The 106,536-nt window shown below is 42.1% G+C and overlaps 1 protein-coding gene and 2 pseudogenes across 3 annotated transcripts; all 3 read left to right on the top strand.

The window, feature by feature from the left end:
• Positions 1-37,724: 37,724 nt before the first annotated feature.
• Positions 37,725-105,729, top strand: ELOVL2 (ELOVL fatty acid elongase 2). Its single transcript, XM_079777670.1, has 8 exons — positions 37,725-37,775; positions 81,888-81,951; positions 87,585-87,772; positions 93,376-93,453; positions 98,391-98,562; positions 101,845-101,969; positions 102,424-102,558; positions 105,577-105,729. Exons 1-8 carry the CDS (start codon positions 37,773-37,775, stop codon positions 105,700-105,702), a joined length of 891 nt encoding a protein of 296 aa, XP_079633796.1. The 5' UTR covers positions 37,725-37,772; the 3' UTR covers positions 105,703-105,729.
• LOC307103825 (pre-B-cell leukemia transcription factor 2-like) lies at positions 48,026-49,301 on the top strand (annotated as a pseudogene). Its single transcript has one exon. The product of its transcript is annotated as a pre-B-cell leukemia transcription factor 2-like (transcript).
• LOC307102685 (small ribosomal subunit protein eS6-like) lies at positions 95,638-96,401 on the top strand (annotated as a pseudogene). Its single transcript has one exon. The product of its transcript is annotated as a small ribosomal subunit protein eS6-like (transcript).
• Positions 105,730-106,536: the final 807 nt, after the last annotated feature.

The following is a 106,536-nucleotide window of genomic DNA, read 5'->3' as shown; positions in this document are numbered from 1 at the left end:
GACCATGTTCTTAACCCTTCTCCTATTCTGCCTGCTCAAGTAAAAGGTAAGTGGTTATTGTTGGGAAAGGGGTGGGAGATACTCCAGATTGCCTCCATAAAATTCCAAGAATCACACACAGTTATGTTGTACATTGGGGGGAAATCAAACAACTGGCACCTGTAATATAAATGGCTCCTGGAAGACATAGCAGGTCTTTTCTGCCATCCAGCCCACCCTGGAAGCCCTCCTTCCAACATTCCGTCTCCACCATAAGAAAGACCATGCAACATAGTCTCATGACTTTCTTTCGATGAATAGTGACCAAAAATAAAAAGAAAGAAAGCTGAAAGCGTCCTCTAGTTCAGATATTCCAAACTTCAAGCCACCATGCATTCATGAGTTGTGAGAAGCATTTTTAATGAATATAATAGAATAAAAAATATCAGAGTGTATTTCATAGAGTAAGATATTGTCTTACTTATGAAACTTTTGTTTTGTACATAATCACAACCTAAAATACATTTCTTACTGTAGGTTGCAAACAAAAAACTTTGATATCTACTGATCTAGTCTATATCCCGGGGAGACTGGGACCAAACCTTCACTCAACAACGGTTGTACATCTCGTCTTAAGTGCACCCTTAAAATTTCAAGTCTAGCACTTACAACTTACTTTGCCAGCTTTTGTTGCCTTAAGAATAACTCTAGATTATATTTAAGATTGCTACTTAACTTTTGAACCCTTGGCCTTGCAATGTCTTGTTTTGTTTTCATCTAAAGCTATATAGCTTAAGCATAAGTGATTTATAGGTGGTTTACAGGTGAATACCTCCAAAAGTGGAGAATTTTTCCAACAAAAAAAATTAGCCAAAGAACTACCAGAAATCATCAGTCTATTCTACTCAAAGTGTGGTACACAGACCAGCAGACTCAGCAGCAACCAAAGAGAAGTTCAGGCTCCACCCAGGTCGACTCATCAAGATCTGCAAGATCCATAGCTGATACTTACGCACTGATCTCATCCTTCGCCTCCCTACAATCAGGACTTTTAGATATTAGCAAGGGAAACAACATCATCAACTTAGATTTAATAGAGCTTTTCCCAAAACTATAAAATGACAAGGGAGAATAGTAAGTAAAACTTGTGTGTGTGTGTGTGTGTGTGTGTGTGTGTGTGTGTGTGTACATATGCATCGGTGTACATATTTGTAGATACCTATGTATATGTATGTATGAGTATATGTATGTATGTGTATATGTGTGTATGTATGTATAATAGTTTCTTTGAGACTATTACAAATGCGTTCTTCCAACTCAGTGTAAATGTATGAGAAAGATATAAGATTTGTGAAGCAAGACTTCAGCTTTAGAGATAAGCATGGTTATTTATGTCTTCATTCTCTGGTCACCTACTACTCTGTCTCTCACCTGCTTGCCCATCTGCTGTAATTCACCTCCTTATTCCTTCTCACTCCCCCCCCCCTGCCCTTTCTCTTTCTCTATATATTTTCTGCTATACTCTCTCTCAACCCAAGCAAAACATTAACCTTTTGCCCATTCTGCTCTTAGGAGTGCCCATCTAAATGGATTTATGTGTGTGGATATATCCTTCATAGTTTGTGTCTATGATAGATTTAATGACATTTATTAGGGGATACAATGAAATGCATAGTGAAATTTTACTTTAAAATGCATTTATTTAGTCTTAACCAATGATCTAGGAATTATGGGGATGGGGTACAAAGATGAAGAGAATATTTCCTTTTGATTTTTTTACAATGTCATGGGGTGGAGATAAAACATGTACAAATGCAGATTCTATGTTAAGAGGGTGTCAAGGAAGCAGAATTTATTTTGAGAGACTCAGAGAAATGTTCCCAAAGGGGGTGGCTTTGCATTGGTCTTTTAAAATAAATGGCATTTCTGTAGGTGGAGAAAGGAGAGAGGAGAAAAAGAAAGGGCATTTCAAGTGAGCATGATGATGTTCTCAGGGAACAATAAACACCAATACATAGAATCTATGGGAGAGTGAGATTGAAAGAATAGATAGTGCCAAGTTATAGAGAGCTCAATGTCATGCTCAGGCACTAGGTTCAATTATAGGTTAAGGAAACCACTCTTGTTATATCCAATTAGTTATTTCTGCTCCAAAACCCAGAGGAGTAATTTTGTTTAGAAACACAGAGCTGATGGTGTCCTGCCTATAGCATCTACCCTACCCTCCAGTTCCCCTTTTCACCAGCTCCCATAATTCTTAAGTACAAGCGCAAAACTGCCTCCTAGGACTCACAAAGCCCTTTGGTCTGGCTCTGCCTTCCCTCCCTCCCCTCTCCCCTTGATCTCTTCACCGAACCTTGCTGTCTTTTACTCAGGGGACCACTCTGGCTTCCTCTCAACTTGTTGCTTTCGTGCCTAGCATACTCTTCCTCCTCCCACCCATCCTGCTCTTTATCTGGTTAGCACCTGTCCATGGACACAGTTTATCTCAGCTCAGTTACTGCTTTCTGACTTAATCAACCTAAGTTAGCTCTCATTGTTATCCACAGAAAACCATATTCTTTCAAAGAACATCTCATAGTGAGAAGGCTAATCCCTATTTTGTAAAACTACTGTTTGGAATTCTCTGCTATTTTTTAGACGGCCTCTTATTCTATAAAAAATAACTTTGTTTTCTAGCCTGCTTTAGCCTGCTTGAATAATGAGGAAGATAAACTTAGCTGTCTGGCCTTGTAGGCCAGAGACTAGATATATCCATACTCTCAATGCCATGCCAAGTGTATTTTTTAATTGGATAGAACTGTGTTGTTTTAAAGGCCAGCAGCGAGATAACCACTAAGCACACATAGGGCTGGCTCTTTAATAAAAAGGGAAGTTCTGCTTGTAGCTTTGCTTAGAATTTGAATTCATTTTCTCTAAGCCCACCGCGGTGAATAAAGTGTGACTCCCAACTCTCTGAGCATTGCTTGATTTATTCCGGTTCTCTGTAACAATAATTCGTAATTAAACACTTATTGATCTTTTCTTTTGGTGAAATTCTGCTGCCCAATAAGACTATAAATTGCCTAAAGACAGATTTAACATCCTTTTAGCTCAGAATGGAACTCCTGCCCTTAGCACTGGTGCTTGTTACATAGTTTATGGAATGAATAACATATTTTGACTGAGATTTGGTACATAACTCAGAAGACATTGTAGAGAGTTGGACACTGGCAAGCACAGGCATGTGTAGGCATGGGGCAGGGGATTATGGTCTTACAAATTTCTAATTTTTACTTAGTACTTTTTAACATTGTGAATGTGTAAATTATACATACATAAATGCATGTGCATCTGTATTCTTCTATAGGATCTACAATAGACAAATACCATTTGTAGATTAATAGTTTTTCAAAAGGATATTTGCTTAAAGGAGAAAATTCTTTTAGTACAGATTATAAATAAGACATTCTTCAGAGTCTATACTTGAAAAGCACACATCAAAAAATCACCTATATTTATCAGAGGTGCACATTTTTCCAGCAGAGGGCGCTAAAATATAAATTTGGCACAATGAAGCCTAGCAAAAATTTGTTTAGTTAACCAATAGATTCGCCTATTCAGTCTTGAGCATCAAGTTCTTATAGCAAATATATCTTAAAAGGACTAGTCTTGTACAATATGGGCATAGGAGGTCTTAGAACCAAAATTTTTAATATGTGAAATTTTTAATATTAAATCTTAAATACAAGGGCACTTCATATTGCCTTGTCACTTTATAAAACTTTTAGTTAATATTCCCCGGAGGGAAAAGCAAACTTGTTGTAGGGTGATGTATTACATATATTATATGTAATATATTAGATATTATGTTAGTTACCAGGAGATTGGAAAATGAGCTTTTAAGGAAGTTTGGCAAAATTCTCGTTAGTCCCTCAAATTTGCAGCGGATATTTTATCACTCTCATCAAGCCAAAAAGGTATAAACGGTATAAAAGGTTATTTTAGATATAAAAGGTTATCTGGAGGCTCATTTTTTTAATCCTCGGAAGCTTTTAAGAAACCCTGTGTATCAGTCAAGCAAGTCAAGACAATACCGTGGTAACAAGCTCAGTTTCAGTAACTTAAACAGCAGAAGTTTATTTTCTAGCTCCTGCTTCATGTCCATCATATAGTTGGCTGGGGTCTCTGCCCAGTGTTGTTATCATTAGAGGAACGAGGCTGACCACCTTGAAAGTCACCAGTCACAGTCGCCAGTCACCATAGCAGAGGGAAAGAGAAGCATGGGGCATCACGCATTGACTCCCAAATTTGTCTGGAGGTGGCATCTGCTACCAGCCCACACATTTTCTTAACTAAAGCAAATTACTTGGCCACACCTAACTTGTAGAGTTCTGAAATGTATACTACTATGGTGCATCTGGGAGGAAAACCAGAAATATTGGAAGGATAGACCTAGTGACTACCACATACAACCAATGTAGTAATAATAAGTCATTATAATATAGAAATGCGGATGTTGAAGTTATCATGATATCTTCCAAGTAAGGGTCTGTAGGCTGTATTATTAACCCAACTTTCTTCCCTAGTTGTGAGAACTGCTGCATGGATAATTGACATATTTTGCCTTTGGCTTTTACATTTATTGTCATATATGGTTTGGAGGGGAGCAGTGAATATTAGATTTACTTCTGTACTTAGGCTTTTCTTCGATTAATGTTGAAGCCTATTTGTCTTTGCTGAGAACACAATAACTGCTGTGTGTGTACAGAGATGGGAAGGGAACAATTGGTCTTAGGGAAAAGGTTCAGGCAGCCAGAGGTTAAGCTTTTGCTGCTGATGGGTGACAAAATAAAAACGAAAAATTTGCCACTCAGCATTCCCTTTTTGCTTAACCTCAGAAAACCATAGAAACAGGTGTCTCTAAAAAAGATGTAAAATGGAAGTCTTGTAAAGTACTGGATAAAAGAGCTTCTTTTCTTAATGTAACAGACCTGAGAAATCTCAGATGGATCTCCGCTAAGCACCTAGGGTTTGACCGCCTCCTGCACTGATAGCCCTCACTGCTCACCAAGAACAATCCAGGGTTGTAATCAGGTCGTAATCAGAGAGGCACAAAGCTAGTTATCTCGGGAACCGAGGCTCCTGCCAAGGTGGAGCTGGCAAGCTGCCTGACCTCGGCAAAGCCGAAGGAAGCGTTAGGTCAGAAGCAGGCTGGTGAGATGAATGGCAGCAGGGACCACGGGGACCATGGCCACTAGTGATCCAAAAGCAACCCCAGGCCTTTCAAAAGGGACCGGCAAAGAGACCATTGGCAGTTATGGATGGTCAACATGCCACCCCAACCTGGATCCTGCTGGGAAGGTGGTGGCGGTGGGTGAAGTGTTAGCCCCTCCTGCCTATGGTGCAAGCTGCTGAGTTGTGGAGAAAGCTGCAAAGAATATTTAGTGCATTTCCAGAGAATCAACAGGGGGAAACAGAAGCCCCAAATAAACCTCATCAGAATGTGGCATTACATTTTAATATTCATCATCATCACTCCCCATCCACCTAAGCTCTGTTTGCTAACATCCTATTTATCATTCAAGGGCCTTGCAGCTCCCATGTTCTCCAACAACTTCTTCTAATCCCCCCAAATTAGAATTCTTTTTTTCTCTCTCTCTGTTCTGCATCACTTTTTATCTGTAGCTCTATGATGGCGCTCACCACAGTCCTCTTTCCATTGCATCTGCTTGTGTATTTGTCTATCTCCTTCACTCTCACCTCTGGGTTGTGAGCATTTGGAAGCATTGATCAAATATAATTTTTCTGCTGATTTTGCTCAGCTCCTACCCAGTTCTTTGTACACAGAAGGTGCTCAATACATATCTGTTTATTTAGATGGCAACATGGACATTTTATGATGGCATTCAATTTCCTTTGTTAATCTAAGATATATCTCAAACATCCATAAAGGTACCAATAAAGCCGAAACCGGTTTGGCTCAGTGGATAGAGCATCGACCTGCGGACTGAAAGGTCCCGGGTTCGATTCCGGTCAAGGGCATGTACCTTGGTTGCGGGCATATCCCCAGTGGGGGGTGTGCAGGAGGCAGCTGATCGATGTTTCTCTCTCATCGATGTTTCTAACTCTCTATCTCTCTCTCTTTCTCTCTGTAAAAAATCAATAAAATATATTTTTTTAAAAAAAGGTACCAATAAAAATAAAGCACAGCCTGGCCAGCATGCCTCAGTGGTTGAGCATCGACCTATGAACCAGGTCATGGTTCAATTCCAGGTCAGGGCACATGCCCAGGTTGCTGGCTCAATCCCCAGTGGGGGACATGCAGGAGGCAGCCCATCAATGATTCTCTCTCATCATTGAAGTTTCTATCTCTCCCTTCCTCTCTGAAATCAATAAAAATATTTTTTTTCAAAAATAAATAAAGCCCATACTTGGGATGGCATTAATTTTTCCTAATGCATTTACTCGGACAGTATAGCTTAGATATGAATGAAGAACGTGTACTTTGGAATAAGAATTACCTGGTTCTGAATCTCAGCTCTTTTCCAAGCGAATTATTTCATATCCCTAACCCTAAGCTTTCTGTTTATAAAATGGGGCTGATAATACCTAACTCAATGGGCTGTTTTAAGGATTAAATGAGATAAAATATGCAAAGCACTTGCCATAGTGCCTGGCTCATAAAAAGGCCTCAAAAGACCTTTTTGTTAGTATCATGAACATTCCCACAAGCTCCCGTGACTCCAAGCACAATAATCATAAAAGTCCAAAAGTATACTGTGTAAAAATGGATGAGAGAAAGATAATCTATGCACCCAAAGATAATTAAGATGTATCAATCAGTTGCAATGTATGGGGACCTTACATAGATCCTAACTGAAATTAACTGAACACCGATTTTGTTGGTATTTTGTTTGGCCTTTCAAAAGGGACCGGCAAAGAGACCACTGGCAGTAAAAATTTTTATTAATTTTTAAGATGTGATAATTGCATTGAAGTTGTAGTTATTAAAAAGAAGAGTTCTTGGGACAGGGAGATGGCTGCCCACGGGAAGGCAGGCTGCAAGATAGTGTGTGAGTGAGAGAACGAAAGGAGAGTGTGTGGACATACGGGGAGTGTCTATTTGTGAGTGAGGGACAGCTATATTCCAAGGGACTATTGAGAATTGCTGGACTGGGCTCCCCTGACCACGCAGCCTCCACTGCTGCTGAAATCTTTCCTGGAGGGACCGGCTCTGGCCCAGAGACCGTGCCATCTTGAAGGGGAGAGTGGCTGTGATCGGAAGCCTAGCCTTACCTTTAATCAGGAAGAATCGGATACCTCACGGGACCCTACACCCAGGGACCAGCAGCGAACCCACAAACACCGGCTCTCAAGCAGTCTGAATACGGGGACCCGGACTAGCTCTGCACCTCCTCACGGAAAGGTCAGATTCTGCCCAGAGAAAGGTGAGGTCTGTGATCCAGGCTGAAGAGAGAAACGCGCACAGCGGGATCTAGAGATTCAGAGGAAGTCTGCGCCCCACAAAATTCACGCACGTTGGGGCCAGCATAGTCCGCGAATGTGGAAGGGGGTCCACAGGGCTGCTGACAGAAGGGAACTCTAGAAATCAACCCTTAGCTGGGCTGGGCACAGAAAGGCAGCTTGAAGCTTTACCAGTAAACTGGCTGTGCTGTGCCAGGGGGAAAAGACGTGCACAGAGATGTGCGCAGAGTCGCGCGCAGTGCCGGGGCGAAAAAGTCGTGAGTTCGCGCACTTACTCTGGCTCTTTTTTCCTTTAAATCCTTGCTTTTGATTACCAAGCCCAGTACATTGGGTCACCCAATTAAAAACACTCTCAGAGACTGCAGGGGAAAGTTGTTTTTGTGGAACCTAGGGATCAGAATGGGGAGAAAGGATCAGAAAACCAGCTCTGGGTCAGTCCATACCCCCAAACCAGTATTAAGTGCAGCAGGGAAAACAAATTTTAAATACTGGGTAGAGAGGACTTATAGCCCCGGATGTCAATACAGAAACACTGCCACCCAGGGGTTGAATCACAAACTTACTCTTGTGTAAATACAACCACAGGCAGGCTGAGTAACAAAGAAATACTGCCTGCTTGAAAACAAGATTGTGGCGTACGCCACGGAGGAGCTGTGGGACGCAGGGAGCTTCAATACTGTCCAGACTACCTGACAGGAAACAGGCATGCAAAACAGAACAGTAGAGGAAGTGAATGACCTTCACTACTGCACATTTTTATTTTTTATCTTTTACTAAAGAAACTAATTTTTTTCTTTTTTTCTCACTTGATTTTACCGTAATTATTATATTTTTATTTTTAATCAGTATTATTACTACTATTATTTTACCTTTTTTAAAGTTTCATTTTATTTTCTTTTTCTTTTCTTTTATTTTATTTTAGGATTAGTGCTCTACATTCTATTTCCATTTTTCCTTTATCATCATTTTACTCTATTTCAACTTTACCTTTATGCCAACACTCTCTTCCTCACTTTTCCCCTTCTGTTGTCCTGTTTCTTTTACCCTATTCCTGCTTTAGATTTTTCCTATTCCTTCTTTTTACCCCCTGTTAAAAATTCATCCTACTTATATATCTAATTTTTGATCCCCTGCTCCAAGTCCATACACACTTCTTTCTTCTCTTTCTTCACTATCCAACTTTTTTTTCTCTCTTCCCTTTTTTTGTTTTTTGTTTTTATTTAGGTTTTTTGTTTTATTTTGTTTTGCCCTTCTTTCTCTCTGTCCTATTGTTATTGTTAGTTTGAGTGTTGATTAGATTGGTTTGTTTGTTTGTTTGTGTGATGGTTTCTCTCTCTCTCTCTTTTTTTTTTTTTTGCTTCTGTTTTCCTCTCCTCACTTGTTATTAGTTGTTGTTTGTAGTTTGCATTCATATCTGGGTGTTAGTTGTTTGCATTTTTTATGGATTCGTTGTTGTTCTATTGGAGTTTTCCTCCCATATAAATAGTTTTCTCCCTTCTGTTTTATTCTCTTTCTTTTTTCTCTTTTTTTTTTTTTTTCATTTTCTCAATATCATTGAAACAGCAATAAAAAATCTTCCAGCAAACAAGAGCCCTGGTCTGGACGGCTTTACAGGGGAGTTCTACCAAGCATTCAAAGAAGAACTAAAACCTATCCTCCTCAGACTATTCCAAAAAATTTAAAAGGAAGGCACAATTTCAAGCTCTTTCTATGAAGCCAGCATTATCCTAATCCCAAAACCAGATAAAGACACCACATTAAAAGAGAACTATAGGCCAATATCCTTGATGAACATAGATACTAAAATCCTCAACAAAATTCTAGCAAATCGGATTCAGCAATACATTAGAAAGATAATACACCATGACCAAGTGGGATTTATTCTGGGATGCAAGGATGGTACAATATCCGCAAATCAATAAATGTGATACATCACATAAACAAACTGAGAGACAAAAATCACATAATGATATCAATTAATGCAGAAAAAGCATTTGACAAAATCCAGCATGCTTTCTTGATAAAAACTCTCAGCAAAGTGGGAATAGAGGGATCATACCTCAGCATAATAAAAGCCCTATATGACAACCCTACAGCCAACATCATATTCAATGGGCAAAAACTAAACTCATTTACCCTAAGACAGGAACAAGACAAGGATGCCCACTTTCACCACTCCTGCTCAACATAGTACTAGAAGTACTAGCCATAGCAATCAGACAAGAAGAAGAAACAAAAGGCATCCAAATTGGAAAAGAAGAAGTAAAACTGTTCTTATTCACAGATGACATGATACTGTACATAGAAAACCTCAAAGACTCCATCAAAAAACTACTAGACCTAATAAATGAATTTGGCAATGTAGCAGGATACAAAATTAGCACCCAGAAATCTATGGTCTTCTTATACACCAATAATGAACTCACAGAAAGAGAAATGAAAAAAACAATCCCATTTACCATTGCACCAAAAAAATTAAGATACCTAGGAATAAACTTAACTGAGGATGTAAAAGACCTGTACTCAGAAAACTACAGGACATTGAAAAAAAGAGATAGAGGAAGACATAAACAAATGGAAGAACATACCATGTTCATGGATTGTTAGAATCAACATCATTAAAATGTCCATACTACATAAAGCCATCTATAGATTCAATGCAATACCTATTCAAATACCAATGCATATTTCAAAGATCTAGAACAAACTCTCCAAAAATTCATTTGGAATAAAAAAGACCCCAAATAGCCACAGCTATCCTGAGTAAGAAGAACAAAGTTGGAGGGATCACAATACCAGACATCAAGCTATATTACCAAGCCACGGTTCTCAAAACTGCCTGGTACTGGCACAAGAACAGACATATAGACCAATGGAATAGAATAGAGAACCCAGATATTGACCCAAACCACTATGCTCAATTAATATTTGACAAAGGATGCATGAACATACAATGGAGTCAAGACAGTCTCTTCAATAAATGATGCTGGGAAATTTGGTCAGATACATGCAAAAAAATGAAACTATATTACCAACTTACACCATACACAAAAATAAACTCAAAATGGATAAAGGACTTAAATGTAAGACGGGAAACCATAAAAATCCTACAAGACTCCATAGCCAGCAAAATTGCAGACATATGTTGTAGCAATATCTTTACAGACACAGATCCTAGGGCAAGAGAGACTAAGGAGAAAATAAACAAATGGGACTACATCAAAATAAAAAGCTTCTGCACAGCAAAAGAAACCATCAACAAAACAACAAGAAAGCCCACTGCATGGGAGTTTATTTGCCAATGTTATCTCTGATAAGGGTTTAATCTCCAACATTTACAGGGAATTCATACAACTTAACAAAAGGAAGATAAACAATCTAATCAAAAAATGGGCAAAAGATCTAAATAGACACTTTTTGAAAGAGGACATTCAGAAAGCCAAGAGACATATGAAAACATGCTCCAAGTCACTAATCATCCGAGAGATGCAAATCAAAACAACACCTGTCAGAATGGCTATCATTAACAAATCAAAAAATGACAAGTGCTGGAGACAATGCTGAGAAAAAGGAACCCTCCTTCACTGCTGGTGGGAATGCAGACTGTTGCAGCCATTGTGGAAAACAGTATGGCGTTTCCTCAAAAATTTAAAAATGGAACTGCCATTTGACCCAGTAATACCACTTCTAGAAATATATCCTAAGAAAACAGAAACACCAATCAGAAATGATTATGCACTCCTATGTTCATAGCAGCACAATTTGCAATAGCTAAGATTTGCAAACAGCCTAAATGCCCATCAGCAGATGAGTGGATTAGAAAACTGTGGTACATCTATACAATGGAATACTACGCTGATACAAAAAAGAAGGAATTCTTACCATTTGCAGCAGCATGGATGGAACTGGAGAGCATTATGCTAAGTGAAATAAGCCAGTCAGTGAAAGAAAAATACCACATGCTCTCACTCATTTATGGATAAGAAAGAACATTATAACCTGATGAACAAAAGATAGATACAGAGGCAGAGAAGCATCAAACAGACTGTCAAATTACGACAGGAAGGCTGGGGATGGGGGAGGGGTCAAGAGATCAACCAAAGGACTTGTTTGTATGCATAAAAGCATAACTAATGGACGCAAGACACTGGGGGAGGGGGCGGGGGGGAGGGCATGTGCAGGGGGGGGGGGAAGGGGGAGAGGGGAAGCCGGGGAAGGTCAATGGGGGGAAAAAAGGAGACATATGTACTACTATTTGTAATACTTTAAACAATTTAAAAAAAAAAAAATAGGACTCGCCTGGCCAGCATGGCTCAGTGGTTGAGTGTCAACCTATAAAGCAGGAGATCACAGTTCAGTTCCAGCCAGGGCATGTGCCCGGGTTGCGGGTTTCATCCCCTGTGTGGGGCATGAAAGTGGCAGCTAATCAATTATTCTCTCTCATCATTGATGTTTCTGTCTCTCTTTCCCTCTCTCTTCCTCTCTGAAATCAATAAAAAAATATTTTTAAATAAATAAATAAATAAATAAATAAATAAATAAATAAATAAAAATAAAAAGAAGAATTCTTGCCCTGACTGGTTTGGCATGGTGGGTAGAGCTTCAGCCTGCGGACTGAAGGGTCCTGGGTTCGATTCGGGTCAAGGGCACATGTCCGGGTTGCGGGCTTGATCCCCAGTAGGGGGCATACAGGAGGCAGCCAATCAATGATTCTCTCTCATTATTGATGTTTCTATCTCTGTACCTTCCTCTCTGAAATCAATAAAATAGGTTTTTCTAAGCACTTTTCATGTGTGTATTTATTCTGCAAAAATATATTTTAAAAAGAAGAGTTCTTATTTTTTAGAGAAACATCTCGATACATTCACCAATTATGATTTATAATATCTGGTGTTTGCTTCAAAATAAGCAAGTGTGGGATTGGGGGAAGCAAGTGAAGGTTTGGATGAAGCAAAACCTGGCTGTTATTTGATAATTACTGAAGCTGGATAATGGGTGCATGGCAGTTTCATTCATTTGAAATTTTGGAGTTTTCTATAAAAATTTAGCTCCTTGAATATATTCATGGGTCACTTCCCCCCTGGGAAGCAGTCTCTGAGATGAAGAAAATTTCCTGGGGGTGCACTGGGAATCAACATCTGCGAGGGAATGAAGGAAGCAGGGGGAGAAGGACTCATTCAATCCTATTGGTCACTCGGGAGCAGGATAGCCCTTCAGAGTGCTCCTGAATTAGGTCAAGGGAACTGGGCCTTTCTATCCTCACTTGACCAGTCACTGGATATGGGCATATCCTGGGCAAAAGAGGAAGTGTCGCTTTGAGCAAGGCGGCAAGGCTCTGTAGCCTGGAGGAGGTCCAGAAACACACTTGGCTGGCTGAAGCCAACACTTGCAGGAACTGGGGGAATAAGTGGACATGAATTATAGTAAATGTTGGTCAATAGCAAAAACCCGCACACAAAAAAAGAAAACCTTATTTATTCCATCTGAAGTACAAAGACTGGATTTTTTCATATCCTTAATAAAGACTTTCTGATAGTGGGTATTTTATTTTTGTATTTTAGCAAGTCAACTTTCTCCTCATTATTCTATCTACCAGTTACTAGTTTGAGGAAGACATTTCTGTCACTCTATAGAATGGATGCCAGTGAGTGAGGCATGTGTGCTTATATGCTTCTTCAGGTTGATAATGAAACCTTCCTTGAGAGGAAGCTAGAGAAAGTAAATAAAAACATTGAAAATCCCTAGAAACCACATCAGCACATTATTGCAGTCAGTTTTGTTCTCTCAAAAGCTGAATGGCAGGCTTCTGATTCCATCTCACAAGAGTGTCTCATCTCACTCAGCACAGACACATGCTCTGGCCCTCTGTGTACATAGCCAGCTAAAAGCCTGTGGCCAGAGCGCTGTAACTCGATTTCAACAAAGAGCAAAAACAACCCTTCCCCTTTTCTGCCACAATGCACTTTAAAATTTGAATGAAGAAAATATGCAAGATTTTTAAAAATTGATTTTTAGAGAGAGATAAAGGGAGAGAGAGAAACATTGACTTGCTGTTCCACTTACTTATGCATTCACTGGTTGATTCTTGTATGTGCCCTGACAGAGAATCAAACCCACAAGCTTCACATACTGGGACAATGCTCTAACCAACTGAGCTACCCAGCCAGGGCTGCAAGGTGTGTTTTTTTAATTGAATAAAAATGTTAGTAGATCCTGAATATCTGAAGCCTTGGTGAATGTAACTGAAGAGAGGTTTGAACTGTATTTTCAAACTTCTGTTAGTTGACTGTACAGAGAAAAATTATTATTACTAGTCCACACAATCAGCTAGTAAAGAACTAATAATCCTAAACTAGAAAGTAGGCCTAGCCCTATGGAATTTTAAGTTTTTCACTCTTACTCAGTGGCACATCAGTGGAGGGGGAGCAATTCTATCTGGACTCTTGCGTTCTGTGTGGAATCAGCTGACATTCACTCTCTCACCTGAATTTAGCAGATAGCTGGGCTGGGATGGAAGGTCCCAGAGGGTTTCACATACCTGCCTGGTGCTTGGTGTTCCTCCATGTGATTTCTTTCCTCTTAACATGGTGTCTCATATTTCAGCAGCATGCTTTAGCTTCTTTACATCCAGGTGTCTGGTTTCCTCAAGCAAATGCAGAACCTGCCAATATAGGCTAGACTCAGAACTGTAATGTGATTACTACAGCTATATTATTGGTCACATCAAGTCACAAGATCAGCCCAGGTTTAAGGGGAGGGAAATTGATTTTAGCTCTTGATGTACTTATGGGGAAAAAGGGATGAACAACAACATCTACCTCAGGTACAATATTTAAATTTTCACATAAATATGAGAAAAACTAAGAGAATTCGTTACCAGAAGACCTATACCACACACACACACAAAGGTCAAGTAAATTCTACAGGCATAGAAATATGATCCTTGACACAAAATTGGATCTACACAAAGAAATGATCTCCAGAAATGGTTCAACCAAAAGTAAAACATAAAGGATATTTTGTTTTTAATTGCTCTAAAACATAATTGATTACCTAAAGCAAAAACTAGTAGCAATAAATTGTAAAATTATAGCATTATGGTATATATAAAAGAAAAATGTATGCAAACAATAGCACAACAGGAATACTAGTTCATGGGTTGAAAAACAATATTATTAAGATGTCAATTCTCCCAAAATTGCTCTACAGATTCAACACAGTCCCAATCCAACTTTCTGCAAAAACTTTGGAGGAATGTTGATAAGCTGATTCTAAAATTTATATGGAAAGATGACTCTAAAATTTAGCTGGAATAGCCAAAACAATTTTGAAAGGGAACGTGGAAAACTTACAAAACTTGATTTCAAAACTTACCCTAAAGAAAACAGTAATCAAGACAACCTGGCACTGGTGAAAAGATAAACACAGAGATCAATGGAGCGGAATGGAAAGGCCAGAAACAGACCCACACATAGACAGCCAATTGATTTTTGACAAAGGGACAAAGTCAACTCAAAGATAAGAAAATCTTTTCAACAAATGGTGCTGGAATCATTGCGTGCACAAAAACAAATAAGCAAACAAATCACAAACTTTTATTCTTCCCTTGCACCAAGTACAAGAACTAACTGAAAATGAAGCACATAGGCATAATATAAAACATAACGCTACAAAATTTCTAGAAGAAAATATAGGGAGAAATCTTTGTGACGTCAGGAAGGCAAATATTTATTTTATTTTTCCCCATCACCATTTATCCTCCCTATACCGCCCACATCTCCCCCCATCCCCTCCTCCCAAGGCAAATATTTCTTATATACAACAAACACCAAAAGCACAATTCATATTTTTTAATTAAAAGTTGAACTTCATTCAAATTAAAAACTCTAGAAAGGCTCTTTTAAGAAAAAATAAGCTGTAGGCAAGAAGAAAATATTTGCACTATGCATAACTGATAACTTATATCCAGAACATATGAAGGACTCTCAAAACTCAATAATTTAAAAAAAATTAAAATGGGCAAAAGATTTTAAGATACTCTACTGGAGAAACGTGCTGGTGGCAAATACACACATGAAAAGTACTCAGAAAAACCTGTTGAATGGATGAATGAATGAATGAATGAATGATGTTTGGTCTTCCTGAAGGTTTTTCCTACTTGATTAACTCTTTAAGACTCATTTTGACGATTATCCTAGTAACTAGAGCAAGTGAAAATTACTCTAGTACAAAAACACACACTAAAGCCATTTAAAAATACTTTGTGAGTATGCCTGTCTCAGGTCCCTCCTAGTAGGGCAAATAATTTTTTTAAACTTGGCTACATTCAGATAAAAAGTATCTCATAAAGCTGCCTGTTAAGATATTTCTTTTAAAAATCTTTCTAGCTTTTGTTTATTTATTATTATTATTATTATTATTATAAAATATGCTTTTGTTGATTTTAGAGAGGGAGGAAAGGAAGAGAGATTGAATAAACATCGATCGGCTGCTTCCTGCACACCTGCCCTGGAGATCAAGCTCAGAAGCTGGGCATGTGCCCTAACCTGGAATCAACTAGTGACCTCTCCCTGCACAGGATGACACCCAACCAACTGAGCCACACCAGCCAGGGCTGTCATGGTATATCTTAACATCAAATGATGGTATTGTGCAAAGTTCTTTTGAGTCAATCAACTTGGGGGGGTGTCAATTTTATTTTGTCCGGGTCCTCAGCTTTCCAAAGATCTGGCTTAATGCAGGGGTGAATTTAAACAGATAAGATTACAAAAATGACAAATTTGCACGAAAATTCCTTTCTCAATTTGGCTTTTGATACTCAGTATTAGTGAGTTCCAGATAGTACTACTAGACTAACAGTGCAGATGAACATCCATTAATGACCCTAACAGGCTGTGTGTGTGAAAAGACCACCCCACCACAACTTGGCTGTCATGGGAGTTTCTGCTTTTTTCAATGATAAGAGCTTATTTCCTCAGTGATCCTCATTTGCAGAAAGTAGCTAAGAATTAAAAGCTGTTATTACCTTTTTCATGAAGACTTTGTCAGAGGACCTTTAGAAAGCTCTGAAATTAGGTACTTCTCTCTTGGTCTCCATTATTTCATATTTTAAATTTGGTTTGCAACCTATCTTCTGGGAGAATAAAGGATCTTAACTAGTCTCATTAAAACATAGTTTGGGTTTTTTCCCCCTGTTTTTTTCTTTTTTCCTGAAGTGGAGTAAAGGTTATTGACCTGTCCCTCAGCCAGTTCCAAAGGACATCAGTTTGTCTTAAACTGTTTGTTTAAGGCAGTGGTCGGCAAACTCATTAGTCAACAGAGCCAAATATCAACAGTAAAATGATTGACATTTCTTTTGAGAGCCAAATTTTTTAAACTTAAACTTCTTCTAACGCCACTTCTTCAAAATAGACTCGCCCAGGCCGTGGTATTTTGTGGAAGAGCCACACTCAAGGGGCCAAAGAGCCGCATGTGGCTCGTGAGCCACAGTTTGCCGACCACGGGTTTAAGGAATTGCAAAGGTGGTCAGTCCTTTGCATTTATTCATATGCTCTGAGTACTACTGAGAGAGCGCTGAAGTGTCAAGAGATAGTCTGGCTACTGAATACAGCTTAGTTTGGAGGATAAACTTAGTATAGTCAGCAACAGAAGTTCACTTAGCAAGATCCAAAGCTATACAGTACTTGCTAGAGAGTTTGGAGGTCAAGTGAGGATTGGGGGGAGGGGGGGCGGGCCTGGTAACAGAGGTCATCCTCCAAAGTGGGGTCCTTAGTGACTACTGTGTGCCAAAGTTCAAGAATTTAGTGACTTCAGTTTACTGGAAATGATACAAATTGTTGCACCAAGAATTCTAGCTATTGGTGTGTTGCCTTTGTTTACATTGATTTTTTAGAAAGAGAGGGAGGGAGAGAGAAAGAGAGAGAGAAATTTGTTATTCCACTTATTTATGCATTCATTGGTTGCCTCTTGTTTGTGCCAGACTAGAGATGAAACCCACAACCTTGGTTACCAGGACAACGCTCTAACCAACTGAGTACCTGGCCAGGGTGGTGGTGTGCCTTTTAATGCTGCTGCAGACCTTAATGTAAAAGAGCAGGTGAGAACAAATTCAACAGAAAGTATCACCACATTTCATTCTGTTTCGATGCAGGGAGGATAGATGATCAGCATAAGCACATGTAAATTGATGTGTCTTTTTAAAACCAATAAACACAGAAAAGTGCAAAGGAGTTAAATTTTACTTCTTCCATAGGAAATGTTACTTGGCCCTAGTCAGTTTTCTCAGTGGTTAGAGCATCGGATTGAAGGGTCTTGGGTTTGATTCCGGTCAAGAGCACGTACCTTAGTTGCAGGCTCAATCCCTAGGCCCTGGGGGGGGGGGGGGGGGGGGGGGGAAGGGAGGCAGCCAATCGATGTGTCTCTCTCACATCGATGTTTCTTTCTGTCTCTACCCATCCCTTCTGCTCTCTCTAAAAATCAATGGAAAAAAAATATCCTCGGATGAGGATTAACAAAACAAAAACAGAAATGTTACTTGGCTGCACACTTGCTAGCTAACTTTATTTCATGCTCTAACATGTAAGTTTCCTAGAAGTGAATTCCTACTTTCCTGAGTTGCAACTAATATTAGAATTCTACAGGCCCCTTGGTGAGGATTCTTCACTGCTCATGCCATGTCCAGCTTCCCTATCAGAAGTGTGGACATAATGTTATGAAATACAAACTCCTAACACAGCCATCATGGCTGGAACTATGTCTTCCAAGTGCAGGCCTTGCAAGAGTAATGATCACATTTTTCATGATGATCCTATACACTAAAAGCCTAATATAATAAGTGTCCGGTCATCCATTCAACCAATCAAAGCGTAATATGCTAATGATATGCTAAGGCTGCTCAACAGCTCACTATGATGTGCACTGACCACCAGGGGGCAGACAATTGACTGGTCAATCAGTTGCTATGACATACACTGACTACCAGGGGGCAGACAGTCGACTGGTTGACCAGTTGCTATGACATGCACTGACCACCAGGGTGCAGATGCTCCAACTGGTAGGTTAGCTTGCTGCTGGGGTCTGGCCGATCGGGACTGAGTGAGATGTGCTGGACATGCCCTGGAGCCCTCCTGCGGTCCCTCCCTGGCTGGCCAACCTCCCGCGTCCCTCCCTGGCCCCAATCGTGCACTGGTGGGGTCCCTCGGCCTGGCCTGCACCCTTTCGCAATCCAGGACCCCTCGGGGTATGTCGGAGAGCTGGTTTCAGCTCAATCCCGCAGGCTAGGCTGAGGGACTCCACTGGTGCATGAATTTGTGCACCAGGCCTCTACTGCTTATATAAATTACTAGAGGACCAGTGCATCAAATTTGTGCATGGGTAGGGTCCCTAGCAGCTGCCGGCTGCCATCCGGGTCCTCCCTTCCCCCTGCTGCCTGCTGCTGCTGCCGGCTGAGGCAGGGCCGGCCAGGGCGAGGGGCCACGGGCAGTTGGTCAGCCAGCCCCGCCCCCTGGTCGAACTCCCAGTCAAGGGGGCAATTTGCATATTAGGCTTTTATTATATACTAGAGGCCCGGTGCATGAAATTCATGCATGGGGGGGGGGGGGGGTCTCCTCAGCCCAGCCTGCACCCTCTCCAATCCAGGACCCCTCGGGGAATGTCCAACTGCCGGTTTAGGCCCAATCCCAGGGATCGGGCCTAAACCAACAGTCAGACATCCCTCTCACAATCCTGGACTGCTGGCTCCTAATAGCTCACCTGTCTGCCTGCCTGGGCACCCCTAACTTTCCCCCCCACCTGCTGGCCTGATCACCCCTCACTACTTCTGCGTGCCAGACTGATTGCCCCTAACTGCCCCCCGCTGCCAGCCAGGTCTCCCCCAACTGCTCCTTCCCTGCCGGCCTGGTCACTCCTAACTGCCCCCCCCCACGCCAGCCTGGTCAACCCTTACTTCCCCCCCTGCCAGCCTGGTCGCCCCCAACTGCCCCCTTGCCAACCTAATCGCCCCCAACTGCCCCCCTGCCAGCCTGGTTGCCCCCAACTGCACCCCACTCGCCGGCCTGGTCACCCCCAACTGCCCCCCTCTGCTGGCCTGGTTGCCCCCAACTGCCTCCCCTGCTGGCTTGGTTACCCCCAACTGCTCCCCCTGCTGGCTTGGTCACCCCTCATGGCCCCCCCGCTGGCCTGGTCACCCCACGCAACCTGCTGTTCAGTCGTGTGGTCATCCCTCACTAACCCCCCTGCAGGCCTGGTCACCCCACGCAGCATGCTTGTTCAGTTGTTTGGTCATTCCTCACTAACCCCCCTGCCGGCCTGGTCATAGGCAGCCATCTTGTGAGGGTTAATTTGCATATTACCTCTTTATTATATAGGAGGATATCATTAAATTAGCATTTGTTCAGGGATTACATTTCCCTGTTAATAGTATTAATATACTTTTCAAAGACTTTTGAATCTAATGAGATTATCACTAAAATATCTGAGAAACCTTAGGTGGCACGGGATTAAAAAAAAAGTTCTGCTTAAATGTAAATTGAATGTCTACTATGTGACAGAAACTATAAAGACAGTTGGAATTAACATCTTAAGTAAAATTCTCATGTAAACTGAAGTATTTGTATAATCAAATTAACTATAAATTACCTTTAAGAACTACTTATAGAATGGTGCCAGACTATATCAAAATTATTGTCATATATATTTTTCTATTCAACTAGTTTAATGAGAGAACCATGCAATATTTTACTCAAAAATTCTTCACAATCATTCTCTTCTTGAATTCTGACCTGTCTCCTTGAAAAGAACCAATCACATTACATAAAGCCTCCAGTTAATTTTTTTCTTTTCAGAGCTTAAGTAAATTTTAAAAAGTCTTTGAAAGTCACTCTATTTTCAGATAGAATATGGTAGATGTAAAAAAACAAATTGGGCAACAACAATTAGTGTGGCATTGTTGATATTGGCAGCTAGCCTCAGTATTTCCAAATTCTACATGTTCTTATCTCCATATTGAAATATTCACCTTTCTCCCTGAATTTCTGAATTGCTACTGAACCAATGCTTCATTTTATAACTGTTATTTATTCTGACTTTCTTATCCAAACTGTGCAGTGGCTACCCAAAGAGTATATAAAGAAAAGTTTCTGGAAGTAAATAAGCTAATAAACGAAGAAGGAATGATAGAGATTGAATAGCACAATTTTGCAAGCCCTAATGAATCACTGGATGTAGGCACTGAGCACCAACTGATGCCTAAACACCACAAAGAGTAACAATAAGATATCATGTGCCCCCAATGGAAACACACAATAACACCTATGAAAGTTTTCTTGCCAAAAAATTTCCAATCTGAATCCCAACCCTTTAGAACTAGTTACAAATTTACAAAGCGGGGGACAGGTGGGGGTGACCCGTCATTCCAGTTGTTTGGTCATAATAGTCGCTTAGGCTTTTATATATAGAGATATCCAATAGTTAACTGCAAATATCACATATAAAGAATGATGAGCTAAAAGAATGATGAGGTTATGAACTGAGGGTACCTGCTATGACTTCTGGATTAATCTTAGGATCCCTTTGGTCTTTTCCCAGATGTTGAAGAAGTTGCTTGGGTTGCAGCAATGCACATGGTTGAAACCTGTGTCAAGTAAAAGGCTTTTCAAACTCCTAAAAGTCATTTAGGTTCCTCATCTATATCTGCTTCAGAGGCTCATTCACAGATATTCTGGTAAAATAAAATGTTAACTATTCGGGAATTGTTATTCACTGAATTCCAAAGAGAACAAATATAAGTAATATATTAGTTAACCTTTAATAAAACTATACTCTTCTGTTTTTTTATTAGCCTGTCATCTTGAAACATTCAAATTCAAATGAAATTACTTTCATTTTGGTGGAATCAACAAAAATTTTGAGAATTTTTTTGTTGACATATATGATTTTATTGTATTATTTTATGGATGAGGATGGAAAGAATATTCAGGAGAAATCAGTCTAAAGTAAGAAAAAAGTCAGGGAGCAATCTATTACATTTTATGTGTTCATGAAAATTTAATCATCAAATACATTCCCATTGTCAACATCTCAATAATTTACAATAATGTTGTACAAATGATTTGTTATAGATCACCTATTTCTGACCAAATTTTACCACTGGTCAGAAAATCAGAAACTTCAAAATGATTAGTTATGAGGGCATAGTCTCTAATCCTACCACTCCCATTCCAGACATGAATATTTCTGGCAGAGAAAGATGTGTGACTACACGCCCCTCTTTCCTCAACACACACGCTTACACTTACAAGGGGTAAGGGGAGTCCATGCAATGTTTGGGTCATGAGACCTAAATGGTTGGATTTTAATCAGCAATTTCTCACTTTTCTCAGTTTATTTCTGGGCCTCAACTTCAGTATGGTAGGTTTATAACAAAACTAGAGGCCCGTTGCACAAAGATTCATGCAATTGGCCTTTCTTACCCTGGCTGCCGGCACTGGTTTTCCTCCGGCACCCGGGACCCAGGCCTTCGCTCGGGCCGCAGTGGAGAAGCCAAGCCTCAAGGCCAGGCTTCTCTGCTCTGGCCGCAACAAAGCTTGGCTTCTCCGCTCCGGCTGAAGCAGAAAAGCCAAGAAAGGCCGCAGCGGAGAAGCCAAGCCTCTTCTGTCTTCAGTCATCTTCAGTCTTCAGTCTTCAGTCTTCAGTCTTCAGTCTTCGCTCGGGATGGAGCTGTCAGTCTTTGCTCTGCGCCTGCATATGCAAATTAACCTGCCTCCTTTGTTGGGTTAATTTGCATAATCACTCCTGATTGGCTGGCGGGTGTCACGGAGGTATGGTCAATTTGCATCTTTCTCTTTTATTAATGTAGATAGGCTGGAGGACTACTGTCTAGGGTTAATCTTCAAGGGTACACCTGAGAAAGGAATAGCACTTTATGGTATGGGGTGGAAAGATGCTCTCAGGTTGTCTGGAGGAACTATGAAATCTCACCTTCCATGTGAACTGGATGTACCATTGTATACTTGGGCTACTTGACATTTAATTTATAAAATAATTTTTAAAAGAATATTAAAAAGAAGCCCTGGCCAGTGTGTCTCAGTTGGTTGGGTATCATCCCATGCACCAAAAATGTTGCTGGTTTGATTCCTGGTCAGGGTACATACCTGGGTTTCAAGCTCTAGTCTTGGTAGGGGCTATACAGGAGGCAGCTGACCAATGTTTCGCTCTCACATTGATGTTTCTCTCTCTTTCCCCCTCCCTCCCTCCCTTCTTCTCTCCCTCTCTTTTTCTTATTCTAGAAATCAATAAAAAATATTTTTAAAAAAGAATATTAAAAAATAAATAAATAATTTAACTAAAATAGCACACAAGAAAGACAAAGTGGTAAAGTGAATAAATGCTTCACATAAATACCGTATTTTCCGGCATATAAGACGACTTTTTAACCCAGGAAAATCTTATACGCCCAGTCGTCTTATACACCAGAAAATACGGTAAGTTCTGTAAAATGAGCATAACAAAAAGAGGGGAAGTCATATGGTTTTAAGAGTATGAAGTGATGGCCCCACTAGAGTTTCTTGAACTAGGTAGGCTGCAGCTGACCAGTGGCTATCACATGAGCTTGTCGTAGCAGGTTCCCTAGGGCTGAGGTCCTCAAACATGCAGGAGAAATCAGTCTAAAGTAAGGAAAAAGTCAGGGAGCAATCTATTACATTTTATGTGTTCATGCAAATTTAATCATCAAATACATTCACATTGTTAACATCTCAAAGGTAGGGCATCAAGGTAGAGGCTGATGGCCATGGATCTCTATTCACAAGAGTGGGTGAGGGAAATATAGTCTTGCATCCAACTACAACCCCTGACTCACATGTCCAGCCATAACAGCCCCCTTCCTTTCCTCCAAGAGGCCCAGTTTTTCTGTCTCAGTGCATTTTCACTTGCTGTTTTTCCACCTAGAGAGATTTCCCTTAGATTTTCTCATGGCTTTACAGCTGGCTTGTTTTGCCATGGAGATCTCAGGTCACCTATCATCTGTTTAGAGACGCCTTTCCTGAGTGTCCTGTCTAAATTGAGTCTTCCCACCAAGTCATTCTCTATCATAAGAGGCCCAGTGTACGAAATTCATGAACTCGGGGGGGGGGGTCCCTTTAGCCCAGCTTGTGCCCTCTTGCAGTCCGGGAGCCCTTGGGGGATGTCCAACTGCTGCAGAGGTGGGAGAGGCTCCCGCCACCACCACTGCGCTCGCCAGCCGTGAGCCTGCCTTCTGGCTGAGCGGCACTCCCACAGAGTGCACTGACGACCAGTGGGAAGCTCCTGCATTGAGCATCTGCCCCCTGGTGGTCAGTGCACATCATAGTGACCAGGCCTCCTGGTTGATTTGCATATTAGTATTTTATTATAGAGGATTTTTCATGATACTTCTCTATCTAAAATTATTGTCTTCGGAGGAAAAAAGATGGCGACCGGCAGGAAGGTAGGGAGAGAGAGAGTGTGAGTGAGGAACCCATAGAGGAGAGTGTAGATGTGTGTGGTGTGTGTGTGTGTGTATGAGATAGGGTCAGTTAGATTCTGCAGGTCTTCCAAGGGGCTCCCGAACAGGGCAGCCCTAGACGGCGGAGCCCCGCGCACAAAGCGGACACTTCTCGGCGGCTGGTGCGGACGCGGGGACCACGCCATCTTGAGAAACAGAGCTGCCTGAGACTCGGATCCTGGCTTCTGACACAAACCAGGACCCTGCAGCCACTGGGGACAGAGAACTGCTATCACAGCTTCAGACAAACAAACAACAAGAATCCAGACTTCCCGGCAGATTTCCGTGAGTCAAAGAGCCTATCCCCCTCCTCGCAGGCGCTGATAGCGCCATAGTAACTGATAGACCCGCCCCTCCCCCAAGCTGCTGAGCGCCCACAGCGCGCGGAAAGCGCCATAGTAACTGATAGACGCGCCCCTCGCCCAAGCTGCTCACAGGCGCGCGCACAGACAGCGCCATAGTAACTGATAGACCCGCCCCTGGCCCAGGCTGCCGAGCTTTGCGCAGGGACGCGCTCCCTCTTAGGGAATTTGGCGCGCGCTCGCGCACGGGACAGAAGCAGCTCCCCGTCGGGGAAATCTGTCAGTGCGCACAGAGGGCTCCCCTTCGGGGAATTTGGGGGAATTTGGCTCGCGGGTCACAGCTCCCCCTTCGGAGATTCTTAAGAGCGTGCACAGAGGGGCTTCCCTTTGGGGAATTTGGCGCGCAGGACGAACTCTGCCCCCCTTCTGGGACTTTGGGAGAGTGCACTGAGCTGGCTCACCTTCAGGTTTTTAAGAATGTGCGCTCTAGCCGGTTTGGCTCAGTAGAGAGAGCACACACAGGACGCAGCTCCACTTCAGGGAATTTGGCACGCAGGACACAGCTGCCTGGGATCCCTGACTCACAGCGCATTCACACTAAGAGCCAGCGACCCCAATTGTTGGTGCGTGCACACACAGGGACCCTGATTCTCAACGAGAAACCGCACAAGGCAACAGAGACTTTGACACTCAAGTCTTGGTGCAGACACAGGGAAACTCTGACTCCTGGCACATGCTAAGGATCTCATTCTCGGCACATACCAACAGTGTGGTGCAGACAGGGCCCCTGATTCTAAATGTGCACACGAGACCACATGGAACACTGGGGACACTGATCCTGGGCAAGTCTGGTTCCCACCAACCAAAGACAGCCACACGTCCTAGTGTCAGAGCACTTCAGTGAAACTAGGGTGGAGCGAAGTCCCCACAGCACACGGCCCAGGTCCACGCAAACAGAAGCTTGAGCTTTCTGGTAATAGCCAGAATGGGGAAACGAAATAACTCACAGAGGAAAGAAAATGTGGAGTCGCCAAGAAAGGAAATTAGTGAAAATGAAGCTTGCAACATGACCGAAAAGGAGTTCAGAGTAATGGTCATAGAATTTATACATAGGATGGATGAGAAAATCAACAACTTATGCAAGAATCAGGAAGAAATGAAAAGTGATATAGCTACAATCAAAAACACCATGGAAAGTTTCAACAGTAGATTACAAGAAGCAGAGGACCGAATTAGTGAGTTAGAAGATCAGGTACAGAAACAAGCTCAAGCTGAACAGCAATTGGAGAAAAAAATTAAAAAGCAGGAGGAAAGCCTAAGGGAGCTTCGGGACAACATGAAACGAAGTAACATGCGTATAATAGGGCTGCCAGAAGGACAAGAAGAGCAGCAGGGATTAGAAAATCTATTTGAAGAAATAATGACAGAAAACTTCCCGGATATGGGAAAGATAAAAGTTACGCAAGTAAAGAGAGTCCCAAGCAGGATCAACCCCAAAAGACCCACACCAAGACATGTCATAATTTCAATGGCAAATATAAATGATAAAGAGAGAATCCTAAAGGCGGCAAGAGAGAGACAGAGAGTTACCTACAAAGGAACACCCATCAGATTGTCAAATGATTACTCATCAGAAACACAACAAGCTAGAAGTGAATGGAAGGAGGTATACAAAGTGTTGCAAAGCAAAGGACTGAATCCAAGAATACTATATCCAGCAAGACTATCAATCAAAATTGAAGGGGAAATCAGGAGCTTTGCAGACAAAAAAAGCCTCAGGGAGTTTATCACCACCAAACCAGCAATGCAAGAATTGCTAAAGGGAATACTGTAAAAAGAAGAAATAAACAGGTAAGAAGGAATACAGACACAAAAATAGATATGACTGCAAACAAATACCTTTCAGTAATAACTTTAAATGTAAACGGACTAAATGCTCCAATCAAAAGACATCGAGTAGCTGAATGGATAAAAAAACACGACCCATATATATGCTGTCTACAAGAGACCCACCTCAGAACAAGAGACTCACACAGATTGAAAGTGAAGGGATGGAAAAATATCTTTCAGGCAAATGGAAATGAAAAAAAAGCTGGGGTAGCAATACTTATATCTGACAAAATAGACCTCAAAGTAAATGCCATAACAAGAGATAAGGAAGGCCACTTCATAATACTAAAGGGAGAAATCCAACAAGAAGAAATAATTCTGGTAAACATATACGCTCCCAATATAGGAGCACCCAAATACATAAAAAAACTCCTGGAGGATATCAAGGGAGAGATTAATAGCAACACAATCATAGTAGGAGACTTTAATACCCCACTATCACCACTGGACAAATCCTCTAAACAAAAAATCAGCAAAGAAACAGCAATCCTAAATGACTCACTAGACCAGATGGAATTAATTGACATCTTCAGAACATTTCACCCCAAAGCCACAGAATATACATTCTTCTCAAGTGCACATGGGTCATTTTCAAAGATAGACCATATGCTGGGTCACAGGCAAAGTCTCTTCAAATTCAAGAAGATAGAAATTATATCAAGCATCTTCTCAGATCACAGTGGCATAAAACTGGAAATCAACTACAATAAATACAATCCAAAGAAATCAAACACATGGAGACTAAACAGCATGCTATTAAACAAGGACTGGGTCACCAGAGAGATCAAGGAAGAAATAAAAAACATCATGGCAACAAATGACAATGAAAACACAACAATCCAAAATCTATGGGACACAGCGAAAGCAGTCTTGAGAGGGAAGTTCATAGCTCTACAGGCCTATTGCAAAAAACAAGAAACAATGGTAATAAATTACTTAACCCTACAACTCAAAGAGCTAGAAAAAGAGCAGCAAGAAAAGCCCAGTGTAACCAGAAGGAAGGAAATAACAAAGATCAGAGCGGAGATAAATGACATAGAGACCAAAGAAACAATACATAAGATCAACAAAACCAAGAGCTGGTTCTTTGAAAGGATAAACAAGATTGATGGACCTCTAGCCAGGCTCACCAAGAAGCAAAGAGAGAGGACCCAAATAAACAAAATCAGAAATGAAAGAGGTGAAATAACAACAGACCCCGCTGAGATACAAAGGATTGTTACAAAATACTACGAACAACTCTATTCCAACAAACTGGACAATCTGGAGGAAATGGACATATTCCTAGAAAAATATAACCTTCCAAAAATCAATCAAGAAGAATCTAAACAGCTCAATAGGCCAATAACTATGGACGAAATTGAAGCAGTCATCAAAAAGCTTCCGGCAAACAAAAGCCCAGGGCCTGATGGCTTCACAGGAGAGTTTTACCAAACATTCAAGGAAGAACTAAAACCTATCCTCCTCAGACTAGTCCAAAAAATTCAAGTGGAAGGAACACTTCCAAGCTCCTTCTATGAAGCCAGCATCACCCTAATACCAAAACCAGATAAAGACAACACAATGAAAGAGAATTACAGACCAATATCCCTCATGAACATAGATGCCAAAATCCTCAACAAAATTCTAGCAAATCGGCTCCAGCAGTACATCAGAAAGATCATACACCATGACCAAGTAGGATTTATCCCAGGAATGCAAGGATGGTACAATATCCGCAAATCAATAAACGTGATACATCACATAAACAAATTGAAAGATAAAAATCACATAGTCATATCAATTGATGCAGAAAAAGCATTTGACAAAATCCAACACCCTTTCTTGATAAAAACTCTCAACAAGGTGGGAATAGATGGCTCATACCTCAACATAATAAAAGCTATATATGATAAACCCACAGCAAACATCATACTCAATGGACAAAAACTAAAAACATTTCCCCTAAGAACAGGAACAAGACAGGGATGCCCACTCTCACCACTCCTGTTTGACATAGTACTGGAAGTATTAGCCATTGCAATTAGACAAGAAGAAGAAATAAAAGGCATCCAAATTGGAAAAGAACAAGTAAAGCTGTCTTTATTTGCAGACGACATGATATTGTACATAAAAAATCCGAAAGACTCCGTCAAAAAACTAATAGACTTAATAAATGAATTCGGCAATGTAGCAGGATACAAAATTAACGCCAAGAAATCTATGGCCTTTCTATACACCAATAGTGAACTTACAGACAGAGAGACTAAAAAGGCAATCCCATTTACCATCGCACCAAAAAAATTAAGATACCTAGGAATAAACTTAACTAAGGAGGTAAAAGACCTATACACGGAAAACTACAGGACACTGAAAAAAGAGATAGAGGAAGACGTAAACAGATGGAAGAACATACCATGTTCATGGATTGGTAGAATCAACATCATTAAAATGTCCATACTACCCAAAGCAATCTATAGATTCAATGCACTCCCCATTAAAATACCAACGGCATATTTCACAGACCTTGAAAGAACTCTCCAAAAATTCATCTGGAATAAAAAAAGACCCCGAATAGCCACAGCAATCCTGAGAAAGAAGAATAAAGTAGGAGGGATCTCAATACCACATTTCAAGCTGTATTACAAAGCCACTGTTCTCAAAACAGCCTGGTACTGGCACAAGAACAGACATATAGATCAATGGAACAGAATAGAGAATCCAGATATTGACCCAAACCACTATGCTCAATTAATATTTGACAAGGGAGGCATGAACATACAATGGAATAAAGACAGTCTCTTCAATAAATGGTGTTGGGAAAATTGGACAGATACATGCAAAAAAATGAAGCTTGATCACCAACTTACGCCATACACAAAAATAAACTCAAAATGGATACAGGACTTAAACATAAGACGGGAAACCATAAAAATACTAGAGCAATCCACAGGCAGCAAAATGTCAGACATATGCCAAAAGAAATTCTTCACTGACACTGCCCCTAGGGCAATGGAAGCTAAAGAGAAAATTAACAAATGGGACTACATCAAAATAAAAAGCTTTTTCACAGCAAAAGAAACCATCAACAAAACAACAAGAAGGCCCACTGCATGGGAGAACATATTTGCAAATGGCATCACTGATAAAGGTTTAATCTCCAACATCTACAGGCAGCTTATACAACTTAATAAAAGGAAGATAAATGATCCAATAAAAAAATGGGCAACAGACCTAAATAGAATCTTTTCAAAAGAAGACAGAAGGAAGGCCAAGAGACACATGAAAACATGCTCAACATCACTAATTATCCGAGAGATGCAAATCAAAACAACAATGCGGTACCATCTCACACCTGTTAGAATGGCTATCATCAACAAATCAACAAACGACAAGTGTTGGCGAGGATGCGGAGAAAAAGGAACCCTCGTGCACTGCTGGTGGGATTGCAGACTGGTGCAGCCACTGTGGAGAACAGTATGGAGTTTCCTCAAAAAACTGAAAATGGAACTCCCATTTGACCCAGTAATCCCACTCCTGGGAATATATCCGAAGAAACTAGAAACACCAATTAGAAAGGATATATGCACCCCTATGTTCATAGCAGCGCAATTCACCATAGCTAAGATTTGGAAACAGCCTAGGTACCTGCCCGTCAGCAGATGACTGGATCAGAAAACTGTGGTACATCTACACAATGGAATACTATGCTGCCATAAAAAAGAAGGAATTCTCATCATTTGCAGCAACCTGGGAGGAATTGGAGAACATTATGTTAAGTGAAATAAGTCAGTCAATGAAAGAAAAATACCACATGATCTCACTCATTTATGGATAATAAAGAACATTATAAACTTGAACAAAAAGATAGATACAGAGACAGTAAAGCATCAAACAGACTGTCAAATTACAAGGGGAAGGTTAGGGAGAGGTGGGGGAGATAAGAGATCAATCAAAGGACTTGTATGCATGCATATAAGCATAACCAATGGATGCAAAACTCTGGGGGGTGGGGGCATATATGGGAGTGGGGTGTGGGGAGGGCAATGGTAAGATATGTACGCATATAATACCTTAATAAAAAAATTGAAAAAAAAAATAAAAAATAAATAAAATTATTGTCTTCTTCCTTCTCATTAAAGTATCTTACCTAATAATAGACAAACATGTAAATTGACCGTACCTTTGCTACACCCAAAGCCAATCAGAGTGAGTATGCAAATTAACCCCCCCAAAAAAGATGGCAGTTAATTTGCATACATAGGCACCCAATGCCTGTGTCTCAGGAACATCCTGGCACCCAGGTCACTGTGAGGTAAGGCTGCGTGGGCCTAGAGTAGCCTGGGAAGGGCCTGAGCCAGGGGGCTCCTGGGCAGGGCCAAGTCTGCAATCAGAATGAGGGGGAAGGAGCGGAGCCTGCGATCGCAGGGAGCTGGGGGTTTGCTCCTGCCCAAGGCCGAAAGCCTGTGATCACAGGGAGCTGGGGTCCCCTGCCCAAGGCTTTTGGGCAGGAGCAGAGCCTGCGATCGATCACAGGGAGCTGGGGGTCCCATGTCCAAGGGGGGGAGCCTGCAATCACAGGAATCCTGGCAGAGGCTTTCGGTCTGGGCAGGCCTGGACAGGGGTGGAGTCTGCGATCACAGGGAGCTGGGGGTCCCCTGCCCAAGGCTTTTGGGCAGGAGCACAGCCTGCGATCAATCGCAGGGAGCTGGGGGTCCCCTGCCCAAGGCCAAAAGCCTCGGCCAGAGGTTTTCGGTCTGGGCAAGCCTGGACAGGGGCGGAGCCTGAGATCACAGGGAGCTGGGGGTCCTCTGCCCTGGGCAGGAGTGGAGCCGGTGATCAGAGGGAGCTGGAGGGCCCCTGCCCAGGCCTAAAGCTTCAGCCAGAGGCTTTAGGCCTGGGCAGGACCCAGCCCGCGATTGGTGTGAACTATAGAGGAAACACTTTTTCTGACTGTACATTGGCTAAGCTTCCTGTATGCCACTGGTAATATTCTTAGTAACTTGGGTATAAGAATCCAAAAAGGTGATCTAGGGTTTTTCCACCTCACTCCTGGAGAAAAAAACAAAGGTCTGCTGCTGGAGGGCTAAGAAATGTCATATCCTGCCCTAGCCGGTTTGACTCAGTGGATAATGCCTCAGCCTGCAGACACAGGGTCTGGGTTCGATTCTGATCAAGGGCATGTACCTAGGTTGCAGGCTCCTCCCTGGCCGGGGCCCAGGTCAGGGCTCATGCAGGAGGCAACCAATCAAAGTGTTCCTCTCACTTTGATGTTTCTCTCTGTCTTTCCCTTTCTCTTCCACATTCTCTAAAAGTCAATGGAAACATATCCTCAGATGAGGATAAAAAAAAAAAAGAAAGAAAGAAATGCATATCCTATGAAAGACACATCTTGAAAATGCCTAAAGAAAGTTGTCATTTTTTCTTGGTGAAGGGACTGGAGTCCGTGTTGATGAAAACACCTTGGTGGCTGTGGTGACTGGCAGTGGCTGCAGCAGCGGGGTGATGGGGCTGGTGCCTTTCCCTGATCAGCCCGGTTGCCTCCCACAAAGGGAGGCCAGACTGCGGCTTAGGCCCGCTCCCCATGGGGTGTGGGCCTAAGCCGTCAGTAGGACATCCCCTGAGGGCTCTCAGTATGTGAGAGGGAGCAGGTTGGGCTGAGGGACTCCCCCACCCCCAGTGCACCAATTTTGTGCACTGGGCCCCTAGTCCTATATAATAAAAGCCTAATATGCTAAATGTCCAGTTGTCTGTTCAACCAATATGCTAAATGTCCAGTTGTCTGTTCAACCAATCAAAGCGTAATACGATAATGATATGCTAAGACTGCTCAACTGCTAGCTATGACATGCACTGACCACCAGAGGACAGATGATCCAACCAGTAGGTCAGTTTGCTGCTGGGGTCCAGCCAATCAGGACTGAGTGAGATGGGCCGGAAACGCCCTGGAGCCCTCCTGCAGTCCCTCCTCAGCACCGATCATGCACCAGTGGGGTCCCTCAGCCTTGCCTGAGCCCTCTCACAATCCAGGACCCCTGGGGGATGTTGGAGAGCTGGTTTTAGCCTGATGGTGGAACAACTGGTTACTATGATGCTCACTGACCACTAGGGGGCAGACACTCAATGCAGGAGTTGCACCCTGATGATCAGTGCACTCCCACAGGGGGATCGCCGCTCAGCCAGAAGCCGGGCTTATGGCTGGTGAGCACAGCAGCGGTGGCGGGAGCCTCTCCCATCTCCATGGCAGCACTAAAGATGTCCCCCGAGGGCTCCCAGACTGCAAGAGGACACAGGCTGGGCTTAGGGACCCCCCCACCCAAATACACAAATTTTGTGCACCAGGCCTCTAGTAAGCTTCATAAAAGAACAGGATTTATCTATATTACTCAAAGCCTATTCATAACATCTAGATTCTACAGAGATCACACATCTTCCTAATAATGGGTCAAACAGTAGATATTTGAGGATTTGCAGGCCATACAGTTTCTATCAGAACTACTCAGCTGTGCTATTGTAATGTGAAAGCTGCCAGAGAAAATATGGAAATGTGTGGATATGGGCTGTGTTTTAATGAAATTTTATTTACAAAAACAAAACAAACAAACAAAACAAAAAATGGCAGCTAGCCTGGCTGGTGTGACTCAGTGGTTGACCATCTACCTATGAATTGAGGACACGGTTTCATTCCTGGTCAGAGTACATGCCTGGGGTTGTGAGCTCGATCCTCGGTAGGGGGCATGCAGGAAGGAACAGATCAATAATTCTTTCTCATCATTGATGTTTCTATCTCTCTCTCCCTCTCTCTTCCTCTCTGAAATCAATAAAAATAAATTTAAAAAACAACAACACACGAAACAAACAGGTAGCCGGCCAGATTTGGCCCGCTGCTGTAGTCAGCCAACCTCTGCTCTAGAACATTGTACTGGAACATAGTACTCAGTAAATGTTTTAAAGTAAATGATTTTTGTCTTGATTAATTCAAGGTAATGATTATCCACTTGTTATTCCATTCCAACCAAATAAAAAGCAGATACATATATGGCTTAAATGGCATAAACGTATACACCATAAATCCTTAGCCCTGTTAGTATTGAATAAAAAGGCGCACTAAGTTTGTTGAAGGTAACCTAAGTTGTATGGCTTTATTCCTTTTTAAACTCATAGGTACAGAGCTTTCTTTACACAGAGGCAAAGTATATGCCCAAGGGAAGGATGTGACTTCCAGAGTCTGTTTCTAGAGGCAGGAGTGACAATGAGAACACTAGACCAGGGGTCAGAAGATCATGCTTTAGGGCTATGATCTATTAGTGGCTGGTCACCTCTAACTTCTCTGAGATAAACTTTCTTCACCTATAAAATATAAACATAGAAAAGAGAAAGTCTGATCTCTATTTCTAAGACATGATTAGGCTATAATTCTGTTATTGTGGCACTATAACTGACACACGTCCTCAGTGCAGTTTTGCCCTACAGCTAAGAAACACAAGTAGATTCCAGCTTTTGCATAATCCATACAAGAGAACAAATAATAAAGAAGACATTATAAAATCATGTTGATGGCTTATTAAAATATTTTATTGATAAATAAGAGGGAATTCACGTTACATCTGTTTAGAACATTAAGGTACTATCCCAGTTCTATATTTATAGAGGTAGAACAACTTCCTTTTTCTATTTAATGAAATATTGGTGGGAAAAAATACCCTCTGACCATCTTTTTCCTTTATTATAGTGACAAGGAAAGCCATAAAATAATATTTTAAGAAATAGATAAGATATAGGTGACATTTTAGACCTCCTTCTGGCCCTGTGGGTTGATATGCATTCTTAGATAAATGTAAAATAATGATTATCAGGCTAAATAGCAGGGGGAAGTATAAGGATAGTTCAAAGCTTAAGAATTTCTTCCACATGTTAACCTGGTATGCTTTGCAAGTTATAGATAACATCAATGGTACAATTCCTGCAAGCAAACAGCAGGGTGCTTAGAGGCTGGTTGTCATACTTCCTGCCCCCTTAATTTTGTTCAAAAGATAGACTAACACTTTCCCTAAGTAGATGATTGTCTTGTGTTCTCAAAATGTAGTCCATGGGCCACCTGCCTGCATCAGCATTATTTGTGATACTTGTTAAAAATTTGTGTTCCACTGAGCCAAACTGGTTAGGGCATAAACAATAAAAAAAAAAAATTGTATTTCTAGCCTGCACCAGCGATCAACTGGATGAGTCCAAGATGTCTGCAGTTGTTTAAATCCTCAGGTACAATTTACACATAAAAATGTCTGAGGATCACTATCTAGATTAAGAATTCATATGCTACTACATTAGATTATTGATACAGTGAAATTCAGATCCTGTATTTGCTAGTTTAATATCCAAAGCATGTGGTAACTATTTTTATGGCTTTAAAAGTATAAAATATGTTTTAAAAAAATCTGGAAAATGAAAAAAAAGTAAAAGGAGAAAAATAATGTCATAACACTTTTATTTGGGGAAATAAACAGTTAATATTTGGTGAATATTTGGGTGAATTTCCTTCCAATCACTGGATGTCATAATATGGATCATCATAGATTATGAAGGCAGGGGCTATGTTTGTACATTTGTCACTGTATCCCCAGGTCTTACTACAATGTCTGGTATAGGATGCACTCAAATATTATTGAATGAGCAAAGTGAATGAATGAATGAAACTGGTATCAAACTGTATACTTAGTTTTGGTCATATGGACACTTTTTATAAAAAGACTAGGGGCCCAGTGCACGAATTTGTGCACCTTGAAAGGAACTGTGGGCCACGAGGCTGCAGTAGGCACAGGGGTGGGTCTCAGCCCATCCTCCATGCCCCTGCCTGGCCCCTCCCACCATGGTTCCTGTTTGAGGGCAGCCCCGCTCGCGCCGCCACTCACACCCACTGATGGCACGGAGCAATTGGGGCCGGTGCCGTCAGTGGGTGTGAGCGGTGGCTGCTGCCCCGATTGCCCCTCAGGAGCAGGGGAGGTGGAGAAGCCCTCAGGGCCAATCAGGGCAGGAAGCCGCCGCTTGCACCTGCTGATGGCACCAAGTGATCAGGACTGGTGCTAGGCACCAGCAGTGGGTGTGAGCAGTGGCTCCGGCACCAGGTGAGGGTGCAAGCAGGGCTGGTGCTCGCAGTGGATGCAAGCAGTGACTCTGGTGCTGGCAGCAGGTGCGAGCACCGGGCGGGACCATGGTGTGCAGGAGCAAAGAATTTTCAGTAACCACCAAGGCTCACCCCCATGACAGTGACCAGTGCCTCACCTTGGTCTGGAGCCCCTGCTCACCTGCTCCACCATCCCACCGTGGCCGATGCCTGCCATGCTCTGCACACGGCCCCTGGTGGTTGTTCGGTTGTTCTGCCATTCAGTCTATTTGCATATTAGCCTTTTATTATATAGGATGCCAGCATTAAATAGAATATCACTTTCTGATTCCCACAGGCATCAGATCAATAAAAATATCAATAAATTGTACTCTTGCACCAGAAGTTTTTCTAGTGTTTTATTCATGTTAATGTAATCCTAACAACAATATGCTGTGTGCCATTTTAACCCCCATTTTATAGATCAGGAAACTGGAGCACAGAGAGGTTAAATAACTAATCCAATATCACAATGCCAGTATGTGGAAGGACTGGCTCCTGAGCCCACAGGTAGTGAGATTTTATAAGACTTGGTTAACAAATATCTACGTATTTGTGGCCTAAAGTTAACCACATGCACATGTTTAGCACTCTAACTATAGAAAACTCTAAATATTAGGTATGACAATTAAGACTTAGACATGCATAACCCATGGACACAGACAATAGGGTGCTGAAGGCCTGGGGTGGGTATGGGCTGGAGGGGGTCAATGGGGACAAAAAGGGGACATATATAATATTTTCAACAATAAAGAATTATTTTAAAAAATAAAATAAATAAAAGTGTATTTAAAAAAAAGACTTAGAAATGGCACCTGTTTATTCACTGTGCTACTTTACAAAACTACAAATACCTCTGCATCACTTCAAGTGTGGAATACTCAGTTTATGTTGCAAGTTCCTCTGTGCACAATCCAGATGTGATGTTCCCGCCACCAATAAACATGTCTACTTTGCTTGCATTTTAGTATACCACACTGGCCACATAAAGCAAATACACATTCTTAAGGAAAGGTCATGTAACACTCTTACTTTTCCCGACATCTTCACCTTGGGTGACAAAATATATATATATATATATACACACACATATATAATATATATATTATATATATACATATATATAAAAGCCTAAGTGACTGATGACCAAACGACCAGTTGCTATGACATGCACTGACCACCAGGGGGCAGATGCTCAATGCAGAAGATGCATCCTGGTGGTCAGTGTGCTCCCACAGCAGGAGTGCGCTCAGCTGACCAACCCGTCCCGGTGGCCCACCAGCCCAGTAGCAGCCACTCACTCCCTCAGGGGTCCTGCAGGTCCAATCTCCCCAGAACGGGCCAGGCACTGATGGACCAGCACCGCCGACCTCCTGGAAGTCAGCCTCGGGCACTGCAGCAGCTTCCCCTCCCTAGGCGCTCTGCAAGGAAGAAAGGATATAAAAGCAGTCGCCCAGGTGGCTCCCAGATCCGAATCCCAGGTGGCAAAGCATCCCACTGCCCACTCAGAGGGCCGATCACATCCCAGGTACCCCCTGTGGACCCCACCTGTGCATGAATTTGTGCAACAGGCCTCTAGTAAATAAATTAGAGAGAAAGAGAGGAAGGAAGGAAGGAAGGAAGGAAGGAAGGAAGGAAGGAAGGAAGGAAGGAAGGAAGGAAGGAAGGAAGGAAGGAAGGAAGGAAGGAAGAAACTTAAAGCCCAAGATCTAAAATCCCATACTTTCTGTTCACAAATATGTGGTAAAATAACCATTGACGGCATTAGCCCCTGGAATCTGGAGGTAAGCGTAGTGTCAGAAACGGAATCTCCTGCTCAGACTGATCCACTGCTGACCTCATCCCTAAAGGAACCCGACTAATTCATCTTTCTAAACCACCTACAGCCCGCAAATCTGCATGAGCAAGACCATTCTTCCTTGAACGTGCGCTTGAAAGCCACGGAGCCCAACTAACAGCAGGACCAGTGCCCTGACCGTCTACACCCCCGTCCTCCCACTGCCCCCCGCAATCATCGCAGCCTCCCAGGGAGCGGAGACAGAGGCAGGCGGCGGGGGGCTCCTCGCCCTCCAGCCCTGAGGGAGCCCGCTGAGCCTGCAAATCGCCGCCCGCCCGGCAGGGGGCGCCGCGGGCGAGCGGGCGAAGCCGGGCACCCGCGAGGGGGCGCGCGAGGCCGCCCCGAGCCGTCGCCCGGCCAGCCCCGCCCCTCCGCAGCCCCCTCGCGAGGCGGCGGGCGAGGCCCCGGCCAGGGGAGGGGGCGGAGAGCGGCGGGCGCCCGAAACGGCCCTGCGGCTCCGCTCGCCGCGCTGGAGTGGCGCGAGCCCGAGGGGGCGGGGAGGCGCGGGGGCGGCGTGCGTGCGCTGGACGTGGGTGTGGGTGGGTGAGGAGCGCGGGCGCCCGGGAGCGCGGGCAGAGGACGCTGGCTACCCTGGACAGCGCACCGCCCGCCGGGGTCGCTGCGCCGCCGCCGCGGATCATGGTGAGTGGGGCCGCGCGCCGCCGCCGCCGCTCTTTCTTTCTTTCGCTCCCGGACCGACGCGCCGGGCGGGAAGGGGCCGAGCGGGGGGCCGTGCGGGAGCTGCGGGAGCTGCGGGTTCGACTGCTGGAATCCGTCGCTGTCGGGGGGCCGGCGGGTCTCGGGCACTTTGTCCGGGTCCGCGGCCCCGTCCCGGCCCCTCGAGGCGCCCGCTCGCGTCAGCCCCCCGCGGAGTGCACGCGGCCGGCCGGCGCCCGGAATGCCCGACGAAACCGCCCTCTCCTCCGTCCACACCCGCTCCCGCAGCCATGCCCGCGGCCGCCCCCAGCCTCCCACTCCCGCTCTCGCCCGCACCCTCCGCCCTCCGCTCCGGGCGTGGGGAACGGCGTTTCCCTCGCGCGGTGCCGACCGACCCCGCGTCGGAAATTCTGGGGTTTGGGCTCTAAACGGTTGGAGTCAGGGCTCCCCGCGCCGTGCCCGCCGTCCCGGGGGTGTGTCAGCGTGCTGGCCCGCGCCTGCCTGGCTTTGCACGGCGGCGGCGGCGGCGGGCAGGTTTCCATTTGTGTGCCGGTGTGTTCTTTCAACAGCTCGCCGCCCGGGTCCCAGGCCAGCGCTGGGCTCTGCTGGACTCAGCTCCGCGCCCGGGGACAGGGGAGGTGGTAGTGGGGCGCGGGGCGGGGGGTTGTGTCTGTCCGTGTCCCGTGACCTGCCCGAAGGTTTGGGCGGCACAGCCTGGTTCTGTGGCTGGAAAAGATTAAGTGTGGTGTGCCACGCTCCAACACCAGTCCCGGGCAAAACGTGGAGACCACGTTTGTCTCCAGTGGTCCGTATTTTATCTTTGCTTCTCCCCTCCCTCCCCATATGGTTTCCTCGCCACTTCGGGGCTGGTAGAATATGCTAATCTCCTGTTCGTTTCCCACTCCAGCTGACACGAATCAGTCCTAGATTTTGCCCTCTCTACCCTTTCAGGTGCACACTGTGTATCTGATTATATCGGAAGCCTTTTTCCAGCCACTTGATCTAAAACTCCAGCGTCTCCCACCCCGTTCACCACAGTTCATATTCCCCTTAACTGCTTCATTTTTTTTTTCTTCATCTAATATTTAACTTACTATGGGTTTTGTTTCTCTTGATTGAATATGTTCCCCCACCAGAATGTAAGTTTCAGTATGGCTGAGATGTTTGTCATGTTCTCCACTGCTGTATTTCTAGTAGCAGGCTGCGACAGTGCCTGGCACATAGTAAGTGCTCAATATTTTTTTTAAAATTAACCCAATAAAGCGGCATACTTTATGCAAATGTGCAAATGGGAAGCAGCAATGCAACTATAAGGATTTTCTACCCAGTTGACAATTGATGAGAATCTCAAGTGAAGTTTGAGAGGAGGGATATTCTTGGAAAGAAGAGAGTGGATTTGGTGACCCTCAGTGATAGGAGTATTGGGTGGCCATCATTTATGCCTGGGTCTGTCAACTTCATGCTCTTGACACCTTGACACCTCAGTGGGCAAATCATTTTTAGGGCTAACTGGCTCTCTCCCTCCAGGTCAGAACCTTTGTTTCAAATGATTACAAATTGTAATGAGTAAGGGAACAAGTCTAAGGACAACTCCCTGATTGGATGGAAGAGTTGTGGGAATTAATCTGAAAGAGCCAAAATTAAGGGCAAGCTCTTATAAACTCTACTCTATACAGTTGAGGTACTTCCTCTGTAGATAAGCATTTCTCAGTAACTTTGAGTCTTCAGAGGAGCTATTTTTAAATCCAAGTCGTTTCACTATTTAAAAAAAAAAATACAGGGCCTGGGGTGAAATTCATAAATCAGTGGGTCAGTTGAGAGAGATACCCCTTTGGATTCATGTTTGACATGAACAGTCTCACAGTGTCTGTACTAATTAGTCTTACTCCAAAACAGATTCTTCCCTTGAAATTCCCTTTTGGTTTCCCATTTCCATAGTGTAAGTTGATGGCAATCTTTGTGTTAAGCCTATGGACGTGTTTTTTTATGTATAATTTGAGCCAGACTGCTTGATAAAATTTTCATGGGCAAGTTTCTGAAAATGATATAATTATAGCCATCACTGTACAAGTGCAGTGGTTCTGTGATTGCCGTTTAGTCCAGATAGGTGGTAGAAATTACAGGTAAAAAGCAAAGGAAGGTAAGTTTGTATTTGAAATTAAAATCAACCAAACAAACATAAATTAAAAACACCTTATTTTTTTTTAGTCCAATTTATATTTCTAGGAGTTTTGCTATGTTATGATTCCAGTCAAAGTATCAAGCCATTTTTTCTATTTCTTGAAAGTGTTGCATTTTCAAGGAATACAAAATCCATTTTAAAATTTTCTGGTTGGTTAAACTTAATTTTTGGTTCCTCAACAAAATGTTGCAATTTAATCCGTTTTTCTCCAAAACATTTAAATCACAGTTTGGGAGCTTCAGGTGCTTTTATAGTTTGAAAGGCATTGTTTAAAATTTAAGTGGATCCATGTCATCTATCTAGTTATATTCAGAAAACGGGGCCCTGTCGTTCAGGGTTATGTCCACAGTCATCTCCATTGTACCATCTAACTTGATGGGTTTGGGTTTTTAAGAGTAGATATTGATAAAGGGCAAGAAGTTGCCCTGGAAACTCTTATTTAGGCACAGCATGGTGAAAATATGCCAACATCAGTAGCTTATCATAATTCCAAAGTTACACATTTACACATTTGTATTTTTTCTTAATAGAAATTAGGACATCACTGGTATATAACTGACTGTGACAATGAACCATTCTAATAAATTGTTAGTTTAAATATAACCATTTAAAAATCTAACAATTTAATCATTGCAGATGACAATGAACCATTCTAATAAATTGTTAGTTTAAGTATAACCATTTAAAAATCTAACAATTTAATCATTGCAGAGTATAAATTGTTCTGGAATTGATGATGTGGCAATTTAGAACTTAAGATTTGGGGTCAGTCATGAGTTTGAATCACAAGGCCAACACTTAACTGTGACTTAGGACAGATTAACTTCTTTAGGCCTCAGGTTTTTCTTTTATAAAAGAAGACTGCAATATTTCTAAGGTTATTGGGAGAAACAAATAAGATAATGCACTTTTAAAAAACATAATGCTGCCCTGGCTAGTTTGGCTCAGTGGATAGAGCGTTGGCCTGTGGACTGAAGGGTCCCAGATTTGATTCCAGTCAGGAGCACGTGCCCGGGTTGCAGGCTCGATACCCAGTGGAGGGCATGCAGGAGGCAGCCAATCGGTGATTCTCTCTCATCATTGACATTTCTCTCTCTCTCTCTCTCTCTCTCTCCCTCTCCCTTCATTTCTGAAATCAATAAAAATATTTTTTTAAAAAAGGAAAAGCAATTCAATGTAAAAAAAAAACACAATGCTTCGAGTGCTCAGTAAATATGAACTATTATAATGACGTGTTCCTTTTCTCCCACATCTGTTTTCAGTTGAGAGACCTCAGAATGATGTCTGTGATTCACCTTAGTTCTCTTCCCTTACGTGATGCTAATACACATCTACATCAGCAGTGTCCAGTAGAAATATAATGCAAGCCACATAGTCATTTTTAAATTTTTAGTAGTCACATTAAAAAGTAAAAAGACATGAAATTGATTTTTAATATATTTCATTTAAATCAATTCGTGCAAATATTATTTCAACATGTAATCAGTGTGAAAAATGTTAGCGAGATATTTTCTTTTTTATCTGAAATCTTCAAAATCTGGTGTACATTTATACTTCCAGCACATTCAGTTCATGCTAGCCACAGTTTCACGTGCTCCATAGCCACATGTGGTGAGGAGCTACTGTCTTGGACAAAACAGCTCTAATTTACCTCTTTCTTCACAGCTTTCAAATTTACCTCTTATCTGTTAGACCCTTTCCACTTGTGAGAACTCACTGCCACCTTAAACCTCGCATTACGAAAAGAAAGCTCATCTTTCAGACTCTCTTCTCTGTTCCCTTTTGCTGTTAGTAATTCCACCAGCTCTCAAGTCTACTGTGTCTGAAATCTGATTCTTACTCTTTTTTTCTTTTATGTTTATTGTATAATATTCTCATATTTTTACTTGAAAATATCTTTAAATCTCTTCTCCTTTCCTCTCCAGCCCCCTTTCTATTATTCCTACCTTTTCTGCAGGTTTCCTCTTTTGTGGTCTCTTTGTTTTTAACTTTTTTACTTGAAGTTTGTTATTTTTTTCAAGGCCAGGTTCATCATTTTCATGTAGTATCTTAATGCTGGGGGGCTCTAGTCTCCTGTTATGTTCAAAGATTCTCCTCTTTCCCTTCTTGAGAATGTTAGTTCTCTCCCTCTGAATCACTGGGCTCCACGTTCTCTCCACTCTTTCATCAGCCCTTTTTCATGTTGTCACGAATGCTTTCTATCTTATAGTTTATGTCTATGTTAAACACCTTTCCTTTACCAGATAGCTAAGAAGTATAATTACTTTAACTGATAGTCTGATGTTAAAATGATCCACCCAAGTAAAGAGGCACAAAGGAAGGAAAAAAATAAACCATGGGAAGGGGAAATGAAACTACTTGAACTTTATCTACTTTCAAGAAATAGAGTACCTGATTAATAATAATAATAGCAACAACCACACCAGTGATGACACATTACATTTACTCAGTGCTTTATAGGGAACAGCACTTGCTCTGTTCCTAGTAAACAGAGGCACAAAACAAAAGAATGGACCACAAGTCAGGAAACCTGGTTTCTAGTCCTGGCTTTATTAACTAGGAGCCCAGTGCACCTTGAAAGGAACTGTCGGCTGCAAGGGCACAGGGGCGGATCTCGGCCTATCCTCCAAGCCGGGCCGGGCCCCTCCCGCTGAAGCCCCCGGTCCCCTGTCTGCCAGCAGCCCCCGCCGCCACCGCTGCTCCCACGCACCGATAGAGCTGGCCCCACCGTACCTGCTGAAGGCCTGGAGCGATTGGGGCCGGCGCCCTCAGTGGGTCAGTGGGTGCAAGTGCCGGCTGCTGCCCTGATCGCTCCTAAGGAGCAGGGGGAGGTGGAGAAGCCCTGAGGGGCGATCGGGGCCAGCAGCTGCCGCTCACACCCGCTGACAGCGCCGGCAGCGGGTGCGAGTGGCAGCTCCAGCGCCAGCAGCAGGTGCGAGCACCCGACGGGACCATGGCGCATGGGAGCAAAGAATTTTCAGTAACCACCAGAGGCTCGCCCCAATGACAGCGACCGGTGCCCCGTCTTGGTCTGGCACCCCCGCTCACCTGCTCCACTATCCCGCTGCGGCCAATGCCCGCCATGTTCCGTGCACGCCCCCTGGTGGTCAGCGCACATCATAGCGACCAGTTGTTCTGTTGTTCCGCCGTTTGGTCTATTTGCATATTAGGGTTTTATATATATACTAGAGGCCCAGTGCACGAAATTCGTGCCCTTGAAGGGTCCCTCAGCCTGGCCTGCACCTTCTCGCAGTCTGGGAGCTTTCGGGGGGTGTCCGACTGATGGCTCTTTAGACATCCTTAGCGTTGCTGCGGGGGCAGGAGAGGTTCCCACCACCGTCACTGCGCTATCCCCGTCAGCCCGGCTACTGGCTGAGTGGTCCTCCCCCTGTGGGAGCGCACTGACCACCAGGGGGCAGCCCCTGCTTTGAGCGTCTGCCCCTGATGGTCAGTGTGCATTATAGCTACTGGTCATTCTGCCATTCAGTCTATTTGCATATTAGCCTTTTTAAAAATATATGTTTTTATTGATTTCAGAGAGGAAGGGAAAGGGAGAGATAGATGGAAACATCAATGATGAGAGAGAATCATTGATCAGCTGGTTCCTGCACGTCCCTTCTCACTGGGGATCAAGCCCGCAACCCAGGCATGTGCCCTTGACCGGAATCAAACCCAGGACCCTTCAGACCACAGGCTGACGCTCTATCCACTGCATGCCAGCTCTACAGGGCTCTCTTTTCCCCCCTGTGACATTTATAACCTGAATATTTACTCATTTACATAACACTTGGGATCTTCTAATAATTTACTTATTATGCGATCTTGTTTGTCCCTTCCTACCTGAATGCCAACTTTGAGAAGACCGATTTTTGTTTGCATTGTTCAGTGACATGTCTGTAGGCTGAACTTTCCCCTAGGTCAGTGGTCGGCAAACTCATTAGTCAACAGAGCCAAATATCAACAGTACAACGATTGAAATTTCTTTTGAGAGCCAAATTTTTAAAACTTAGACTTCTTCTAATGCCACTTCTTCAAAATAGACTCGCCCAGGCCGTGGTATTTTGTGGAAGAGCCACACTCAAGGGGCCAAAGAGCCGCATGTGGCTCGCGGAGCCGCAGTTTGCCGACCACAGCCCTAGGCAAAATGGCACTTAGAGGCTATTTCACCTCCCTCTCTCCATAGGCTGGGAAATTGTTGTTGCTATTCTTTTATATCTTTAAGAAAGGCATTATCTGCTTTCCTTTGGCCATTTCTCTGTTCAGATTCCTAAAAGGAAATGGCATGTATCACAAGTTGTTGTTTTTTTTCAGATTTATTGCCTGAAGTCTGCTTCAGACTCACCAGCACAGAGCAGTTTCACTGTTGTGTAAGCCCTGCTGTTCATTAAACAATAGTCTGGTTATTACATCAGCCCCTTAAAGGTCCTGCTGCTGCTACTAAAGTACTGCCATGTCCCTTTCGTAAATGAGGTTTACTATATCATCCTTTCCTTTCTACAATTTTTAAAATCCTCACCCGAGGATATGTTTATTGATTTTTTTTTTTGAGAGAGAGAAATAAACATTGATATGAGAGAGAAACATCCATCAGATGCCTTTTGTACATACGCTGACTGGGGATCAAACTCGAAACCTAGGTATGTGCCCTGACGGAGAATCAAACCTGCCACCTTTTTGGTGTACAGGACGACGCTCAAACAACTGAACCACCCTGCCAGGGCTTCTTTTTACAATTTAAAAAGTAAATGGAAATGTCCCGGTTGTAATCTATTTCCGAAAACACTAATCTTATTGGTGCTCACTTTTGATAAGGTATGTAATAGTCGTAAGTCCTTAGTACAAGCTTTGGAATTAATTGTTTGCACCATTTCTTTTAAAGGAAAAAATTACACTCTCTACATAGAATACCATATTTTATAAAAGTGATACCAAGGAGACACGAAAATACAGGGTGTTCCCCCCCCCAATGTATACATATACTTTGAATAATTATAAAAGCAGTGTTTATTAAAATATATTTCATTTTCAAAATTGAGCTGTCAGCTGTTAAAGTGTGTATACATTTTTTAGGACACCCTGTATATTGCCTCAGTAAACTTTTGATTAAATATACTCATTGATTTATTCATTCAACACGTGCCCAATAACAGGCAGTTATTGAACATGTGTTGAGTGAATAGGCACTGTCAGTCAGCAGTAGCTGAGCCTTTGAGTCACTCAGGCCAGTAAACATGCTTTCGTGTGTGTACCATTTTATCCAACATAAAAACTTAGTCTAATAAAGTGACTAATGATGCTATTACAAAAAAAAAAAAAAAAGCTGACACTAAGCTCTTTTACTTCTTTATCATTCCAAGAATTGGTTAGAGCCAGGCAGTGGTTGGTAATTAAAGAGCCAAAATCATCAGATTGATAAAGCTGAGATCAAGATTGTGTCTATTGTGACACTGGAGTGTTCAAAAGATGTCAGCTCAGTGAGAGGAGAAAAGATTCAAACAGCTGTCTGAGAGGCAGCCTGGGCAGAAGGAGCATGAACTCAGGAATTGGACAGACATGTTTCAGCGCACATTCCCAGACGGGGAAGCCAGACCTACTGACTCAGAACCGCTGAGTGAGGGGCCTAGAAGTCTGCATGCCAGGAATCAAGTTCACACGAAGTTGGAATAGTGCTCAAGGGGCTCAAAGGAGTGAGGGACTACTTCCTAGCAAAAATGTTATTGTATGCTTCATGAAGCAGTTGGGATCAACGCTGAATCTGAATAGGTTGGATTTTGATATGAAGGAAAAGGGAGGAATGTAGAATTGAGCAGAATATTCCATATAAGGAAATAAGTGGGTAAGGACCCAGAAAGCAATAGCAGATGTATTTGAGGAACACTATACTATGAGCAATATATAGACAAGGTCATGTTTACACAGAGCCTAGTATAGATTAGGTGTTCAGTAATACATTCCTGAAGGCTATGGAACAACTGATAATTGTATGGATCAGTTAAATTTTGAAGAATATTGCATCTGAAGCTAAGAAGTTTCTTCTAGATTTTGTAAACCAGATTTTGTAAATGGAGAGTCAGATGATGAAAGTATCATTTAGGAAGATTAACCTGATTGCATAATATTTGGGGCTGGGAGATCCTGGATAAGGAGGTTATAGAGAGAAGAACTAATATGTCAGTTCTTACTTGTTTTCATGTTATCAACTTTAAAAAATGTATCTCTTTAACCACACACTCCTGGATTTAATTCTCTATTCCATCTATAATAATAAAAGTGTAATATGCTAATAAGATAGGATAGCCAAACCACCTTCCGGACATCATTCCAGATGTCCTTCTGGACGAAGCTGTGGTGGCGGGGCTGAGGCAGAGGCAGTTAGGGGCAATTAGGCAGGCAGGCAGAGGCAGTTAGGGGCGATCAGGCAGGCAGGTGAGCAGTTGGGGCGATCAGGCAGGCAGGTGAGCAGTTGGGGCAATCAGACAGGCAGAGTGGTTAGGGGCAATCAGGAAGGCTGGCAGGCAGATTGTGAGAGGGTGCAAGCAGGGCTGAAGGACTGCCCCCCCCCCCCCCCCCCGTGCATGAATTTCTTGTTTATCTATAAAACTAGAGGCCCGGTGCAAGAAATTCATGCACTTGGGGGGAGGGAAGTCCCTCAGCCCGGCCTGTGCCCTCTCACAGTATGGGACCCCTTGGGGGATGTCCACCTGCTGTCTTAGGCCCGCTCCCTGGGGGAGCATGCCTAACCCATAGTCAGACATCCTTAGCGCTGCTGAAGAAGCGGGAGAGGCTCCCGCCACTGCCACTGCGCTTGCAGCCGTCAGCCCGGCTTGTGGTTGAGTGGAGCTCCCACTGTGGGAGCGCACTGACCACCAGGGGGCACCTCCTGCATTGAGCATCTGCCCCCCTGGTGGTCAGTGCGCGTCATAGCAACTGGTCGTTCCGCTGTTAGGGTCAATTTGCATGTTACCCTTTTATTATACAGTCAGTCCTCGGGTTATGTTGGACTTGATGTATGTTGTTTTGTGGTTACATCGCCATCTCCCATCTGTAATAAAAAAGCATAATATGCTAATTAGACCTGACATCCTTCCTGATGACCTTCTGGATGAAGCCGGGGCTGTGAGGGAAGTCTGGGTCCCAGGTGCCTACTGGCGGCCAGAGGGAAACCCGGGTCCCAGGTGCCAGAGGGAAGTCAGGAGAAGGAAGGCCTACTCTTGCACGAATTTCGTGCATCGGCCTCTAGTATCCTATATCATAATCCTATATAGTAAGAGAGGAATATGCTAATTGTCCGTTATGCCATAATGTCACGACTGGATCAGCAGGCTGCGCCCCTGCCCTCTGCTCAGGCAGCTGCAAGGCCCGAGGTAGGAGGGGATAAGAAGGGAGAGGGAGAGGAAGGCAGGCCTGCATGCAGACAGGCCGAGAGGAGAAACAGAAATACAGAAAGGGAACACGCCGGCGAGGGGCAGGACCCAGGTAGTGCGGAGCGGGGAGCCCCACCCAGACGCCGGTGCAGGCCGTTGGCAGGTCCCCAGACAGAGGGGTGGGCGGTCTGAGGCCTTCCGGGTGGAGGCGCTTCTGCTTTGCGGCAGCAGCACCCAGGCCGCTCTGGCCTCCGCCACCCTCGCTGGGCCGGGCGTCTCGGGCAGGGAATGGGAGCAGGACGGCGGCAGGGAGGCCGGGGAAGTGGGGGGAAGCATACACCTGGCCGGGGCTGAGCCCTGGGCTGGGGGTTAACGTCTCCCCCCCCCCCCCCCACGGAAGCTTTAAGGAGGGAAGGAGGGCTCCTCCCTCTCGCTCACACACACCCCCGCCTGGGCCTCCTCTCTCTCTGGATCCATTTTCTCCACCACCAGGGGCCGGGGCTTCCTGTGGGGGGCCCAGCCGGTACCCCAGGTCTCCCTTCAGAGCTGGGGTGAACTCCCAGGGGAGCCAGGAGATGGAGAGACAGGCAGGGGTTGGGGTGGAGGGAGCAGTGGCCCCGGTGAGTTTGGGGGGAAGTAACCAGGTGGGGGAGGGATGGAATAGGGAAAGGGGCTTCAGGGCCCCCGCTATGGACGAGCGGCTGCTGGGGCCGCCCCATCCAGGCGGGGGCCGGGGGGGCCTGGGGCTGGTGGGTGGGGAGCCTGGGGGCCCTGGCGAGCCTCCCGGTTGGGGTGGCAGGGGGTGGGGTCCCGGGAGACCGAGGGAAGCAAGACATCAGGGACATTCTGCAGCAGATACTGACCATCACGGACCAGAGCCTGGATGAGGCCCAGGCCAAGAAACACGCCCTAAACTGCCACCCAATGAAGCCCGCGCTCTTTAGTGTCCTGTGTGAGATCAAGGAGACGACCGGCCTCAGCATCCGAAGCTCCCAGGAGGAGGAGCCGGTGGACCCCCAGATTATGCGCTTGGACAACAAGCTTCTGGCAGAAGGCGTGGCTTGGCCTGCGAGGGGGGTGGGGGGGGTGCGCTCAGCAGCAGCTTCCGGGGGTGGCATGTCCCCTGACAACTCCCATCAAACACTCAGATTATCGCAGCAAACTTGCCCAGACTCGCCATATCTACCACTTAGAGCTGGAGAAGTATGAGCAGGCGTGTAATGAGTTCACGACCCACGTCATGAACCTGCTGAGGGAGCAGAGCCGCACGAGGCCCGTGGCACCCAAGGAGATGGAGCGGATGGTGAGCATCACACACCATAAGTCCAGCGCCATCCAGATGCAGCTCAAGCAGAGCACCTGCAAGGCCGTCATGATCCTGCGCCAGATGGAAACACCTGGATGCCAGACGGAAATGCCGGAACTTCAGCAAACAGGCCACCTAAATGAGTATTTCTATTCCCACCTGAGTAACCCATATCCCAGTGAGGAGGCTAAGGAGGAGCTCGCCAAGAAGTGTGGCATCACTGTCTCTCAGGTCTCCAACTGGTTTGGCAACAAGCGGATTCGCTATAAGAAAAATATGGAAAGTTTCAAGAGGAGGCAAACATCTATGCCATCAAGACGGCCGTGTCTGTCACCCAGGGGGGCCACAGCCGCACCAGCTCCCCAACACCCTCTCCCCGCTTCCTCCACAGGCTCTGGCGGCTCTTTCGTCTTTCAGGATCCAGAGACATGTTTCTGGGGATGCCCGGGCTCAACGGAGATTCCTACCCTGCTTCCCAGGTGGAATCACTCCGACACTCGATGGGCCCCGGGGGCTACAGAGATAACCTCGGGGGAGGCCATATGTACAGCCCTCGGGAAATGAGGGCAAATGGCGGCTGGCAGGAGGCTGTGACCCCGTCCTCAGTGACGTCCCCAACAGAAGGACCAGGGCGCGTTCATTCTGACACTTCCAACTGATCTCACCCCTCACGGCCACAGGGTGGGGGCTCACGAGGTGACTCTTGTCGAGAGGACAAAGGCATCCAGAGGACAAGCCCCAGACACAGGAGAAGCACAAGATGGAGAAGGGCAAATGGGGTCGCCCTACCCCAGCCGACTCAGTGCTGGGGTTGCTGACTACATGGCAAGGAGAGGGGCTCCCCTAAGGGGAAAGTGGGGTCTGTCTCCCCTTTTTTCCCTTCTTTTCAATCTTTTTCTCTCCCTATTTCTTACAGAGAAACACACCCAGAATCCTATCTTTCAGATCCTCTCTCTCTCTCATAGACACATACAAAACTATTGTTTCTCTATAGACACATATACATTCTCTCTCATACACATACATGACTATTCTGTTTCTCTCTCTCTCTCTCTCTCTCTCTCTCTCTCTCTCTCTCTCTCTCTCTCTGGTTTCACCCATTCTCTCTCCCCCACCCCTTATCTGCTCTGGGATCTGTGGAGACGCCAGCCTTGCCCTACCTACCAGAGATGCCAAAAATGAGGACACACAACTTCTGGACAGATTACCTGGCCATGCCCCCGGGCCTGCTCCCCCTCCCCCTCCAGATGGCTTTATTACGTCATATGCAGCTCATCTTAACCTTTTGCACTCCGATGTCGAGATTAAAATTACTCTTTGAATGTATCAATAATTTGAAATATAAAAAAATCCAAATAAATAAGTTTGTATGAAAAGAAACTCCAGTTTTTTATTCTACTGCCGCGCTTTGTAAAAATCTGGGGTATTTAAAAAATTAAATCCCGAGTAGAATAAAGGAATTGAGAAAAAAGCAAGCGAGTGCAAAGGGTTAAACCAATAGAATTGCTCGGTGAAGAAAAAAAAAGGAAGGAGGGAGGGAAGAACTTTATAAAGGAGTCAGTAGACAGCAGAGTTAAAGAAGGAAAGAGTATGAGTGAACTGTAGGAGCTATAATGAAAATCAAATATAGTTGTGTACTGGGGACAGATTTTAAAAGTAGGAGTCAGAAAAGAAAAAAGATAAATGATAGTGAATAATTAGGCGGGTAGATAGATAGATATTAAAACAGTGGAAGTAAGTAGAGAAGAATGTATGGGAAAGGTAGGATGAGAGAGAAAAAGGGTGGGAAGAAAAGTTTTAAAGGGGAGCCGGTAGAGCTTAAAAGGAGAATAGGAAGAAATGGGGGAGGGAGAAAAGCAGGTCCGAGGGAGGAAGTGAAGAAAAAAATTAAGGTGGGAAAGAAGGAAAAGGGGAGGGAGGGCAGGGGTAAAGATAAAGGAAAGGAGGAATGTGGGGAGGGAGGGAGAGTAGGAGAAAGATGGGAAGAAGGATGATGGAACAGAAGTAGGAAATAAGGAGGAAAGAAAAGTTGATAAATGAGTCAGTAGGAAAAAGTATTACATAAAGAAGAGAGAAAAATTGTGTGAGAGGGAGAAGCTAATAAGGAAGTCAAATACAATTGTGTGTGAAGGGGATAAGATTAAAAAAGAAAGTTAATAGGGGTGACTAGGCTGGCAGGGTAGGGCAGTTAGGAGGATCAGGCAGGCAGGCAGAGTGGTTAGGGCAGGCAGGAGGTGAGCAGTTAGGAGCCAGAGGTCCCAGATTGTGAGAGGGATGTGATCAGGCCTAAACTGGCAGTTGGACATCCCCCGAGGACCCTGGATTGGAGAGGGTGCAGGTTGGGCTGAGGGACCTCCCCACCCCTGCCCCATGCACAAATTTTGTGCACCGGGCCTCTAGTATATATAAAATAATAAGCATATCCTTGGGTAAGGATTAAAAAACAAGGTAAAAAGTTTTTCTTACTGAGTAGTTCTCACCTATGGATGTACTAATTATAAAACAATGTATTTTGAAAATTGTTTCATGGATTTGAATCACAACTTTAGAAAATCCCAAGAGCTCCACATAATCAGATCAAGCCTTAGCTGTTTGTCCAACTGCCTACATCAAATTGCCTATGTCTTGAGCTTCTTTATAGCCCTTAATCTGATGCCTTACCCCCTAAAAATTTTCCCTGCAAGAAAAGTTTTCTCACTCTCTGCCTTTCCCACTAGATCAGCATTATTTCAGTTGCTAAAACCCTAAGTAGAGCAGATTATTGGATTTATATATTGTATTGAAAATAATGAGGAAAGTGAATACATATATGTACATAGCTTCTTTTCCCACTTTTTCCCTGTCAGTTTGAAAGTAGTGAAAATTGATTAGAACTTTAAGTGTGGGTGTAAAACTGAAATAAGTGGACAATATGAAACTTTGCATGGTTTAGGAAAGGACAGTGTTAAAAGAAGCTGAGATCCGGTGAAAAAGTAGAAGGCACATTGAACGTGTTGAGGGCAGTGAACAGACCAGCTGGCTGGTGTGAAGGTGCTGCATGGAGGACTGGTGCAACAAGGCTGGACGAACCAAAGGGAGTGAAGTTTCTGAGTTTCTGGTGAAAGGCCATGATGCCCTCCAGTGTAAAAATTTGTCCTTCTAGTGGACATCTGTATGGCTTGTCTCCCTATCAGTTCCTGTTCACATAAAATAGAATAATTACACCTTTGTCCTGGTCAGTGTGCTCAGTGGTTAGAGTTGGTCTGTGCATTGAAGGGTTGCAGTTTGAGTGCCAGTCAAGGGCACATACCTGGGTTGCAGGTTCAGTCCCCAGCCCCTGTTGGGGCATGTGCATGAGGCAACCAATCGATGTGTCTTTCTCACATCATTGTTGCTCTCGCTCTTGCTCTCGCTCTTGCTCTTGCTCTCTCTCTCCCCCCTTTCACTCTTTCTAAAAAATTAATGGAAAAAGTATCCTCAGCTAAAGATTAACAAACAAAAAAAAGAAAAGAAAATAGAATAATTACATCTTCAATTAGTGAGCAACTTTAGGGGAACTTTCTACAATGTCCCTAATAATAGTAATTATAATACCATATTTGAATAGTACTTTTTTTTGTTAATCCTCACCCAAAGATATTTTTCCATTGATTTTTAGAGAGAGTGGAAGGGATGGGGGAGAGACAAAGAGAGAGAAATATTTATGTGAGGGAGACACACCAGTTGGTTGCCTCCTGCATGTCCCCGACTGGACCAGGGATCAAGCCTGCAACCATGATGTGTGCCCTTGACCAGAATCGAAACTGCAACCCTTCTGTCCATTGGCCGATGCTCTAACCATTGAGCAACCAGCTAGGGCTGTATAATACTTCTAAATTTAGAGGACATTTTCACAGTATTATCTCAGTTGTATGTTATTTAGCTTGTTGCTTTTTTTAAAATCTTTGTTTACTTGGTTATTATCTATCTCCCCCACTGCAATATAAGCTCTATAAGGGCAAGAATTTTGAATATCATATTTTCCACTGTAATTTCAGCACTAGGATGGACTAGCACATCATAGATACTTAAAGAATACTTGTTGGGTAAATAGACAGATGTGTAAATTAGCTTTCTTATGTTTAAGGAAACAGACTCAGAGATTATATTATTTACTAGTAGTCCTACAACTAAGTGAATGGTGGATTGGGGATTCAGACCCACTTTATACCTATGTCTCTTGTCTTCTACCCCATTGCTTGCTTCATTATACCAACTGTCTTTCCTGGTACCCTAGACAATTGCGGCAAGACTGAAAACAGACCATAAAAAGTGACAGGTTTGACCATATCAAAATTTAAAATTTTGAGATGACGGAAGACATCATAGGCAGAGATTAAAAAAAAAAAAAGGGCAGCAGACTAAAAGAAGGTATTTGCAATCAGTATAGCATTATAGGTTGTTATATATACAAATAACTTTTATAAATCAATAAACAGAAGACAGGCAATCCATTAGAAATGTGGATTAGAGTTATTAAATGGCAGCTCACTGAAGAGGAAATCTGCACAGCCAATGAACATTTTACAGACATGGACCACTGCAGTAGTAATAAGGAAATGCAAATCAAAACCATTCCACACCCGTGAACTTGGCAAAGTTTAAAATTCTGACAGAGAATCCCATGAAATTTTTAGAGCAATATGGTAGTTTTTACTAAAATTAAAAGTATATTTCTCAAACAACATAGCAATTTCACAACTAGATTTATTCCCAGAGAAATTCTCACTTATAAACACAAGGAGATTAGTATAAAGGCACCATTTTTTGTAATAGCAAAAAACTGGAGCAACTTGAAATATCCATCAGTAAGGAAATAGATATATAACAATATACTCCATAACATGATGGGATATGATACAGCAGTTACAGTGAATGAACTAGTAACAACATGATAGATCAAGCTGCAGAAAGATAAGTATGAGGTAATTTATATATATGTGTGTACACATGTACAAAGCAGTACTATTTTTGTTGTGAATATAGATGTATAAAAATCTGGAAGGCTTGACATCAAATTTATTACAATACTTATATCTGAGGAGGGAACACGGGACACAGGATTAGGGAGATAGACAAAGGAAATGACAAGTTTATTAGATTTTATTTCTCAGTTCCCAGCACCTCGTAGGTATATTCAAAGATATTTATTGAATTAATATTAAAATATTTGAAACAAATATGACACAGTTTTAACATGTGTGATATATTTATTTTGCCATTCTCTACATTTTTATGCCTTTACATTTTTCCCAAGTTAAAATAGGTTTGGATTTGGGATCTGCGTTAGAGTCTCAGGTCAGAGATCTGGTAGGTGTAGCACATGAAGGACAGGTGAGCCACAGGGCAGGAGGGCCTTCTACTGTTTTCTTAACCCCTAATCCTTTCTTCTTGGTTGATTTACCAGTAACATTGGAAAGTTCTTACGGGATCAGGCTGAGCATCCGTGCAGTTTTAGAGAACAAAAGGACAATGTAGGGCATGTTTGCCATTCTCAGCATCAGTTAAAGGAATAAGGATATTTTCCCATGTGTGAAAGAAGCATAGCAAATACTAACAATAATAGCAATTAGCAACATTTAATAACACTTATTGAATTCTTACTATGTCCCAGGTACTGTTGTAAGAACCTTTCCTGTATTCACACATCCTCCCTGCAACCTTTGGAGTTGGTACTGTCATTTCCTTTTTGCAGATAGGGAAACTGAGGCAAGTTGGGGAAAGAAGTATAAAAGGAAAGCATTTTTACTCAAATTATACACCATAAATTTTTGTGTTTCCTAATCGAACGTTATGAAAAGCCTCTGAACCCACTGCATGTCCTATCCTCTCACTTTTCTTTCTCTAGTCCCTCGTTTACCCAGTGTTGTCTTTGAAAATACTTATGTCGAATATCCCTTGGATCCATTTCCAGTGTTACACCTCAAACTGGAATTTTGCTACTCTCCTTTTTACACCACTGCTGATTTAAAAAAAAAATCACTGTTGAGACAAGCACTGACTAAAGAAAAGACGTTTCCCCTGTATAATGAATGTCGCCTCCCTTGAAATTTTCCAAGTATGATGGCAGTGGGAGATATAAGGATATGATGATATGCCACTGAATTGGAATTTAAAAATGCAGGACACTGAATGGATGTCTATTTCTACTTAGTATACAGGCCTGTCTTAGATGCTTTTCCAAACATGACATCACTTAATCTTCACAATATTGTGAAGTCAGGATTATTTTTCTCCTTTTATAGATAATGGCGATGTTTTGCCCAAGGTTATGCAGCTATTTAGTGTCAGAGCCAAGACTAGAACCTTTGTGAAACTTCCATTATTTGCAGCTACTTAGTGTCAGAGCAAAGACCAGGACCCTGTGAAACTTCCATTATTTGCAACAAACCACACGGAATGCCATGCTACTTGTCTAACAATAGCCTTAAGTGACCACCTCTCCCCCACAAGACACAGGATTGGCTAAAAATAATCACTATCTGAGTGGCAGGACGGTGCAGCCTTCCTCTAGGACAAGGAGCTATTTTTTTTAATATATTTTTATTGATTTAAGAGAGGAAGGGAGAGGGAGATAGAAACATCAGTGATAAGAGAGAATCATTGATTGGCTGCCTTCTGCACACTCCCTCCTGGGGATCAAGCCTGCAACCTGGGCATGTGCCCTGACTGGAATCGAACCCAGAACCCTTCAGTCTGAAGGCCGATGCTCTATCCACTGAGCCAAACCAGCAAGGGCAACAAGGAGCTATTTTAATCTATTATGGAGTTAAAATGCTACTTCCAAATTCAATGCAAAACCAAACCCCACAAAGAGGAAAAGACGGCTTGTAACCAAAGCAACTTACATTGTTATGAAGAAACTCTAGTCATTTGGTTGATGGACGAGAAATCCATGTGTCTGCAGATTTTACCACCAACAATTAGTTCCATTTGGAGGAGTGGTATCAGGGGAAAGCTTTTGACTAGGCACAGGCAAAAGGGATTGGTTATATCAATAGAAATAGGGCTTTCAGAGTAAGAAGGAGAATAGTTCCTCCACATTCTGAAAAATGTTCACTCCTGAGAGCTCTTGTAAAAAAAAGATGTTGACAAACTGGAATAAATCTAGAAAAGAATTCCCAGGAAGGTGAGGGTCTGGAGCTCATTTCATATATGAGCATGTGTCTAATATACCTAGAGCTTGTGGAGAGAGGGAGAAAGGGAAGCAGGGAAGGTCAGGCAAAGGGAGGAAGGGGGGAGTGAAAGGAGAATAGGAAAAGTTGAATTTGCTGAGGCTGTTTGGAGGCTTGTGTCAAATGATGCCTGGCGTCAAATATCTGGAGGGCTCTCATGTGGAAGAAAAATACTATTAGTGTGTATGTCTTCAGAGGGAAGGACTGGGATTGGTGGGAAACAGTTTATAGAGAAATATTTTTAGCTTAGAATAGGGAAGGGTTTTCTAAAAACAAGAAATATTTTAAAATTAGAATGTGCTATTTTGCATAGTAGCAGAAGTCTTTCTCTGAAGTTTTCCCAGTAAGGTGGATGAATTTCTATCAGAATTATGGTAGAAAGCAATTATTACCAGGTGTGGGTGAAAAGTTGAATTAGATGTCTATGATTCTCTGATATTATGAGAACCAATAAGGTACTGCTGGTTCATCTGAGGTTTAAAAATCACTCTCTGTTTTTCCTTCCTGTTCCTATTCATGACAAAATCTCTGATCCATACAGAGCTAATTCTTATGCTTTTATAGCGCTATGTGTTAGGAAAGAAATTCTTACAAATAAGTATGTTAATTTTTACTGTAATACTTTTTAAAAGTCATTTTTCATAAAACACAGAAGGGTAAGTTTAAGAAATGGAGATGTAATCATATCAGAACCCTTCAGATATTTTCAAATATTGTTTTACCTAAATATATTAAATTTCTATGTACAAAAGGATACTCTTTAGAAAGTTAGATAGTTACTTTAGATATAATAATATTAACACTTCATATAGCTATGTTAGAGTTCATGTGAACCGTGGCCGATGTGGCTCAGTTGGTTGGGCATTGTTCTGTGCAACATTTCGATTCCCAGTCAGGGCACATGCCTGGGGTTGCCTGTTTAATCATGGTGGGGGGAGTGCAGGAGGCAGTCAATTGATGTTTCACTCTCATCAATGTTTCTCTCTCCCTCTCTCGTCCTCTCTCTCTAAAAATCAATATTTTTTTTAAAAAAGTTCATGTGAAATTAGGCTGTCAACAAAAGAATATCCAGCCTAAGAAAAAATCTTAGAAGAATTTATTTGAGCCAAACTGACAATTGCCAGGAAGCAAAATCTCAACAGACTTGAGAAAATGCTCCAGAGAATGGCAAGCAGTTTTGCAACTTATTTTATACATTAGAATCAAAGGAGAAGATGTAAAGGGGGTTACATGGAATCCATTGGGGTGGATTAGGAAGGCAGGAGAAGGCAAAGTGGGGAAATCTCTGAGAGTGTGTAAGAAGTAAAATTGAGACACATACTGAAACCGGAAAAGTCAGTGATCATGCTACCTGTCACTACCAGAACCAGTAGAGACAGTGATTGAGTCTTTATTGGCACTTTAATCAGATGGCAGAGATCAGAGAAGACTGCGGGTTATGTACCCTAAAGACAGTCTTCCATCTCATCTCAAGCTGACCTTTTTCTAAGGAGAAGAAGAGTGTAGGTAAAGATTTTGGAATTCAGATGATAAGTTGGTAAGGGGTTCAGAATTCAGGGAAAAGCATTAGTCAGATAAAAGCTACAGTCCAGGGATTTTCCTAGCATCCCTTCATCTGCTGACTGGTGATTCTTTATCCGCCTCCTGGGCATCAAACATTCTCTCCCTGGAGCACAATGGCTCAGATACCATCTTGATTTCTCACAATCCTCCTGGGGCCCAAAGGTTCCTGGAATATTAGCTTTCTACATGCATTAATAACCAAGCTTATTAGCTATAACTAAAGCTAAAATTTTTAACTTCTTGAGTTCCCCATACTTCCACACTATACCATAAGTCTTTAACTATCTTATTTCTATGACATTAATTTCATATGGAAGCATTCATTTTGCTGTTGGGCATGTATCTTAGCATTAGAAAGTCTTGTAGGGGCTCTAGGAATACACTTAATTGCAGATTCACAGAAGGGGGCACATTGCAACAACAAGCTATGGTACTAAAAAACGATGAAAACAAATGCCTCACTAAGACCAATAATAGTAGGTGGCCAGGAGGTTAGTTTAGACAAATCAATACCAAAGAATCCCTCTCTTTGTTTTATCTTGGACACTACTTCATTAACTTATTTTACTTTATGCTCTGTGAGCTGTGAATTATCAGTCAAGTTGAAACAGTAGAATCCTTTAAATTCTTCACATCCATGACTATGTCTTAAAAAGGAGGTAGTCTATAGTTGTGCCATATTCTAATACTGCTTCTTTAACTTGTCCTAGTTCTTGACTGATGGCACTAATGGCTTGAGAGGTTGCATTCAAGGCTTTTATCATAGCACATATTAATCTACTTATTTCTATGACCGGCATTACAAATATAGTCAAGGATATATAGGGTGTACCAAAAAGTGTATACACACTTTAACAACTGATAACTCACTTAATTTTTACTCCTTTTCAGGTTTAACTGATTTGAAATAATGGGTGAAGCCAGACTATGTTTTGAACAAAGAAAATTTATCACTAGACTTTTTTTAATGGGGCTACATAAAAGATAAAGCTTACGGCACAAAACTGGCAATAGTTGATGAATTGAAGGCTCACAAATACTGAACGAAATGATTCTTGATGTTTGCAATTCCATTACTTCGAGTTATCAGCAGTGCCTGGACCATAATGGTCAGCAGTTTGAAAACAAGCATTGACCCCCCCCAAAAAAAATTATTCTTTTCTACAGATTCTTTTAAATTTGAAAATGAACTGCATGTTAATAAACACCGACTTTATAATCATTCAAAGTGTGTATACATTTTTTTTGGGACACCCTGTATCCAGTGGCGCTAAAAAGGTGCAAATCACTGTTAAAATCAGGTGCCAGGGAGAGTTCCGTCACGCCCCGGTGGAGTGGGGCTTCTGAGGCATAGACACCATCAGTCTTCCTAGAGAACATGGTTCCCAGAAATGTGTGCTGGAGCATAGGAATAAACAGTCCTTCCACATATTAGAAACTATCCTGCAGGCAATTTGATGTGACCAAAGGCATAAGATACATTCGTGGTGGTGCGGCAATTCATCTCCACGCCTGCTGAAAGCATAAAACAGATTTTAGTGCAGTTGACAAAAGTTGTATACTCTCCAGCTGGGCCTACCTTAGTGACTCTTAAGGAAAACATTTCCCTGTCCTTTAGAGTTACCATAGATCCCCAGTTATAAACATCGGAGTAGGTTGTGGTCTTATTGAGATGCTGAAACAAAGAATAATTTCCAAGGCTTTCCAGGGGAGTACAAGAAACCTCTAAGACATGAAGTGAAACTTCATTCAACATAGGTTCCTCCTGCAAGACAAAAGTCAGAGATGTTTAGAACATTTTGTTTGCTAAATATACCCAAACATTTTCATCTCGTTTGAAAGGAGTAAGTTCTCCATAACATGGGGTTAAACGAAGAGTAATGAAAAAAATAAAAATAATTGTTTTCAGAATGGTGGTCCATTGTTCTTCCAGTACTTGTTTTACTCTGGTGTGATGAATCCCGGTTTTATTCCTGCCAGCTTCACCGAGGCTGGGGTGGTGGGAGTACATCCCAAGATCCAGTCCACTTTTCTTCTAGTGACTCTCTGGGGTCCTGTCTTCCAAGTCTTGAGTAGCACATGTTCTTCAGGCTCAAAGGAATGCAGCAAACCTGGGGAGGAGAGGTCTCTAACACAAGCAAGGTCATTCATTACAGCTAAGGTCTGATTTAAATGTTGTTTACCTTAAATAGTTCTTTTTTTTATTGTTTATAGTATTACATGTCTTCTTTCCCCTCCCAAATAACCCCCCCCCCCGCCACTCCTCTGAGGGCAAGCCCCCATGTCCCAGTGTCTGTGTCCATTAGTCATGCTAATATGCATGGATACACGTCCTTTGGTTGATCTCTAACCACCCCCTCCCCTGCCTTCTCCCTGAGGTTGGATGATCTGCTCAGTGCCACCTTGTTTCTGGATCCATTTTTGTTCATCAGTTTATGTTGATCATTATATCCCATATATGAGTGAGATCATGTGATATTTATCTTTCTCCGACTGGCTTATTTCACTTAGCATAATGCTCTCCAGTTCCATCCATGCTGTTGCAAATGGTAAGAACTCCTTCTTTTTTATAGCAGTGTAGTATTCCATTGTGTAGATGTACCACAGATTTCTAATCCGCTCATCTGCTGATGGGCATTTAGGCTGTTTCCAAATCTTAGCTATTGTAAATTGTGCTGCTATGAACATAGGGGTGCATATATCCTTTCTGATTGGTTTTTCTGGTTCTTGGGATATAGTCCTAGAAGTGGTATTACTGGGTCAAATGGGAGTTCCATTTTTAACTTTTTGAGGAAACTTTATACTTCTTTCCACAGTGGCTGAACCAGTCTACATTCCCACCAGCAGTGCATGAGGGTTCCTTTTTCTCCACATCCTCGCCAGCACTTGTCATGTGTTGATTTGTTGATGATAGCCATTCTGACAAGTGTGAGATGGTACCTCATTGTCATTTTGATTTGCATCTCTTGGATGATTTGTGACTTTGAGCATCCTATATAATAAAAGGGTAATATGCAAATTGACCTTAACAGCAGAACAACTGGAACAACCTGTCGCTATGATGTGCACTGACCACCAGGAGGCAGATGCTCAACACAGGAGCTGCACCCTGGTGGTCAGTGCGCTTCCACAGGGGGAGCAGCGCCACTCAGCCAGATGCTGGCTCATGGCTGGCCAGTGCAGAGGCAGTGGCGGGAGCCTCTCCTGCCTCCGCAGCAGCACTAAGAATGTCTGACTAATGGCTTAGGCCTGCTCCCCCAGAAAGCGGGCCTACGCTGTCAGTCGGACATCCCCCCAGGTGTCCCAGACTGCAAGAGGGCACAGGCTGGGCTGAGGGACACCCCTCACCCCCTCCACTGAGTGCACGAATTTTCGTGCACCGGGCCTCTAGTGTTTTCATATGTCTCTTGGCCTTCCTTCTATCTTCTTTCGAAAAGTATCTATTTAGGTCCGTTTCCCTTTTTTTTTATTGGGTTGTTTATCTTCCTTTTGTTAAGTTGTATGAGTTCCCTGTAAATGTTGGAGATTAAACCCTTATCGGTGATAGGTAGCGATCAGTATTAATGGTTTCACCTGGTTTTAGAAGCTCATAATACACCAAACCTTCCTGATCCCACCAAACGCAGAGCATTGTCTTCTTTCCGAAGCAATTTGGCCTTGAAGTTGATATTGATGGTTGACCTGGATCAACCCATGATTTTGTGCATTTGGGATTCTCAAAATAAATCCACTTTTCATCGCCAGTCACAGTTTGATGCAAAAAAGACTTTCTTTTGTGCCATTGAAGCAACATTTTACTGATGACCTTTTTGGTTTTCCATTTGTCTTTCAGTTGATATGGCACCCATTTTTCTTCCTTTAAAATCTTTCCCATTGCTTGTAAACGATCAGAAATTGTTTGCTGAGCAACGTTTAATCTTTCTGCAAGTTGTTTTTGAGTTTGACACTCATCTTCATCCAATAATGCTTGTAATTGTTGGTCTTCAAACTTTTTCAGTTGACCGGGACATTCTTTGTCTTTCACTTTGAAATCATCACTTTTAAAGCATTTAAACCAGCGTTCACAAGTATCTTGAGATGGAGCATGTTCACCATAAGCTTCCCGAAGTATACAATAACTTTCAGCAGCACTTTTCTTCCAAAAAAAAAAAAAAAAAGTAATGAATTAAAACTTCCCACAAATGCTCTTTTTTTTTTTTTGGCACGAAATTCTACATTTTTAAGCGTAGCAATATCTATGATGTTAACACCTTCAGAAAATTTGACATGAAGTTTTGAAGCTTGTTGTCAATACAACAAAATAGCATACATATCAAATTGCATATATATCAACATATGTGTAACTCCATCTATTAAAAAAATCCACATTATTAACCAGTACACCGAGTGTTTGTATACAAATAGAACATAGTTATTATTATTTTATTGGGCAAAGCTTCCCAGGTGATTTCAAGCATATTAAATAGGCCTAATTAGTTTTTTTAAAAAAACTTCTCTTTTTCAAGAAGAAAGAACAAATCTTTGAGGTATTCCAAGGCCCCATTGGAATACTTCAAAGTCATTTCTCGGTTTAAAAAAGTGTCTTAAATTTTAAACTTTGGGAAGGTTGCCAAACTTAACCAAAAGATCATAACATCAACTTCTCATAAACCTGGGTAAAACAAACATATTTTATGGCAATAACTTTAAAAGATGTCAGTAAAACTTAAACTGGTTTTAATATTAAATATTTTGTGCAGACCACAGGATCCTGCTTATTAATCTATGTAAGTATTTAATTTCTTTAGGCCAATAAAATATTACACCCTAGTTCTACCATCTGGAGGCAGAAAACACACCAATATAGTAAAAATCATTTTCTTTTTAGCCATCTATACTAATAAAAGGGTAATATGCTAATTAGACCAGGAGACCTTCCAGACATCCTTCCAGACAAAGCCATGGTGGCGGGACCGAGGCAGAGGTGGTTAGGGGCGATCAGGCTGGCAGGGGAGGGCAGTTGGGGGCGAGCAGGCTGGCAGGCAGAGTGGTTAGGGGCAATCGGGCAGGTAGGCAGGTGAGTGGTTAGGAGCCAGTGGTCCCGGATTACAAGAGGGATGTCCAACTGCCGGGTGGGATCGGGCCTAAACTGGCAGTTGGACATCCCCCGAGGGGTTCCAGATTGGAGAGGGTGCAGGCCAGGCTGAGGGACATCCCTTCCCCCCCCCCCGACCCCCATGCACAAATTTCGTGCACCAGGCCACTAGTAATTTTATAAGCCAAAACTTGCCTGAAAGGGCTATTTCCCTGAACGGAGGCTCTTCCCCCCATTCTACCAGATGGAGCTCTGTAGATCACACAAACCAAACCAGAAGGTACCTTAATTCCTGCTGACTGACCTAAGTCATAACCCAGGACTGTAATCCTGAAACAGAAAGCACATCAATTCAATTGAAAGTGAAGGCAGCCCGGCCGGTGTGGCTCAGATGATTGAGCAACATCCCATGCACCAGGAGGTCACCCATTTGATTCCCCACCAGGGCACATGCCCTGCTTGCCAGCTTAATCCTCCTCTTGTGGGAGGCAGTCAATTGGTGTTTCTCCCTCATCAATGTTTCTATCTTTCTCTCCCTTTCCCTTCCTCTCTGAAATCAATAAAAACATCTTTTTTTAAAAGTGAAAGTGATGGGTTAGAGAGAGTCCCCAAATGAAATCACTTGGCAGATGCTAGGGAGTCTCCAAATCCACACTCCAGGGCCCCCCGGTCCAGGCAACCAATGGGACTCTGCCAAATATCCAAACTTCCGGGAGAGCCCTGAAGCTATCCCTCCAGAGTTGCCAGAATATGAAACCAGAAAAGTTGTTATTCATGGTACCTGTCACTACCCGAACCAGTAAGTACAAGGATTAAATCTTTATGGGCACTTTATTCAGATGGTAGAGATCTAAGAAGATGGTGGATTATGTGCTCTAAGGACAGTCTTACATCTTATCTCAAACCGACCTTTTTTATAAGGAAAAGAAAAGTGTAGGTAAAGGATTTGGAATTCAGGGAAATAGGATAATCAGATAAAAGCTGCAGTCCGGCGATTTTCCTAGCATCCCTTCATCTGCATCCTGGGTAGCGGACATTCTCTCCCTGGAGCACAATGGCTCAGATACCATTTTAAAAAATATATTTTTATTGATTTTAGAGAAAGAGGAAGGGAGAGGGAGGGAGGGAGGGAGGGAGGGAGGGAGGGAGGGAGGGAGGGAGGGAGAAAAGCATCGGCTGCCTCCTTCATGCCCCCTACTGGGGATCACACCTACAACCAGGTGCATGTGCCCGATCAGGAATCAAACCAGTGACCTTTTGGTGCATGGGACAGTGTTCAACCAACTGAGCCACACCGGCCAAGGGCTCGGATACCATTTTGATCATTTCCAGTCTTCCTGGGACAGATACAAAAGTTCCTGGAATAATAACTTTCTACATGCATTAATTACCAAGCCTATCTATATAAGAAAAGGCTAATATGCAAATCAACCGAACAGCGGAACGACAGGTCGCTATGAAGCACACTGACCACCAGGGGGTAGACGCTCAAACACAGTGTTTGGTCAGTGTGCTCTAAGGAGCAGTGAGCCTGGCTTATGGCTGGCGAGCACAGCAGTGGTGGCAGAAGCCTCTCCCACCTCTTATGCAAGTGGGCGGTAAGGAGCGAGGGGTCCCGAACTGCGAGAGCCTCGGACTGAGAGAATTATGTCTTAACTGCCGGCAGGCGGACATCCCCCAAGGGACCCCCCGCCCCCCAGTGCACGAATCTCATGCACCGTGCCTCTAGTTAACTATAAATAAAGCTAAAAAAAATTTAACTTCTTGAATTCCCCATCAATTATTCTTTTACATTGGTGGGTACAGGATTGTTAATCATTAACATTTATAGCATATAAGATGGTATATGAGCAACAACAATGTGGTCTCATGCTCTGGTGCCTGCAATGTGCCTTCAAGAGATCTGGAAAAGATTACTCTGACATTGCAAAGGTATGTTATCTTAGATGCACAAAGACAATAGACAATTCCAAAGTTAAAGATTGACCTTTGTTAAGGAAGCTATAGGCCTAGGACATGACTACCCACCGTGAAGAATTTTTACATTTAGACCACCCTGTGTAGTTACTTTGGACTCTGGGTTTGTAAGGCCTGCCATGAGGGCCCCCCTGAGCTTGTCAGGTGTAGTATGTGGTCCCTTTTTTTGTCTATTAGACTACAGTGTGTAAACTGTCAGTAAATCCTGTTACTTCAATTTTTCATAAGCTGGATACATATGGAGGCTTTTGTATGAGTGAAGTGTATGGCCAAAGACAAAATTTCATATTAATCCAGTGATCATGCTGGAATCACATAAATAACAGCACAAAAGTATATTTATTTTACTGATTCTAAAACAAAATTGAGCATCCTAAGCATATTAATGTTCCATGAATACTTGTCTTATAAAATCTTTGTTTCTAGGTAAATGACAAATCAACAGCAGTTAATTCAGTCATCATAAGAAGAGAACTTGCCCCCCCCCGCCCCCCCCCCATAAATGAGGTTCTAAGCCACAAAACTTGTTTCAGAGTAAAGACGCACCTGAGTTTCTTAATTTATATTCTGGTGCTTTCAGGCTTACTATGATGATTAGCAACTTGGTAGTGAAGCATAATCTTTACAGTGGCTAAATGTACTGGCATTCCCTTCAAGAGATTCCAGGGAATTGGGAAAGTCCATTTTGGTTAAATAGGGTTTTTAATTAATATACAGACTAAGGCAAAAGTAGGTTTACAGTTTGTATGGAAAAAGAATACAATAATCTATAATAATAAAAACACAATATGCTAATTAGACTGGACATCCTTCCGGACAAAGCCGGGGCTGCGAGGGAAGCCTGGGTCCCAGGTGCTGGAGGGAAACCGGTGCCAGCAGCCGGGGGATGGAAGGCCTACTCTTGCATGAATTTTGTGCATCAGGCCTCTAGTTAATAAATAATAATATAAGAATTTTGTGCATTAGGCCTCTAGTTAATAAATAATAATATAAGAATAAACTCTGTTTTGCATACTCATAGATGTAAAGCTACTTCTGCCCCCCATATAATATTGAGTTTATTTTCAGTCATCCTGCTAAGTGCATGCAAGCTACCCATATGGGTGTGACATGTATTATTCCAAAAGCTAAAATAACCATCATTGTCATCGAGTTATATAGCTTTCTCTGTGAATATGTTTAAGTGACTCTTGAATTAGAGTATTTTTGAGGCTGAAGGAATAGCAAGCTGGAATGAACAAGAAGGTGAAAATCAGACTGATCCTCACTCCAATCCTCCAAAGGGAAGAGTTAGGGAAAGTAGTGAATGAAAAAAAATATAATTTATCATTGTAAGGTTTTCTCCTCTGATTTTTACCAGCTGCTACTTAAGTCATTTGGTGGACTTAAGAGTTGTATACTAATGAGACAATGGACATAAAGAAACACTAATAAAGAGCTTCCATTTCCCCACAATTCCTAGTTTGTCTAGTGAAACAAAGGAGGCTCTCTATTTAAGAATCAGTTTCTTGGTGGTTGTCCCAGAGATCTGTAATATAACACTTATTTCCCAAGTTCAGGATTAATGTATGAGTTGCCTTGTCCCTCCTGTTACAGCCAAGAAGGATCACAAAGGATTTCCTGCCACATGCTGCCCAGTTGGATCTTAGGAGCCCTGCTCAGCATTATCTGACCTTTTTGCCCAGCTTGCTACCGGCCTCAGGAGTCATTTACATTTTCATTCCTAGAGCTATTTTAAAGTTACACAAGTGAGACTTTCTCCTTTGAAAAACAAACAGAAAACTCATAGTCTAACATCTCCTTCTTTAACTTTTGTAATATATTTTAAATTCAACACACATGTATTTTCACATAATCACACCAGTAAAATTTAAGTCTTTATTTCTCTGAGACTAATTTCGGCCATTATTTGAGAAACAATAAAATCCACTAATCAAGTGAGATCACTAACAAAGTGGAAGCCATGCTCTCATAACTATTGCAATTTCTCTTTCCACTGTATCTTCCTGAAAACATCTGTATTTTAAAGAAAACTCAGGAGTGTTTCTCACCCACTCCTTCCCCTGCCCAGAGTCACTGCCCATTAGTGTTACTGAATGTATCCTTTCTCTTTTAGAGGTTAGGAGAGAAAACACTATAAATGGTTTATAGATGCATTAGTTATAGTAGTTAACATTCTCTATAATAATACAATTCTAAAATCTACATTTAAAAGAAAAAAATAATCTTTGACTGCTGAAAGGCTAAAACTAGGTGAAGACTTCCACCAAGAAAATATTTTACTATTATGAGATCATGAAAAGAACAATTAGTACACTTTATGTATGGTTCTTTATTTTCTAGAAGTCAACTAGTTTCTAACAGAAGGATAGATTGATGTACACACTTTTTGTTGTTGTTAATCCTCACCCGAGGATATTTTTTTCCATTGACTTTTTTAGAGAGAGGGGAGATGGAGTGGAGAGAGAGAGAAACATCGATGTGAGCGACATTGGTTGGCTGCCTCCCATACTTGCTTTTAAAAGAAAATTTGCTAATATTCTCTTATTTATATGACAAAATGGTTGTGCTCTAAGTTCATTTTAATTTTTATTTATATTGTTTTAAATAGACATTTATTCACTTTAAAATGTTTCTATACCCTGTTAAGAATTACACTGAAGATAAGCATTCAAAAGAATAACTTGCTTGCATGCAGTTGAACTAAAAAATTATTGAACAAATGAAATCACTGAAGTAACCTAACTTACCAAACAGAAATTACTGTGTTAATTTAAAAGGCTGCAGGTTTCCGTTTCACTGATTTCAGTTCTATCTGCCCAGTTCATTTCCAAATTATGCTTCAGTTCTACATCAGATATTAGCACCATGTATTAAGCTAAAAATATGTTAATTTAGTTATCACTTACTTTATTATTGTTTTATATTTATTTCCAGTAGTAGCTTCAAAAGTTTTATATAGGCAAAGAATGAAACAGCTGTCTAGTTGAAAGGAATAAATGGGGAAGGGCTTGAAACCTCTATTATTTAGCACTTGAAAAAAAATTAAGAAAATACAACAAAATGCTTTCTATTCTCCATCGAGTAGAAATGATTTATCAATAAGAAAGAAGTATAGTAATATTTCATAAAAGTGCTCATTTAGCAGAATTCAAAACAGTAGCTCAAGAAGAACCCAGAGCGGATTGTGACATGCAATGATAACTTTTTAAAAAATGGGGGTCAGAGACTTACTTTTACTTAATTGTCTTTTGATGCACTATTTTGGCAAAGGCAATGGGCTTAGTCACAAGTGGTGTATAATGGTAATAAAATCGTTTTTATCTTCTTCCTCTTACTATCTGTAAAATAGATAATGCTTGTCAGCTCTTCTTTCCTCTCCTCCCCTCCCATAAATTTGTCTTTTTCTATCAGTCCAATATCGGGAGACCACTTGGGCTGATGTTTGAGTGTTGATGAGTTAATTAACATGAGTTAAGGTGATATTCCAGAAGATATTTAAAATAACATGTTATTCAAATATCAAAACTCTAACCATCATAAAATTCAAGTGGCCATCAAAAAAGGCCACTTTATTCACAGCTCAGGCTGCATTTTGCCATTTGATGATTTCTTTTCCTCTTAGAGCCTGCTAAGGATGTTCAATTTGATTTGACATTATCTGGATTAAAATGCTAAGGGAAAGGTATGATTTTCTTTTACCTCTTAAAAAAAGACTTTAAGCAGTGAAGTATAGATCAACTGTCACTTTATGATAATGCACTGTCAAACAAAAAAGTATGTGATAATTTCATTCACCAGGGAAATAATCTGGACTGCTCAGTAAATCCCTATGTTGGTTTGTTTATTAACTTGAAAGAAGGAAAATGTAAAATAGCCTATCCATATGACTCACAGATTGTCTCTTGCTTTGTATTAGCAGTAAAAGAATATTTTTTACTTTACCATGAATATACTAAAATACTGTAGATATTTTAGAATAGATAAACTAGAATATATAGAAATAGACTAGATAGGTATGATTATTGCTTAAAAGGTTAGAAATAAAACCTGGCACACGTTTTCTCCAAGAAATCATTAAAAGCTTTCCTTTCCTTTTCCATTGAAAAGGATACCACTTGTACATGCAGAAGAGCCAACCTGCTTCCCCTCTGGTCAGTACTTGATAACCAAAGCACACACAGACAGAATCTCCTTTCATCGCTGTGGTTAATTGTGAAAGAGCTTTATTCTCCGCCATGTCCCCAAATTCAAAAACTGGTACAGTTCCAGTGTGTCCTGAATAGAGCTGTCTGGCTTTGGATTAAATCTCCAAGGAGCTTTGTATTCACTCCCTACTTCCTGTGGAAGTAGAAGTTGTAATGATCATTACAAATATCTTGAATTGCACCCTTAGCAGCCTCGTTAGCCTTTTTGTTCCTCAAATATTTAGTATTGAGTCACTGAATGACTTTATTTTCCAATTTTGAAATTGACACATTTTGTTTTTCTGTACAGCGGATTTCATTTTTACTCACGTGGAATTAAGGCAAGTTATTTAATATATTTTAATGAGACCAGAATGTTATAAAAGAAATATATTTGGATTTTATTTCCATACTCTTGGAGAGAAGGCCATAACTTGCAAAATGATTGGAAAGAAACTAATACTCATTATTAAGAATATGTATTTATTTAGTTAAATTTCAGTTTCCTTAAACTTAATACATTTCTATGTAACTAATGGATTAATTTACAAATCATTTAAGCTATGTGAATATATTTGAAAGTGTTTAAAATCTGTTTTTGAGACTTAACAAGTCAGATATACTTGTCTCATATCTTTGTTAACCGGGGACAGATCTGAGCAGTAGCTCACTGTACTTTGTGTATGTACGTTTTGTGTTTCACTGGTTCTTTCCCTACCTCCTCACAAATTCCCTGCACTATCCTCTACCAATAACATATACTCAGACCCAGACAGTCTTTTCAGGACTTCTTATGGGTTGTTCATGAATAACTCTGGTCGGTTATTTCATACATGTGTGCAGATAGTCCTCTTCTCTTGCTCAGATACCCTTACGCTGGGTGAGGCTGATGTTGCCATATTCCCCAAACATCCACCACTACATGTGTGAAGTGCTGATAGCCTGCTGAGCACTGCTGCTTGGCAGAGGGTCACAGTTGCTCTTATCAGGTATCCCACACTGTGCTGGGCACCATTGCGGATGCAGAGGAGCATGCAGGTACCAGATTCCACTCAGGATTCTGTGCAAAAGTTGAGGAGAATACCTGTCTCTTCTTTTCTGTTGAGATCACACAAAGCCTGTCTTGCAACCCCAATATCTTATGTCAGTTTCAGCACATCCTTTTCTTTTTCATCACTCCCCCACAGGTATCACTAGCCATGAAGAATGCCAAGCAATAAGCTTTTTACCCTCTGAATGTTATTCCTCTTATGTCCAAAGCTTCGTTACTGAGACATTCTTGTCAGTATCTGACCACTCCACCAGTGCCTCTCCTTAGGTGGGTTCCCTCCCAAGATGTTGCTCAGGCTCTAGCATGAAGTAGACTGCCCCAGCACTTTGCAGAGAATTCTGAAGCCATCTCACGCTGTATAGTTATAGACTGCCCCAGCACTTTGCAGAGAATTGTGAAGCCATCTCACGCTGTATAGTTATAGCAGGTGACAATGTGTGCACTCCCTCTGGCATATTAGAAAACTACTTAAAATACATGATTGAAAAAAAATAAAATACATGATTGAAATTAGTAATTTTAAACATTGGTATTTATCTCTTAAAAATCTTTTTAAAAAAAGATATTTTAAGAGTTCTACTAGTTGGTTTCTGCTGAGTTATGGCTCTACAATTTTGGAATGTCTCAATATCCCTCTGCTTTAAAGTACAGTTATACTTTAACAAAGCTCTTTCAGTATCTCTGTCCTCTCTTCCTACTCCCCAATGCTCTTTATTTGCCATGTATATATTCATATATACTTAATCCTGGAAGCACTCTAAACCTGTCAAAGACAAGTATTGGCCCAGCCAGCGTGGCTCAGTAGTTGAGTGTTAACCTATGAATCAGGAGGTCACAGTTAGATTCCCACAACCCAGGCTTGGTCCCCAGTGTGGGGCATGCAGGAGGCAACTGATCAATGATTCTCTCCCACTGATGTTTCTATCTCTCTCTCCCTCTCTCTTTCTTTCTGAAATTAATAAAAAGATTGTGTGTGTGTGTATGTGTATAAAAGGCTAATATGCTAAGTGTCCGACCATCCAGATAATGACATCATGTAGCAACACCCAGCTTCCTCTCCCTAGCGACTAGCCTCCTTGCAGTTTCTTCAGCCCAGGAACACGACTTGCTTTATAGTCAGGTGCAAACATTTCACACTGTAACCAAATGTCTGTGAAGTGCCTCATCTCATTTGATCCTCTCAGAAGTCCTGGAGTAGGTAGATAGGAGACTCAGTGGAATCCTATTTTCTTTCCATTAGCCAGAAAACGGAGATTTAGAAAGCTTAGAAACTTGACCCGACTGAAAAGAAGTAAGAAATGGTGGACCTTAAAAACGACTTCAGGTTTTCTCACTGTGCAGAATATAGTCATACACTGCTGCAGTTAAATATTTTACCCTTTGTTCTCCCTGCATGTTCTACAATAATAATCTGCTTCGTGTTGATATTTACTGCTGTGTTGCTGACAAGTACCTGAAAGAGAAGTTGGGGTGCTTCACTGGGCTGGGAAAACTTTAGCTAAATCAGAAAATAGGTCTAATTAAGCAAGTTTATTCTATATCTATAAAAGGCTAAGTTGACTCGCTCATGAGTGATACATTTAAAGCTCTCACTGGCGCCAATCACACGTATGTTTCCACCTGTTATTGTCAATCGTGAATTTGGTTGACACTTCTATTAAAGAGAAAGGGCAAATAGCGATATTCAAATACTTCTTCTAGCTAATTTCTTTTCATTGTGCGCGAATTCATGCACTGGGCCACTAGTATATATATAAAGACAAGTACTATCAAAGGAAAAAGAGGTAAAAAGTGGATGCCTAAAGTTTGCTAGCCCCATTCCTGGTATGATTTTGGCAAATTTATTCATTACTAAATGCATGCTCCAAATGCTTTATTGAGTTACAGTCTAGTGTGTGCCAGGTACAGAGGATCTTGACAAGTTTGGGAAAAGGAGAGTGGTCTGGGAAAACCAAAGACGATTAGGAGCCATCTAGGGAAAAGGAAGAACATCTGCAGGGCACTCAGAGAGAGTGATGCATGGGGAGCTTCAGGTAACTAGATATGCCTGGAGCCCAGAGGGCACATAAGGCATCTTGGAGAGGAGATTAAGAAAAGTGGGTAGAGGCCATTGAATTTTGGCACAGTCAGCCAAAGAACTTAATAACAATTATTTGATTTTTAAAAAATACTTCAGATTTTATGCCAAACAGAATGCAAATTCTTCCTGCAGTATCTAGTTGGATGCCAATGAATTGAGGTTAAATGCTTAGTGTATATGTCTGGACTATCTTAGTGCAGTCCACTGACAAGGTAGACTTTCCTTCCTCTGAGCTCTGCACTGTATTATTTGCATTATATTAAATCTAGAGGCCTGGTGCATGAAATTCATGCACGGGGGGGGGGGGGGGGGTGTGTCCCTCAGCCCAGCCTGTACCCTCTCTAATCTGGGATCCCTCGAGGGATGTCCAACTGCTGGCTCCCAACTGCTCGCCTGCCTGCCTTCCTGATTGCCCCTAACCGCTTCTGCCTGCCAGCCTGATCACCCCCTATCCACTCCCTTACCAGCCTGATTGATGCCTAACTGTTTCCCTGCCAGCCTGTTTGCCCCTAACTGCCCTCCCCTGCAGGCCTTGTCACCCCTAACTGCCCTCCCCTGCAGGCCTGGTCCCCCCATCTGCTCTCCCCTGCAGGCCTGGGTACCCCCCAATTGCCCTTCCCTGCAGGCCCGGTCACCCCCAACTTCCCTCCTCTGCCAGCATGGTCAACCCTAATTGCCCTCCCTTACTGGCTTGATTGCCCCCAAGTGCCCTCCCTTGCAGGCCTGGTCCCTCCCAAATGCCCTCCCCTGCTGGCCATCTTGTTGCAGCCATCTTGTGTCCACATGGGGACAGCCATCTTTGACCACATGGGAGCAGCCATCTTGTGTGTTGGAGTGATGGTCAATTTGCATATTACTCTTTTATTAGATAGGCTAACAATAACTAACAGCACTTGTAATGATAAAAATAATGAGGTTATCACTGAACTAGGCTTGCTTAGGGGCTTTGATTTTTCTGTAATTTTAACCTACTAAGGGAAAAATACCGTTTTTACTTTTAACAAAATGGTAATTTGACCAATAATTTGAAGAGACTGCCGCAAACCCACTGAGGGAAGTCCTGCGTGGGTTTATTTGTTTTGATTGAAGAAAAATTCTTCTCCGTGTGGGGATGGGTCATTCTTTACCCAGATACCTTATTCCCATGGGTGTATTAGTAGGTAAAGCAGAGTGGATTGACCCTTCTTGTACCCTCTGATCATGTATAGAGAAATATTAGAGTAGACAGTTACTGATCGTTTAAAGATAGTTGTTCCTGATCGTTTAAAGATAGTTGGATTTTGGTCACTTAGATTATATAATATGAAATTCAAGACTTAACCACTTTCTCCTAATTGCTATTGAAAGGTGGGCTGACGACTATTTTTTTCCAGTTTTATTGAGATATAATTGACATATGATAATGTGTGAGTTTAAGGTGTACAATGAAATGATTTGATATGCTCATATGGGTGTTCCAAAAAATGTATAGATACTTTCAGAGTTGATAGCTCAATTTTGAAAATAAAATGTATTTTTAATAAACACTGACTTTATAATTATTCAAAGTGTGTGTATGCATTTTTGGGATACCCTATATATTACAAAATGATTACCACCATCCATCCCCTCACATAATTACCTTTATTTTGTGATGAGAAAATTTAAGATCTACTCTTTTAACAACTTTTAAGTATATAATTCAGTATTGTTAATTATATTCACAATACTGTGTATTACGACCCTATAACTCGTTAATCTTATAACTGGAACTTTGTACCTTTGACCAATATCTCCCCATTTCCTCATTCCCCAGCCCATCACCACTTTACTCTTTCTCTGACTTCCATTTTTTTCCAGCCCACATATTTGTCTCTTTGTCTGACTTATTTCACTTAGCATAATTTCCTCAAGGTTCATCTGATTTGTTGTAAATTGAAGGATTTCCTTCTTTTTTGATTGCTGAATGATCTTCCATGGTATAGACATACTACAGTTTCTTCACCCATTCATCTGTCAGTGGACACTTAGGTCCTAGCCATGTCTTGGCTGTTGTAAACAATGCTGCAGAGAACATGGGGTGCAGATATCTCTTCAGATTTCATTTTCTTTGAACATATACCCAGAAGTGAAATTGCTGGATCATTTCAAAAAATTTTAGAGTGCTGGGGGGCGGGAGTGGCCAAAGAGAGGTCAATGGGGGAAAAAGGAGACATATGTAATACTTTCAACAATAAAGAATTTAAATTTTAAAAAAATGTTAAAGTAGATAAAGTTATTTAAGAGGTTCACTGAAATTTTTATAGGAATTGTATTAAATATATAGATTAACTTGAAGAGAATTGACATCTTTAAAATATTCAGAAAAAAATACAAAATGTCTTTGCATTTATTTATAATCATTGTCTATGTCCTTTATAGTTTTCTCTATAAGAATTTATGTGTTATTGGTTAACTTCTAGATTTTTTACAGTTTTGTTACTATTGGTTTTTAATTGGTTATTGCTAAAGTAGAAAGATGATAATGGGTTTTTTAGTCCTGTGTCTAGTAATCTTGCTGAATTCTTATTAGGTCTAACAGTTTATTTGTTGATTCTCTTGGTTGTTTTAAGTTGATGATTCTATTGTTAGCAAAAAGAAATATATTATCTCTCCCCTTCCAATACCTGTATCTTTTGTTTTTCATTTTTCGTAGTATTGGCCAATATCTTCAGTACCAGGGTACACATTGGAAGTCTACTTCCTTGCCTTATTTTCAGGTGTTTTTTTTTTAGAGAATGTAGTTGAAGTTTTTGACATTAAATAAAATGTTTGCTGTTGCCCTAACTGGTTTGGCTCAGTGGATAGAGTGTTGGCCTGTGGACTGAAAGGTCCCAGGTTTGATTCTGGTCAAGGGCATGTACCTTGGTTGCAGGCACATCCCCAGTAGAGGGTGTGCAGGAGGCAGCTGATCGATGTTTCTCTCTCATCGATATTTCTGACTATCCTTCTCCCTTCCTCTCTGTAAAAAATCAATAAAAAAAAATGTTTGCTGTCAATTTTTGGTATCTTTACCAAGTCCTTCTATTGAGAATTTGCTCTGAGGTTTTTTTTTTAATTGAGATATAACATTATATTGGTTTCAGATGTACACCATAATGATTCAATATTTTTATATATTGGGGAACAATAACCCCAGTAAGTCTAGTTAACTTACTATGTGTGGTTATGTATGTTTTCTTGTTATGAGAACTTTTAAGATTTTAGCAACTTTCAAATATACAATACAGTATTAATTATAATTGCTATGCTGTCCTGCAGTGTCAGCATTACCCAGATTGCAAATATAAGCAGCCCCATTTTCTTCATCAGCTGAGGGTTCTGAGATGGACTACAGCACAAGAAATATAGACATGCGCCTTCCTCTGCTGTTCACCCCTGAAACCTTTTAATATGCAGGCATAAAAGCACTGATTAATTGTTACTGCACTTTATTTTAGTTCACATTTCACACAGCAGTGTCACTGGAGCTTGCAGTCTCAATTTTCACATCTGTAAACTGGGAACAATACCCAACTTGCAAAGCTATTGTAAAAGTCATAGCAAATATATATCAAATGCCTGGCACATATTACTTAGATCAACAGGAGCTATTATTACCCACCATTGTGGTTAGTTCATTTTGTAGGGCAGAAAACTTTTCCTTTTTTCCTTGTAGGTTCTTTAACTGTCCTAATAATTAAATTGACATAACAGAGGTGAACAGGAAGAAAAAAATTTAATTTTGTATGGGAGCGCCATAAAAATTATGAGACTTAAAAAGGTGTCCAAAGCAGGCAGCTTTTATACCTTTTAGACAAGGAAACAATAAATTTGTGAAGAATTGACAAGACAGCATTTGGACTTGCGGTAGTAAATTGGTGAAGAAGTAACAAAGTTTGTTTATACTGCCTTCTTGCCCTAAATTCCCTGTCTCTGGTGATAAGGATGCCGGCTACCCTCCTAGTTCAGAAGAGATTTGTTTCCTGCCTTCAGGGGAGAAGGAGGGTCAGTGTGTTCTTCCTGCACCAGTTGTTTCTTAAGTAACTTTAATTTAAAAAGTGGCATTTTGGGGGTAGCATATTGTTCTTCAGTTTATATCTGTCTGAAGATGTGGTAACCAAGTATAAATGTTCCCACAGATTCTATAATACCTTACTTTTAATCTTATGAAAATTACTCCATAAGATTTAGAGTTTCCATAAATGAGTAATAATTCCCTATTGCCTACCCTCTAACTTAGTCTCTTGCTCCCTCTAGAGTACAGTAGTGAGAGGTAGAGATGTTGAGTGGGTAGACCTCACAAAGGCAGTTTAGGGGTATCTGTTAAATATGAATGAATACATTGTGTAAAGTCAGCTGCAAGAAAGCAAAGAATTTTTTATGTACACATTTAGTCATTCTGTAAACCTAGTTGCATTCACAATTGTGAACACATTTCAAATTCCTGAGAGACTGGCTGGGAACAGTCTCTCAGGAGTCTACCAAAGAGCTTTCAACAGTGGACATCCATCCTGAGCCCTGGGAATAGCATGGAGACTCACTGTGGGATGGCACTCTAGTCTGTGTCCCTTGCCCCGAGGGGAGATTCCATGTTCTTGTCTCAGTCTTGACCCTGAAGTTCCTGGGAGCCTTTCAGAGCTGTGTCTGGTGAGTCTGAAATATGATATATTCCAGAGCTGGTCAGATTCCATTTCCTGACCTGCTGTCATTGAGCACTTCAGATTTCATTTTCTCTGAAATATATTTCTAAAAAAGAATGTTAAGAATTTTGATACTATGACTTCTTCCAAACTTAACTCAGTTTTGTCATCTTAATTGCTTTTGCTCGTTTTAAAAAGCAGTGAAAAAAGGAGTTGGTGGTGGGAAATAACTATTCTGATTGAAAAATATTTTTAAATGGTCTATAGAACTACGTCAACAAAATAGGACAAGATATCCAGTCACTGGATTTTTAAATGCCCATGGTAGATAAATACTAAAAACCACAAAATACTTAAAACATAAATAAAAGAAGGAATGCCAAGAAGGAGGAGTGAGTGAAGGAGAGAGGAAAGGAAGGAAGGGAAGTGAAAAGAGGAAGGGAAAAGTGGAATGAAGGAAGAAAAGGGAGGAAAGAAAGGAGTGCAAGAAGGTAAGAAAGGGAACAAGGAAAGTAACCGAAGAGAGGAAGGGAAGGAGGAAAGGGAAGAAAACGGAATCTGGAGTCCTGTCATTTAAAGATCAGAGAAAGCACGGTGGGATTTATTTAATCACAGTGCTAAGGATTCTGATTGCGAGACTGCCTTTGCTAAAGAAAATCTTGGGTTATCAAGATATTCAGGATGAGGCCATCGACACAGTGATTACAGTGTTTGTACCTTCGAGAACAGACCAGGAAATGGCCTCCCATTAGATGCCTCTGCTTTATGTTGCTTTCCATTGAGAGCTGGGTGGAAGTCCCAACCAAACCTGCGTGACTGTCCTGTTTCCCGAGTATTCTCTGAGGCAGGACTACCTGTAGATCCAATCTAGCCGTGTTGGGAGTTGCATGTCACATGGCCAGGTAGAAGAAGGAGCAGGTATAGGACATCACCCGGATGTTATGAATCACCGCTCCTGAGTAAGGATGAGCATGGAGGAAGAGATGATTGCAGTTACGCCTGAGGTGATAAGGTGGTGGAGGCCAGCTTGCTCTGAATTATGACTCTTCGATTAGATAGAGCCATTTCTGGTGCTCTTGATTCTTTTCTGTGGAATCATTTCTTTGGGCACGAAGAACATCTGTAGCATACTTTGTGGTGCAGTTCTGCTAGCTTATGCATATGTGAAAACATCCTTATCTCACCCTCACATTTGAAGGATATTCTGTTCCCCTCCCCTGGAGATCCCCAGCCACCATGATCTGCTTTCTGTCACATAGATAAGTTTGTATTTTCTAGAATTTCATGTAAATGGAAACATAATATGTATTCTTTTTTTTCTGTCTAGCTTCTTTAATGTAGCATCAAATTTTGAGATCTATTCATGTGCATCAATAGTTCATTCCTTTCTGTGGCTGAGTAGTATTTCATTGTATGGCTGTACCACAATTTGTTTATCCATTCACCTGTTGATGGGTAATTGGGAGGTTTCCATTTTTAGCTATTACAAAGAAAGCTGCCATGAATATTTGTGTACAGGTCTTTGCATGGGTAGATGCTTTATTTTCTCTTGGGTAAACACCCAAAAGTTGAATGTTTATTTTCACTAAACTGCTAAACTATTTTCCAAGTAGTCGTACCATTTTATATTATCACTAGATGTGGCAGACAATCAGGGATACACAACTAAATAAGGCCCAACTGGCTTCCAATCTTTCTCTCCTTCAACTATTGCTGTACACAGTAACAAATTGAATCCACAGTCATGGGACATGGACTTCACTAAGTGGGCAAGGAGAAATCACTGAAGTTGTTCTGGAAGTGGGCTCAGAGAATTGTTCGGCAGAGAATTTGTGACCAGGGGTACTTGGAACATAGTCTGGAGGTGGAAAGCTGTGGCCATAAGTAGGCATTTCCCTGGGCTCAAAGGATTTTTCCCTTTGTGGAGGGGTATGGCCAAAGGATGACCAGAGTGGGGCCCTCTAAAGTATGGAGCTCAGGAGACCACCCCTTGCCAAGGTCCAAGGACAGTACTATTCCTCTCCTTATCTATCCAAATTCTGACCATCTTCAAAACCCATCGTAAGTCATCCCTCCTACTGCATCTTCCATCACTGTGGCAGTTCTGTTTGTCTCTTTCTTCTCGACTGTTTCTATTTACCTTTGTTTGTATTTATCACTTTCCCAATTTGTCTATAAGCTTTTGAGTCCACCACTGTGTTCTTTTTTTTCTTCATATGTCCAGCAAAGTACTGTGTACACAACAACTGGTAAAGATGGTGGTTGAATGAAGTGCTGCAGGTTGTTGGTTGGTTTTCCTTAGTTCCTAGGTTATGGTGTTAGTCTTGAGAGATTGCCCTGCATGCTTTTGCATTTGCAAATGTAGAACCCAGTGTATAGCTACTAATTCATTACCCAAGCTCTTCTCATCACCTTTGCTAAGCATTCATCCTTAGCTGACTAACACTACCCAAACTCCATACTTGCACTACGTTTTACCAAGCCAGGGTAAATTTTGATCTGATCTCATCTCACCATTGTCTTTTTACATTACATTCTTACTAACTGTATTAAGTAACCCAGAAACAAAGAAGTAATTTTTTTAGGTTTCTGATTTTCCCAGGATTGGCTTTATTTCTGTCACACAGGTCACTAGAGACCTGGCCATAAATGTTTCCCAGGTCATGCCTCAGTGTATTCGCATGTGCTGACCCTTCTCCCTCAGCTGCTCTCTTTCCTCTCCATCTGGATGATGCTGGGCTCTTTCAGAACTCGCCAGCAGCGGCAATTTTCCTGGAAGGCTTCTCCTTTTAAGAGATCTGAATTAAATGTCCTACCTCTGTGTTCTCTTTTTTGTTTCATGTGTACAACATAATGATTTGATATTTTTATATACTGCGAAATGACCACCACAATAAGTCTAGTTATATACATAGTTACAAATATTGTTTCTTATGATGAGAACTTTGAAGGTGTACTCTGAGCACCTTGCAGATATACCACAGGGCATTACCTATAGTCACCCTACTGTACATCTTCATGACTTATTTATTTTATAACTGGACATGTGTACCTTCAGGCCACCTTCACCTATTATGACCCCCACCACAGCCCCACCTCTGGCAACCACCAGCCTGTTCTCTGAGTTTGTTTTTTGTTTCATTTTATTTTGTTTTTCGTATGTAAGTAAGACCATACAGTATTTGTCTTTCTCTGACTTATTTATTCACTTAGCATAATGCCCTCAAGGTCCATTCATGTTGTCAAAATGGCAAGATTTCCTTCTTTTCTATGGCTGAATGGTATTTCCTTCCTCTGGGTTCTTACAGCACATCCGTTTAAACCTTTCTCAGCATACTTAAGACACTGGGTAATTGTAGATTTACTTCTCTATTATCCTGTGTGAAGATAAGGACCCGTCTCATCTGACTTTGTATTTCAGCATCTAGCATGGTGCTGGCAGCCCAGTAATGTTTAGATGACTGGTCAGTGAGTCAGTGAATTAATGACTGAAAGAATGGAATGCCCCTTCTCATTTGTTTTCTTCACTCTGCTCTCTCTTCGTGGCTTCCCTCATTTACTTTTGTTTCCGCTCTTCTTCCGCTGTGACTATGTTTTTGCAAGGTTGTAGAAAGAATAAAATCTTTGTGACCTTTAATTAGAGTGTTCTTAGATCTACAGTTGTTGGAAAATGGATTTTGAACCTTAGCAAACAAACTGAAAATGTTTAAATATTTGTGGGTAGGTGTGGCAGTGAAAGAGAGATTTTATTGGTATTTGTTATGAGGGTGGGTACGTCAGTAAGGTTTTGCTCAAGAATTAGGGATCTAGACAGAGCTGCCCTATTCTAAGGGCAACAAAAGTCTGTCTGTCACACTAGATGTTAGGTAACTGATCTTTTTCAAGTCTGGAGGTCTCCTGAGATGCCTTTCATAGAAGCCAAAGATAAAAACACTTTAAAAACTTCAAGTTTTGTTCTAGCCAGTTTGGCGCAGTGGATAGAGCATCGGTCTGTGAACCAAAGGGTCCCGGGTTTGATTCTGGTCAAGGGCATGTACCTTAGCTGCAAGCTCCTCCCCGGCCAGGGCCCTGGTCCGGGTTCATGCAGGAGGCAACCAATTGATGTGTTTATCTCACGTTGATGTTTCTCTCTGTCTTTCCCTCTCTCTTCTACTCTCCCTAAAAATCAATGGAAAAGTGTTCTCGGATAAGGATTAACAACAATAACAATACACACACACACACACACACACACACACACACACACATACACACAAAACTTCAAGCTTTGTTTATCCCAGATACTCTTTGTATCGAAATCAGGGAATAATAAAGTCCCTAATACACTGGCCAGCAGTAGAAGGTACTAATGAATGTTAGTCTCTAATTCTCATCCTTCTTCCTAAAGTTCCCAACGACAATGACCTAAGTTTCCTTGAAATTTCTCTTAGGATCTGATAAGGAACAGGCCCAAATGGTGTATGCCAGCTACTAAACATGTAGACCTTCCCTTCAGAGACCAGTAACTTAATTTTCCTCTCTGGCACTTACATTTTCTTTGAGAGTGACATGCTCTTGACTGCAGTCCAGCTATTGATAATAGAGAATGTTCTGTATGAACTGAGGGCCTTCACACTCAATTCACATACAGCCAGGGGCCACCCCATAGGCCCAGAGTCCTCATCAAAGATTTCTTTCCTAGGAACGTTGGGAAGTACTCTGTCTCTAGTTTGCTTTGCTTGAGAGGGGTAGGGAATACCTCAGTAGGTCTTTTGAGCAGTATTATAGCAGACCAGCATGAACAGGAGCTGAATCTAGTGCCAGAAACTGGTTTATCAGTCTTAAGATTCTTAGCAGAAATTCTCCAGTTCCAATCTGAATCCAGTTAAAGTGGCAATAATTAATCTTTGTACCCTAGTGACACTGTTTACTATAATATCAAATAGATGTTAATGTATGAAAAAGTTTTGAAAACAAAATATAAAGATAATGGAAAAAATAACTGTAATGCTTAATTTCCTTATTTGAAAAGTACCCTTTAAAGCTTTGGAATCAGCTACATGAAATACAATTCAACTGAATTTCACTATATCCTGTAGGTTAGACTTCCCTGTTGCTTGCACACAACTTCTGTTAACTGTAACAATAGAAGTTACTTATGGAACCGCTTATAACTCTAAGCATTGTAGAGGGAAGTAGAATTAAGGCCGAATGTACCATGCCTGTTTTTCAGAATTCTTCAGTGTTTAAATGTACCATGCCTGTTTTTCAGAATTCTTCTTGCCTAAGGAAATGAAAGAGGAATTGTTTTGCTTCCACATCTTTCAAAGCTTGTGAGAAATGAGGCTACATTTACTGGTTCAGTTTCCTGAGATCTTTGCAGTCAAACGTCCTTGAACCCAGGACCCTTGGAGATTCTCCTAACTGCACATTGTTAATAGTGGTTTGTTTTGAGTTTCCAAAAAACCCCACTTTAATCATTGTTTTCTTTATCTTTTCAGGAGCTTCTAAAGGCCTTTGATGATGAAATCAATGCTTTTTTGGACAATATGTTTGGACCTCGAGGTGAGTGAGTTACCTGAGAACTTAATGTGGAAGGAACACAGTATTTTGTTATAGAAGAGAATTATGTCACTTCCAGTGTCTTGAAAATAGTATGGTACCTAAGGTTTAGAGACTTAACCTCTCTCACCTTTGACATCCTTCTCCCAGAACATCCAAAGGCCCCGTTTCTCCTGGGATTAAAGTTCTGGGAGCAGGAAGCAGAACTAGAGTGCAGTGCAATGTTTTCCTTTGGCGTCTCTCTGGCTACCAAAGTAGGTAGTAGCTTTCCTTCTAAATGTATGCTGCTTCTCTCCTGGCTGTACTGTCCATTCACATCCTACCTTCCTCACATGCAGTCATCTATAGTCTTTCTGCCCTTGCTCTCTGAGCGTTCTCTGCCCAGGCCCCTTAGGTTGAGCTTCTAAACGCTCAGTCATTCCTCCATCACCAATCTCTATGACTACTGCAACGTGCCAGTTGATGTATACTTAGTGACTCTTTCCTCTCAACTCAGCACTGAGTGGTTTTAAGTTATCCTAACTAGTCTCCCCCTTCCAATCACTTATTAACTATCAGCTGGAATAATACTTTAAAAGCTTAAGTCCTAGTATATGGTGCTCTAGCTTAACACCCAGGGCCCTTTCAGGTAAAAACCAACTTTCTTATATGGACTGCCCACCTTTGTACATCTAGCCCCAGCTCTCTCCAACACTCAGTGCCACTTCCCCACTCACTTTGACCTCTGATGTCTTTTACTTTCTCAAATATAGAAAATTCTTTCATACGCTGTTCCTTGAACCTAGAATTCCTCCTCATTCATCCTCTAATATAGCGAGCTCCTTCTCATACTTCGGGTATCAGCTTAAATGTTACCTTTTCCTCTAACAAAGATGTCAGGGAATTTGCCCCTCTAAAGTAGACCTCTTGTTATACTCTATGTCAGTCTCTGTTTATTTCCTTCATAAACAACCTTATTGTTATTAATAGCTCTTTCTCCCATGAGGACAAGAACTGTGACCGTTCTCTCCAGTGCTTATTACAGCTCCAAGAACATAGTAGGCACTATATATTTTGCAAATAAATGAATAAATTCTGAACAACATGTTTTGTTTCACGTGAGCCTTGCTGTATCACAAAGCTGTGAAAAATCTGCAAATTATTTCCTCAGCACTGTTGGTGGGGGGAGAGGAGATAAAGAGATTTTCTGTTTCTCAAAATCTTTCAACAGAATCACTTGGAGATTATTTAGACCACTCTCCAGTTTCTGTTCTACGTTTTAATTAAATGATACCCTGTGATTGAATAGAACATTAAAAAATACTTTCCCATAGTCCTTAGTTCTGTTTTGCTTTTTCCTTTTCATCCTTGTGGTGACCCCGTGGGACAGGCAGGGTGGGACACCGTGTCTGCAACCTACTCAGTTAATATGTCTCTGCTCCCAGCTGTAGTGGGTCGTATGAAGGGCATGATTCCTAACTTACACATGCAGGCTTCTTGGTGACAGTGGCTTTCTACTAGTAGACACTCCCACTGGAGAGTTAAATAACAGTCTCTCTGAGCCAACTTCACACTGAACTTTGCCATTGGTAAGGTCATGGTGATCAGGAATTATGTGGCTGTGGGATCAATTAAGGATAGTATTACAGTTTACTCAGCTGTGGTCATTTTTATGGAAGTTTCCTTTGTAGCAAAGAGACTGTAAGATTGGCATTTGACAACTGGATCAGTTCACCCCCACCATGACATCTAGACCATCATGAATTCTTGTCCCCGTCCTAAAGGTGGCACAAATTTATGTTTGCTGGAAGCCACCTGGTAAGCTTCTAGGTATCCCCAGGTCTTCTCTCATTTTACCTACACCATATTAGTACCATCAGAGGATGTTGTCCTGGGCAAATACCTGACACAGATGAAGAGCTGGCACCTCTCAAGTCCCAAAGATAGTAATATTCCAACAGGTATTTGCTCCCGTATTTTAGTTAGATCAGTTATGTTCCTCTGTCACAATTTTGGCAAATATTTCTAGGACTATGACATAAGGAAACAAAAACTTCAGGTGCTGTATTAGGTTTGCAATATGTGCTTGACTCAGTGTGCCAATTAGTATACATTTAATTACATATTAGTATATTTTCTCTCAGCACTACATGGATGTAAGTTATAAATGAGACAGAATTGAAATATAAGATCTAGTCTCTGTCTCATGGAGCATATACTGTAGCTGAGAAGGTAAAAGTAGCACATCTGAAACCATTGGAGAGCCATCAAGTAAACCATGGGTATTCGTTTTCTACGGCTGCAGTAACAGTGCCGCAGGCTGCATGGCTTACCACACAGCAGTTTATTCTCTCACAGTCTGGATGCTACAAGTTTCAAGTAAAGGTGTTGGCACGGCTGTGTTCCCTCCGGAGTTCTAGGGAAGAATCTGTTCCGCCTCTCTCCTAACTTCTGGGTGTTGCCAGCAATACTTGGCCTTCCATGGCTTGTAGCTGCATCGCTCCAATTTCTGCTCCACCTTCAGAGTGTCCCTGAATAAAAACCTCCTCTTTTAAAGACACCAGTCACCTGGTCAGGGGCCACCCTAATCCACTGTGGCCTCGTCTTAACTTGATTACATCTGCAAAGACCTAATTTCCAAATAAGCTCACAATCACAGATACGAGGAGTTAGGACTTGAGCATATCTTTTTAGGGACTACAATTCAACCATAGTAGGAGGGAGGGTAGCAGTTTAGTGCAAGTTATTTAATTTTTTACCCTCTGTAGCTCAATTATTCTCAGGTGTAAACTGGGGGTAACAGTATCACCTTGTGTCTGTTATCCTGATTACGATGATGGCATAACCAGTGTGTGCGTGTGTCCAAACTCATCAAATTGTACATATTAAATATTTATAGGATTCTGTATCTCAGTTATATCTCAATAAAGTTACTACAAATAGTATCACCTATATAATAAGATGTATTGAGAGTTAAGTTAATGCATGTAAAAGGCTTTAGAACAGTGTGTGCCACAGAATTAGTGCTCAGTACATGTTAGTTATAATAGTATTATAGCCATAATAACATAAGTTATGAAGTGGTGATTATTTGATGCTGATGAGGAGCTGTGGTTATGAAAGAGCAGTAGGAAGTGGCTTCCTTCAGAAGGCAGGGCCTTAGATGTGGAGATACACATTAGGAAGTGGCACATAGCACAGCCTTGTATGACCGATAATTACGAGCTAGTCTGGGAAAGGTAATCACTGTTAGTCACCTGAACGCTCCTTTCTTACCTTTTTATCCTTGTCACAAAAGGGGAAAGTTTGCAGGATAAGTGATGGACAGAGCTTGAAAAGACACTTTCCTTAGAAGTGGCACTCTGGAGGGTGGTGGTTTAAAGAGAGGCTGGTGGACAGGGTGGGGTTAAGCAGAAAGAGAGACTGAGGCTGAGGGAACCACAGAGATCAAGAAAAGAGCATTGTCTCTGGAGAAACCAGCTCCTTACAACTCTTTACAGCAGGCCATTTTTATAATCCTAGGCTAAATAATTTTCTTTATTTAAACAACAAAAAAGAACAATATAAAGAACAAAAATCATTTATATGTCCATAATTATTTTCAGGTGTTACTCATTATATTATAGATCTATTATGTGTGTTTTATTTTATTTTTTTTAATCCTTACCAGAGAATATGTTTTTATGGATTTTAGAGAGAGAAGATGGGAGAAGGAGAGAGAGAGAAACCTTGATGTGAAACTGAAACATCAATCAGTTGCCTCGCCTACAAGCCCTGACCTGGAATCAAACCTGAAACATTTTGGTGTATGGGAAGATGCTCCAAACAATTCAGCTACACTGGCCAGGGCTATTATGTATGTTTTATTCAGGTTTTTAAATTTTCACTCTCCAGAGTAAGGGACACTTGATGTACCTAGGTTCTTGCCTCCTGGCTGTTTGTACTCCTAGTCCCTCGTCAAGCTTTGGGTGCTTGGCTTTATTTTTTGCTCTCAGTTCTGAATCATCAGCTTCAAGGCTTTGCCTTCATTAACTCAGCTCTCATGCTTGTCATTCTGAAATCTCATTGCTCTCTTTGGATCAGCTGAACTTAAACCACTCTTGGTTTGCTGCACAGTGATCCTAGGCAAGTTCTGGCCAGCGTGGGTTTTAGGAAATAGTGTCAATAAACTTTCTCTCCTGTCTCCTCCAGGCTTCTCCCTAGGAGGCAGCAGCAAGGTATGGCGGGCTGGGCATCAGGTGTGAATTCAAATTCTGACTCTGTTGCTGACTATTGTATGGCCTTTGGCAAGTTCCTAAAGCTTTCTGAGCTGGTTTTTTTTTTACTCATAAAGTGGCATATTTACTGAGTTAGAGTAAATAAACGTAGTAATTATTTCAAAGTAGACATTCAAGAACTATTACTTCCCACCTTTGTTAATTTTTCTGTCATTCAGTTCCTTAATGCTGCGTCACAGTGTCCCCTGTTGTATTTGGTATGTACCACCGAAATATATGTGCCAATCTATATATCATAATAATAAAAGGCAAAGAGGCGTCATGACCGAAACGACCAAATGACCGGTCACCAGGAGGTGCATGGAGCACCTCAGCCCGGCGCCCTGCGGGGCGCCTCCTCACAGCGGCAAGAGGCGGGGCACCTCCTCGCATGATTTTGCATGCTGGGCCCCTAGCCTACACTAATAAAATAGTAAGATGCAAATTGACCGTACCTTCACGACGTCCACCAGCCAATCAGGAGCGAGTATGCAAATTAACCCAACAAAGATGATGGGTTAATTTGCATACGCAGGCACCAAGTGGCCAGGGGTGGGGCGGGATGCTTGCATCATTACCATGGTGATGACGCAGGCATTCCTCACCGCCCCAGCCACTCCGGGCCTCTGGGCAGCGTGGGAAGGTGGAAAGGCAGCTCCGGCCAGAGCAAAGGTGGTGCCAGCAGCCAGGGGAAGGAAGGCCCATTCTTGCACGAATCTTCGTGCATCGGGCCGCTAGTATTGTATAAAAGGCTAAGTGTCCATCCATCCGAACAGTAGATATGACACACACTGACCACCAGGGGGCAGGCACTCAACACAGGAGCTGCCATGATGCGCACTGGCCATTTAAAAATAAACAGCACCCCAGACCTGGCACCAGCAAACCAACACTCAGCTTTCCCCAAGTGGGACACAGGTACTGCCACCACCCTGGAGCAACACCCCACCAAATTGTAGCCAACACTGCCAAGACCCCATGGTGCAAATCGTGACCCACAGCCCAGCCTGGAAACGGTCACTGTGGGCACCGGGTAATGACGTCACGTAGCAATGCCCAGCTTTCTCTCCCTAGCGAGTAGCCTCCTTGCAGTTTCTTCAGCCCAGGAACATGACTTGCTTTATAGCCAGGTACAAACATTTTACAGTTTAACCAAATGTTTGTGAAGTATTTTTCCATGCCTCATCTCATTGGATCCTCACAGAAGTCCTGGAGTAGATAGACAGGAGACTCAGTAGAATCCTATTTTCTTTTCATTAGCAAGCTGCAAATAGTGATATTAAAATATTTCTTCTAATTAATTTCCGTTCAATGTGCACGAATCCATCTACCAGGACACTAGTACTTTATTACTGAGCAGTGTTACTCTGCAGGATTCTCACTGTCTGTGTTTCTTTTCAGATACTCGAGTCAGAGGATGGTTTATGTTGGACTCTTACCTCCCTACCTTTTCTCTTACTGTCATGTATCTGCTTTCAATATGGCTGGGTAACAAATGCATGAAGAACAGGCCTGCTCTCTCCCTGAGGAGCATCCTCACCTTGTACAACCTCGGCATCACACTTCTCTCCATGTACATGCTGGCGGAGGTAAGTGCCAGGGCAGCTAACCTGCCTCTGTCCCATCACTTATCCTGTCACTGGGAGGCATTTAAGGGCAAGCACACCCAGCATCCCAGAGCTGCCCAGGTGCTCGGGCTGCTCTTTCAGGTCCCAGGTACCTGTTCAGCACCTGATAGTGCTCCTACCAAAAGCCCCTAAGTCTTGTTTCTGACTTGAACTTTTCTTATCCAAATTTAGGCCTATTTCTCTAGTCCTTAGTCTTTCATTGTAATTTAAACTCACAATTTAGATCTGAACGGGTGTTTAAAGATCATATGTAATAATTTTCTCTTTTTATGGATTATGATATTGTGGCTTAGAAAAGTTACATGATTTGCCTGAGAATAGACAGCTATTGAGTAACAGAGCATTTTTAAAATTAAATACCAAATGCAGTTAGTTTGACTGAAATACAAGTACATTGTCCCCTAAAGAATACTTCCCACATCTTTGGGCTGCTGACCCTGGGATAGCTGTTTCTCAGAACTGACTTCTGGAGGCCTGAGTGGGCATCTCGGCTCACTCTAGCTGCCCTCATTACAGCATGTGCTCCCCATGCCTTTGTGAAGTGCCAAACCCAGGTATTTTACCAAAAAAAACAAAACAAAAACATAATTGTCCTGCCTATACAACCTAAGACCTGACAAACAGAGGAAGGGGGAGGGGAAGAGACAGGAGGAGAGACAGAGGTAAACATAAAATATTTTTTAAGGAAAAGTTAGGATAAAATCATTCATATAAATTATAAATGGCTGCTTATGGCACAAGTATAGCTGCCTTCCTTGTATCCTTGAACTAAAAAATAATAATAATAATAAATCCTTGCTAAAGAAACAGGTTGTCTCACCTATGAAGTTTAATATGTACATTAGTCTGAAATTCACCATTCTAATAATGGTAAACAACCGTTACCTAAAATGACTGTAATAAAACTCTGTGCCGCGCCAGCACAGCCAAGGGTTCGGGAAGCCTGAGGGGGGCCGGCAAAGGACGAAGAAAAGACAGACAAAGAGAATAAGCTGGGTCTAGGTGGATCTTCTGTGCCTGAGACCACAGAAAAGATCCAGACCGCACGCTGAGCCTTTATTTTATAGTCAGAGGTAAACAAGGTAATTTCTTATAAGTTTCACTTGTTTTGGCAGCACTTGCTGCACCTCCCATAGCCATTAGCTACCCAGGAAAGATCTAGGGAGCAGTCACAAGATCAAGCTCAATTATGCTAAGAGGGCTGTGCCCTCTAAGCTGGGACTTGTTTGTGGCTTTGCCAACAGGTCAGTCCGAGGCTTAACCCTATAGCCACTCCCTACAAAACTCTACTAATGGAGTTAGGGACGTCAGTCGGAGAGCAGGAGATGGGTGGGGTTTGGGATGAGGAAAGCCATGCTGACAGGTCTAAAATTACACACATAAGTGCTTACCGATTTACCTGACCCTGAAAGGGCAAGTTTTGTTTCAGGTCCTCTGCTAGGTGAGTTTTAGTTCACGGATGAGCTTGTGAGGTGGTAATTATCCCTGTACAACCAAGGGGAAGATGCTCTTCATTGGATTGTTGTCACAGGGAGCAGCTGTGTCAGAAGGCAGCTCCAACACCTGCTGGAGCTCCTGCGGTGGAGTCAGGAGATCCGAATTCCTGTCATCTGTCACTTCCTCTGTCATTCAGAGGAGGCACTCAGGCCTTCTGGACTTTAGGCAATTTATCTCTGATATGGAGATGTGGTACTTGTCCAAGAGTGCTCATGATTGAGAGGTTAGGGTTATCAGTTCTGTTCAGTGAGCACGTGGTGCAAAGTGTCCTAGCCGGGGGATAGAGACAGAGCGGCGGGTTCTGCACGCATGCTCGCAGATGAGTACAGCAGGAGTCAGTAAGTGTGAAAAGGCTTTGTACATTTTAAAGTGAATATCAGTCACCATCAACAGAAAGAAGAACAACCAAGTAAATGATTTCTTAGGGAGAACTTCTGCACAGAGCTAGTTTCCTGCTACGAATTTTATCCATTTTCTCTTCTCACACTTTGGTATCTCTTGGTTCAAAATCACTACTATCAGTTGCTGCTTCCTTATCTCCTCTGATTGTAACCTCTTTCAGGGTGGGCATACGGTCTTTTCTTTGATAAGTTTGGGATACATTTAATAGATACCAGTTGAATGATAAGTTGCATTAACCTTGCTGACTTGTTATGCCCAGACCAGATGTTTGCTTAGTCCAGGAAATTATTGCTAAAATTATTAATTCTTTCAACAAATGTGTATTGAGTTCCTTCCCTGTGTCAGATTCTATTCTAGATCCTAGAATAGAGCCTTTGCCTATTGCAGCGATTTTCAACTGGTGTGCTGAAAGAATTTTTAAAACATGCAGTACCACCCTAGCTGGCTTGGCTCAGTGGATAGAGTGTTGGCCTGTGGATCAAAGGGTCCCAGGTTCGATTCCGGTCAAGGGCACATGCTGGGTTGCATGCTAGGTCTCCAGTGGGGGGGGGGGGGGAGCGGGTCCAAGAGGCAGCCAATCAATGATTCTCATCATTGATGTTTCTCTCTCTCTTTCCCTTCCTCTCTGAAATCAATAAAAATATATTTTTAAAAAATGCAGTACCTGACTATTTAGTCAGGGGCATTGGCCTCTTTTCCCTTAGATCAGGGGTCCTCAAACTACGGCCCGCGGGCCACATGCGGCCCGCCGAGGACATTTATCCAGCCCACCGGGTGTTTTTGCCGCCGCTGCCTGTCCTGCTTAACAGCCGACTTAGCAGTGTGCATAGGAATTTGTTCATAGTATTTTTTTTAAACTATAGTCCGGCCCTCCAACGGTCTGAGGGACAGTGAACTGGCCCCTGTTTAAAAAGTTTGAGGACCCCTGCCTTAGATTATCAAATAAAAAAAAATTATAACAGCCAACACAATAGCCATCTGGTGTGAATGATTCAAAATTATACCTATTTTTTGTCAGATCAGCAAAAAATATCTATTTTTTTGGTGTGTTGCAGAATTTTAGTAATTAGTTTATGTGTGCCATGAGATGAGAAAGGTTGACAATCACTGCCCTAGTGCATTGAAGGGTGATGGCTGGTGGTGGGCAGGAATGCCTCTGTGAGGAGGTGATATTTGAGCTGAGACTGACTAATGAAAGTAAGCCAGGCATCTAAAGATCTGGGGAGAGTATGTTCATGCAGGAGGAACAGAAAGTGTCAAGTTCTTGAGGCGGTGACAAACTTGATATTCAAGGACCATACAAATAAACAATGTAGCAAGGACACAGGACACAGGACACAGGAGAGATTGATTCAAGATGAGGTGGGATGTGGCAGATCAAATAGGGCCATGTAAGGCATTTGACTTTTATTCTAAGTATAATGGAAAGCCACTGGAGGATTTTACTGAGGGGAACAATATGATCTCCCTTTTAAAATAGATTATTCTGGTTGCCACATGGAAAATGGACAAGAGAGTGAGTTGTGGGGCAAGAATAGAAGCAGAGTCCAGTTCGGATGCAATTGCAGTACAACAGTCAACAGATGCTAGTGGCTTGGATTAAGGTGGTGGAGATGGGGAGAAGCCAGTGGATTCTAGCCGTACTTTGGAGTAGCCCTCGCCTCCTGAAGGCTAAGCCTGTTTGACAGCCTGGTTTTCTTCAACTCCTAGGTTGGATGACTCCTGCACACCAGCCCAGCTAGGGGGTTAGGAAAGGTTCAGGGTGAGGCAGATAGAGCCTCCTGTAGCTTGGCTGCTTAATTCTGCTGTTAGCTCTTAAATTGTCAGGTAGTTCTACAGAGGTGGCACAGGGATGGGGGTGGCCTGGATAAATCTAATTGAAGCAGGAAATGTCGTGGGGTACAGAATATGGTCTGTCCTCTCCACTGCTATATTGTTAGGGTACAGTGAAGAGACTAGAGCCCCTTTCTACAGAACTGTAGCCTGTAGAGGATATTAATTAACCTTTCTGCACAGTGTTAAACAGTTTTCCTACTTGAAAAATGCACTAATACACAAAAATTCACCTATACTTTTAGGTATCCCAAGATCCCTTGTAACCTGTCACTTGGTTCCCACCAAGTGCATAAAACTCTAGGGACTGTGGAGGGTGATTTGTAATAAATAGATCCCATCAGGAAAATTCAATCTTTTTCCTTTCACTAGATCTGTTTATCCTGGTAATCTGTAATTATCATGATGTTAACTGAAAAGTGCTTTGGTTGGAGGGAAAGAGGTAAGTCAGGATAGTAGAGTAAAAACAAGGATTCTAAAATATGAACTAGAGGACCGGTGCACAGATTCGTGCACTGATGGGATCCCTCAGGTTGGCCTGTGGGGATCGGCCGAAACCAGCTCTCTGATATCCCCCAGGGGTCCCGGATTGCGAGAGGGCGGTTCTCAAGTGGCACACCCGGAATTGGGCTCCCTCCTCTCTGGTTCCAGGTGCGTCACCCAAGAACCATTGCTGCCAAGTCACCACAGCTCGGCAGCTCCTGTGTTGAGTGTCTGCCCCCTGGTGGTCATTGTGCATCATAGCTACCGGTCAGACGGTCAAACGATCAGACAGTCGCTTAGGTTTTTATATATATAGATGTTTTCAGTGCTCATCACTTTTTAATGTTCAGTTCATTAATATCCTGTCCCTCCTGCGCTGTGTATATAGTTTGACAGTTCTCTGCCTTTACACAGCAGCAGAGAGAAGGCTTTTGAATATAATACCTTATGCAAATCAAAGCCAAATGCCTTATATTTTAGAATTTTAACTTTCTTCAGTAATAGTGGAAAAAAGGGAGAAAACCTCTTTTGTAGAATTTTCCACAAAGAATAAAAAACCTTTTCTTGTGGAAAGAACACTAGATAAGGAATTAAAAGGCCTGAATTCCTACCATTGTTCTATTTTCTAGTTATGTAATTTTTGAAGAAATCATTTACTTATGTATTTACTGAGTATTTTTTATGTGGTAGGCATTGAACAGGGGACTGTAGATACAAAAATAAATGAAAAAAGCATAGATTTCATGGAGCTTTTTATTTTCAGCTAGGGGAATATAGACATTAATCAATTATAGTCACACAAATGCTTGATTATCATGTATCATCGATTAATGAAGAAGTGGCAAAAGAACCCTTCTGAGCCTTCGTTTTCATATCTGTAAAATGATACTAAATGCATACTTCATAAAATTATTGAGATGATAAATTAAGATAAATATTTATGTAAAAGCCAATATAGAGTATTATTAAAATTATGGTGTAGTTTCCTCACATTTATTTACATTTAATTCTACATTTCATTTGTGGAAATATATGACCAGGTAATTACACAAAATATTTTGTTACTCAAATGATAGCTAAATTCTGTTTCTTTTTAGATTTAATTTAAAAAGAAAAAATGTTAGAAGTAAATTACATTAACTTCTGTAAGGACTGTAACCTTTGGTATCAGTTCACAGCAAGAATTAAACCCTTTGACAATACGTGTTTAAGGATAGGATCTAAAGCAAAGTTAAGTTCTGGGAAGTTTTACTCAAACCTTAAGTAGATGCCAACTAGGAACATGAATGGGAAATTGTTTTTATCCAGATTCCTGTGTTGATTCCTCGCATTCCTTGTTTCTTTGGCAGCTTATTCTCTCCAGTTGGGAAGGAGGCTACAACCTGCAGTGTCAGGATCTCGCCAGTGCAGGGGAAGCCGATGTCCGGGTGAGTCATGAGGAGCAACTCGGCCACCTGTAACCTTTTCTTGCTGAAAAGAACAGAAGGCTCCCTCCTCATAGCTATGAGGATGGGGGCTGGGGTAGATGAGAAAGGAACTCCTGTTCTAATAGAAATGTTTGGTAGCAAAAATGCTTTTCAAACGGCCAACCGTGGGAGACAGACTGAACACATTGTGCTATGCCCGCGTAATGGACCTCTTCCAATGTGGAGTGAGAGGGGTGTCTGCGCTGTTACAGAACCTCCTCCAGGGCATGGCTACGTGAAGAGAAGCAGCCTAGGTAGCCTTGTTTACAGTGTAGTAATTTTTGTGCGAGAAATGACATGAATACATGTGTGTATAGCTCATGTTTTTTAAAGAAAACAATGGCAGAATAAACCAACAGTGAACAAAGTGGTTTCCTTTGGGTCAGGGAACAATGAAGAGGGGCCAGGATAGAAGCTGGACTTCTCTTAATGTGCACTGTATTACATTTGACTTTGGAACCATTAAGTGTTTTACATAATTATGAAACAAAATTAAATCTAAAAAAAAAAAAAAAGCAGGGTAGCTTCCCAAAAGAAACTTGGAAATAAAATAAAATAAATGAATATACCATATATTAAGTTGGTGACATAATCAGCCAAAGAAGAATTATTTCAAGTGACATTAAAATCCAGTGTTTTGACGGGGACTCACTAGTGAGATATATCTTATCAGTATTCAGTAATTTTTTATTGCTATTAATAAAAATATTGGTATTGCTTTTTTGAGACTGTTATAGGTACAGAGTAGGATAAAGTAATTATACAGTAATGTTAATATCATTACAACTAATATCTTATCTAATAAAAGAGTAATATGCAAATTGACCATCACTCCAACACACAAGATGGCTGCCCCCATGTGGACACAAGATGGCCACCATAAGATGGCCAGCAGGGGAGGGCAGTTGGGAGGGACCAGGTCTGCAAGGGAGGGCATTTGGGGGTGACCAGGCCAGCAGAGGAGGGGAGTTGGGGACAACTGGGGCTTCAGGGAAGGGCAGTTGGGGGGGACCCAGGCCTGCAGGGGAGAGCAGTTGGGGAGAACCAGGCCTGCAGGGGAGGGCAGTTAGGGTTGACCAGGCCTGCAGGGGAGGGCAGTTATGGGCAAACAGGCTGGCAGGGGAGTGGTTAGGCATCAATCAGGCTGTCAGGGAAGTGGTTAGGGGGTGATCAGGCTGGCAGGCAGAAGCGGTTAGGGGCAATCAGGAAGGCAGGCAGGCGAGTAGTTGGGAGCTAGCAGTCCTGGATTGTGAGAGGGTTGTCCCAGATTGGAGAGGGTGCAGGCTGGGCTGAGGGACACCCTCCCCCGCCCTGTGCACGGATTTCGTGCACTGGGCCTCTAGTTTAAACATAAAAGAAAGGAGAGATCAGTAAAAAATTTAAATAAAACACCATAATCAAATTGGAACTATCAGAACTAACTTGATTCTTTATAAAACAAACATGTTTTTAGCTTTCTGTAGAAAAGGCCTAGTTAGTCTGTGCAATACAATGAGCAGAGAATCCCCAGATTGTGTTCTGTAAGTACTATCCTTTTCCACCAGAAGGGATAGGTTCTTAGCGAGTTGGACAGCTTTTGGGTTGGGTGGGAAATGTGTATGGGCAGAATCCAGGAGCTCTCATGGCGGAGAGCCAGGGATTAGCCAAGGCTGCTAGTCGACAAAAGATCCAGGCGCCTCCTGGACAGGACTCCCACTGCCGAATGTGGCCAGTGTGAGTATCCAAAGGAACACCGACTGCAGTAGATTGAAACATATTAAATTTATTTTAGAAACCACGAGCTTAAAATGATACTAAAAAACCCTCATTGTTTTTTGAAGGTTGCAAAACACCAACTCATTGTAGAAAAAAAAATTAAAGGGAAAGAATCAAACGTTTTCTTGCCTTTCATGTGTTCATCTCCAAAGAGGAAGAGTTCTTCCTATAAGAAGAGCAAAGGCATGAGGAACACGAGAATTGAAATCATCAGTTTGGAACACTTCCTAAAGTCATGGATCTAGACAGCAGGGATGAGGAAACGATAAAACTGTTGGGTGAAAGTTGAATGGAAACTTCATAAGGATTGGATTATGCTGTTCACACCTGAACTCACTGTACAGAAGTACCTCCTTTTTGTGGACTTCAGAGGTGGCCAGCTGCTTCAGGATGAAGCTGAACATCTCTTTCCCAGCATCTGGCTGCCAGAGACTCATTGAAGTGGACAGTGAACGCAAACTCAGAAAGAAGCGTATGGCCACAGAAGTTGCTGCTGACACTCTGGATGAAGAATGGAGGGCTATGTGGTTTGAATTAGTGGTGGGAATGAAAAAAGAAGGTTTCCCCATTTAGCAGGTGTCTGTTGGCCATGTCTGCTGGCTACTGAGTAAGGGGCATTCCTGTTATACACCAAGAACTGGAGAGAGAGCACGCAGATCTGTTTGGGGTTGCCTTATGGATGCCAATCTGAGTTCTCAACTTGGTCATCATAAAACATGACCAAGAGAGATATTCCTGGAGAAAGGTTTATTCTGGTTGTTCTGATACCGCTGTGCCTCGTCTCCTGAGGCCCGAAAGAGCTAGCAGAATCGGCAGACGTTTCAGTCTCTCTGAGGGAGATGATGTCCGCCAATATGTTGTGAGAAAAAAGGTTAGAAATCTCAGACCAAAGCACCCGAGATTCAGTGTCCTGTTACTCCATGTGCCCTTCAGCATAAACGTCGGCTCTGAAGAAACAATGTACTAAGAAAAATAAGTAAGAGGCTGCAGAGTATGCTAAACTTCTGGCCAAGAGAGTGAAGGAGGCCAAAGAAAAACTCCAGGAACAGATTGCCAAGAGACATGGGCTGCCTTCTCTGAGAGCTTCTACCTCTAAGGCAGAGTCCAGTCAAAAATGGGATTTTCTAAGAGTAATAAATAAGAACAAACTTTAAAAAAAAGAGAGAAAAAGGAAATCGTGTCCCTCTTGATGTGATAGGAAGTTCACAGAACAACCTATGAAGGAATCTTGCCCCCAACTTAAACCTGAGTCCAATCAAACCTCTAAGTGCTAGTTACAGAAAATGTGGGGGATGGAAAAACAAATGAAATAACACCAGCAAAAAACAGTCATCCAAATCCACAATATTAGATTCTCTACAACAGCTGATCTAACTTTTTTAAGAATAAAAGACATGAAAGAAAAGGGGGGAGCAAGGAAAGGGAGAGTTATTGATTAGAAGAGACTTAAGAACCCATGGCAAACAAATGCAGGCTGGACCTTGTTTGGACCCTGATTTAAACAAATCCTATATAATAAAAGGGTAATATGCAAATTGACCCTAATGGCAGAATGACCAGAAAGACTGCTCAACCAGTCACTATGAGGCGCACTGACCACCTCTCGGTTCCCTCCCCCAGCCGTCAGGCTCCGATCGCCCGATGGTGAATGGGGAACCGGGATGGGTGGCGGCGGAGGGCAGGGCCAGCTGTGGGCAGCTGGGGAAGATGGCCCTGATTGCAGGCCAGGCCTAGGGACTGTACCTGCACACGAATTTCATGTGCCGGGCCTCTAGTTATTTATAAAGAGACATTTTTGAGATAGATTTGAACATGGACAAGGCTATTAGAAGATACTAAAGAAATACTAATTTTATTAGATAATATCACTGTGGTTATGTTAAAAAAAAAGCCTCAATATTAGTAGTTTTTATAGATAAAATAATACTTTGGATTTTCTTATATGCTACACTCACCACCCCCCCCCCCAAAAAAAAAAGTTGTGGGAAATAGAATTGATTCAACAAATTTGAAATCATATTGAAAATTTTTGAAATTCAGTGATAGATGCCACAAATTTTATTATACTTGTTCTCCTTGCACTTGTGAATGTTTAAAAATTTCCATAATAAAAAACATGGGTTATTAATTAGAGAGGTGGTGGAAGTCCTTTCAATTAAAATATGTACATTTTTAAAGCATCTTCAAAGCAAAAAAGGAAGATATATCGATATCTCTACACCCATTTTATTTCTGATATCTCATCATAGACCAGTACACTTTGGGATACCTTACAGTCCTCCAAAGGTCATTGTTGCATGTATGTATTGTATGTATTTATGGTTTAATTTTTTTATTAATATTTTGAAGATTTATTGTCACCTCAAACATTAAGAAGCCACCAATTCTTATCTTCTTGAAAATAGACAGCATGTATCCTAACTTCAGAGTTCCTGTTATATAGTGTCTCCTCTCGTGTTGACATGTGAGCGCTGAGGGGCTCGGAGGGAAGGGAAGTGGTGCTCACGACCTACTGCCAGTGAGGAAGAAAAGCATCTTGATTTTGAATCTTTCATTTTAAGGAAGAGGCATGGAAGGAGAAGTCAGAGACTGCTCCTGGGTAATATAACTTTAGGAGACACACATGTACGTTAGAGGAATAGATAACAAGTGAAATCTAGCGTAACCAACAGTAGTGATCTGTTGAGTGTGAGGCCCGGAGCAAAGGCGAGACAGTCTCTGCCTTCACGTGATTTGCATTCTTTTGGGGAAGATAGATTCATAACACTGACTGCACTTTATGTGGTTATTAAAAGAGGCATAAAATAATTTGTGAATATAAATGAAGAAGCAGTTGGTTCAGCCTGAGAAAGGAGAGAGGTAGAGCTCCAGAGAAGGGTGGTTTTAAGAGGAGTATGCACTGGTTCTGTAGGTGCAGAGGAGTAGCTTGATCAGACACGTATTTTGGAAAGATGATACTAGAGTAGGTTGGAATGCTGGGAATAAGGAAAAACGGAGGCAGAGACGCCAGGCAGACGCTCTTTCGGTAATCTGACAGAAATGCATGCAGTGGGGTGCAGGACACAGAATGCTGAGCGGGAAGGCAGCTCAGGGCGCGTTTTCATTGCTCACCTTTCATTTTTCCCATTTTGCATTTTTTACAGGTAGCCAAGGTGTTGTGGTGGTACTACTTCTCCAAATTAATAGAGTTCCTGGACACGATTTTCTTTGTTTTGCGGAAAAAAACCAATCAAATTACTTTTCTTCATGTATATCATCATGCCTCTATGTTTAACATCTGGTGGTGTGTTTTGAACTGGATACCTTGTGGGCAAAGTAAGTGATTTTGTTAACTTTTTCAGTTCTATGTAATGGATCTTGTAAGGCCTCTAGTGTGTCTCTTGTGTTGAGCATTGCGTGCAGGGGAGAGGGATGAGGGGCCGTGGCATAGCCCACTTTGTCACACAGGGATGCACATGTTTGCCAGTGGCCCTTCATTTCTGGTCTCTGATACTGGCAAAGTCTGAGTGTTACCTTAAATTTTAAAAATATTTTCTTTTTTGTGCACCAAATGTCCAATGGCCAGAAGCACATATCCTGGCTGGAGCAGTTTTACTCCAATACCTGGGCTGAAGAAATACTAGTAAATGTGGCACCTTTCACAGTCACCACTTGGCCGTGGTATAGATTGAGTCATTTCAACTTTTAGGGCTTGTTTTTCCATTCTGAAAAAATGAAAACCACGTTGCTGACCCACCAGAGTATTGGCTTGTTTTGTTTACTAAGAACTACAATAATATGTTTCACATCACACCCAATCACTCATATCTATACTAGAGGCCCAGTGCACGAATTCGTGCACGGGTGAGGTCCCTAGGCCTGGCCGGCGATCAGGAATGATTGGGGCTGTCTCGCCCAGTCTTGATCAGGGCCAGGCTGATAGTGGCCAGGCTGATCAGGGCCTGCCGGCCGGGGGTAGAAACCACAGGAGATTGGCTGGCCATGGGGAGGGACCGTGGGAGGTTGGCTGGCTTGGGGGGAGGGACCAGGGAAGGTTGGCCGGCCGCAGGAGGTTGGCTTTAGGAATGCACTGACCACCAGGGGGCAGCTCCTGCATTGAGCGTCTGCCCCCTGGTAGTCAGTGCACATCATAGCGACTGGTCAACTGGTCGTTCCAGTCACTCCGGTTGTTCAGTCTTAAAGGTCACTTATGCTTTTCTATATATAGACATATATAGATGTATATAGATATTTTGAATGAAACAAAAATTTCATGAGACAATATTTTGCCTGGCTCTGTCCTTTTATTTCAAATTCTATTTCATTTTTTCAAAAAGTTGATGACAGTCTTACTGCATTGACTTACTAATGGGTTGGTTATGACCTGCAGTTGGAGAAACCATGAGCTAGAGAGAGGCAGTACTTTCTATTTGATATTGTCTTATACCCAAGAATTAAAGGATATTCTATGAAAAATCAGAATTGCTAAAACTTAAGTCAAAATTATCTTGTGCTAGGATTTAGGATCTTGTGGAGATGAAATTTTAAAACACCAAGGATATTTGGGCTACATCAGTGACTGTGAAGATGAAAACACCCCACGGTCTGAAGAAGGGAGTGGCTGGGGTGCCTTGGGCAGAGAGAGATGCTGTCACACCTCTCCTGGCCTGACAGAATCTGGTTTCTTGAGTTGAGTGATTAAGACCATAATTGACTTATACTGTAATCAACTATAGACTATAATCAACACCAAAGGACAGTGATCAGGGTTAAGTATTTTTTATGATTGTCAGCAGTTTCATTACAAATCGCTAAGCATGTAAAGTGAGTCTCAAATAATCATTGTATAAAGACATAGAATTCCTATGAATAAAATACTACATGTGCGACAATTTCTATTCAATCTAGAATAGTATAAAAATTATAAGCAGCAACAAATTTTGAATTGATGAAAATGAAAACTCAGGTGAGTAAAAAGTATCACTAATATTGTGCTACCTGGTACTCTGAAACTATATCTGTGTTTTCATATAAATTCAAGTGCCTTACCACGTTATTCCAGCCAGGGTTTCATAAGGACACACCAGATGCATGGTGTTACTCCTCTTGTTCCTTACTCATTGCTTTGCATTTATCTATCCAGATCTCTAACCCAGGACTGGGAAACCAGGCTAGGGAATTTAAATTAATTAACTAGTGCCTTTTAGTTTATATAGTATTATAACATCTCAATCCTACCACAACCCTTAAGAGATAATTATTATTATACCCATTTTCCAGGTGAGAAAAATAAAAATTTACAAAGTCCAAGTAGCATATCCAAGGGAACTTAGCTAAGAGGGGGTCATGTAGCGACACAGTATCTTTAAATAGGATTGATGGCTCGCAGACCAGCCCTCTGGACCCCAAACTCACACACAGAACAGTACCCAGCCCAAAGTGAACACTAGTAAGCACTGTACACATATTGATTAAGCCTCATAATAAATAGTGAGTTCCCTGTTTCCAACAGATAATCCCTCTGACATCTTCCCTCTCACAGCTACATCTTTTCGACCTTTAGTTGACCAACATAGAATTCGGTCCTTTCCCCTTGGTGTCCTGAAACACCGTTCACCACGCTGGGGGTGGAGGAGGATGTCGTGAAGATTGTGACAGGGGCTGGGGAGTGCTTCAGCACAGCCAGCACGACAGATATCCTAAAATCGGATTTTACAGTCTTTGTCCTTCAGTCCATGAGTTGGCCCGTCTCCTTAGTCCCAGCCTTTCCTCATCCTGCTGGCTCTTCTTTCCCCCCATATTCGCTCCCCTTCCCCGCATCTCCTGGTTCCTAGGTTCCTTTCAGGTAGATTTTATTTACTTAATTATGAAGAGCAACGTATTTCCCTTGATTCCTGAGCAGCCTCTTCAGCCATGTCCTGGGGGCTCTCTTTCTTTTCTTTTTTATCCTTACCCGGGGATATTTTTTTCCATTGATTTTTTTTTTTTTAAGAGAGTGGAAGGAAGGGAGAAGGGGAGAGAGAGAGAGAGAGAGAGAGAGAGAGAGAGAGAGAGAGAGAGAGAGAGAGAGAAACAGAAACAGAAACATTCATCGATGTGAGAGAGACACATCGATTGGTTGCCTCCCTTGCCTCCCACAAGTGCCCCGGACCAGGGCCAGGGACGGAGCCTGCAACAGAGGTATGTGCCCTTGACCGGGAATCGAACCTGCTGACGTTTCAGTCCTAGGGCCAAACTGGCCAGGGCTGAAGGCTCTCTTTCTACAATCAGAATGGCTCATCTAAGATTTAGCTAAAGCAGATACTTCTGTCATTGGCTTTAAGCTAACTTTTTTTTTTTCTCCCTGATTAGTTGACAGCAATGAGTTAAAGGAACAGTAAAACCTTTGCACAAGGATTACCGGTTTGGTTGACACTCTAAGCACTATGCAGTTTAGTCCTATTAGGTGACTTGCTGAATCCTGGAGTGATGGCACAGTAATCAGGGAGTTTATGAGTGTGAACTGTTAGTATCATATTGTTATTCATCTTCATGATGAGCAGGAAGGATCTCACTTGACAAAGAATGAACAGTCTTACTTTCTAGAAGAGCAGTAATTCCTGTGTGGTACTTTCATAGGTTTCTTTGGACCCACTCTGAACAGTTTTATCCACATTCTTATGTATTCCTACTACGGACTGTCTGTGTTTCCGTCGATGCACAAGTATCTGTGGTGGAAGAAATACCTCACCCAGGCTCAACTGGTATGTCCTCCCTCCCCTCAGCTCTTCTCCAGGTGAAGCTCCTAAATATCCGCATGGGTTGGGAAAGGTCCTAGAGGTCAGAGGCTTTGCCGTAGGTGACAAAGACGCCCAGCTTCTCTAAAGACGTCCATGACAAGGAAACCTTGCATGCTAAAGCATCCTTTGTGTGTGTAACTAGCTTATTCCTTGCTTTGAAATGTAGACAACACTTTTAAAATTAATGTCGTTGTTAAATCATTTCAACTGCTACTTTTCCATGAGAAAAGTAGTGAGCAATTATAGTTGCTTACTAATAAAATTTCTGGATAGGATAGTAGGCTGCTTTAGTACTTTTTTGTTTTATTCTTACACAATTTAAGGAGTCAAAGTAGTTGATCTCTAGATGTGCAAAACTTGGCAGTGGTCCGTGTGGCTCGGCTGGTTCCCTCACCATATGCCCTTCCCGCCCTTCCAGGTGCAGTTCGTGCTCACCATCACCCACACCATGAGTGCTGTCGTGAAACCCTGTGGCTTCCCCTTCGGGTGTCTGATCTTCCAGTCTTCGTACATGCTTACGTTAGTCATCCTGTTCTTAAACTTTTATTTCCAGGTAAGTTAAATGTAAACGTTCAGTGGTAAACGTAAGAGACTGCGCTTCTCCATTGTATATTTAATTTTACTGATTAAATATTACAGTAGCACATGTTTGTTGATAAATTCAAATAACAGAGATGCACAAAGTAAAAATGAAACCTGCATCCCTAACTCCTCTCCCAGCAAAGGAAGTCCTCCTCAGAGGATAACTTATCCAGTGTCAGTTGAGTGGGCATTCTGCTAGACATTTTTCAATGTATACATATAAAGTTTTATCAAATATTATGCATTTGTATCATACATTTGCACTTGGCTACCAAAGCCTGAAGTCAGAAAGTTAAACACTGTGTACAGTAAGATGGATTCAGGAAATTTATGTGAATGAAGAAAAAGATGGGCTAAATGAATTTAATATTGAAAAATTGTTTCCATATCAGCTACTGTGATGTTATAGACTCACTGTTTCCTTGGAAAACATTCTTTTAAGGAAAATGAGTGTGCAAAGGTCACATTGACTTTTTCTTGAGTGTCATTTTAGAGGGAGAGAGAGGGAGAGAGAGAGAGAGAGAGAGAGAAGCATTGATATGAAAGGGAAACATCGATTGGTTACTTCCATGCACTTCCCAACCGGGTCAGACCCACAACCTAGGTATGTGCCCTGACCAGGAATAGAACCGTCAACCTTACACAGAACTGTCACCTGGTACACAGATGACGCTCCATCCAACTGAGCTACCCAGCCAGGATAGGTGTTATTTTCTTTTTAATTAACAATTTAAAGGGAGGAGAGCTTCAAAATGCAATTTCAAAGCAACTCTGTGATACAAGAACTGATAAAGTGATAACCACACAGGAATCAGGTGGTTGTAGGTTTATTTTTTAAAAATATATTTATTTCAGAGAGGAAGGGAAAGGGAGAGATAGAAACATCAATGATGAGAGAGAATCATTGATTGGCTGCCTCCTGCACACCCCCTGCTGGGGATTGAGCTCACTATCCGGGCAAGTGCCCTGACCAGGAATCCAACTGTGACCTCCTGATTTATAGGTCCACACTCAACCACTTAGACACCCCGGCTGGGCTGGCTTAGGTTTAAATTGCTCTCCTCTGTGGGCTGGAGAAATAGAAAACTGCATGAAAAAAATGAGAACATTTGTATTCAAAACAGTATTTTTGAAATTGTATTCAGCTGTATTTTCTTCTTCTTCAGACATACAAGTGCTTTCTGATTTTCTAGTTTGCATTAGCTGAAAGTCAACCCATAGTGTTTTATACAAAGTACAACTGTGGGAACTGAACTTTGGACAGTTTTTCAGCTCTTTGTTTCTGAAAGTAGACTGGCTAGGCTTTGTCTGTTGTAAGAGATAAAAGTTTCCTTTGAGAATTTCTAAAGAAATAGCCATTGATAGAACCAAACAAAGCCATGGGGGTGGGGTGGGGTGGGGTCGGGTCGGGTCGGGTGGGGTCAGGGGGCTGAATGTTGAAGGACAGCTAAGGGAGTCATTTTGGTGTTGAAACTTGAAGAGAAGCACATAGCCCAGCAGGGATTGCCGATGGCACTCAGAGCTTTAACTCTACTTAATTCAATTGAATCTTAGTCTTTTAAAGTTGAGTATATTTTTTTAGTCTTAACCCTTAATACCATTGTTTTAAAAAATAAGAAAGATGAGATTAGATATTTTGTCAGAAGAGCAAAGATATGCCAAAACCCAAATCAAGCAAAGTCCCAGGTACTAGTACTTTAAAATAATAGTACTTTTTCACTTTAATTGTATTTTTGTTTAATTATGTCCTTAAGTCCTGGGGATGTAATGTTGTGCATGGTGACTATAGTTAATAATACTGTGTTTTATATTTGTAAGTTGCTAAGATAGTAGATCTTAAAAGCTCTCATCAAAGGCCCTGGCCAGTGTTGCACAATGGTTAGAATGTCGGCCTGCGCACCAAAAGGTCTTGGGTTCAATTCCTGGTCACAGGCACGTACCTCAGTTGCAGTTTTGTTCAGGGTGCTTGCAAGAGACAACCAATCGATGTGTCTCTCTCACATCGATATCTCTCTCCCCTTCACCCTCCATCCCTCCCTTCCACTTTCTCTAAAAAGCAATGAAAAAATGTCCTCAGGTAAGGATAAAAAAAAATATATGTTCTCATCACAAGAAAAAAGCTGTGTGGTGATAGATGTGAACTAGACTTATTGTGGTGATAATTTCACAATATATACAAATATTGAATTATGTACACCTATAAACTAAGATAATGTATGTCAATTATTCCTCAAATATATATATGTTTTCCATGTAAGCAACTAATGCAGAATAAATTAAATGCTAATCCCATAATACATAAGTACTATGCTCATAAGGTGAAAGAAACAACCTTTCATTAGAATTCATACATATGTCCTGTTTTCACCCTATTTTTATTTTTAACCAAAAGCTTTTTAAACAAATAATTGATAGGCTTATTTTTAGTAGTTTTAGTTTTACAGAACTGAGCAGGAAGTACAGAATTCCCAAGTACCCTCTCTACCCCCATCAGTTCCTCCTATTAACATTTAGTATTGGGTTGCATTTGTTACAATTGATGAGCCAATATTGGTACATTATTAACTATAGTCCAGGGTTTACATGTCCCTCTTTGTGTTGTACATTCTGTGGATTTTGACAAATGCATAAAGTCATCTCAGGCGGAATAGAAGCCCTCTGTTTTTCACAGCTTCACTGCAGTCCCCACATTTGTTCCTGGGCCCTTTCTTCCGGCTGCAGCGCCGTCCCTTGCTGCTCCCAGTCCCGGGGCAGGCTGTCTGGGCTGCCCAGGCCCCAGGGTCGCTCAGCGCTCCTGAGCTGTCACTGCCTTATGTTCCTGCTACTGTAGATCCAGAAGCTTTAAAATTGTCACATTAAAACAAGAATTCTTATTACTAGTACAATGTCCAGTACCCAAGAAAATCATACACTGTTTTAGACTACATGCCACTTTAGAGACGTCTTATTAAAGAATCCTTTTTCTCTTCAAAATGTACACATCCTACAGACATACCGAAAAAAGCCAATGAAGAAAGAGACGGAAGAGTTAGCAGCAGGGAAAGAAGTTAAGAATGGTTTCTCCAAAGCCTACTTCACTGCAACTAACGGGGTGATGAACAAGAAGGCGCAGTAATATCGAGCAGCCGACAAAGCATATATAATGGCCTAACAGATCCGCTTGCTCTTAGGCAAGGACTGAATTGAAAGTTATATGTGCTTTAGCATACACTAACTTCTTTTGAGTTTATAAATCATTTGTACCCAGAATGTATTAATATCTTGCTATGAGGTTAATCGGTAATTGAGCGCTTCTGTCAGCTTTGAGGTGAACTCTGCAGCCCGCCCACTGGTGTCCCTTCTCTCCTCCCCACCCCCCCCCGCCCCCCCCCCCCCGCCCCCTGCCCCTCACAGGAGCTCTTCCCGCTGCCTCACACACAGCCAGGGAGCAGGGCACTGTCGGTCACAGCAGGTCTTCAAATAAAAAGTTAACAATTTGTTCTTATGAAAATGTTTAAAAGAAAATGTTAGTTACCTCCCAGGTACAGGGTGTGTTCTAATCTACATGAAGCAATAATTGTCAGTGCATAAAGGAATAGTCCCTCTGTTCCTTTAGGGGTCAACCCCAGAAGATACTAAAAGAGGATTATAAATGGAAAAGCTAACAAAACTTTTAAGCTGTGTCTGTCAGATTCCCACAACCACTCCTAACTTTCAACATAGTGATGTGGTGATGAAACTTGAGAAAAAATCCTCTGCCAAATCCTCATAGCTCAGGGGCTTTGAATAGTTGTTCCTCAGTTTTAATTTGGTTTCCTTGATTATTCATGTCTACCTCTCATGTTAAGTTGCCTCGGTTAGGATATAGACAGACACAGTGCTCAGTACAAAAGCAGGATCTAAACCTGGCTGCCTGTTGCTCTCTGAACAAGGACTCGCGTCCAGTCTGCCCTTTTCCTTAGAAGGATAC

The sequence above is a fragment of the Cnephaeus nilssonii genome (assembly GCF_951640355.1).
Source record: "Cnephaeus nilssonii genome assembly, chromosome: 7".
Lineage (NCBI taxonomy): Eukaryota > Metazoa > Chordata > Mammalia > Chiroptera > Vespertilionidae > Cnephaeus > Cnephaeus nilssonii.
Note: the sequence above shows the minus strand (reverse complement) of the source record. Positions and strands in the feature narration are given on the sequence as shown.

Excerpts from the sequence above, each read along its gene's own strand:
- ELOVL2 (XM_079777670.1), top strand. Across the intron at positions 81,952-87,584 it reads CAATATGTTTGGACCTCGAG|ATACTCGAGTCAGAGGATGG; the intron begins GTGAGTGAGTTA and ends GTTTCTTTTCAG. Across the intron at positions 93,454-98,390 it reads CAGGGGAAGCCGATGTCCGG|GTAGCCAAGGTGTTGTGGTG; the intron begins GTGAGTCATGAG and ends CATTTTTTACAG.